The following is a 144,179-nucleotide window of genomic DNA, read 5'->3' as shown; positions in this document are numbered from 1 at the left end:
GTGGAGATGGAGAGACTGGAAGGAGACAAAACACTGTTATTTCAGCCTCTTGAATATGAGAAACTCCTCATTTTACTGATCCAGTTTTACTGAGTGATTCTCTGATGGAAACATCAAATATTTCAACGTGTAAATAAACGTCAGGTGTTTGTGGTCCAGTTCCTCTGAGAGGATCCATCATGTTGAGGACGATCCCAAACACACCAGACGTTCATGTCGCTGACAAATCCACACAAGCTTTAACAGCGTTTCACTCAGAGTTGACGAGGAGGATTCAAACTGACAGTCTGGATGTTATTAAGTCAAAACACTCACCTGTTAAAACAATTAGAAGCACATGTCCTTTGTGGGAGTAACCATCACCATTTCTAATCCAACAGTTGTAACCACCAGCATCTTCAGCAGTGATGTTGTTGATGATCAGAGAGCAGTTACTGCTCAAACTCCTCCTGTCAGCTCCAGGTGACGTCTTATCAATAGTTCCCTTAAGAACGATGAATTTTCCATATTGATCTTTGGAATGAAACCATCCAACATCAGGACATTGGTCGGTTGATGAACCAACGTCAGACGGTAAAACAACGTCATCTCCAGCTCTGTGATAGAGATCGATCAATCCATCACTGATTCCTGCTGCAGAGAAAAACACTCTGAGAAAAGTTTTACACTTCACACATCAACCTGACCCTAGAAACATATTTAAGCTACATATTTAAGTTTATCAGCACAGCGAAGAAACTTCAACACATAATCTCTGGTGAAACATTCAGAGTTATGTAACGTCGTCTTTAAGTGGTCTGATTGTAACAGAGGTGAGTTTTATTAAAGAAAACACATTTAGTGACACAGCAACGTTCAACGGTACACGACAACTTCAGAGTGGTTTTTACAGTCTTTTTAAATCATATTAAACCCTAAAACATGAGTCAGAGTTGATCTTTACCTCCAAAGTGAAGCAGTAAAGTGATGAAGAGCTGCAGTCGTGGCGTCATTCTGTCTCTGCTGGATGAAATGATGCTTCTCTCTGCTGCAGGTCTGTACGTGATGGTGGAACTTCCTGTTTCTGCGCAACTTAATCACTAAATCCATCTTCAGAGTAAAACCTCCAACCCCCAATGTGTCTTTGTTTCCTGAAATATATTCAGAAAAAAACATATATGACAACAAGTCAAAGTTACAGGAAACAACCCTAAATAGTTTAAAAGTGAACATGCAAAGGTGTTTCTGTTGAACATTTACTTTTGTTACATTTCAGTTGACCCTTGAGGTGGATTTGATTCAAAAGAGTGAGAGATTTGGTTTCCAATAAAATAATAATAATTTCAAACAGCTAAACTTTCTTGGTTGTGATTTATTTTCTCAGAAACAGAAACTTCTGCTTGTTTGAACGTGACACCTGCTGAACCCCTTTGAGACGTTATGGAGGAACAATCAGCTCATCTTTAACATAAAAACACCCAGAAGATGGAATGAAGTCAACATGTTTCCATCCTGGACTAATACGGAGATAAAGTTGCAACATCAGACCATCTTTTAAAAATAAGCACATGTTCCGGTGGTTTTCTCTGCTGCAGGTCTGTCATGCTGTTATTTCCTTTATGTGCGTGACTAAAGACTAGAACTGTCTTCGGAAAAACACCAACGGAAATGAAATGTTGGCAAAAGCAGCATTTAAAAAGATCCTTGTTTTTAAGTTTAATTGTATTAAACTGAACATTCTGTTTCAAACTTTGTTTTTTTTTTCTATACCTTGTCTGCACACATATTAATGGTTGATACCATGACGGTAGAAACCAAAGGCATATATATGTGCATTATTACTATATGTAATATATATACATATATACGCATACATAAACATACACATACAAACCCAGTGATTTTTTTTTTTTGGGGGGGGGGGGGGGGGTGGAGGGGTGGATAGGGGGGTGGATAAGGGGGGGGGGGGGGGTGACGACATCCACTGCAAATCCAGGAAGCAGGAACACACGGAGACACACGTGTGTGTGTGTGTGTGTGTGTGTGTATGTGTGCGTGCGTGCGTGCGTGCGTGCGTGCGTGCGTGCGTGCGTGCGTGCGTGCGTGCGTGCGTGCGTGCGTGCGTGTGTGTGTGTGTGTGTGTAATAAACCAAACAAAGCTCCACCTGAAGTGTATCTATAGTGGGGGAGGGGGGGGAGCAACCCCGCCATCCGCGAGACCAGGGGCCGACAAGGAAGAACCCAGAACCCAGGCCACCAGCAACCCCACAGAGGGGAGAAGAGGGCGGGAGGAAACCCACCGCCAGCGACCCACCTATCCCAGGCCGGCGAGGGAACGCGGGTGATGTGGGACCCCCACCTAACCCTGGTGTTATTAATGCCATAAAAACAGGGAGGGGGAGGGCCAAGTATCGATTTGACACCGACGCCCGAACTACGTGTCCTTGTCAAATGTATTTATTAAGTGTTGAATGTGCAGTGTCTACATTGCTGTTAAAACCGTGAGGCGGGGAGTGCCGGGCCACGCGGGACAATGCCCCCCACGACCCGGACCCCCCGCCCTTCACCTATGTGTGTATGAATCGTGTAGGGGGGGAAGGAGGGGGAGCGGAGGCCGAAGCCAGGAGGCAGGACCAGCAGAGCCGGCCCTGGTAAGACACCCACGTTCCCCCACCGGCCATCTAATAGACGGGGGCCGGCCCTCCGAGCCGGGCCAGGGCCCCACCGTACCTCCACGGGCGCCCCCGGCGCCGCCGGAGCCCCCAGACGGAGGGGGAAACGGTCCAACATCCTCCCATTCATACTGACAACATAAGACATAGATACCTGGGAATGGTGCCACCCCGCCGTCGCAGCCTGCGCGCCCAGGGGAGGCCCGATCCCCGGACCCATAGGTTCCATTTGAATGTCCCCCAGGTGACCTAATATACATATCGTGGGGCACACTGGGATTCTGTAGTTGATCCATGTGGATAAATCCTCACAAATCTCCTTCCAGAACCTCTGTACCGGCGTACAGAACCATAAAGCATGCATATAATTATCTGGGGTGTTCTCTGTGCACTGTGAACAGATATTAGAGGTGACAAAGCCCATCTGGAACATCATTTGTCCAGTATAGTGTATTCTATGAAGAACTTTGTACTGTATAAGTTGTAAGTTTGGGTTCTTAGTCATAGTAAACGTATTTAAGTATATTTGTGACCAAGAAAACTGGTCGGTTTTAAGAGAGAGATCCGCCTCCCACTTAGAGATCGGGACAGAGACTGAATTGTCCAGTTCAGTTTCAAACTTAAAAGATGTTCTTGTTGTTTCTGAGACGTCATCGTTGGCCTGGGAAACAAACGTGAACTTCTTTTTCATGTTTGTCCTGTTAGAGGTTTATTAAAAGATGAACTTGTGTATTTCGTTTGTGTTGGTATTTCACTGGTACAGTTAGTACCAGTGAAATACCAGTTTAATATCAGTGTAGTACCAGTACAATACCAGTGTAGTACCAGTTTAGTACCAGTGCAATACAAATCCAATACCAGATCAGTGCAAGTGCAGTAGTTATGTAATACTAGTGAAATACCAGTTTAGTAACAGTTTAGTACCATTTCAGTATCAGGTCGGTACCAGAGCAGTACCAGTGCAATACCAGTGAAATACCAATGCAATGCCAGTGTAGCCCAGGCTCTATAATTAAATGTTATCTTTTAATATAAGAACTATCCCTTTAAGATAGTTATTTCATTTGCACAGTAAACTAGTCATTAAAATCCTTAAAACAATTCATTTTATCGGGAAGTAAATAAATAATTCATTTTAATTTATAAGCACTAAAAGCTGTTGTGTGTATCTAAAAATATCATTTGGAGTACATGTGGTTCATCTGTTAAATCAATCAGTAATCTCCATGAGCCTCATCTGATCGGCCCTCGTTTCCACTTCCTGTCACAACGCTGCGTGTTACGAAATGGTCGACTCGTGTGCGTTTATGTGTCCTGTGTCCAGAAACGTCTGGTTAGAATTAAGAAACTGGTTACTACTTAGAATAGAGGACATACCAGTCTTTGATAGCTCTCATATTTATTTCTATATAGATAACTTGAAGTCGAATGTATATGACATGATAAATATAGTTATTCTCATGGGTAAATATCATATTCATTGTAGTAAGTGGAGGAATAGCAAACCCTCCTTTGATTGGTTTTTTAATGATTTTAAATTATTCTTCTTATCCCTAAGAAAAATAGACTCCAACAAAATGGCCTAAAAGATTTGTGACGATATTTCTTGTTTTCTGCTTTTTTGATGCCTCAGTCCTTGCTCCTCTATTTGGCACTTTTGTTTGCCTGATTTTAAATACTGTGATACTTTTATAGTTTGCACTTTATAAAAACCCATGTTTGTCTTTTATTTCAATATATAGTTAATTGTTTTTTCTATATAGCTCTATATTTGACAGCATCTCATATTATATCTACTAAGTTTACTATCATCCTTACGAGAAGATGTTTAATTACTGTTCTATGTTGTTTTATTGTGTTCAATAAAGAAGAAAAAAAGACTCATGTGCATTGCAGAGCTAAAATCTCACACCATCCGCTGGAACAGTTTGAAAGAGCGGATTATTTTCGCGGGTCTGCCGAGGTGAAGAGCTGTAAAGCTCACTCATACATCGACTCAGCGGTGAATGAAAACATTGTAAAAACCTGTTAAGTTGACTGTAAGGCAGCTAATATTTGTGTTAATTGGCGCTGATTACCATCAGCGCCAATTAACACAACGCACCTGCACTAGCAGGTAACCCACTAACAATGACTCCATTCGGGATTTTAACAGCCGACCTTTGTACAAAATCCATATTGGACGTAATTTCAGTATTGATATTGTAACTAACTGGCTCCTGGCTGGCTCGCCAATTCTGTAACCCTTGAAGCAAAGTAGCAACAGAGCACAGTATTGTATTTATATTGCATTGAATTCAATTCAATTCATTACAATTACATTTTTTTATATAGCGTGTAATACAACAAAAGTTGTCTTCAGACGCTTTCCAGAGACCCAGAACATGAACATAAACCCCTGAGCAATTATTACATAAACAATGGCAGGTAAAAACTCCCCTAGTGGGAGAAAAGCCTTAAGCCAAACAGTGGCAAGAAAAACTCACCTTTAGGAGGAAGAAACCTGGATCAGGACCAAGACCTGGACCTGGACCAGGATCATAAGGGGGGACCCTCCTGCCGAAGGCCAGACTGGGGGGGTCGGGGACGTCAACAGCACACAGCAGGAAGGTGGAAGCAGGAGCGGGATGACCAGGGGTGGGGACCGCAGACCAGCACGCAGCTTCCAAAGCTCCGGCCCATTCAGCCAGCCCCAGGTTGGGGTGCAGGGTCGGGGAAAGGTTGAGAAGGGGCAGGGCCAGGGAGAGGAGTCTTGACGGACAAATCTCCTCCCCTGCCTGACCGGGCCGTTACCCTGCCCCTGTCACTCCCATGCTGCAGGATCCGGTGTTGTGCATTCAGAGATGCTCTTCACCACCGGCAGAAGATGCTGCACCATGTACAAAAGAGAAAAAAAAGAAAAGAAAAGGTGGGCCAGCACAAGAAACGACAGGAGTGATGAACAAAAATGATAGTTATGAGATACTTATAATGAATAAAAATGGAAATGGAGAAGAGAGGAAGGGAAGAGATGAGGAGAAGAAAGGTGAGAGGCACCGCCCAGTGGATCATGTCGGTGCCCCCCTGCAGCATAGGCCTATACCAGTTCAATACCAGTGCAACAGCAGTGAAATACCAGTTTAGGGAACACCAGTGCATTACCAGTTCAATACCAGTGCAACACCAGTGGAATACCAGTGCATTACCAGTTTAGGGAATACCAGAGCAACACCAGTGCAGTGCTACTGCAACACCAGTGAAATAACAATGCAATGCCAGTGTAGCCCAGGCTCTATAATGATACCCTTTTAATATAAGAACTGTCCCTTTAAAATAGTTTATTTCATTTGCCCAGTAAACTAGTCATTAAAATCCTTAAAACAATTCATTTTATTTGGAAGTAAATAAATAATTCATTTTAATTTATAAGCACTAAAAACTGTTAAGTGTGTATCTAAAAATATAATTTGGAGTACATGTCGTTCATCTGTTAAATAAATCAGTAATCTCCATGAGCCTCATCTGATCGGCCCTCGTTTCCACTTCCTGTCACAACGCTGCGTGTTACGAAATGGTCGACTCGTGTGAGTTTATGTGTCCTGTGTCCAGAAACGTCTGGTTAGAATTAAGAAACTGGTTACTACTTAGAATAGAGGACATACCAGTCTTTGATAGCTATCATATTTATTTCTATATAGATAACTTGAAGTCGAATGTATCTGACATGATAAATATAGTTATTCTCATGGGTAAATATATTTATTGTAGTAAGTGGAGGAATAGCAAAGCCTCCTTTGATTGGTTTTGAAATTATTTTAAATTATTCTTCTTATCCCTAAGAAAAATAGACTCCAACAAAATGGCTAAAAAGATTTGTGACGATATATCTTGTTTTCTGCTTTTTTGATGCCTAAGTCCTTGCTCCTCTTTTTGGCACTTTTGTTTGCCTGATTTTAAATACTGTGATACTTTTATAGTTTGCACTTTATAAAAACCCCTGTTTGTCTTTTATTTCAATATATAGTTAATTGTTTTTTCTATATAGCTCTATATTTGACAGCATCTCATATTATATCTACTAAGTTTACTATCATCCTTACGAGAAGATGTTTAATTACTGTTCTATGTTGTTTTATTGTGTTCAATAAAGAAGAAAAAAAAAGATGTGCATTGCAGAGGTAAAATCTCACACCATCCGCTGGAACAGTTTGAAAGAGCGGATTATTTTCGCAGGTCTGCCGAGGTGAAGAGCTGTAAAGCTCACTCATACATCGACTCAGCAGTGAATGAAAACATTGTAAAAACCTGTTAAGTTGACTGTAAGGCAGTTAATATTTGTGTTAATTTGCTGATGGTAATCAGCGCCAAATTAACACAACACACCTGCACTAGCAGGTAACCCACTAACAATGACTCCATTTGGGATTTTAATAGCCGACCTTTGTACAAAATCCATATTGGACGTAATTTCAGTATTGATATTCAAACTAACTGGCTCCTGGCTGGCTCGCCAATTCTGTAACCCTTGTCACAAAGTAGCAACAGTGTCAGTGGTTGACATTTCCCCAGTTTGCGTTTCTGTTTTGCCCCGCCTGTCTTCCATCTGCCCTGATTGTTCACACCTGTATCTCGTTACTCCCTTGTGTATCTGGTCTTGTCTTTCCCTTGCTCCTTGTGGTTCCGTCCTGTTTCTTTCCTCCATGTGTCCTGCCAAGTTTTTGCTTAAGGTTTTTGATCCCTGCTTTTGATTCTGCTAAGCAGCGCTTTGTTTTTTGTTTTTTTGTAAAATAAACCCTTTTTTGTTGAACTCCTGCCTCTCGCTCTCCTGCATCTGGGTCCTCACCACACCATCCTGACAACAGAGCACAGTATTGTATTTATATTGAACATTATTTACACCTAACAGTGCTAGTTATCTGACATTGTGTTTTATGATACTAATTGGTTTGTTAGCTTGAGCCTAGCCACTTAGCTGGCATGATTGGTGGGTATTCTGTGGAGACTATAAAGATACTGATTTTCTTGTTTGTTGTTTAAAAGACAAGATGTTATTTTTCTAAATTGTTAACTACAGATGTTTAAAAGAAAAGCTTATATTGAGACTATTTTAGTTATTTGTAATTCATGTTTATGGTAATTAAAGAGGTTAATTTTTCGTGCAAAATTAAAAGAAAAATCTTCCCCTCTCAAATATTTTTACTTATGCATGGCCCTGATACAAATCTTTGTTAACAGAAATGTTGAAATGTAATATTTATTTTACACATTTTTACAGCATTGGAAAATGTTAAGAATGTTTGTGTCATGTATTTCCTCCTACAGAAACCATATTAAAACAAAAAATATATTTCCCTCCCCCATCTATTTCCATTTTCAAACATTTTTGAAAAAGCTCCAGGAGCCACTAGGTCAGCGCTGAAGAGCCGCATGTGGCTCTCGAGCTGCGGGTTGCCTACCCCTGGTCTAACAAGTTATTGTATTGTTTACTGTCCTGTCAACCTGCAAAAATGAGTGGCCACAAAAACCATTGCTGTCTGTGTCATTATTGATGTTCAACAGACTGGCTCTCAAAAACTTAGTGTCTTCTGATACTGGTCCAGTTATTATATTGAACATTATTAACCTGTGCTCTGTTGCTACTTTGTGACAAGGGTTACAGAATTGGCGAGCCAGCCAGGAGCCAGTTATTTTGAATATCAATACTGAAAATACATCCAATATTGATTTTGTACAAAGGTCGGGTGTTAAAATCCCGAATGCAATCATTGTTAGTGGAATAACCCAGGTTGCAGATCAGGATGAGCAGGTTATTGACATCCTTATTTTTATTTTTTTTTCACCTTGTCTGCACACATATTAATGGTTAATACCATGCTGGTAAAAAGGCATATATATGTGCACTATATGTGTTACTATATTTAATATAAATATATATATATATATATATATATATATATATATATATATATATATATATATATATATATATATATATATATATATATATATACGCATACACATACATATATATACACATACAAACCCAGTGTTTTTTTGTTTTTTTTTTGGGGGGGGGGTGACATCCACTGCTAAACCAGGAAGCAAGAACACATGTGCCCACACGTCGGGCACTGGAAATCTGCAACAAAACCCACAAATGAAACACGAAACTGACACGGAACCAACCAAAACACGAGCAGCAATTGACCCAAATCTCGAGATCCGATCACAATCTGAGTAGAGCCGGCCCTGGAAAGGCGCCCACGCTGCCCCGCCGGCCGTCCAAGCCGACGGGGGCCGCCCCTCCAAGCCGGGCCAGGGCCCCACCGTACCTCCATGGGCGGCCCCAACACCGTCGGAGCTTCTGTTGTTAACGGACTGAAATCAGTGACCTGTGGGTGTGAAGTTCACACCCACAGGTCACTGGTTTCAGTCCATTAACAGAGACAAAATCTGTGAACGTGGTTCTCCAACAACGAGCCGGTCCTCCACCGAAATGTATGAACATTTCAGGATTATGAATTACAAGTGAAAGCAAGACTTTGGTTTCGTCCTGGGGCCAGAGTTTTTATGACTGGTACTGCCTCTTAGAACAGACTCCCCGGGGGTTTACGACACCTAGGAGGGGGGTCAGGCGCAGTATAGCCCCCACAAACCCAGCAGGGTTCCCGCCAGACCTGGAGGAACAAAGGAAAAGACAACGCAAAGGGACCAGGAACAGACTCCCTGGGGTGACGACACCAGGGGGGGTTCAGACTAAATGGAGCCCCAGGAAGCGAGCCCTGAAGGGGGGGACTGTCCCTCTCAGTAAAACCGCCCCAAGCCCAAAAGCGGGAAGCACCCAATCACTTGCCAGGGGCTGGTGACATCACGCAGCCCGCGGAACTCAAACTCCCGTCCTGCCCAGTGCTCACTCTCTCTCCCTCAGCCAGCGGACCGGACAAGACGTGCCTGCCGACGGTGCAGCCGCTGCCGCATCTACTCCCCGAGAGCCTGGGGTGGGGGGGGAGCCGTTCCGGACCTGCATTAACAGGCCGGGCGTAAAATCCGATACCAGAGCGCGGCGCTCTCAACTCTCTGTCTGCTAACTCCTTTCTTCCTTTGAGCACTTTCCCCACACCAGGGACCGTGCGTCCAGGACGGCTGCTCCGCCAGAACCCGCCGTAGAAGCTCCAGCCTTGGACCCGCGAACCCCTCCCGCAGCCCGGCGGCACACACGGGACGTGAGCCGACGTTCCGAGGGAGGAACCGGCCCCCCCCGTCGCATCGAGGCCGGTGTTGAGGCCGCGGTCAGGACCAGAGAGCCGGCGTGAGGCGCCGCTGCAGCAACTGTTGCCCTTTTCTTTTTGAAGTAGGAGCAGGACAGAGACTGAGGGACCGCTCGCTATCGGAGCATCCCCGCAGGAAGCGATCGGCGGTGGGGTCAAAGCTGAACCGGACCTCTCCGACACCGGGAACCCCCGGCAGGAACCCGGTCACCACCGACAGAGCCCGCAGCCCAGATCCAGAATCCAGAGGAGACGTGAGGTGGCGTGTGGGCGATCAGTCAGTTAGAACGGTGTAAAGCTGAACTTATGTTTAATGAGATTACTGTATGCGTATTACTGTACGTTATCATTGTTGTGTTCTTTATCATCTTTATTATTATTACATTTAATTCTTTTCTTTTCATTCCATGCATTTAACGTTTATGTTTCATTTTATTGATTGTTGTTTTTCTTGTTAGTTAATGGTTTTATAATAATGTCGTGTGCCATCAGATTTATTCGGGTATTTATTTACATCCCTTTTGATACCCGTATGTAAATAAATTCTGATTGATTCTTAATGAGTGGTTGTGTTATTTGATGCAAGATTTGGTCACAGGTTGATTTGTTTAAGCAGAGCCCAGTGTTCGGATATCACGCCTTCACTGTTATTCTGTAAGATTTGCTGTTCTGCAGGATAATTCAAAAATCATATGAGACTGATTTTCTGCTGTTTTAGTTATCGAATCCCATCGGAGTAAGGCCCGGTGGTGGTGCCCCGAGAATTATCATTTTGATAATATGATTTGATAAATAGTCAACTTTATTAATTATTAATAATTATTAATAATATTCATTAATAGCCTTGAATAACTAATCAGCCAAGCTACCCGAGTCGCACAACACAGGGAAACATGTAAAACCTGCAGGACACGACCCAGGATCGATTGATTTGATTTGCATTCATTTGTTATAGAGGGATAATGTACATTAATGAACATTTTTAAAATGTAAATGCACCCAATTGTAGCCAAAAGGTTAATTTCCATTGGCAGTCCAACCCCTGCCAGAAGGAACACAAGGCGTAGTAATAAAAGCAACAAATGACAGTAACAACAAATACATGTCATAGGTACAATATTTAAAAGTAACAGTACACATAACTCCTTCCCTCCCCCCCACACATACACGATTTGTTTGTTTTAGCAAAAAACATAGCGACAGTTTTAGAGAACGTTTGTAACGTTTACCATGACCTTTGTAAACTGAGCAGCCTCAGAGTTGTCTTTACCCTTTACAAACATCACGGTATCATCAACATACATAATGACCTCACATCCTCATCACACTGATGGTAGATCGTTTATGTACAGACTGAAAAGGATTGGACCCAGGATTGAACCTTGGGGAACACCTGTGACAAGATCTTTGAAAGTAGATTTTATATTTTGTATTTGAACACACTGAGATCGTTTAGTGAGATATGACTTGAACCAGTTGGAGTTACACTGAGAAAAATTAAATTGGCCAAATTTAGACTGAAGGATATTATGATGAACAGTGTGAAAGGCTTTACGAAGATCTAAATAAATTGCGCCAACGACACCCACTCTGTCCATTAGAGACATAATGGAGGACCAGGATTACCCACCCCTGGTTTAAATCACATAAAGCCCCGAAACATGTGAAATAAAGTTGATCTTTACCTTCAAAGTGAAGCAGTAAAGTGATGAAAAGCTGCAGCCGTGGAGTCATTCTGTCTCTGCCGGAGGAAATTATACTTTTCTCTGCTTGTCCTCTCTATATGAACATGTTAGTTCCTTTTTCTTTTTAACTTGTTGGCTAAAAACATCTTCACACCAACACCCACCGTCCTCACACACTGTAAATCCTCTGAACACACAACCAGCAAGAGTTCAAGTTCAAAGTTTAGGTGGACGGACGGATTATCTGAACACCTAAACATCTGAAACAGAATCTGTCGTTCTTTCGTTCGTTCGTTCCTTTTCGTCTATTTCGGACATGTATGTAGGAAAACAAATCCAGGTTACATTCCACCACACAAAGAAAACCAACATCAAAAAACATTTTTCAGTTACATGTTCCACAGTTGAATTCCACAAACTGATACACAAAAACCTATTTTTGTTGTACGCACAACAATATTTTATTTCCCATCAAATCCAGTCGTGGTGTCGATCTGTCTCTGGTCAGTGATATAAATACTTTTTCTCTTCTGCAGGTCTGTAGGCCCATCTGATGATGCAACTTCCTGTATTGTGCATGAACGTGTTCATGTCCCTCCATGTACTCCTCTAGTTTTTTGAATTCCTGTTTTTTGTTCTGCCTTGGTGACACCCAGCCTGTTCCCGGACCCTGCCTGTTCCTGGACCCTGCCTGTTTCTGGATCCTGCCTTGTCTCCTGCTCTCCGTTGCCTGACTTTGTCTTCCGAACTTGACACCGATTGCTGCCTGATCCTTGTCTTGCATTCCTGCCTGCTCTTCGTCCCCGTTGAGGGTAATAAAGTAAACCAGACAAACTACCACCGTGTGCTCCGTGTGCTGCATTTGGGTCCAAAACCTCCCCCCGTAACACCCCCTTCCTCAACTAGGCAGACAGATAACTCCTTCCACACACTGTAGCGCAGGGGTTCTTAACCTTTCTGACCTTGGGGCCCAATTTTTTCAGTACAGAGTGGCCCGGGGCCCGTTAAATATTAACACTGTATAGCAGGGGTATTCAACTTTAAGAGGTCCATTTAGAGAAAATTTACTCAAGCGAAGGTCCAGAACATCACAATATATATATATATATATATATATATATATATATATATATATATATATATATATATATATATATATATATATATATATATATATATATATATATATATTCATTCAAGTAACCTCATAGTTGTATCAACATCTGCATCTGACTGTTATATTAAAAAAGCACATATTGGCCCATTAACATGTGTAACTTCAATTACACATATTTTTTTCTCTTAAAAATAAAATTGATTTTATTTTATTTTTCAAATGCTATCTTATTTTATTTCTTTACCAGCAGTTTGAATTTCCCCTTTTCTTTGTTAATTGTCTCAACACATTTTTATAATAAATGAATATAAACACATCTTAACAATTGAACAGTTTTGCAGTTTTTCTTTCTTCCCCTTATAATCTTATGTCCTCACTTTCTGTCGTTCAGTGAGAGAACTGAGCTTTCTCCTGCCAGAACTTAAATCTGGGCTGGATGGTGTCAGGTTCTCATGAGAAGGTGCTCATTGATGAGCCTGGAACGATATTTAGTTTTATTTAGCTTCTCAGCTCTGTAAGAGTCAATTACTTATTAACTAATTACTTACTAAGTAATTTACTAAGTTTTATTTACATTAATAAGTTGTCAGGACTGCGCGTGTCGGATTTCATCCGAGCCTGATCGGCTGCGACGAGCACGAGCCTGCAGCTCTCTGGTCGCGCTGCAGCAGAGTCACTTTGCAATGCTTTTGCGAGCCCGAACAGTCCAGCCCACACATCTACATCTACAATCCTTCAGCAGTAACGACGGAGCCGCCCGAGCGGCACCGACCTCCCCGGCCGCGGGGACGCGTCGGGATTAATGATCACGCCGCGCTCGCTCGCTCTGGGCGCAGACCCAAGTAATCGATCCCTGATCCTGGCGGATCTAAACCTACTCTGTGCAAAATGAAGGATTTTCTCTATAAATACACACCATTTCTCTTACTATTACACGTACAGCTAGCTGAGGGTCTTCTTCTCCTCATTTGGTCGGGAGTTGCTATGCAGTCCCGCGGCCCACACGTACAAAACTGATTTTCTTTTCGCGGCCCACTAGATGGCGCTCGCGGCCCAAGTGTGGGCCGCGGCCCTATGGTTAAGAATCACTGCTGTAGCGGATAATGATGGCTTTATTGTGTACAGCATATGAATTGGGTAAAACTGAAATAAAAAGAATACAACAATGAACACTTATTGGATAAACCCCATCAATCAACATATTTCTAAAGGTTTAAAGGTATAAAGCACGTGAGGTTACAAATATAAAGCTGCAATATAGCTGACAGAGCACTACAAATGGTTTTAGTTGACTGAACTACAACTGATAAACAGCATGAAACAAAATACAAGCTCAGATTAAAACAAATGTAACTTCAATATAATACATGTATCTTAAAACCGTACTAACAGACAATTCCTTCATTAACTGATTCTCCAAAAAAGGATGGAGATCAAGAGGATGTTCTTAATCTTTGTGACATTACGGAGATGGAAAAATGCTATTTTACAAATATGATTAATATATGCATGAAACTAACAGGAATAAAGAGAGATGATCCCAGTTTAGGAGATTTAATACATCGTTAGCATGCTAGCGGCTCAAACATCCATCAGGCTCCTCGATGCAGGAGTGACGCCGAGGAAAAGCTGCAGAGGATTTTTGAAGATCACAAAATGATGAAGACTAAACACTATGATTGTCATAAATAGAGCTGAGCTTTCAGAGACCAAACATCCGTCTGCTGCTCTGTAGCCAGGCTAACGCTAATGTTTCCATCACACACAGCTGATTTATTGATCTGTGGATCAGACAGAAGCAGGCAGGTCTTCATCGTCTTCATAGTTCACCACATCATCATCATCTTCATCCCTGTTCACCTGTGGAAACATACAATGTTCTTGTAATTCATGTTTTCACCACCAGAGGGAGATCAAGATCATATTTACATGATAATGGACCATTCTTAATGGTTCCTGTGAAATTGATCTACAATTATAAACTCTTTTATATCAATATCTGAATGAAAACCAGAAAAATCATACATTAATAACATTTATGAAAGTTAGCAGCTATAAATGCTATTTAACGTCTTGTTAGTCAACTGAGCCAACAATAATAGAATAGAATAGAATAGAATAGAATAGAATAGAATAGAATAGAATAGAATAAAAAGCCTTTATTATCATTATACTGGTACAATGAAATTAGGCAGCAGCTCCGTCAAAGTGCACACTCGCAAAGACTATGTAAACAAGTACTGTAAACAACAAAATGAAAAGAGGAAACATAAATATATGTATATATATATATATATATATATATATATATATATATATATATATATATATATACAGCTTTGGGGAAGAAGCTAACGCTGAGTCTGTTTGTTCGGGTCCATATGGACCTGAAGCGCCTCCCAGAGGGCAACAGGTCAAAGAAGTGGAAACCGCGGTGGGTGTTGTCCTTTAAAATGTTCCTTGCCCTGTTGAGGCAGCAGGAGCTGTAGATGTCAGACAGGGAGGGCAGAGAAGGAAGAGGGCAGCCCATGATCTTCCGTGCTGTGTTTGCCACCCTCTGCAGCCTCTTCCTGTCTGCTTCCGTGCAGCTGGAGTGTCACACTGTCACGGCGTGGGTCAGCAGGCTCTCTATGGTGGACCGGTAGAAGGTCACCAGCAGCTGTGTGTTTAGGTTCTCCTTCCTGAACACCCTCAGGAAGTGTAGCCACTGCTGTGCCTTCTTGACCGGTGCAGTGGTGTTGACAGAGTAGGAGAGGTCTGCAGTGATGGGGACGCCCAGGAACTTGAAGGACTGCCCTTGCTCCACACATTCATCGTTGATGTGCAGGGGGGCGGGACAGGCTTTGATGTGCTTTAAGACCAGTTTCTCAAAGCACTTGGTGACGACTGGGGTGAGTGCTACAGGGCGGAAGTCGTTGAGAGTTGCAGTGGGTGATTTTTTTGGGGATCGGGATGATTGTAGCTGATTTCAGGCAGGGTGGGATAACAGCTTGGGCCAGAGACAGGTTGAAAATTGTCGTGAAAACCTCAGAGAGCTGGTTGGCACAAGCACTGAGCACCTTCCCAGGTACTCCATCTGGACCTGCAGCTTTCCTGGTGTTCACTGCACGGAGCACCCGTTTCACGTCCTGCTCCTAAAGAGTGAGTGGGGGGTGCTGGTGGCTGGTGGGGGCTGTAGTGGTGGTTGTGGTGATGATGTGGTTGAGGGCTGTGTTTGGGACTCAAAGCGAGCAAAGAAGCTGTTAGCCTCTTCTGCCAAGGCCGCATCTGAGTCCCCGGGTGACACAGCACAGCCTTTGTAGTTGGTGATGGTCTGAATGCCCTGCCATACCTGCCGGGGGTTGTTATGGTGGTCCTCTAACTTCCTCTTATAGTCCGCTTTGGCAGCCTTGATGCCTCTCCTCAGGTCAGCGCGAGCGGCGTTGTACAAGGCTCTGTCACCTGACCTGAAGGCTGAGTCAAAATATTAAATATTAGTGAAGATACTCACATACTGCTGCATTGGCAACTGAACATCTGGAACAAAGAATGTTAAATTCTTAGGGCCAAATCCACAAAGAATAAATTGCGCCCGCAAATAGCGCTGTGAATTGCGCCGCATTTGCGCCCGTGATTTGCCCCGCTTTAAGGTTCTATTCACAAAAGACTTTGCTCTAATGATATGCCGGCGCAAACACGCCCATAAAGTTTTGCAGCTGAGTGCAATTTTCCCTTGTCTGAGTAAGTGAGCAAAGAAAAGCTGTTTCTAGCAGGCCCGGTTCTACGAGGGTGCATAAGCATGCATTGCACCCTCAGTTTATGTGTTTGCATGCTCAGTTGAAAAGATGAAAAGAAAACTGACAAATGCGCGCTTGTTAAGCCTGATTTATGGTTCCGTGTTAAATCGACGGCGTAGCCTATGGAGTAGCCGTCGTAAGCTCTGCGTTGGTGCAACGCGGAACCATAAATCAGCCAGTGTCCGTCACTCATCTGCGTCCAGCAGTTTCCTGCACCAGCAAGACGCTGCTCTCTGCTGCTCCGTTAACACAAAGTAACCATGGATATTCGGAAGTGGTTCAAGCACAACCACGCCAGCAAATTTACAGGACTGTCTCAGAAAATTAGAATATTCTGATAAAGTCCTTTATTTTCTGTAATGCAATTAAAAAAAACAAAAATGTCATACATTCGGGATTCATTACAAATCAACTGAAACATTGCAAGCCTTTTAATATTTTAATGTTGCTGATTATGGCTTACAGTTTAAGATTAAGATTCCCAGAATATTCTAATTTTTTGAGATAGGATATTTGAGTTTTCTTAAACTGTAAGCCATGATCAGCAATATTAAAATAATAAAAGGCTTGCAATATTTCCGTTGATTTTTAATGAATCCAGAATGTATGACATAAGCTAATGAAATGTCAAATGTTAAAAGGCTGTGCGCATTTACGCACAAGGCACAGCACCAGTAACTTCATTAACACCGGATCGGGATCAGATCAGGATCTGACGGTAATTCATGTTCTGTGTTTTGCTACACACACCTACAGGTCAGCTGTTAAACACACACATTCTAGATTTATATGTTTATATGGTGGAATTGTTTGTAATAAAGCAGCCCCTTACTGTATGGATGAATCCTGAACTCCGTCCTGTTATTTTTATTTTTAAATCCGAGATAAGTCCACAACCCCACTTGATCTGACTGTGTACAGTCATGTCTGAATGTAGATTTCACCCTTAATATCATTCAGTATCACACAGGCTGGAATGATATTGAAGAGAGAGAGAAACAGAGACAGACGGGGAGTGAGGAGTGAGTTTGCGCGCAGTTAATACACGCTTCCAAAAGACGGTATTTGCTCCACTATTTTTGCGTGTGGCAAATAGCGCTGGCCTTTGTGAATTAGACGGTTTTTGCAACGAGGCTTATTTGCATAGAAAGGGGGCAATTTTGCGCCGAATGTATGAATATTACCTAATTTACATTACACTATTTGCTTGGCAGCGCAGTTTGTGGTGCAATTCGCCCTTTGCGGGTGCTTTGTGAATTAGACGCTCTCTTTTTGTCTCATTTGCACCGGTTTAGCGGCCGCAAAAGCCACGCAATCCTTTTGTGGATTTGGCCCTTAGAGTTAGTTGACAAGATTACACATTTATTATCTTTATCCTGTCATTATTATTAATAATAATCTAACTTCTGATTAACTTTCACAAACAATCACATCTTTAACTGTCCGGATTTGACATGTTCCTGTTTTATTTTGAAGCCCATGTCTTTGTGTTTGAGTTCTGTCTTGACCTTCCTGTTTCCACCTGCCCTGATCGTCTGCATCTGTGTCTCCCTAACCCTTGTGTATATCTGGTCTTGTCTTTCCTCTGCTCCCTGCTGGTCCGGAATGTTTCTACCTCCATGTTTCCACAGTCAGTTTTTTGTAATTTTTGGATTCTTGTTCATGTTTTGTGTTTTGTATCCTGCTCTCCTGCATCTGGGTCCTCACTACAACCTTCCTGACAGAACGGAGCAGCCAGAATGGACCCAGCAGGAGAAAGTTTTGCCTTCTGGCAATATGTGTACCGGGAGGCAGAACACACCAGTTCCTGTTCCAGTGGTGGTCCTGGACACATCGGTTCCTGTTTTGGCGGTGGTCCCGGACGCATCAGTTCCTGTTCCTGTTTCGGCGGTGGTCCCGGACACATCAGTTCCTGTTCCAATGATGGTCCAGGATAGACTTCGGCCGACGCCCAGGCCTCTGGCGAGGACCCGGCATCCCCCTCAGCCGGCCCCTCAGACTCTTTGTCCCTCCAAGCCAAGTTCCACACCACAGCCCAAGCCAAGGTCCCGAGGACGGCCTCCCGAACTGTCTCGCCGGTCGGTGTGTTGGCCTGGGTTTTGTATCCTGCTCTCCTGCATCATCCTGTCAAGTTTCTCAATAAAACCATCATGCAGGAGGAGGAACTTTGGGGAAGCTCAGGAGTTCTCAATGAGAGCCTCGTCACTCTGCACTCCTCTGCTCCTCCCTTCTGCAGAAGTGCGTTAAAACCATTCCAAGCAGTATTTGTGTCTTTCCGAACTTATGTAATGTTGATTTAGACCTAACACAGGATTTGACATGTTCCTGTTTTATTTTGAAGCCCATGTCTTTGTGTTTGAGTTCTGTCTTGACCTTCCTGTTTCCATCTACCCTGATCGTCTGCATCTGTGTCTCGTTAACCCTTGTGTATATCTGGTCTTGTCTTTCCTCTGCTCCCTGCTGGTCTGGACTGTTTCTACCTCCATGTTTCCACAGTCAGGTTTTTTGTAATTTTTTTGGATTCTTGTTCATGTTTTGGGTTTTGTATCCTGCTCTCCTGCATCTGGGTCCTCACTACAACCTTCCCGACATTAACTGCTTCATTCTAGTTTGATAAAATGCTGTTTGTTGATTTTGTTTCAGAGTTCAACTCAATCTAACTTCAGAAACTAAATAAAAACCTGAAAGGCCGGTCAAACACACCTGTTTGATTTCTGGGATTGTTCCTTTTAACTTTGATCCTGTAAATGGTAAACATAACGATGCTGACCAGAACCACCATCAGCCCCCTTACCACCCATCCAATAATCAATCCGGTATAATCTGGAATCAAATGATTCAACAAAATGGTCAGAAAGTCAATATCAACACTTTAACTGATTACAAGTGTAAAGTCTGAATGATGACATCCAGTTTTTATTATCTCCATGATTTCAGGGTCTTACCTGTAAAGTCCAGCGTGTATTCAGCATCTATCTCCACTCTGTCTCCTTCAACAACCTGGCAGGTGAATCTTCTCTTGGAGCGTCTCTGATGTTTCACCATCAGATCAGAAACACAGTTGTTCTGTCCTCCAGACACAAACCCATCACCTTCACCAAGCAGCACACTTCCTGTCTCATCCACCCAGATGATGCTGTTCTGCTCACAGGGACCGAAGTAACGGTCTCTCACCAGAGAACAGCGTAATGTCACGTTTCCATCCCTTCCTGGATCCACATCTGGTGGAGATGGAGAGACTGGAAGGAGACAAAACACTGTAGTTTCACTCAAAAACCTTATTTCTAACATGTGATGAACTATTCTTCATCTTACCGTTTCAGCTTTGCTGAGTTATGTAAGGGATAATGACCGACGAGGTGCACATTATCAGAAATATATGGAGGACGGGGGGGTGTGAACCGTCGGCGGTTTGCCTCTGTGAAGTCCATATATTTCTGTTAATGTCCACCTGGAAGGGCATTATCCCGCTTATACCACGGTCACTTACCAAAAAACAAAAATATAAAGAGGGTCTGACTAATACCTGGAACAATCACTACCATCCCTAAAGAACCTGGTAGTTTTTACCACCTGAGGGTCTGACTAATACCTGGAACAATCACTACCGTCTCATAAGCTCCTTAATGGAACCAGTGTTGATTCTCCAGTAACTAGGATGGACCTGAGATACGACTTAGCAACGGGAGATATTCTAGTCCGCTCCGCTATGCTACAGTAACAAACAGGACATATTTTTGTTTCAAAGAATCAAAGTCCACAGATAGTTTCCTAAACTGTTTTATCAAGCTACAAATATTATCAATCATTGCGTAATGAGTAATGATGACAGTTTTTTCCTCCGTCCCGTTCAACGGCAGGATCCAAAGAGGGAAACCCTTCCTGGGACGGACAAACCCAGCAAGGGTTGGCTGTTTTTGGTTGCACTGTTTCCCACACAGTCCAAATACTCACTTGTTAAAACACTGAGATACACAACGGTGTTGTACTTGTCCCTCAGCCGGCTCTCGTAGAGACCAGCGTCTCCAGCGGTGATGTTGGTGATGATCAGGGAGCAGTTCCTGTCCATCCTGCCAGCTCCAGAACCAAACTCCTCATGAGACGCTGAACTTGTGTCTCTGCTGTAAATCCACTCAACATCGGAGCAGTTGGAAGACGATAAGTCAACGTTATTCTGCAAAGCTACGTCATCTCCAGCCCTGTGGTAGAGAATGATTGTTCTCACGCCGGTTCCTGCTGCAGAGAAAAACCAAATAAGATATTTTATGCAGATATTTAGGTTTGTCAACTCAGAAAAGCAACATTGGACTTTAACAAGCCCTTACTTCATTTTCATTAACTATTCCAGTTCACCTAGTTTCCTGGGTCCTGATGTACAAAACGTGCGGCGCACAAAAAACGTGCGTTCGCCACTTTCAACGCTCACGGTCGGATGTACAAAGAATGACGTGAACGTAGAAAGCTGTGGTCCTTCACTCACACATTAAGGCTGGTTCACGCACTTTTCTGAGGTTTCCGTTGGCGACACTCACTGGTGATGCAGTGAAGTGCAGAATATGAGGAAACGCAACGTCAACAATAAGTTCACGACCACGTGAAGGACACGACAGTCCCCACATCACCAGATAAGTTACACAAGAGTGGAGCTGCAACAATCTCACAATCAACCACATGATCTGAACAAACAACTAAAGGAGCTCAATGATGGAACCTGCAAATCCTGATGGAGCTTTGGCTCCGTTAGAGGAACCTGCTGATGATCAGATCACACCGACCTGCTGGTCCAGGACTAAGACTGGACCATCAGCTGGTTTAGTCTGGATCTGCTGGTCCAGGACTAAGACTGGACCATCAGCTGGTTTAGTCTGGATCTGCTGGTCCAGGACTAAGACTGGACCATCAGCTGGTTTAGTCTGGATCTGCTGGTCCAGGACTAAGACTGGACCATCAGCTGGTTTAGTCTGGACCTGCTGGTCCAGGACTAAGACTGGATCATCTCTGTCAGGTCACCATGACGACCGTATGGGACGACTACTGGAGATTAAAGCCAGATCCTAAAACATCCCATAACTGTGTCTGGACAGAAAAACATTAAAATACATTTTGCAGCGAAAAACTGGTTCTGTAAAGTTGTCTTTTAAAATAAAACTAAGATGTCACGGAAAGGTTGGTTGGTACGAACTGATGTGACTCAGCAATGATGAATAAAGTTGTTATTGAATGTTTAGGAAACTTTCAGAGTCTGATATGGAGTCAGTTGCAGGTGCTGCAGGTCCAGAAAGTGTTTCTCCAGTGATGGACCGGGACCTGGACCAGTCTCTCCTCCTGCGGATGCAACACTCCGAGTTACAGCAACTTTATTCTTTATTTCTCACGTTTGCACACTGTTAACCTGAATAAGTTCACAGAACTCAAACATTTTTGTGTAACTGGATGCACCAAAATACTCACTCACTCATCACTCATCTTCTTCCACTTTATCCGTTACCGGGTCGCGGGGGCAGCAGCCTCAGCAGAGATGCCCAGACTTCCCTCACCCCAGACACCTCCTCCAGCTCTTCCGAGGGGAGTCCGAGGCGTTCCCAGGCCAGCCGAGAGACATAGCCTCTCCAGCGTGTCCTGGGTCTTCCCCGGGGTCTCCTCCCGGTGGGACATGCCTGGAACACCTCCCTAGGGAGGAGGGACATGCCTGGAACACCTCCCTAGGGCGGCGTCCAGGAGGATCTGGTACAGATGCCCAAGCCACCTCAGCTGACTCCTTTCAATGTGAAGGAGCAGCGGCTCGACTCCAAGCTCCTCCCGGGTGACCAAACTCCTCACCCTATCTCTAAGGGAGCGTCCAGCCACCCTGCGGAGGAAACTCATCTCGGCCGCTTGTATCCGCGATCTTGTCCTTTCGGTCACTACCCAAAGTTCATGACCATAGGTGAGGGTAGGGGCGTAGATTGACCGGTAAATCGAGAGCTTTGCCTTTCGACTCAGCTCCCTGTTCACCACGACGGTCCGGTACATCGACCGCATAACTGCGGATGCATATATGCCACTTAGCTCTCGCCTCCTGATTGGGTCAACATGTCTCCTTACGACCTGTCCATTTCCAATGAGGACTGTGCATGATAGGGGCCCTGTGCAGTTCTCAATTGTTCCAGAGATCCATTTCTGGCCAAATCCATAGTTTTTTGTAAAAACTAGATTCCCGGGGGAAAAACTCCTGAGCTTGATGTGCATGTCATGATTAACTTTTTGTTTCCACTGTCTCTTTTCCACCTTAGACTTCAAGTCTGGGAGTAACAGGTCAAAGGCAGACCTTGGCCTCCGTGACATCAGCATTTCAGCCGGGGACAAGCCTGTGGTAGAGTGTGGAGTGATTCTGTAAATAAACAGGAATCTAGACACTTTTGCTTCCAAGCTCTCCTTTCCTCCTTGCATCCTCTTCATCCCCTCCTTAAAGGTCCGAACAGCTCTCTCAGCCAATCGGTTCGATGATGGATGAAAAGGGGCTGACGTTACATGCTTTATCCCGTTTTTAGTCATGAAATCAGCAAACTCAGCACTAGTAAAGCAAGTAGCATTATCACTCACCAACATCTTTGGCAGTCCATGGACACTGAAACTTTGTCTGAGCTTTTCAATAGTTCCATGAGTGGTTGCTGTATTCCCCGGATAAACATCCATCCATTTAGAATGGGAATCAACCAGCACCAGAAACATCTTGCCCAAAAATGGACCAGCATAATCCACATGGAGTCGAGTCCAGGACTTCTCTGGCCATTCCCAGGGATGTAAGTGTGCTGTAGAGGGAGACATGGCATTTTGTTGACATGTAGCACACTGATGTATTTCCCTCTCTACATCCTGATCCATCTGGGGCCACCAGACATATGATCGGGCCAGTCCCTTCATTCTAGACATGCCTGGATGGGACTGATGCAGCAACTTTAACAGTGTTTTTCGCCCTTGCTGAGGAATTATGACTCGAGCACCCCACAGAACACATCCATCTCGCACACTAAGCTCTAAGCGTCGAGTGAAGTAAGGCATGCATTCAGGCTCCACTATAGAAGGCCATCCTTGTAACACATATCCATGCACACGTGACAGTGTCACATCCTTAGCTGTCCAATGTCTTACTTGTTCTGTGGTCACTGATGCATCATCTATTCCATCCAGCATCAACACAAGATCCTCCTTTTCCTCAGCAGGGACTGTTTCTGGCAAGGGAAGTTTACTGAGGGCATCTGCATTCATATGCCGCTTTCCAGGCCTGTATACAATGTGAAACTCATAAGCTCTGAGCCATACAGACCAACGTTGCACTTGTGGAGACACCATCTGAGGAACAGGTTTAGTTCCACTGAACAAGGAGATTAGGGACTTGTGGTCCGTTACAATTGTAAAGTTACGGCCATAAAAGGTATTTGTGGAACCTTTTTATGCCAAAAATCACAGCCAAACCCTCTTTATCCACCTGCGAATATTTCTTCTCTGCGGGGGCCAAGTTCTAGATACAAACCCAATTGGTTTCTCAGTTTCCTCTTCCATGCTGTGGACAACACTGCCCCCACTCCATAGGGTGAGGCATCGCAGGCTAAGATTAAAGGCCTCTCTCCAGAATAATGCACCAAGACATCAGCTGACTTCAACAAGTTTTTGGACCTCCTGAAGGCTTCCTCTTGACGGTCCCCCCAGCTCCAAACCACATCTTTCTTCAGCAAATGATGTAAAGGGGCTAGCAATGTGGAGATATGGGGAAGAAAGCGATTATAATAATTCAACAAGCCCAGGTAGGCCTTGAGCTCTGTCACTGAAGTTGGGGTGGGAGCATCAACAACAGCTTTTACCTTGGCTTCCACAGTGTGAACTCCTTTAGCATCCATTTTATGTCCCAGATACTGAACCTCATCAGCCAGCAAAGTGCATTTGCTTCTCTTTAATCTGAGACCAGCATCTTCTAACCGGTTTAACACCTCCTCCAGAGATCTGAGATGCAATTCTCTGGTTGCCCCGGTAACCAGGATATCATCCAGATACACAGCAACTTGGGGTATGCCCTGGAGAACCCCCTCCATGGTTCTCTGGAAGATGGCAGGAGCTGAAGATACACCAAACGGTAGTCTGTTATATGTAAACATTCCACGATGAGTATTTACAGTTAAGTACTTCTTAGACTTATCATCCATTTGGATTTGTTGATATGCATGACTCATGTCAAGTTTGGTGAACTGTTGCTCCCCAGCTAACACTGCCATCAAATCCTCTACTTTAGGTATGGGGTACTGTTCCAGGGTGGAGACTCGGTTTACAGTCAATTTATAATCTCCACAAAGTCTACAGTCACCATCAGGTTTTAGCAAAGGAACCACAGGAGCTGCCCATTCAGAATACTTAACAGGAGCAATGATGTTTTCTTTTAACAATCTGTCAATCTCAACATCAACTTTGGACTTCATAGCATAGGGAACAGATCTGGGTCTATAAAAGCGGGGAACAGCATCAGCAGGTACATGAATATTAGCTTTGAAACCTTTTAAAGTTCCCGAACTCCTCTTTAAATACTCCCTCATGCTTTTGTAGCACTTGCTCCAGGGTCAGGGGCTGGGAGTAGTGTGCATTATGCACTGGCTCCAGGGTCAGGGGCTGTGGGTGGTGTGCCTGGTACTTTATTTCAGCCCAGTCCAGTATAACATGCTTTATCCACCATCTTCCCAGTAAGTTTGGAACCGTGTCTTTAACTACTATGATGGGCAACATCTTTTCTTGTTGTTTGTAGTTCACCTTCACATACGTTTTCCCCAACACCTTTATCTTTTGCTTTGTATATGTTCTCAACTTAAGTCGAGTTTTCTTCAAGGGAGGGGCATTTTTCACTTTTTCTTTAAACATTTTCATGTTCAGTATGGTGAGACTACATCTAGTATCCACTTCAAATGTAACTGGTTCCTCATTTAGAGTCATGCATACTTTGTAGGGTGGCACACCCTCCTCTTCATCCTCAACCAGGACACTGTATAATGCCTGCCCCTCCTCATCACTCCCCTCTGCCACTCTGGGAGAACAATAATGCACTTTTCTCTCCTGGGTGAAGCGTCTTCCTCTTCCTCTGGGTCTTATGTCAGTTCTCTTTTCAGCATTTAACTTTTTCTTATTTCGACATGCTCGGGCTATGTGTCCAGTCATCCCACATGCATGACATTTTTCCTTTTTGAACTGACAGTCTTCAGGTGCATGATTACCTTTGCAGCGATAACACTCTCTATCCTTTTCTGCACTCCCCTGGCTCTCTCTCTTCTGCCCCATGCTATTTTTTCCTCCAGCCCTCACTGCATTACAGGACATGGCTCCTGCTTTTGCCTGCAAATCCTGCACATTTTTGTTGGCAGATCCCATGGCTTGTGCTAGAGACAGGGCACTTCCAAATGTGAGATTGGTCTCTGACAGTAATCTTCTCTGGATTCGGTCATCATTTATTCCACATACCAGCCTGCCCCGTAACATTTGTGTAAGGGTCACTCCACAATTACAATCTTGTGCCAGTTTCCTTAACTCAGCCACATATTCAGCCACAGATTCAGTGGGTCTTCTCATACGTGAATCAAATTTAAACCTCTGGACAATTTCACTTGGCTTGGGGTTAAAGTGGCTCTTTAATAAAGCTACTAATTTTGCAAAAGTGTTATCTCCAGGTTTTGCAGGACTTAGGAGGTTTCTCATCAAACTGTAAGTTTGTGCTCCCACCACACTGAGCAATATGGACTTCATTTTATCTTCATCAGTGATATCATTTGCAGTAAAGAAGTGTTCCATTATTTCACAGTATTTTCCTCCCAAGCTTGCACTTTTGAATCAAACGGTGGCAGGGATCCTATTGTTGCCATCTCACCTGCATATGTCTTCCCTCCTTCCACCAAAGCCTTTTTCCACCTGGAGTCCAATCATCCAATCAAGCACTCACACAGTAGCCAGTGAGCAGGGCAAAAAAAGCACAAAAAAACACTCCTCCAGTTCATCCTCGTCGCCAATATAATATTGTGACCCTTGGATAATCAAAATAGGACGCAGGAGACCAACAGTATATTTCTAGATACACTGTCCGGATACTACACCCGGGGAGGCTGAGAAGATGTGATCCCCCTGTAGTTGGAACACACTCTCCGGCAATGTTCCCTCTAATTTTTCATGTGTCTGGGCGCACACAAGCTCCCTGAGCAAACTGAGGACGACTGTGAGCAACATCACATATGCACGCTTTATTTTTAAGTATCTCATTACACTTAAAACAAGACTCGTCACTGGAAAAAACAACAATTTTCACCTGTTTCAAGTAAATTTTCACTTGAAATAAGTAGAAAAATCTGCCATTGGGACAAGATTTATCTTCTCATTACAAGCAAAAAAGTCTTGTTCCGCTGGCAGATTTTTCTACTTATTTTAAGTGAAAATCTACTTGAAACAGGTGAAAATTTCGACTTTTTTCTCGAAATTTTGAGAAAAAAAATCGAAATGTCGAGAAAAAAAGTTTTGAGAAAAAAGTCAAAATTTAGAGAAAAAAAGTCAAAATGTCCAGAGAAAAGTTGAGATTTTGAGGAAAAAAAAGTCATCATCAGTTTATGAAAAAAGTTGAAATGTTGACAAAATTTTGTTTTAATTGACCATTTTCACCTGTTTCAAGTCAATTTTCACTTGAAATAAGTAGAAAAATCTGCTAGTGGAACAAGATTTTTGCTTGTAATGAGAAGATAAATCTTGTCCCACTGGCAGATTTTTCTACTTATTTCAAGTGAAAATTTACTTGAAACAGGTGAAAATTGTCAAATAAGTTATTTTTCTGGTGTTATTTTTCTGGTGATGAGTCTAAATGTTGAAATAGCAGTAAAACCACATTCATTGATGAAATGACATAAGGGATGGAAAGGAGGGATGGCAGTTTTACAGGGGGGGATGATTTGGACCGTTTTTATTTCAGGGGGGGATGATTTGGACCGTTTTTATTTCGGGGGGGATGATTTGGACCGTTTTTATTTCAGGAGGGGATGATTTGGACCGTTTTTATTTCAGGGGGGGATGATTTAAACCGTTTTTATTTCAGGGGGGATCATTTAAACCGTTTTTATTTCAGGGGGGATGATTTGGACCGTTTTTATTTCAGGGGGGGGTGCCATCTCCCCTCATCCCCCATTAACTCCAGTACTGCTGGTAGACAGAGTGGATAGCTTTTAGCAGAGGCTTCAGACTTTCTCGTGTCCGGGATCCCCACAGCTCCTTGTATTCCCCAAATCCTTGAATACTTCTCCTCCTCTCGACTCGCGGGACCTCCGTAAACTGATTTATGGTTCCGCGTTACACCAACACAGAGCATACGCCGTAAGGTACGCGGCGACGCGCATGTACGTTGCGCGTTGCCGCGTACCCTACGGCGTAGGCCTTGCGTCGATTTAGCGCGGAACCATAAATCAGGCTTTGCAAGTGAACGTCTCACGAGGGGCAGTCGCGTTGCGACGCCACTGTAGCCAAATCGCAAGGAGAGAACAGAGAACTGAGCTCATAAGAAGTCCCAGTACGCCAGAGGCTAATATTGAGAAGTGGGGGTACTCCGTACCGGCGCGTACCGGCCCACTTAAAGCACTGCGCTGGATAGACTTTCTTGTGCGCTGAGAATATGCGGGCAGTGCGCGATTGCGCACGCGCGCAGCTTAGAGCGAACATTGCTCTCCGGTCCCCTTTTTTAAACAGAGGGACCACCACCCGGGTTTGCCACTCCAGCGGTACTGTCCCCTTCTTCCATGCAATGTCGCAGAGGCGTGAAAGTCTTCCTCCATGGCCTCCCCGAACTCCTCCCAGACCCGAGTTTTTGCCTCCAGGACCGCCCGAGCTGCGACTCGCTTGGCCTGCCGGTACCTATCTACTGCGTCAGGAGTCCCACCGGCCAACATAGGCCGGTAGGACTCCTCCTTCAGTCTGACGGCATCCTGTACTTCCGGTGTCCACCACCGGGTTCTAGGATTGCCGCCACGACAGGCACCGGAGACCTTGCGTCCGCAGCTTCGAGCCGCCGCGTTGACAATGGAGGCAGAGAACATGGTCCACTCGGACTCGATGTCCCCCGCCTCCCCCGGGGTCCGAGAGAAGCTCTCCCGGAGGTGGGAGTTGAAGATGTCCCTGACAGAGGGCTCAGCCAGACGTTCCCAACAGACCCTCACAATCCGTTTGGGTCTGCCCGGTCTGTCCAACCTCCTCCTCCGCCAGCGCATCCAACTCACCACCAGGTGGTGATCAGTTGACAGCTCAGCCCCTCTCTTCACCCGAGTGTCCAAGACATGCGGCCGGAGGTCAGATGAAACGACAACAAAGTCGATCATTGACCTCCGGCCTAGGGTGTCCTGGTGCCACGTGCACTGATGGACACCCTTATGCTTAAACATGGTGTTCGTTATGGACAAACTGTGACTAGCACAGAAGTCTAACAACAAAACTACACCAAAACTTGCACCAAAATATTTAAGTTATATATATATATATAATGTTTTAAGTTTCCACAACTTAAAACTTTCTATTTTCCTCAACCCATAGTCTGTGGGAACCTCGATAATCCCGTTTGCACAAATTATCTTTATTTCTGCAGCAGAGGAATCAGATCGTGATGCTTCATGTTTTAATTATAAGTTCATGTTGTTCACATTGTTATACTTAGAGAGGTGATCGCGGACATCCACAATGTGTAAGACTCAATAAACGTGTTTGGTCTTAATCCGTCAGTATATAATACGTGTGACAATAAAGCGGAACGAGGAGCCGTTTTTCATCCACAAACTTAAATTCTGGTGTCGGTTCTTAAAATACAAACAAGAAAAGCAGAGTGTAATGATGCACTAACGCTGCCATAAACATTCACAAACCTGTACGATCATAATAAAACCACAACTCCTCACGGAACACAACGCAAAGCAAAGAACAGCATTACCCATAATGCAATGCAGCTGAAATTGGAAGGAATGCCCCCAAATAAATTATTTATTCCAGTTCACAGCCTCATGTTCTTTTTAATTTGTTTTACCTGTTTTTGCACATTTCTTGTTAGGATGAGCGGTTTTTAATGGATAATTATCTTCATATCATATTCAAACATATGTATTTGAGGGAGGAGACGGGGCGGAGTGTTGACGCTCAAATCCACGGTGATTGGTTTGTACAGAGAAACCTGCGTGGATTTGGGCGTACGCAGGGTTTTGTACATCTGAATTTTTGCGTTCGTGTAAATTCCACGCACGGTTTCACGTTGAAATCCACGCACTCTTAGTACATGAGGCCCCTGGTCTTCATGATTTCAGGGTCTTACCTGTAAAGTCCAGCGTGTATTCAGCATCTATCTCCACTGTGTCTCCTTCAACAACCTGGCAGGTGAATCTTCTCTTGGAGCGTCTCTGATGTTTCACCATCAGATCAGAAACACAGTTGTTCTGTCCTCCAGACACAAACCCATCACCTTCACCAAGCAGCACACTTCCTGTCTCATCCACCCAGATGATGCTGTTCTGCTCACAGGGACCCAAATCAATGTATCTCATCAGAGAACAGTGTAATGTCACGTCTCCATCCCTTCCTGGATCCACATCTGGTGGAGATGGAGAGACTGGAACAAAACAAACAACTGTTATTTTAGCAGCTTGAATAAGAGAAATCAAATATTTCAACGTGTAAATGAACGTCAGGTGTTTGTGGTTCAGTTCCTCTGAGAGGATCCATCATGTTGAGGACGATCCCAAACACACCAGACGTTCATGTCGATGACAAATCCACACAAGCTTTTAACAGCGTTTCACTCAGAGTTGATGAGGAGGATTCAAACTGACAGTCTGGATGTTATTAAGTCAAAACACTCACCTGTTAAAACATTCAGGAACACATATGTGTAGGAGTAATCATCACCATTTCTAATCCAACAGATGTAATAACCAGCATCTTCAGCAGTGATGTTGTTGATGATCAGAGAGCAGTCACTGCTCAAACTCATCCTGTCAGCTCCAGGCCACGTCTTATCAATAGTTCCATTAAGAACGATGAATTTTGAATATGGATATTTGGAATGAATACATGCAACATCAGAACATTGGTAAAGTGAAGAATCAACGTCAGACGGTAAAACGACGTCATCTCCAGGTCTGTGATGGAGAACGATGTCAACACTGATTCCTGCTGCAGAGAAAAACACTCTGAGAAAAGTTTTACACTTCGCACATCAACCTGACCCTAGAAACATATTTAAGCTACATATTTAGGTTTGTCAGCACAGAGAAGAAACTTCAACAAACACAATCTCTGGTGAATCATTCAAAGTTATGTAACGTCGTCTTTAAGTGGTCTGATGTAACAGAGTTGAATTTTATTAAAGAAAACAGATTTAGTGAAACAGCAACGTTCAACGGTACACGACAACTTCAGAGTGGTTTTTACAGTCTTTTTAAATCATATTAAACCCTAAAACATGAGTCAGAGTTGATCTTTACCTCCAAAGTGAAGCAGTAAAGTGATGAAGAGCTGCAGTCGTGGCGTCATTCTGTCTCTGCTGGATGAAATGATGCTTCTCTCTGCTGCAGGTCTGATTGTGATGAAGGAACTTCCTGTTCGTGAAGGTGGAATTTCCTGTTTCTTAAGGTGGAACTTCCTGTTTCTGGGTAAAGTAAAACCTCCAACCCCCAATGTGTCTTTGTTTCCTGAAATATATGACAACATGTCAAAGGTTACAGGAAACAACCCTGAATTGTTTAAAAGTGAACATGCAAAGGTGTTTCTGTTGAAGATTTACTGTTGTTACATTTCAGTTGACCCTTAAGGTGGATTTGTTGTATAATAGCAATAGATTTGGTTTCCAATAAAATAAAAATAATAAAAAAGAGCAAAACATTCTTGTTTTTGATTTATTTCTCAGAAACAGAAACAGAAACTTCAGCTTATTTGAACGTACTGAAATCAGAGAACAGAGGGGTATTCCAGAAAGCAGGTTCATCAAACTCTGAGTCTAAACCTGAACTCTGAGTTGACTAACCCTGAGATAGGAAACTCAGAGTTTTCGGTTCCAGAACAGGATATGAGTTAGTTCAATCAACTCTGAGTTTGTTAACCTTGAGTTAAGCGCGTGCGTGTAGAAAATAAAAAGCTATCATCAATGGAGCCCTGATTCAACGATTCACCATGGTAACCGGCGACAACAAAAGATCCACATACTTCACGCCACTGGAGTTAGAAGTGTTAATACGTGCGTATGGCGACTATGAGAGCATATTTCAGAAAAAACACAGCTGCAGCAGCAAAGGAGAGACAATTGGCGTGGGAGAAAGTTGCTGCAGTCAATGTGTAAGTTTGAGTGCAGTATTCATTTAACATTTAAGCATACTGTCTTGTAATATTACCGATGAAAACAGTGATGGAATGGTATTGAAAAAAATTTCATTGTCATTTAGATCAGGGGCAGCCGCCACACCTCGGCTTCAGGGGAAAATATAAATGTTTTTTTTTTTTATACATTTATGGAATTACTCTGTGTTTATTTGTATTGATTTATTCTATTACTTAATACATATAAAATAACTACAAATGCATATCAGAACAACATGATGGATTTCACTAGGTATTATCTTTCCCAACACTTGTACCCCCTCATATCCTGAAATGTGATGTCCCAGAGTCCCTGACGACAGTGGTCTCTATCAATCTGGTTTTTAGCTCTGCAGTGTTACTAACTTACAAAAATGAAAAGGAAGCAGACAAACACGCAATTTAAAAAAAAGAAAGAAGGCAAGTGATGGTCCAATGTTGCCCCAGCATCAGAAGATATTAACGAGGTTGTTAGCCACTGATGGATTAATTATGCAAGTTCATTTTAAAGTAAGATATCAAATCACCCTACCCTCTTATAAATCTGTTTAAGGGAAATATTTGACTTTTTTACTCTCTGTCTCTTTCTGTCTTCTGCTCCTCCCTCTGCTTGTTGCATTTGGACTTTAACTGTTTGAAGTTAAACTCGGATGTCCCTGTGATATTGTTGCACTGACATAGTGAATAAAGTGAACCCAATGAGTTAAATTGCGTTTGTCAGATACGCTTTTTCTGCTCTCTAACTCTGCCGCTTGCTGTCCGTGGTGCAGAAAATGGATGCGTATTGCGTACAGGCCCAATGGCTGAATTGACGCCACTGAGGGAGGAGACAGAGAGAAAATCAGGGTTTATTGAAGAAAACCTGCTAGCGAGCAGGTTAGGTTCACAGGGTCAGTTGCCGTAGTAACTGACTCAGAGTTTGAGTTACGTCACTTTCTGGAACTGAAAACTCCGGGTTTCCCTCATCTCAGGCTTAACAAACTCAGAGTTTTCACAAAACCTGCTTCCTGGAATACCCTCTGGACCCAAATGAACGACCGGAGACAAGTTCAAAATAAAACAATCTTTTAATGCAAAGTATCAACAAAAAATCACTCCACAGAGGAAAAGTCTCAAACTGCAAAGACACAAAGAAATGCAAAACCTGACTTTAACAAATTGCCTGACATGGAACCTCGAACACTTGACGCAGCAGACAAGACGAACTGGCACAGGACAAAGCGGAACACAAACTCTAAGTACCCACACACACAAGGTAATGGGAAACAGGTGGAACGAATCAGGGCGGGGTCGACAATCAGACAGCAGGAAAACACACGAGGAGAAGGGGAAAGTTACCTGAAACGAAAGTTAGATTTCAAAATAAAACAGGAAAACAACGAGACAACATACACACAAGACAAAACTAAACACAACTTAAAGTTTCTTGGACGTGGGGGTCCCACCCGGTGGGCCCGGCCCTGCCTGGGTGGGGGGTGGCTGTCTGCGCTGGGGGGGCATTGCTGCCTTGGTCCTCCGTCGCTGGGCGGGGGCCAAGTGCCCCTGCGGATGTGGGGACTCCGTGACCCTTGGGGTGTCCGCCGGGGTGGCCTCGGGGGGGGGGGGCCGGGTCCGGGGATCGGGCCTCCCCTGACCGGGGGGTGCACGGGCGGGCGCGACGGCGGGGTGGCACCATTCCCAGGTATCTATGTCTTATGTTGTCAGTATGAATGGGAGGATGTTGGACCGTTTCCCCCTCCGTCTGGGGGCTCCGGCGGCGCCGGAGGCGCCCGTGGAGGTACGGTGGGGCCCTGGTCCGGCTCGGAGGGCCGGCCCCCGTCTACTGGACGGCCGGTGGGGGGACGCGGGTGTCTTACCAGGGCCGGCTTTGCTGGTCCTGATTCCTGGCTTCGGCCTCCGCTCCCCCTCTTTCCCCCCCTACACGATTCATACGTACATAGGCGAAGGGCGGGGGGTCCGGATCGTGGGGGGCACCGTCCCGCGTGGCCCGGCACTCCCCGCCTCACGGTTTTAACAGCAAAATAGACACTGCACATTCAACACTTAATAAATACATTTGACAAGGACACGTAGTTCGGGAGGGGGGAGGGTCGGTGTCAATCGATACTTGGCCCTCCCCCCTCCCTGTTTTTATGGCATTAATCACACGCACTCAACACCAGGGGCGGGAGGGGGTCCCACATCACCCGCGTTCCCTCACTGGCCTGGGACAGGTGGGTCGGGTTACCCGGGCCTGGCGGGGCCCGCCGTGCAGCCTGGGGTGCCTTCTGGCGGTGCTGGACCCCCCCGGGGAGGGGGAAACGGTGCGTGATTGTATGTCTGTGTCGGTGAGAATGCGGTATGGAAGGGTCCTGCCATGGAGGATTTGAGCCTCCATTGGCAGGACATCAAAAACTTAATAATTTATCAATATTATATTATACAAAGATGGTTATTATTATTATTATTATTATTATTATTATTATTATTATTATTATTATTATTATTATTAGTATTATTATTATGTATAGTATATTATATATATATTATATTATTATTAGTATAGGTATCGGATAGGTGAATGGATGAATGAATGGGATGCCTGGGTCTGGGGCCCTCCGTTGTCGGGCCTGCACGGGTGTCGCCTTGTTGGGGGGTTCCCTCTCTCCGAGCCCGTCTCCGGTCCCCCCCGCTGCCTCTGCGGCGGGGCGCCCCTCTGGTCTTGGAGGGCCACTTTCGTGGGGGACGGGTGCGCCTGCCCGCGTCGGCGGCCGGGACGACTCTGTCTCTCCGGGCAGGCTGGCCCCCTGCCGGGTGGGGGTCGTTGGCCTGAAGGGTGAGGGCCTCCTGGCCGCGTGTCCTTCCCGGACCGGGTGGCCGCGGGATCCCTGGCTGCTTCTTCCCGCGCCGTGGGGGCCCCGCCCGCGGGCCCCCTCGGCCGCCGCCGGGGGGGGGGGGGGGGCCTCGCAGGCGGTGGGTTGCCTCCCTCCTACTTCTCCCCTCTGTTGGGTTGCCGGTGGCCTGGGTTCCGGGCTCTTCCGTGCCTCTGGTCTCGCGGGTGGCGGGGTTGCTCCCCCCCCTCCCCCACTATAGATACACTTCAGGTGGAGCTTTGTTTGGTTTATTACACACACACACACACACACACACACACACACACACACACACACACACACACACACACACACGCATGATCATATACATACACACACACACACATAGACATACACACTGGCTTGTTCACCTGCATGCTGGCTCTCTAGTTTTTGGGTTTAGGTAGCGGTAGCAATAGCTTAGCTCAGACTGCGATCAGATCTCAAGATTTAGGTCGATTGCTGTTATTGCTTTGGTTGGCTCCGTGCCTGTTTCGTGCTTTGTTTGTGGTTTTTTGTTGCAGATTTCCAGTGCTTGACGTGTGTCTCCGTGTGTTCCTGCTTGGATTGGCAGTGGAGGTCGTCACACCATGTTTTACTGTCTCAGGCATGGATTTTCTCAGACGACCTCCTACTGTCAACAGCCCATCTTGGAGTATGGGATCCAACCTGTAGATGTCACTGTTGGTTGGCACAGATGATGCTGCTTTCTCCAAGAGAGAGATTTCTCTGTGAAATGTTTGCTGTTGGCAGAGGCGTGCAATTTCCAGTTCTGCAGTATGTAAGTCATCCTGTGTCAATGGTTGAACATTTATTAGAAGCCCAAGCACTTACAGTGCGATGGCCCCCAATTTTTTTTTTTTCCTTTTTTTATTTTTCCGACCAAATGAGGGCCTTTTTTCCCGCTAAACGTTCCCCAAAAGTCACCAAATTTTGCGCCAAGCAAAATTTGGTGACAAATTGGTGGCTAAAAATCCTCCCGTTGATTGGTGGCAAAAAATTTGATATTTAATGGTTTGCATTAATGGGTGTGGCCTAATGGCTCAACAGCGCCCCCTAGAAAGTGCCCCTTTGTGCCTCAAGCCCCACAATACGGTTTGACGTACATGCACGAAAATCGGTACACACCTGTATCATGTCACAACTTAAAGAAAAGTCTCATGCACCATGGCCGAAACCAAACAGGAAGTTGGCTATTTTGAATTAATTGTGTAATTTTGGCGCAATTTATGCCATTTCTTCGCCCTTTTCTTCGCCCGAGGTTAGAGGTTTACTAATATTAACTAGAGGTTTACAGATGATTTATTGATCTGTGGATCAGACAGAAGCAGGCAGGTCTTCATCGTCTTCCTAGTTCACCACATCATCATCATCATCATCTTCATCCCTGTTCACCTGTGGAAACATACAATGTTCTTGTTATTCATGTTTTCACCACCAGAGGGAGATAAAGATCATATTTACATGATAATGGACCGTTCTTAAGCGGTTTTCACATAGAGGAAGCACAGCGGCAGCTGCCGCCGGCTTTCCCATTCATTTTGTATGTATAGTATATAGTATAGTTCTTCTGAGGAGGAGACGAGCAGCAGCAGCAGCAAGGAGGGAATTGCTGATTCCTGCTGCAGAGAAAAACACTCTGAGAAAAGTTTTACACTTTACACATCAACCTGACCCAAGAAACATACTTAAGCTACGTATTTATGTTTGTCAACAGAGAAGCAACATTCAATATCCTCCACTTGATAGAATCATTTTCATTTTTCATCAGTATATGTCCATGTATCAGGGGTGACACAAGCCGGTCTGTTGCCCGATTTGGATGCCCTCAGGGTTTTGCTGAATCAGGGAAACATGTCAAACCTGCAGGACAGCAGCTCTGCAGGACCCGGGCCGAGGTCCACCCTCATATGTGCAAGTGTTTATCCTTAAAACTTAAAAAATGTACATGACACAGCTTATTTTAATTCAGTGTCATATTTGGTTTCATGGAAACATGAAAAGAGGAAGCAAACCTTCCTCTTCTCCCTCGACTTTGAACCATTTTCTCAGAAACAGAAGAATAAAAGAAGAACTTTTGTTTTTGGTAAAATACTGAAATCAGTCAAATCTCCTTTTATAAAAAGATGAATATTTAAAGTTATTTCTTCTGACTTATTTTCTTTATTACACTTCAATTCAATTCAATTCAATTTTATTTGTATAGCGTCTAATACAACAGATGTTGTCTCTAGACGCTTTCCAGAGATCCAGAACATGAACATAAACATACACATAAACATAAACATAAACATAAACATAAACATAAACATAAACATAAACATAAACCCCCGAGCAATTATTATATAAACAATGGCAGGTAAAAACTCCCATAGTGGGAGAAAAGCCTTAAGCCAAACAGTGGCAAGAAAAACTCTCCCTTTTAGCCGGTGGCTAAAAAATAGGTCAGATATGAAATTAAGAAAGCAAAACTTCAATATGAAGATAAAATAGAGGAAAATTTTCACAGTAACGATCTGAGAGCCGTATGGGATGGTATGAAGTCCATGACAGGCCAAGATAAGAAAAACCTTAAGCCAATCAGTATTGATGGTTTTGATTCTGACTTTGAACTCGCAAATGGACTGAATGATTTGTATCTACGTTTTAACAATGAACATGATTTTACTCAGGAACTCAATGTTTTAACTGATAGACTGAATAGCAATTGTTCTGTGATTTTACAGCTTCCTATTAGTGCTTCTTCTGTCAGGTCAATGTTCCTTAAATGCAATCCTAGGAAAAGTCCTGGGCCTGATATGATCACAGGCAAACTCTTGAAAGTTTGTTTATTTGTTTGTTTATTTGTTTTCACATATAGAAAACATTTGTAACACAATATAAAAGTACAAAGAAATGTGAAGGAGAAAGCCTAAAAACCCTCCAGGGGCTTGAGAAGTGGCTTTCTCCATTTACATACATCTAAAGCATTGGAAGGCAATACAATTTATAAAATTAAAGGGGGGAGGGGGGACAGTATAACTAAATACAAAAACATTAAACAAAAATCAATAAAAATGATAAGATTGGGTACACCTGGTTAAGTTGGAAGACCGTATGGGAAGTATTTATTGTTTAAAAGAGTTGATTTTAGAGCTTTTTTTAATTGATTGGATGAGAATTGCCATAGGTATGAAGGTAATGAGTTCCATATTTTTGATCCTCTGAAACCAATATTAAACTGAGATTGTGATGTGCAAGTCTTTGGGGGTCTGAGGTGATTACAGCTGCGTGTTGGATAGGTATGGACTTGTGAGTTGTGACTAAAAATATTATGGAAGTCTGTGCAGAACAGCTATGTGATATCTTTGCTGATCTTTTTAACTTGTCTCTGACCCAGTACAAGGTTCCAAAGCTATGGAAGGAGTCAATTGTGGTACCTGTGGCTAAGACCAAGGTTCCCAAAGAGCTCAACGACCTAAGGCCTGTGGCCTTGACTTCATTGGTTATGAAGGTTTTTGAACGGCTGGTTAAACAGGATCTGACGGAGAAGATCCAGAGCCAGCTCGACCCAATGCAATTTGCATATAGGGCCAGAAGAGGAGATGATGACGCTACCGTAACTCTGCTCAATTACTTGCACAAGCACCTGGAGGGCAAAAAAACTCATGCAAGGCTTTTATTTGTAGACTTTTCGTCAGCTTTTAACACAATACAGCCACATATTTTGGCTGACAAACTACTGTTGGATTTTAATCTTGATGCTGGATTCGTGAAATGGGTGTTGGATTTCCTAACTTGTCGGCCTCAGGCAGTCAGAGCAAATGGAGCCCTTTCCCGGAGGAAGCTGTCTTCCACAGGCTCACCACAGGGGTGCGTCCTGTCCCCTCTACTGTACATCCTGTATACCAACGACTGCAGGAGCCATCATAAAGACAGGCATCTTTTGAAGTTCGCTGACGATACAGTGCTAATCAGTCTTCTCCAGGATGGTGAGCTCAGCCATGGACCGGCTCTAACAGACTTTGTAAAGTGGTGTGATAACCACTTTCTTAAAGGAGCTTGAGGCTCCTTAGAAATGACTCTCTAGCGCCACCCTTCACCACGACGGCCGTTGGGGGTACTGCAGCCAACAGTGAAGCCGGCACGGGAGAACGGGGAGAACGCACATGCAGCGTCATGTGACGTCACATCCACAGGACAGCGCGGGAAATTCGGGACCGAATTGCAGCACATTTTGCAGCAACAGCCTGTTCAAGGCAAAGGAGAGATACACTAGAGGAATCATTCTTTTGGGTTTGGAACGCTTCATCTGACATTATTACTAGAAAACTTAAAATGTATACAGATTTTTTCATAAATCCTGCCACAATCCGGCCTCAAGCTCCTTTAAGTTAAATGTCCTGAAAACTAAAGAGATGCAAATAGACTTAAAGAGGAGATGTACTTCTCTCCCAAATCCTCCCATTACCATCAAGGGCTCACAGGTGGAAACAGAGGAGAGCTATAAATATCTGGGCACCATCATCGATAACGACCTGACCATTTGCAAAAAGGGCCTGCAAAGACTTTATTTTCTGCGCAGATTGAACACTTCTAATGTGGAGAAAACGCTAATGGTGTTATTTTATAAGTCTTTTATTGAATCAATTTTAACTTTCTGTATTGTATTGTGGTATGGCAACTTGACAGTGCAGAACAAAAAGAGGATGCAGGACATTGTCAGAGCAGCTAGTAAGATCATTGGCACTCAGCAGCTCTCTCTGACTGACATCTATGAAGATCGAGTCCTGAATAAGGCACAAGATATCTTGACCAGTCCTGATCAACCTCTGTCAGAAGAGTTTGTCAGGAACACAGGCCAGAACGCAGCTCCCGAGGCTCCGGCCTGCAAACATGCACAAAAGAGAAAAAAGGGGGGCCGGCACAAGAAACTACAGGAACGATGGACAAAAATGATGGCTATGAGATATTTATAATAACTAAAAATGGTAATAGAGAAGAGAGGCAGGGAAAAGGAGAGGAGAAGAAGGGTGAGAGGCACCGCCCAGCGGATCATGTCGGTTCCCCCTGCAGCATAAGCCTATAGCAGCATATCTACCACCAAGCCTATATTTGAGACTAACTATTATAGTCTTGTTCTATAGCTGCAACTATGACTACTGACTCTAACACACTAGAGTTTACACTACCTAGAGATTTACCAACACCAGCTAGAGGTTTACTAAACACTAACTATAGGCTTTACTAAACAGAAAGGTTTTAAGTTTAGTTTTAAAGGTGGAGGTGGTGTCAGCCTCCTTAACCCAGATTGGAAGTTGGTTCCATAGTAGTGGTGCCTGATAGCAGAACGCCCGCCCTCCAAATCTACATTTGGATACTCTAGGAACTACGAGTAAACCTGCACTCTGAGAACGGAGAGCTCTGACAGGAACATAAGGCACTATCAGGTCTTGTAAATAATGCAGAGCTAAGCCGTTTTGGGCTTTATATGCAAGTAATAAAATTTTAAATTGAATTCTGAATTTTACAGGTAGCCAATGGAGCGACGCTAACACTGGAGAGACGTGGTCTCTCCTGCTGATTCCTGTCAGCACTCGTGCTGCTGCATTCTGGATCAGCTGGAGCCTATTCAGCAAATTACTTGGACATCCTGCTAACAACACATTAAAGTAATCTAGTCTAGAAGATACAAACGCATGAACTAGTTTTTCTGCATCACTCTGCGAGAGGATTTTCCTAATCTTTGCAATATTACGGAGATGGAAAAACGCTATTTTACAAACCTGATTAACATATGGTTTAAACGACAAATCTTGATCGAAAACAACACCAAGGTTTCTCACAGTTGCACTGGAAGCCATCGCAACACCATCTAATCCCTTCCTAAGATGCTCTGGACCAAGAATGATAACCTCTGTTTTATCTGAATTTAGAAGCAGGAAATTTCTGGACATCCAGTCCTTGATGTCCCTAAGACATGCCTGAAGTTTAACTAACGGTTCTGTTTCATCCGGCTTCATAGACAAATAGAGCTGCGTATCATCAGCATAGCAATGAAAGTGTATGCCGTGATTCTGGATTATACTTCCCAATGGCTGCATGTATAAACTGAACAAGATTGGCCCTAGCACTGAACCCTGCGGAACACCATAACAGACCCTCGACTGTTCTGAAGAAACCTCATGTACATGAACAAACTGGAACCTGTCAGATAGATATGATTTAAACCAACGTAGAGCTGTCCGTTTAATCCCAACAACATGCTCTAACCTGTGCAGTAAAATGCCATGATCAACAGTGTCAAAAGCAGCACTGAGGTCCAGTAGAACCAGTATGGACACTAATCCCTTATCTGAGGCCATAAGGAGGTCATTCGTGACTCGAACCAGTGCTGTCTCTGTGCTATGATGCATTCTGAACCCTGACTGAAAGACTTCAAACAGATCATTTCTATACAAATAGTCACATAACTGGCTTGAAACTGCCTTTTCCAGAATTTTAGATACAAATGGAAGGTTGGAAATTGGTCTATAATTAGCTAAGGTGTCTGGGTCAAGGGAAGGTTTTTTAAGTAAAGGTTTAATTACTGCCACTTTGAAAACCTGTGGTACATATCCTAAACTTAGGGATAGGTTAATTTGGTCCAGTATTGTCGTACCAATATGAGAAAAAATATTTTTGAATAGTCGAGTCGGGGTGAGGTCTAACATACATGTGGTTGACTTAGCTCTATTGACGAGTGAGGTCAGCTCAGGGAGGTCTATAGGATCAAAACAGTCTAGAGACAAGTCAGAACCTAGGGAAGTCGCTAAAGCTGAAGAAACACCCACAACCGGCTGGTTGATTTCTTCTCCAATTCTCGTGATTTTACTGTTGAAGAAGCTCATAAAGTCTTCACTACTGAGAGCTGCAGGAATGCACGGCTCCACAGAGTTGTGACTCTGTGTCAGCCTGGCTACAGTGCTGAACAGAAAACGTGGGTTACTTTTGTTATCCTCTATCGATGATGAATAATAAGCTGTCCTGGCTTTGCGAATGGCTTTTTTATATACTATTAGAATATCTTTCCATTCACGATAAGAGTCTACAGACTTACAAGAGTACCACTTCCTTTCTATTTTATGCACGTTTTAGTTGCAGGAAGCAGGAAGCAGGCACATATATATGCCTTAGGTTTTTACCACCGTGGTATCAACCATTAATATGTGCAGACAAGGTAAAAAAAAAAAAAAAAGGAAAAGGCTCGTATTTGCACATGTCATAACTGAACTCTGATCACAGCCAGGTAGTGGCTTTTTTCATAGGCAAATGGTCGCTACACTTTCTTTCAAGGAAGAAACAAGACTTTAAGAATCTAAACATGAAGTCAAACATGAAAACACTTAGAAACAGAATCAAGAATAAAACAAGAATAATGAGATAAAAATCTAATATATGATCAAACATCAACAATCCAGTAAATTATTTAGTGTTTAAATGTGAAAAAGATCAAATAAAAATGCAATAAAAAAATGTAAGATAAATGGTGATTATCTTGTTCTTCTTCATCATCATCATCATCATCATCATCATCATCATCATCATCATCATCACCATCATCATCATCATCATCATCATCATCATCATCATCATCATCATCATCACCATCACCATCATCATCATCATCATCATCATCATCATGACACTGAGGAACCAGAACCAGAGTCCAAGTCCAGGATCCAACAGAGACAGTTTCTCTGACAGGAGACTCTGGAGACTAAACTGGACACAGAGACACTGAGGACTCAGACCAGGACCAGGACCAGAGTCTAAATCCAGCACAGAGAGGTTCAGAGAAGGTGGTGTTGATGGTGTGGAGGTGGATCAGTCTGTCAGAGACAGAGACTTCATAGAAGGACAGAGTTCCAGCAGGAACGTCCACGTACACTGCTAATCTGTTAGAGGATGGAGATGGGGATGAGGTGACAGATGTTTCTCTGTTATTGTGATGGACACGGTACCGACCACCTGGAGAACAGTCCAGACTCCAGGAATGATCGTTTCCTCCAAACCTACAGTCATCAGATGTTCCTCTCCTGTTGATTCTTCTGTAACTCACTGATACAGAAACACCATCGCTCCACTGGACCTCCCAGTAACAGCGACCCGTCAGAACTTCTCTACACAGCAGCTGCTCCCAGTAATCAAACCTGTCTGGATGATCAGGATATGACTGATCCTCCTCCACATACATCATCTTCCTGTTGTCATCAGACAGTTTGATGTATATGTTGACTGTGTTTGTGTCGATGGTGAGTTGACAGGAATCTGATGGAGAGAACAAACAAGCAGCTGTAGTTATTATTGATCAGTTATTGATCACTGATGGACTCATGAACGATTGGAGATGGTTGAATAAAAACACACTTACACTTCCTCAGACCTGGTGTCAGAAATCGTTGTCCAGCAGGCTCCACCCTGGAAGGAGGAGGAGGATCAGACCAGATCAGTCTCTCTCAGAGGAAGCACAGATGTCAGAGCCCCCCCCCCCCATTACCTGTTGGACACTCCCGTATCCGCTACATCCCCCCATGTGCTGTTGCCGTCCCTGACCCACCAGTCTGGCCCTCGGCAGGAGGGTCCCCCCTGATGAGCCTGGTCCTGCTCAAGGTTTCTTCCCTCCTAAAGGGGAGTTTTTCCTTGCCACTGTTTGGCTTAAGGTTTTTCTCCCACTAGGGGAGTTTTTACCTGCCATTGTTTATGTAATAACTGCTCGGGGGTCATGTTCTGGGTATGGGTCTCTGTAAAGCGTCTAGAGACAACTCTGTTGTATTAGACGCTATATAAATAAAATTGAATTGAAAATTGAATCACCTGCTGGACACTCCCGTATCCGCTACATCCCACCGCAGCCCTGAGCAACCACCTGAGGTGGAGGAAAATCCCCACACCTGTGCCGTCATGACCACCACCATACACCCCCCACCACCCAGCAGTATGTCCTACCTGAGAGTGTCCTACCTGAGAGTGTCCTACCTGAGTGTGTCCTACCTGAGAGTGTCCTACCTGAGAGTGTCCTACCTGAGAGTGTCCTACCTGAGAGTGTCCTACCTGAGTGTGTCCTACCTGAGAGTGTCCTACCTGAGAGTGTCCTACCTGAGAGTGTCCAGCCTCCAGCGGGGATCCTTCAGTCCAGACAGAAGCTTCCCTGCTGACTCCCCTGGATGGTTGTAGCTCAGGTCCAGCTCTCTCAGGTGGGAGGGGTTGGAGGTCAAAGCTGAGACCAGAGAAGAACTTCCTTCCTCTGATATCAGACAGCCTGACAGCCTGCAGACACACAACACAGGTCTTCTGCATGTTCTCTGCTCAGGTGTCCTGCTGCAGACACACAACACAGGTCTGCTGCATGTTCTCTGCTCAAGTGTCCTGCTGCAGACACGTTTAGCAGCATGTTCACTGGACCTGGAGAAGACTGAATGAATCCTGACCTGAGAGACTCCAGTTTACAATGTGGACTCTCCAGTCCAGGACACAGCTGCTTCAGTCCAGAATCCTGCAGGTCGTTGTTGCTCAGGTCCAGTTCTGTCAGACTGGAGGACTGAGAGCTGAGAACTGAGGACAGAAGTGGACAGATGTTCCCTGAGAGGTTACAGCCACTCAGTCTGCAGACAGAAGAAAAGAACCAGGTTATTTCACTGTTGTGGAAGAAAATGTAATTGTGTCTCCAACTGTTCTGCTGGTCTTCAGTAAATTTTGTGTTAAATCACGTTGAGGTTGATACTTACAGAACTTTCTTGGAGGCTTTGACCACCGGCAGCAGCCTCCGTAGAGCCTCCTCTGAAGCTGAGAACTTATTCAGGTCAAACACCTCCAGATCTCCTGATGACACTAAGATGAAGACCAGAGCCGACCACTGAGCAGGAGACAGTTTATCTGTGGAGAGACTTCCAGACCTCAGGGACTCTTGGACCTCCTCCACCAGAGACCGATCGTTCAGTTCATTCAGACAGTGGAACAGGTTGATGCTTCTCTCTGCAGACAGGTCCTCACTGATCTTCTTCTTGATGTATTTAACTGTTTCCTGAGTGTTCTGTGAACTTCTTTGTTCTGGTTGAAACAGTAGTTGTACAAAGTTCTGAAAACTTCTTTGTTCTGGGTCCAGCAGACCTCGTAGGAGGTTCTGATTGGTCTCCAGTTTGAGACCCAGGAGGAAGCGCAGGAACAAGTCCAGGTGTCCGTTGGGACTCTGTAAGGCCTTGTCCACAGCACTCTGATAGAGGTCAGTCTCTGTGTTCTTCTCTTCCTCCAGCAGGTTGACTCCAGAGCTGATGAAGGTCTGATGGACATGAAGAGCAGCTAGAAACTCCTGGACACTCAGATGGATGAAGCAGAAGACCCGGTCCTGGTACAGGCTGCTCTCCTCTCTAGAGATCTGTGTGAACACTCCTGAGTACACTGAAGCGTCTCTGACATCGATGCCACACTCTCCCAGGTCTGGTTCATAGAAGATCAGGTTTCCTTTCTGCAGCTGCTCAAAAGCCAGTTTTCCCAGAGACTCCACCATCTTCCTGCTCTCTGGACTCCAGTGTGGATCCGTCTCAGCTCCTCCGTCATACTGGACCTTCTTCAGTTTGACCTGGATCACCAGGAAGCAGATGTAAATCTCAGTCAGGGTCTTGGGCAGCTCCCCTCCCTCACTGGTTTCCAGGACGTTCTCCAGGACCGTAGCAGTGATCCAGCAGAAGACTGGGATGTGGCACATGATGTGGAGGCTCCGTGATGTCTTGATGTGGGAGATGATCCTGCTGGCCTGCTCCTCTCCTCTGAACCTCTTCCTGAAGTATTCCTCTTTCTGTGGGTTAGTGAACCCTCTGACTTCTGTCACCATGGAGACACAGTAAGGAGGGATCTGATTGGCTGCTGCGGGTCGTGTGGTGATCCAGAGACGAGCAGAAGGAAGCAGGTTCCCCTTGAGGAGGTTTGTCAGCAGCACATCCACTGAGGTGGACTCTGTAACATCAGTCAGGTCCTTATTGTTGTGGAAGTCCAGAGGAAGTCGACTCTCATCCAGACCGTCAAAGATGAACACGACCTGGAACTTTTCAAAGCTGCAGATTCCTTTGGTTTCAGTGAAGAAGTGATGAACTAGTTCCACCAAGCTGAACTTTCTGTCTTTCAGCACATTCAGCTCTCTGAAGGTGAATGGAAGCAGGAACTGGATGTCCTGGTTGGTTCTGCCTTCAGCCCAGTCCAGACTGAACTTCTGTGTTAGGACTGTTTTCCCGATGCCGGCCACTCCCTTCGTCATCACCGTTCTGATTGGTCCTCCTCTTCCAGGTGGGGGTTTAAAGATGTCTTCCTGTCTGATGGCTGTTTCTGCTCCGTCTGGTTTCCTGGAAGCTGCTTCAATCTGTCTGACTTCATGTTCTTCATTGACCTCTCCGGTCCCTCCCTCTGTGATGTAGAGCTCCATGTAGATCTGTTCCAGAAGGATTGTCTCTCCTGCTTTAACAATCCCCTCAGAAACACACTGGCACTTCTTCTTCAGTTTAGACTTCAGCCGTTTTTTACAAACTGAACCTTAATAAAAGTGGAAAAAAGAAACCAATTAATGTTTTATAAAGTTTACCTTAATTCTCCTAAAGAATCAGGATGTGAACCGACACTGATCAACTCTAACGTTACAATGAGCTGTCCAATATTGAGTAGAATCACTTTTACCACCAAAACACCTCTGAACATTCAGGACGTGGAAGTGACAAGAACATCTGGGGTCCTGGAGTTTCTAGTACCAGGATGTTGGCAGAACAGCCCTGATGGGTTGTGGGTGCTTTTGACACTGTAGATCAGCATTTTACTGCACAGGTTAGAGCATGTTGTTGGGATTAAAGGGACAGCTCTACGTTGGTTTAAATCATATCTTAGCCAGGCACATTAGTGAAATGATCGTTCACTTTGTGAGACAAGCGCCAAATTTTGAACAAAGTATGTTCTAGGTCTACTTTTTCAAAAAAGCCCGTTAGCCACGCAAAAAAAAAACAATATGGCTGCCGTTTTCCAAAATGGCTGCCACAAAAGCCGTTTTTATATGTTTTTTGACCTGGAATGTGATTGGAAAATCCAATTTTGATTATTCTGACATCAGACTATAATCTTGGGAACCCCCACCCCCTCCCCCATTAGCCATGCAAATAAAACAACAATATAGCTGCCATTTTCCAAAATGGCTGCAGGCAAAAGACAGTTTATATCATGGATCTATTATATAACTGGATACACTGCCAAAATTGGCCGCCCATTCATTTCAATGCATTCTGCTCAGCCAGCGCATGTGCCGAAAAAAATTCTGACTTCCTGGTTTACTTCCTGGTACACGGGCCCATAGAGTATGCGCAGTTGAGTCACCTCCCATGATGCTCTGGGGCAACATCAATGGCACCGACACGGCCGTGACGTCACGCCCAGAAAGAGACTTTTCTTTGACTTTTCTGGCCGTTATAAAACATTTTTGACGGATATAAAGTCCATGACTTAAAAATATAGAATACAAAGATTGGTAATTGCCGGTGATTACAGCTGGAGGTTCCTATGAACAGTTTTAGAGGCTTCTCTTTTACTATTGCGGTCTATGGGAAAAAAGCTTTCTGGGCCACATGGGATTTTCTGTTGCAGTACCGCGGCTGGACACTGGAAAAAATCGGCACAGCTTCTGAGCGCGAGACTGGGGGGCTGGTTTATATGTATCCACCTTATTCCTACGCCCCATGAGGCTTTGCGCGAATTGTGGGTGCTACTTCCGGTGCTGCCGGAACCGGCGTTTGTTTACATGCTGAGTGAACGCGTTAACCCTCTTTCTCCGAGCGTTGGGGATATAAAACATGTGGAAACACCACCTGTCACAGCTCAAACGGGACAATATCATCTTACCTCTGCCTACTGCTATTGAGGGATGGGAGGACGACCTGAAGAAGTGAAGAAATGCTTAGAAGATGGGAAGTATTGTTGAGGATATTTTTATATAATTATGTGAATATTTTATAATCATCTAACACCTAAGTAAAACATTTAACTAAGACTAATATTGAGAGTGGAGAGAGAGACAGAGAGGGTGGAAAAAAACACTGGCCGGACACACACACACGGGTAAGGGAGGGGGAAGTCCGCTGCACTTGCAAACCCATGGCCTTGAGCAACTGTGGCATAGCAGGTGAGAGGCGAAATAATGAAGATGATTGTAAATGAGCACCAAAGCCTCAGTTTCCTATGTGGCAGTTATCTAGCAATGATAAAGGGAAAATAACAAGAACTTCAAAGTAGCATGAACAGATGTGTAGGATCATTGACGGTGAGAATAATGCATCCAACGTCATATGTCTCTTATCTACCTATAAAAGCCGTGGTCCGGAGATAAAAATTTCAGAGTTTTCCTTGGACCGCGGAACATGCAATGCTCTCCTGTGGACGTCTTGTACTTTTTTTGGAATAAAGGACCTCCACAGTATTTGTTGGACGAATGCCAGCCGAAACTTTGACTCCTGTGTTTTCTTCAAGTCCACGGATGAAGGAAAAACTTAGACGATTTGGAATAATGGAAAACTTAGGATTATTGTGGAGATCCCAAAAAGGATTTTCTCTACAGTATCTCATTCTTCCCAATGAGCAAAGTGGATACTACCTCCAGGTGGGTAAATATTGTTACTTATCAGTACTCGAGATGAGGGGGGATGGCATCCCCCCTGAAATAAAAACGGTCCAAATCATCCCCCTTTCCATCCCTTATGTCATTTCATCAATGAATGTGGTTTTACTGCTATTTCAACATTTAGAGTCATCACCAGAAAAATAACATTTGACAATTTTCACCTGTTTCAAGTACATTTTCACCTGAAATAAGTAGAAAAATCTGCCAGTGGAACAAGATTTGTCTTCTCATTACAAGCAAAAAAATCTTGTTCCACTGGCAGATTTTTCTACTTATTTCAGGTGAAAATCTACTTGAAACAGGTGAAAATTGTTGTTTTTTCCAGTGATGAGTCTTGTTTTAAGTGTAATGAGATTTTTTTACTAAAATGAGACATTTTAACTAGAAAAAAGACAAATATTCTTGTTAAGATTGTGAGTTTTTGCAGTGATCCATGTTACTTATCCTGTGAAGGACAGAGTCATATTGATAAGTTCAGAAAAGTGTTTTTTATTGTTGTGTTTTGATGTATTTGATGTAAGCCCAGTGGATATTTAAAGCTTACAGAAGGCTGCATTTAACTGCTGCTATGTCATTCCTGCAGTATTTCTGCAGGTGTTTTGGTCACTGCTATTATTTGTAATATATTATATTATTTGTAATCAGCACAAATTATCTGTCCCCATATGATAAAATCCACCATCCCCCCTGATTTTTTTTACAACTCGAGTACTGCTTATAATCTATGAACTAATGTGACAGGTAGGCTACTTGTGAACCTTCATTAAGACAAACTGTAAGCTTCTTTTATATTTATTCTTTCAGGTCCAGCTGGCAGTGATGTGCCTGGGGCTGCAGAGCTGGTTATCTGGACCAACTGAGCACCTGGAGTTCCACATTTCATTTGACAAAGACTTCAGATACACACATGAAACACATCCAGAACCTTTCACACATGCTTCCAACATTTGTAGATGAATTTGTTGCAAAGAAGATTCAGCTCTGCCCCTCTGTATAAAGCTAGGGAGAAAACAGTACAACAGACTTCATTTTTGTTTTCAGTTTTATTAAAAACAGAACCTGAAAGATCCCCTCCTGACATATTAGGACATACAATATAGGGACATGAATCAAAACATTTTAACACAAAAATATTGTTTAACAAAAGCACATTACATTTGTGTCTTAAGTGAGAGAGATTCAGTTTACTGTCGGAGGACTTCAGAAACCAGAAAATATTCACACCTGACAAGCTGAAATCACACTATTTGGACTTTTATTTCCTCAAAAAAAAATAACAATTGCAGCTGGACCTCAGTGGTTTTCAGAAAATGTTAAATGAATGAAATATGTAAGTGCAGCTCTACAAACTACATACAGCACTTAACCTGTTGAGAGTTATGTGTTAAAGATACTGTAAGTGTAACTGTACCTCAATTGTTTTCAGAAAATGTTAAATGAATGAAATATGTAAGTATGTTTAAGTGCAATATTAAATGTCTTCTCACTTTTCACTTGAAATAAACTCAGCTCTTTAATTCACTAAACCAGCACAAATCTTGAGCATTTTGTCAATTTTGGGCACAAAGTTAATTGGCCCTGTTTGAGAAAGAATCTTGTACACCTCCAGGTTCCTTATTCAACATGAATGCGGGCATGAGCAATGCGGCGTGTGTGAGGGACCTCCTGACTGGTCAGCTGGCATCCTTTACGTGTGAATGCTGGAATGATTAGCTTCACCCTACGCTCCTCCAGCAAGTCTCTAACTGTAAACCACAGTCACCCATCACCTCATCTCCAGCACGTAAATAATAGAATAGGTGTGGTCCTCCATCCCTGGGTCTGACCACTGTGTTTGGGCATCACAGGAAGCTTTGGTGTTGAGCACAGCTCCTCCTCCTGATCCATCTGGTCAGGCTCATCTGAGGGAGCAATACAGTACACAATTATTAAGATAAGATATGATACATTAGGGTTTTCCCTACCACTATAACACCCCCAGCCCCCTCATCAAATGTACCTGGGGGAAGACCCACAACCCCCCACCTGCAACCACATCACCTAAGCCCTCCAGAAGTTTAGGAAAAACCCGGTACATTATCACAGCTACGATTTAAAATTTAATTAACAAAAAACATTTTTCTTATCAACATGTCTGTAGTGAAACTATTGTATTTTTATTCTAATGCTGCCCTGCAGTCCGTGCCATTAACACACTTTGTATTTTAACTGCACAGAAACGAATAATAAATAATACTAAAGGTTGTCATTACCGGACAAATACTACAATGCTGTGTCCTCCATACACCTGAAATCATACCTGATATTCTCATGACATTAACCTGAAATCATACCTGATATTCTCATGACATTAACCTGAAATCATACCTGATATTCTCATGACATTAACCTGAAATCATACCTGATATTCTCATGACATTAACCTGAAATCATACCTGATATTCTCATGACATTAACCTGAAATCATACCTGATATTCTCATGTCATTACACCTGAAATCATACCTGATATTCTCATGTCATTACACCCGAAATCACACATGATATTCTCATGACATTAACCTGAAATCATACCTGATATTCTCATGTCATTACACCTGAAATCATACCTGATATTCTCATGACATTAACCTGAAATCATACCTGATATTTCATGACATTAACCTGAAATCATACCTGATATTCTCATGACATTAACCTGAAATCATACCTGATATTCTCATGACATTAACCTGAAATCATACCTGATATTCTCATGACATTAACCTGAAATCATACCTGATATTCTCATGACATTAACCTGAAATCATACCTGATATTCTCATGACATTAACCTGAAATCATACCTGATATTCTCATGACATTAACCTGAAATCATACCTGATATTCTCATGACATTAACCTGAAATCATACCTGATATTCTCATGACATTAACCTGAAATCATACCTGATATTTCATGACATTAACCTGAAATCATACCTGATATTTCATGACATTAACCTGAAATCATACCTGATATTTCATGACATTCCTGTCAATCCTCTGGTGATTCCCGTCTCTCCTCCGGTGGTTTGTCGGATCTCAGCCACAAAGTATGATGCAGGTTTTCCTCCACAAAACGACATACCCGAGCTCCGCAAGGACATTTTAGTAAATGCTAGGGTTGATAAATATGTTAAACATTAAATGTCAGAAAACAAAACCGTAACTTCTCTGCTAGATTGAAAGCAAATTGCTTTAAAATAAACCGCTGTTCGCGCTCAGCTGCCATGGTTAGTCAGTGGCGTTATGCTACTTCCGGCGTCTAATCGGAAGTTGCACCCACAATTGTTTCTACAGTAGAGGCTCCAGGAATAAGGTGGATACATGTTCATTGTTATGCTGATGATACTCAGCTCTATTTGTCTACGAAGCCGGATGAAACAGAACCGTTAGTTAAACTTCAGGCATGTCTTAGGGACATCAAGGACAAATACATGAATGTTACTGTATGTCATTCTGACCCAGGATGTATTTGTTAGGTAAAATAAGGTATATTCTAGCCCATTACAATGTATGACTGTAATTAGGAAAGACACCAATACATTGAAAGATTAGTCCCACCAAAGAATAAAAAAAAACAACTTTTTTAAAATTTTTATCCAGGCTGGAGCTATGAGGGTCAGAAACTATACCTGACGGATGATCCGACCCGACAGGGGTAAAAATGAAACTTAATCCTATGACAAAACCAAATACATTTTTGGAAAGGCCTTGACCTGTAGATTAACATAAATCAGAATGAAGCTCATACATGCCTCCTGTTTTGAAATAATGAACCTTGACCTTGATGCATTTTTAAAGGCTTATGATTCTGAGATAGAAGGGACTATAGACATGAAATCAACTGTTATGGAAAGCTCTTGATCTAATGTATCATGCCAGAGTAGTCATCAATAGGTGTCGCTATGATATAAGGGTAAAACATGGTTAAAATAAATTTTCACACATTTAACAATTATATATTTAAAATATATTTACACAAATGTGTGTATCATGCCCTTAAACTACTATGTGCACTCTTATTTTAGTATTAACAACCTCCATTTCTGTAAAAAAAAAAACAATATTAGCAAATAACTACATTTCCCTAGAGTCATGTTATACAGCTTTATGCTAATCAGCGCCATATTTGTAGTCACATTGGTTTGGTTAACCCTAACGTATAAAAACGTTTTAAAAAACATATATCAATTGAATATATCTATTATGTAGTGCACCTGAAATAGTAACTACATTTTATAGAGATGATGTATGTTAAGGAATTGTAAATTGCTTTGTTTATATAGAATTTATATAAACATTTAAACATTTAGTTTATTTAACGTCATGTAACTGACTGATGTATTCACAGTGATTCATTATAACTTGTAAATGTACCTGTGTACGGTTTATTTTAATATTTACCGTTCAAAAGCACAATATATTTAACGGTTTACTTCCGCGTCCATAGCAACAGTAATCAATGATCACACTTCCGCGATCCATGAATTGAAATGTTAAATAAAGTTAATAAAAAAAACAAAAAACATCCGCGATCGGGGCAGTGGTCATGTGATCAGGATCTCCGCTCGTCACTCTATGATGTAGAGGGGATGCCCAGGGAATTCCCTGTGTTCGACGGAATGGGAGAATGGTTAAAACAATTTAAATAGCGCCTGTCTCCACTTCCTTGTTCAAAATCAATTAAAAATTATATTTTGTGGCTGGACGACGCTCTGGTTAAGGTCTGGTTAGATTAGGCATCACTTATGATTGGGTAGAAGTAAGAAACACTTGTGGTTTTTGCTAAAAATAATAATTTCACATCACTTACGCCACCTCTGTTGTCATGGTGACAGCAAACAACATGGTTAGATACTCAAATTTACGTTAAATACTAGAAAAACACGGTTAAATACTCGCCGTCAAAATACTGTTAAAAATGATCAAAACACCATTAAAATACTGTTAAAACAGCGTTAAAAACATGCTTTTACAAACTGACAGTAAGAAACAGTAACTTGCACGTCAAAAACTCATAACTTAGCCACTATAATAAAGAATAATCCGTGTATATATCACAACAATGGATCCCATTGACTTTGCATGGTACAATATCCGTGGTGCTCACACGGAATTATAAAATTTCCATGTTGGTGCCACAGAAAATAGTGGTGAGAGGTCGTGGGCCTTTCACAGATTTTTGTGAGATCAGGTTGAGGCTGAAACCACCTCCACCTTTAAAACTAAACTTAAAACCTTTCTGTTTAGTAAAGCCTATAGTTAGTGTTTAGTAAACCTCTAGCTGGTATTGGTAAATCTCTAGGTAGTGTAAACTCTAGTGTGTTAGAGTCAGTAGTCATAGTTGCAGCTATAGAACAAGACTATAATAGTTAGTCTCAAATATAGCTTGGTGGTAGATATGCTGCTATAGGCCTATGCTGCAGGGGGGACCGACATGATCCGCTGGGCGGTGCCTCTCACCCTTCTTCTCCTCTCCTTTTCCCTTCCTCTCTTCTCCATTACCATTTTTATTTATTATAAATATCTCATAGCTATCGTTTTTGTCCATCGTTCCTGTAGTTTCTTGTGCCGGCCCCCCTTTTCTCTTTTTTGTGCATGTTTGCAGGCAGGAGCCTTGGGAGCTGCGTTCTGGCCTGCGGTCCCGCCCCCCCCCCCCCTCTGCTCATCCCGCTGCTGCTTCCACATGCCTGCTGTGTGCTGCTGACGTCCCTGACTCCCCCAGTCTGGCCTTCGGCAGGAGGGTCCCCCCTTATGGTCCTGGTCCAGGTTTCTTCCTCCTAAAGGGGAGTTTTTCTTGCCACTGTTTGGCTTAAGGCTTTTCTCCCACTAGGGGAGTTTTTACCTGCCATTGTTTATGTAATAATTGCTCGCTGGTTTATGTTTATGTTTATGTTTATGTTTATGTTCATGTTCTGGATCTCTGGAAAGCGTCTAGAGACATCTGTTGTATTAGACGCTATATAAATAAAATTGAAATAAATTTAATTGAATTGGGTTTGTGGGTTGTTGTGTTGTTGTTATTGTTGTGGCGTTTGTGAAGTGGTTTTTCCAGGTTAAGGTTTCGAAAACCCCAGAATATGATCTGATCAAATCTGTAGAACCATCAAGACAATAGTTGTATTGTGTTCATCATGTCTTCAGATCTTATGGTTTCTTTTTTTCAGACAAAGTTCCGACTTCTTACCTTCCGTCTGACAGTTTTGGCGGATTTCCCGCCTTCCTCCCCTGAGAAAGGCAGGAGATCCGCCGAAACTGTCAGACGGAAGGTAAGAAGTCGGAACTTTGTCTGAAAAAAAGAAACCATAAGATACCATCAAGACAATCTGGAGTTCAGCAGGATTCCTGGAAGAGGAAAACCAGGACTAAAATCTTCCAGTTTCTTGGGGGGCTGGGACCATGTGGGGGCGAATGTTGTGGCTGATCTGTGAATGTTGTTCATCTCCTGAGGCATTCTGGGTCATTTATCAAGCAGCTTAAATGCTCAGAGAAATCCTCTTACTTCTCTGCAGACGCTCAGCCAGCTCCTCCTGCTTCATTCTCCTCAGGAAGTTCACTGTGATCTTCACAAACGCATCTCTGCTCCTCCTCTGCTCTTCACCCTCACCAAGCAACACATGCTCTAGGGATTCTGGGTAATCTGGACTCAGAACCTTCTGGATCTTCTTCAGCTCGTCCTTCACAAACATGACGATGTCGTCCTCCAGCAGCTGGAACAGAAGACCACATGAAGGACAAAACCAGACTGAAATCATGGAGACAAACATCAGGTCCATGATGGACAGACTGACAGTCCACTGGTCTCCAGAGACCAGCATGGAGACAAACATCAGGTCCATGATGGACAGACTGACAGTGCACTGGTCTCCAGAGACCAGCATGGAGACAAACATCAGGTCCATGATGGACAGACTGACAGTCCACTGGTCTCCAGAGACCAGCATGGAGACAAACATCAGGTACATGATGGACAGACTGACAGTCCACTGGTCTCCAGAGACCAGCATGGAGACAAACATCAGGTCCATGTTGGACAGACTGACAGTCAACTGGTCTCCAGAGACCAGCATGGAGACAAACATCAGGTCCATGATGGACAGACTGACAGTCCACTGGTCTCCAGAGACCAGCATGCTGATGGACATCAAGACAACAGATGGAGACAATTGTTGTTCATTTACAGACCTGAAAGATGGAGTCCAGCTGGGTCTGATGCTGCTGGACAGACGGACCACTAGGGGACTCTGAGATCTGCTGGTCCACTCTGTGGAGGAATCATGAAGAACTAGGTCACATGATGTCTGAAGGTCCATGGAGTCATGTTTGGATGAGGACAGTCCACCAGAGGACTTCCTGTCATGTTGAAGGTTCTCTGGTCCTCCTGAGACTGAGAACGTCCACGTCTTACTCCCAGTACCAGCTCTCAATCTGGTGGTACAAGAAGGTCCAGCAAGTGTCCACAAAGACCAGCTTCTCAACAGATGCATGTCCACATGGTTCCAGGAACCATCTGTCCTCCTGCATCCAGCAACACCGTCCACCTGAGGAGAACTCCCTCCCTAAATGATGTTGCAACCACAGCAGAAAGATGCCCCTGCTGGAAAAACCGCTGAACTACAGTCACTCAGAAGAGACTCCAACACCCCCTTTATAGTCTGCTGTGTTTCTGGAAACATCAACAACCATCTAACAACGGCAGCAAAACAGAGAAATGTTCACTTTAAACATGTTACCATGGAAACGTTTCAGTCTCAGTTACGTTTTTCAGAAACAACGTTTACAAACAACTCACCTCTCTGAAGAAAAACCAGGATCATCTTTAAAAGTGATAAAAAATTCCTTTGATGCATCACTCTTCAAGGACACACAGCTGGGACCAGGTCCAGGTTCAGGTCCAGGTCCAGGTCCAGGTCCAGGTCCAGGTTTGGTGATTTGGTGCGTGTTACTTTGTCTCTTTTTATTTAATAATGCAGCTTTCTGCTACGACTCCCGATGCTCTTTCACCAGAGAAGAGCTGATGAACATCAGAAGAACAACTCCAGCGGATTTATTTCCCACTTTTCTCCTTCCATCAGTGGAATTATTGGACATTCTAGTCAAAGGTGCGATCACCTTTGTTCACGCGGTGAAGCGCAGGAGGAGAGGTAAACGGGCAGGCGCGCTCGTGCGTCTCCGCCGGCGCGGACGCCGCACACCTTTACCTGGCATATTTCTCTCCAATGTGCGATCACTTTGCAATAAAATGGATGAACTTCAACTACTAGTGGGGAAGAACAGAGACCTCTCCTCATCCTCCGTTCTCTGCTTCACAGAGACGTGGCTGTGTGGTCTCATCCCGGACTCTGCGCTGCAGCTGGCAGGCTTCCAACTTTTCAGAGCCGACAGAGACGCGCAGCTCTCCGAAAAAAAGAAAGGTGGAGGAATCTGCTTTTACATCAACAACGGCTGGTGCAAAGATGTGACAGTGATCCAGCAACACTGTTCTCCCGATCTGGAATTTTTTATTATAAACTGCAAACCCTTCTACTCTCCCCGTGAGTTCAGCTCATTCATCCTGGTCGGCGTCTACATCACACCGCAGGCCCACGTACAGGACGCTCAGCGCGTGCTCGCCGACCAGATACTGAACGTGGAGCGGACAAACCCGGACTCCTTAGTTACTGTCCTCGGTGACTTTAACAAAGGTAACCTCAGCCACGAACTCCCTAAATACAGACAGCTAATTAAATGCCCGACCAGAGAGGGAAACATTTTGGATCACTGTTACTCTACAGTGAGCAGAGCCTATCATGCCGTCCCCCGAGCTGCACTGGGACACTCAGACCACCTGATGGTCCACCTGATTCCAGCATATAAGCAGAAACTAAAGCTCGGCAAACCTGCTGTGAGGACCTCAAAGCAGTGGACCAGGAAAGCTACGGAGGATCTTCAGGCATGTTTGGACTCTACTGACTGGGACGTTTTCAGGACTTCTTCCAGCAGCCTGGACGAGCTCACAGAGGCTGTTACATCTTACATCAGCTTCTGTGAGGACAGTTGTATTCCAACACGAACCAGGGTTGTTTATAACAATGACAAACCCTGGTTTTCTTCTAAGCTCAAAAGGTTGCGGCTGCAGAAGGAGGAAGCGTTCAGGAGTGGCGACAAGGACAGGCTCAAAAAGGCAAAGTACACGTTTAGCAAGGAGGTGAGAGCAGCTAAACGTCTGTACTCTGAGAAACTATGCCAACAGTTCTCAGATAACGATGCCAGCTCAGTCTGGAAGGGACTGAGACAGATTACTAACTACAAACCCAGAGCCCCCCCCTCCATCAACGACCGACGCCTAGCCAACGACCTGAATGAGTTCTACTGTCGCTTTGAAGGACAAAGGGACAGTCCTGATACCATCCCCCCGGACTGCATTCACATTCCCCAGTTCCATTCCTTCAACAGCACCCCCGCCTCCCCAGCAGGGGCTGGAGCCTCTCCACCACTTCACACCCCAGAGGCCCCATCCTCCACCCCCCACACCACTGCGACGCCCCTCTCTATCCTGGAGAGGGACGTCAATAAAATATTCAAAAAACTGAACCCCCGCAAAGCAGCAGGACCGGACTCTGTCTCCCCATCCACCCTGAAGCACTGTGCCGATCAGCTGTCTCCGGTGTTCACGGACATCTTTAACACCTCCCTGGAGACATGCCATGTGCCAGCCTGCCTCAAAACCTCCACCATCATACCTGTCCCCAAAAAACCAAGGACCACAGGACTTAACGACTACAGACCCGTCGCCTTGACCTCTGTGGTCATGAAGTCTTTTGAGCGCCTTGTGCTGCCACACCTCAAAAACATCACCGACCCACTACTGGATCCCCTGCAGTTCGCCTACAGAGCCAACAGGTCTGTAGACGATGCTGTAAACATGGCCCTGCACTTCATCCTCCAGCACCTGGACTCCACAGGAACCTACGCCAGGATCCTGTTCGTGGACTTCAGCTCTGCTTTTAACACGATCATCCCAGCTCTGCTCCAGGACAAGCTCTCCCAGCTGAACGTGCCTGACTCCACCTGCAGGTGGATCACTGACTTCTTGTCTGACAGGAAGCAGTGGGTGAAGCTGGGGAAACATGTCTCTGACCCTCGGACCATCAGCACCGGATCCCCTCAAGGCTGCGTTCTCTCTCCTCTACTCTTCTCCCTGTACACAAACAGCTGCACCTCCACCAACAGCTGCACCTCCACCAACAGCTGCACCTACACAAACAGCTGCACCTACACAAACAGCTGCACCTCCAGTCATCAGTCTGTCAAGCTCCTGAAGTTTGCGGACGACACCACCCTCATTGGACTCATCTCTGATGGTGATGAGTACGCCTACAGGTGGGAGGTGGACCAGCTGGTGACCTGGTGCGGTCAGAACAACCTAGAGCTCAACGCTCTAAAGACAGTGGAGATGATAGTGGACTACCGGAGGAACGCAGCCCCACCTGCCCCCCTCACCCTGTGTGACTCCCCAGCAGACTCTGTGGAGTCCTACCGCTTCCTGGGGACCATCATATCCCAGGACCTCAAGTGGGAGCTGAACATCACCTCCCTCACCAAAAAAGCCCAGCAGAGGATGTACTTCCTGCGGCAGCTGAAGAAATTCAACCTGCCAAAGACAAATGATGGTGCAGTTTTACACGGCCATCATTGAGTCCATCCTCACCTCCTCCATCACCATCTGGTACGCTGCTGCCACTGTGAAAGACAGGAGCAGGCTGCAGCGTATCATCCGCTCTGCAGAGAAGGTGATTGGCTGCAATCTCCCATCTCTCCAGGACCTGCACGCCTCCAGGACCCTGAAGCGTGCAGGAAAGATTGCAGCAGATCCCTCCCACCCCGGACACAAACTGTTTCAGACTCTTCCCTCTGGCAGGAGGCTGCGGCCCATCAGGACCAAAACTTCACGCCACAAGAACAGTTTTTTCCCGTCTGCAGCTGTCCTTATCAACAAGGCCCCGGTCCCCCCTCCCCCCCCCCCCCCCGACTACCAAGGACTGCCCCCCCATCCCACTCTACGTTACATTAACGTAAATATTCCAACCCCGTAACATTTGTACAGACTCATATCCGGCACTTTACAAACCTCATTGTACATTTCTGTTTATACTTTTTACCTATCCTAAGTTTCTAAGTCACTTTTATACAGACTCACCCGGCACTTTAAAACCTCATTTTGTACATTTTATTTTATTATTTTACTGTTTATACTTTTTATTGTTTATACATTTCATTCTATATTATTCTATCTCTTATATATTTGTTTTTATATTTGTATTGTGTTGCACCAATCCCCATAACATATTCCTCGTGTGAAAACTTGGCAATAAACCCCTTTCTGATTCTGATTCTGATTCAGGTCCAGGTCCAGGTTCAGGTCCAGGTCTCCTGTAATAAAGGTGTTTGGTGACGTGAGGTCTGAACTCTGACGTGCAGAAGAGTCATGGACAGTTAGATCATCTCACCTCTCTTCTTCTCTCCCAGGTTTTCCCCTCGGGGAGGTTTTGGAGGGAAGGACTCCCTCCTCTCTGTCCTCACACTGATCCATGCTGCTGGATTCACATCAGCTCACACACACCTTCTACCTTCATCTGCAGAGGAAACACACGTCATTGTAGATGTACAACCACCAGCTCTGACTGATCTTCTCTTCAGCTTCATGTCCGACAGCAGTGAGGAAGCTGCTGCACTTCTACTATCCGACCACTAGATGGAGTCATGGAGCTGCAGCTCAGCTCACACCCTCAACTCACATTTACACTCCATTTAATCACACGTTTGCTCTCATGGCGCTTATCCACTAGTACCTACTCAGCGCGTCTCGACTCGACTCGCCCCCGTCTTGCGCTTCTCTATTACGGGCCGAGATGGGTAAAGGCTGGCTAAGTAGATACTTTTTCTGTATCTATTCTGCCGAGGTTCTGAGCGGCTGAGTCGGCCCTGTATCTGACATCATCACAATACAGGCCACCGATTGGTCGGGGGGCCGTCAGACATTTGAATCAGGAAGCGGGAGTCAGCACGAGAGCACCAACACAGAGCGTACGTCGTAGGGTACTCGGCGACGCGCACTGTACTACGTCGTCGATTTAAGGCGGAACCATAATTCAGGCTTTATTTCTCATCAGCGCCGACGGACAAAATTTAAAAAAAAAACATCGCCGTTTGAAGCTTCTTTCACTCTCATTTTTTAACTTGTTATGGAACACAAGCCACAGACCAGCAGCACATTTATCATCTCCTCCAGGTTCTACATCTTTATCTATCATCTCCTCCAGGTTTTACATCTTTATCTATCATCTCCTCCAGGTTCTACATCTGTATCCATCATCTCCTCCATCTTTATCTATCATCTCCTCCAGGTTCTACATCTTTATCTATCATCTCCTCCAGGTTTTACATCTTTATCTATCATCTCCTCCAGGTTCTACATCTTTATCTATCATCTCCTCCAGGTTTTACATCTTTATCTATCATCTCCTCCAGGTTCTACATCTTTATCTATCATCTCCTCGAGGTTCTACATCTTTATCTATCATCTCCTCCAGGTTCTATATCTTTATCTATCATCTCCTCCATCTTTATCTATCATCTCCTCCAGGTTCTACATCTTTATCTATCATCTCCTCCAGGTTCTACATCTTTAGTGTTGTTGTTTTCTCCCTTTAGATACACAATCAAATACGTCGCAGCAGCTTCTCCAACCTCCTACTGCTGATCTGGGTGTTGAAAAACCAACGAGGACAAAGTGGGGGGAGGTGGTACGAGGCGTCCCAAGTCGCTGAGTAGGTACTAGTCGAAAACGCCCATTAGTTTCTGTCTCCAGGACAAAAGATCATCATTGACTCTTAATTACTGAAACACGTTAGACCAGTGATACTCAACCGCATGCAGGTCTTTTAAGCCCCACATATGTGATGTGATTTAGTTGTAGCTGTATTTTACATGTACCACTAGATGTCGCTGCAGTCCATGAATAACATTTGTGGGTTGAAGGGCGGATATACTTGCCGTTTGAGCGTGCGTTCGCGTCCGTTCGCGTCCGTTCGCGTTCACAAGCAACTGCAACATCGCTCGTGCAGTATGCGAGGAAAGCGCGTCGTACCGTCGGTAACCGGTTGGGGGCAGTATGCAGAGCCACAGTTAGGAAAGTAATAAGATAATTGGTAGTAGTGTAATAAACCAGCTGGTGGAATAAAGATAAATGAGAATGAGAAACAGCGGCAATATTTCTGCATTTCCTCCGTTTGGTTTGACGCCTTGTTACATGGGATTGTCCCGCTGATTCAGCTCAGAACCAGACGGACCGCAGCAGAGAGCTGGCTGTCATCCTGCACTACCTGACGGGGACGAGCCGTCCAGCTGCAGCAGCCAGGTGGAGCAGCACGAGCATGTTGTCAGGAGATTAATTTACCGAAATATCTGGAGCAAAGTTGGTGTCGGTCGAGCGATGACTGAAGAACCTCTGTATCCAGCTCACACCGGTGGACAAAACCCCCCACCAGCAGCATCACCGCTGCATCTTCCCACGAGCACGGACATAATGAGCACGACTCTATCTGCACCAGGACTGTGTCGATCTGTTTTGACACGTTTGTCACTGTGCAGCTGCAATGTCACATCATAAATGTGAGGACAACAGCTGCCCATCCTGTCTTTCAAAACAGTCCTCAAGTTTCCAACCTCCGTGTCAAGTCGGCTGGTGCTTGGACCGGGAGCAGTGCCACTCGCGGGCAGAGCCAGAACAGCAGGCCACGTAGATGTTCAGTGTCTTTTGGAGAACGTGCCTGTTGATGCGTCAAACGAACGCAGGATACGCGTGGCAGCCATATTATTATATATTATAATAGGGATGCTGCGATCCGATCCGCGGATCGAAATTATGCTGCGATCCAGCATGGATCGGATTGCAGTGGAGGGGAAAACTGCGATACTAGCGCTGTGATACTAGCACTCCATTCCAAAAGTCCGCTCTAGCTTTTCCTTCCAGCACTTGCTTCTCACACGCGAGGAAGAAAAGAGAGGGGAGGGAGATCACGTGATAACAACAACCGGGAAAGAGAGAGAGCATAAAATGTCAGCGGTGTGGCAATACTTTAAAGCACAGGTGTCAAACTGAATCCCAGAAGGGCCGGTGTCCTGCATGTTTTAGATGTTTCACTGCTTTAACACACCTGATTCTAATTAATCATCGTCACCAGCTTGTCATCAAAGTCTGGATAGTTCTGTTGATGACACAGTCACTTGTATCATGGTGCAATGAAGCAGGGAAACATCTAAAACCTGCAGGACACCGGCCCTCGAGGACTGGAGTCTGACACCCCTGCTTTAAAGTAAAGAATGAACAAACTAGAGCCCTGCTATAGCGGGACTGGTTTCTTCATCCTGCTCCCGCTGAATTTCTGACCATTACCGCCCGCAACGTGTGTGTTACACTCCCACAGTGTTTATATCCACTCCCGCCCGCTCCCGCAAAATTCTGAAAATTCATGCCCGCATGATAATAGAGATTTATTGATTTTGTGTCTTCTTCTGTCCCGCAAGAGAAATGTCTCAGACAAATCTATCTGATTTAACGTTAAAATGATAACAGCGTACTCCGGCGGCCAGAGGTGTATAATCCAGGTGTGTAATTTTGAAATGGGGTCAGTCTCAAAGCACCATTATGGCTTTATGGCACCTGGATTATACACCTGGATTATACACCTGGATTATACACCTGGATTATACACCTGGATTATACACCTGGATTATACACCTGGATTATACACCTGGATTATACACCTGGATTATACACCTGGATTATACACCTGGATTATACACCTCTGCCGGCGGCGGCTCCCTCAAACAACCAATGTTGTTACAAACATTTGAAAAGCGTGAACAACTCCAACGAAACAGCAAGAAGGGAAAAGCAATTACAGAAAAGATTGCACAGTTTATTGTGTTTGATGACCCGCCCCTGTCAGTAGTGAGTAATGTGGGATTTCGACGCTTAATTCAACACCTCGAACCTCGCTAACGCTAACGCTACCTTATGCCTAGTTCTGTTCTCACCACACAGCAGCACAAGTTGCTACTGGCAGTAGAATTTATCTGACTTTGGAAGTCATGGCTTTTATTGATGGTAACAGATGTCAAACAAAGCCTACTTTTAGTAAATTAGTTTTTAAATTTGCTTGATTTTTTATATTGGCTTTTTCATGTTGAGATGTTATTTATTTTATTTAATGCTACTGCCTATTTTATGTTGAGAAAAATTGAATATCTAATAAATAGCTCAAGTTTTGTCATAATAACCTACTGTTGTGGACTATTCATCTCAGTATGTTATTCTCATTCTGAGTAATGTCGCTTTATCAAGCCTTTTCTATTATTCCACACAAAAATAAGTACTAAAAAAAGTGAGCCTATTGGTCAGAACAGAGTGATAGAAATATGCGTTGGTATCGGATCGCAAGTGAAAAAGTTGGATCACAGCATCCCAATATTATATGATTATAATATATAGAAATAGACTGAGTCTGTGGCACACGAAAGAGGCTCTCAGAAATCCCACTAGAGGTACGACGTTGCTCTTCTGATATTCTTCTGTAAAATGTAGGCAACAGTAGAACTTAAAGTCTGTTATATTTTACCCCCCAGGAGAGCAGACAGCAGAGAGAAAGGGACGCACCTGAGGACGAAGCAATTAACATGTTTTTTTGCAGTAAACACTGATGATCAGCAACATGCTGTCTGTCACCTGCTGTTGTATCAGCAGTGTGTTTTGTGGCGACACTGAACATAATAAATTGCAGTTATTGCACTGTACATCATGCTATCCTTTCCGTATTAACATATTACCATTACTATACCATACGTATTATCATATCTAATGGTTTCAGAGAGAATTGATATTGGATTGTTACAATGTCATTTAGCAGACATAGGTGTTCTAAATGTATGTTGCTTTGGATAAAAGCGTCTGCTAAATGTTTTTTGTCAATGTGGCTCCTGATCAGGACCAGGTTGAGTTCCACCGCCTTAGACCCTGGTGAGTCCAGAATGCTGGTTGCAGTTCCTCCACTGACCATTTTGTGTGATACGTTCATCTATAATCGTAAATTGTAGGCTATCATTACGATAAAATGTGCATTGTGCGGCCAGTGTAGCTAATTCTTACTTTACAACTTTCCTGAACGTTTATTGGCTGGAACAGTTACAGCCAATTTCTCGGCAAGTTTGCTGTGGTGAATGAGATGAACAGTAAACTTTAAAAGAGGACTAAGCATGTACAACGTTTTGAATGTTACCCTGTTTTCCACGTTACCTGGATTATTTTGGGTTATGGGAGAGTCAACTACCGTTGGTGAGTCAGTGTAACCTTCATAAATAATGTCTTTATCAGAATGTTGTGTAGCTTTGACCAGCTGCCTATTTGAATGTTTGTGTTGTTGTCAACTAGACTAGAGTCTATTCTATTATAGAACTAGACTAGAGTCTAGTCTCTGTTCTAGAACTAGACTAGAGTCTATTCTCTGTTCTAGAACTAGACTAGAGTCTATTCTCTGTTCTAGAACTAGACTAGAGTCTATTCTCTGTTATAGAGCTTATAGATTGTGTCATTTTAGACCAGTTATGTTGTTTCTTTTTGTATTTAAGCTGTATCAAAGATGGAACTGAGTCAGTCTGTGACTATCTGAGTTTTCAACACCATGTGATTGACAGCTGTCAGGCCTGTGTGTGTGTGTGTGTGTGTGTGTGTGTGTGTGTGTGTGTGTGTGTGTGTGTGTGTGTGTGTGTGTGTGTGTGTGTGTGTGTGTGTGTGTGTTCTTCTGAACAAGTTTGTGACTTTACTCTGCTTTCTGCAGCATAGGCCTATAGGCTCAATAAAAGTGAGAATAAATGGTGTTTGATGGGTAGGATGAGGTGTTGTTGAACGTTAAAATGACTATCTAAGTACCCATGGAGAATGCTCCGCCCCCTCTGAGACCCGCGCTCCGACACTGATTGGAGGAGTTTCTGATCACGTTCATTTCCTCCTTTTAGGCCTGAACCTGAACTTTGACCGTTAGTCTCCACAGATTTCTGATCTATTCGGACCGGCAGCTCTTTCTTCCCCCACAAACACAATAATGATCTGATACTGAGCTCCTTCTCCGTCTCCGTCTCCGCGGCGGCGCTTCTTCTCCGCACAGCCGCTCCTACATTTCATGTGCGCTTCTATTTCAGCCTTTACGGCAAATGAATGAACGCGGCTCAGAAACAGAAAGATATGAAGTTCTGAGTTTGAGATAATACAGATTTTTATTTTTTCATATACAAATACTTCCACCATGTAATGAAGCTCTTGGTGGTTCAGGAGAAGTAGTCAACGATATGGGGTGTCTAGTCAGGACACGGGAGGCAGGAATAACCTTTAGAAGGTTTATTGCGGCTCTATTGCATAGAACAGATGCACAGGCAACTCCACTCTGTATCAGTGTGTGGTTTGTGGTCATGGACGCACAAAAACTGGGAAACCCACTCAACTAGATGCCTAACTGTAAAGTAAATGTCTCAGTCTGTCTGCTGCTTCTCCTGAAACACAGCAGAGGCGGAGTGAAGAAAGCAGACAAGCCCAGACTTGTTGAGGGCAAAGCTGCACAGGTAGGAGAGAGAGCATATGCAAAGGGAGGGTGGGGTGTAACAGCTTAGCTCGTTGAGCCTTTTTCACACACCGTAATATTTACCCAATCTTACTGTAAAAGAAAAGGATTAAACACTTTTCTTTTAACATCTAAACTTCAAACACCTTACTTTTCTAAAAAGATCAGTCTCCTTTTTTGCTTCAGGTTCTGTTTTGCAGAAACTATAAAAATGAATTATCCTATAATTTCACCAATACCTCACATTTCCCTCTTCACAACTAGAATCACTACAGACACAGTGAATTTTAAACAACTTTACTGTGGAAAAATGTAAATACCTTCACACGGAGCTCCACACCCAGAAACCCGTCCAGGAGGAAGTGAAAGTAAACTTGACTAAAGTATCTGTGACACAACCAGGGTTGCCAGGTCTGACCAGGAAAAGCAGCGACCGAGACTCTGAAAAGCAGCCCGACACAAGCAGCCCAAAACCACAACATAGAACATTAAGAAACAACGATATTAGTTGGAGAATTGACCTGAATGTATTTATTTCTGCTGCTAATGAATGAACTTGACAGTCACATGAAGACCTGTGGTTACTTATAACCTCCAACATGCTTTTAATCACTCTTTCAACTCAAATATCTTCCTCATAACACGACTGAATTAAACTCAATGAATTTATAAAGTTGAAAGTATAAAGTCACTACACTGAAAACAATTAATCTAAGCGCATGTAAATATAACATATTTAAATCTGTGATATTAACAATTAAAAATGAAGTTTGTTGCTTTACATGAATACATCTAGTTTTGAACTTAATCTGCATTTGTTCAAAAAACAAGACATTGAGTTTAAGTCAGTCGTGTTATGAGGAAGATATTTGAGTTGAAAGAGTGATTAAAATCATGTTGGACGTTATAACCACAGGTCTTCATGTTACTGTCAAGTTCATTTATTAGCAGCAGAAACAAATACATTCAGGTCAATTCTCCAACTAATATCGTTGTTTCTTAATGTACTATGTTGTGGTTTTGGGCTGCTTGTGTCGGGCTGGTTTTCAGTCTCGGTCACTGCTTTTCCTCGTCAGACCTGGCAACCCTGGTTGTGACGCAGATACTTTAGTCAAGTTTACCTTCGCTTCCTCCTGGACGGGTTTCTGGGCGTGGAGCTCCGTGTGAAGGTATTTCTATTTTTCTACAGTAAAATTGTTTGAAATTCACTGTGCATGTAGAGATTCTAGTTGTCAAGAGGGAAATGTGAGGCATTGTGTGAAATTTTGGGAGAATTCATTTTTATAGTCAGATTTTTTTCAGCGTTGTCCAATCACCAGATGTTCTGGCTCCATTTTATGGAAGATGGACCCAGTTAAAGATTTAGACCAGAACAGCGTTTTGAACCAGACTGTAAATATGTTTCTTTCTGCTGTAAAGTTGGACATTTGAACACGGAGTTCAGCGGAAGAACTCGCGGTTGCAGCCTCTAGTGGTCAGTGGAGGAACTGCAACCAGCATTCTGGACTCATCAGTCTAAGGCGGTGGAACTCAACCTGGGCCTGATCAGGAGCCACATTGACAAAAAATATTTTTGCAAAAACCACAATGTTACAATGTCATTCAGCAGACGCTTTAATCCAAAGCGACATACATTAAGAACACCTATGTCTATGTCGCCGGGTGGGGGTCGTTGGTCTGGAGGGTGGGGGCCTCCTGGCCAAATGTCCGGTACAGACCGGGCGGCCGGGGATTGCCTGGGTAGCGGTCCTCCGCTGCGGGTGCCCTGGCTGCCTCTTCCCGTGTCGTGGGCCCCCCCGAGGTTTGGGTGGCGAATGGGGGGAGGGGGGAGCCTCGCAGGCAGTGGGTTGCCTCCCTCCTACTTCTCCCCTCTGTGGGGTTGCCGGTGGCCTGGGTTCCGGGCTCTTCCGTGTCGGCCTCTGGTCTCGCTGGTGGCGGGGTTGCTCCCCCCCTCCCCCACTATAGATACACTTCAGGTGGAGCTTTGTTTGGTTTATTACACACACACACACACACACACACACACACACACACACACACACACACACACACACACACACACACACACACACACACACACACACACACACACACACACAAACACATAGACATACTCATTGGCTTGTTCACCTGAATGCTTGCTCTGTAATTTTTGGGGTTAGTTAGCGGTAGCTTACCTCAGATTGTGATTGGATCTCGAGATTTGGGACGGTTGTTGCTCGTGTTTTGGTCAGCTCCGTGTCGGTTTCGTGTTTCGTTTGTTGTTTTTGTTGCAGATTTCCAGTGCTCGACGTGCGCCTCCATGTGTTCGCGCAGGCCAGAACGCAACCAATATGGACACTAATCCCTTAACTGAGGCCATAAGGAGGTCATTCGTGACTCGAACCAGTGCTGTCTCTGTGCTATGATGCATTCTGAACCCTGACTGAAAGACTTCAAACGGATCATTTCTATACAAATAGTCACATAACTGGCTTGAAACTGCCTTTTCCAGAATTTTAGATACAAATGGAAGGTTGGAAATTGGTCTATAATTAGCTAAGGTGTCTGGGTCAAGAGAAGGTTTTTTAAGTAAAGGTTTAATTACTGCCACTTTGAAAACCTGTGGTACATATCCTAAGCTTAGGGATATGTTGATTTGGTCTAGTATTGTCAGCTCAGGGAGGTCTATAGGATCAAAACAGTCTAGAGACAAGTCAGAGCCTAGGGAAGTCGCTAAAGCTGAGGAAACGCCCACAACCGGTTGGTTGATATCTTCTCTAATTTTCGTGATTTTACTGTTGAAAAAGCTCATAAAGTCCTCACTACTGAGAGCTGCAGGAATGCACGGCTCAACAGAGTTGTGACTCTTTGTCAGCCTGGCTACAGTGCTGAACAGAAAACGTGGGTTACTTTTGTTATCCTCTATCAACGTTGAATAATAAGCTGTTCTTGCTTTGCGAATGGCTTTTTTATATACTATTAGAATATCTTTCCATTCATCATAGGAGTCTACAGACTTACAAGGGTACAATTTCCTTTCCATTTTACGCATGTTTTGTTTCAACATGCGGATATCTGAATTATACCAGGGAGTTAAGCTCCTGTGGCTAGAAACCCTCCTTTTCAAAGGAGCAACTTCATCTAAAGCTGAGTGCAACTGATCAGCAGTGTTACTAACAAGAAAATCAACATCAACATCAGAGGTAGAACCCAGGTCACTGGCCTCTATTGCTTCAGTAGAGGCTTCACTATTTTCCACTGTCGTAAGATGAGCAATGGCCTCCTTAAATTTAGCAATAGCTTCATCAGACAAACATCTGCTAAAATAATACCTCCTATTTTGCACTTCAACATCAACAATATTAAATTCAAACGTTACTAAATAGTGGTCGGATAAAAGGGAGTTTACAGGTGACACCAACAGACCATCAGTTTCAACACTGTAGGTGAGAACGAGATCAAGAGTATGATTAAAACAGTGCGTCGGTTTATTCACTTTTTGTGAGATACCCATTGATTCTAGAAGAGAATTGAAAGCTAATTTAAGATTATCGCTTTCAACATCCATATGAATATTAAAATCACCCACTATGATGAATTTATCTGTACTGATCAATAATCCAGAAAGGAAATCTGAAAATTCAGACAAAAACTCTAGATACGCACCAGCAGGGGGCCGGTACACTACCACTAACACAACTGGCGTCCTGATTTCCAGCTCGGAAATTTCAGACTAAGCGTGAGGCTTTCAAATGTATTATAATTGGACTTAGGTTCAATTTTTGTTTGGAGACTGGAGTTATAAATTGCTGCGACTCCTCCGCCTCGGCCCGTGTTTCTAGGAATGTGATGATTAAAGTAGCCGGGCGGAGTCGATTCATTCAAACTAACATACTAACATTCTCACTTTTGTACTTCCTTTTGTATAATTTTTTGTATTTTCTGTATAATTTGTCTGTTAAAATTGTATATAGGTTATACTTATACTTTATTCTTATACTTATTCTTATTTTTATTCAGAACTATCCTTCTTTTATCACTACCTCAAACTGCTGCACCTTAAAATGTTAAAATGTTTATATGTATATAGTAATACCACATTTGTTTATTGTTTATTTGTTTATTGTTTATTTTTTTTTTACTACCAAAGAGCGAAATAACCGAATCAAATTCCTTGTTGGACAATGTTCGAACCTGGCCAATAAAGCTGATTCTGATTCTGATTCTGATTCTGATTCTGATACTCTTCCTCCTGTAACCATGTTTCTGTTAAGCAGAAAATATCACTCCTGCTCTCTGTAATTATATCATTTACTAACAGAGACTTGGAGCTTAACGATCGTATATTTAGTAGTCCGCATCTAATTTTCCGGTCTCTTATTGGTACCAAATGTGCATTGGTTTTAATTTTTACAAGATTATTTTGGTTAACGCCTCCAAAACCCGCACCTGGTGAACTTTTGGAGGGTGGGGAACTGCAACCACTTCTATTTTGCTAGACACCTGGTTAGAGTTTACCAATTACATCATGTAATCCTATAGTTTTAGAGTCGCCAATTACATAATGCAATCCTACAGTTTTATTGGCAGGCGTTGGTCCTCGAGAAGCAGCAGAGAAGTGTGTTAAACTGCAGCTCTGCATCCTGGCCTGGACCCTGCCTTGTCAGGGGGAGGGTCTGATAAAACAGGCCAAATTACTAGAGACAAGAGCAGCACCAACCCGGGTGGGATGAATGCCGTCTCTTCCAATCAGACCGGGCTTTCCCCAGAACGTTTCCCAATTGTCAATAAAGTCCACGTAGTTTTCTGAACATCACCGATACAGCCAGCGACGGAGCGAGAGCATGCGACTAAACACGTTATCGCTGGTCAGATTGGGGAGGGGACCAGAGAAACCTACGGAGTCCGACATGATTTTGGCGTAGTTACACACCGAGACAATATTCAATTTGGTTACTTCCGACTGGCGGGAGTCATTAGCTCCGACATGGATGATAACTTTACCAAATTTATAATACCCTTTGCCAGTAGCTTCAAATTTGCTTAAATGTCGCCCGCTCTGGCCCCCGGGATGCACCTAACTATGGTCGCTGGAGTCGGCTTCACATGCCTGATTATGGAGTCGCCAATCACCAGGGTCGGCTTCTCAACGGGTGTGTCGCTGAGTGGGGAAAATCTGTTAGACACATGAAGCGGGTGGTGGTGTTCCGTGCGCCCTTTAGGACTACACTTCCTCCGAACCGTCACCCAGCGGTCCTGACTGGCCGGCTGCTCGGGAGCTGCAGGGGAGCGGCTAGCAGCTGCTGCTACAGGCCGGTCCGCCGCTAACTTAGCCTGGATAGCTGATGGGTCTATCGGACTATGGTCAAATTGGCGGAACCGGACCTCTAACTGACTGAGACTCGCCTCCAGCCCTGCAAATAAACTACATTTTTAAGCACTTACCATCTTCACTAAAGGAGGCAGAGGAATAGCTAAACATTTCACACACTGAGCAGCAAAGAGGTGAAACGGTGGGAGACGGAGAGGCCATGCTAAGATGTTAACAGAGGCTAATGGACATAAAATGTATCGGTGATTGGTGACAGTGAAAGCTGCGGAAGAGAAAATGAGCGAGTGTTGAAATAAAGACAGTAATGTACCAGATATAGTACTATTTTACCAGAAAACAATCTAAGTTTAGACAAAAAAGTCGGGAGAGATCAGAGCCTGCAAACGCTGTGCAACGGCAGCAGACCGCAACACCAGGAAGTGACGTGATGCGTGACGCAGTACGTTACCCAATCAGCAAGCCAGCAAGAGCTAACCAAGGAGTCGCCAACCAGCCAACCAATGATGGCTGCAATGATGCATTTTTCTTGGACACATGTCAGATTAATCAAAGTTTGAATTAAGTTTCGTTCTTATGAGTATCAGAATCAAGTCAAGTCAGAGAGCTGACTGTGTTTATCGTGACATTCTTTGACACGCAGGAGGTTAAAACTGCTGACTTCCTGGTTGGTCAACTGAACCATTGTCTTTAGACGCATCTGTTTCAAGACCCCCATATACTTAGGGGGGTCGACTGACAGCCGTCTCATTGTCTTTAAAAGTTAGCTAAGGGTTATTTGGACCATCTGATAACACGAGACCCCCATGAAGGTTGGCCTGGTGACTTCTGGTTTGTAAATAACCCAGTGTCTTTAAAAACCATCTGTTCAAACCTCCAACAGAGGGTCCTGTTTTAGTTGACCCCTTGACCCTTTGTGTTTTAAGGATGTCTGTTTGTTTCTTCATACCAAGCCTCTTTAACTGAAAAATCACATGTGTGTGACCATCTGTTTCCTGTTTCTGTCCATTGTCCATCCACTGTCTACCATTGGTTGTCTTAACATAGCCAACGCCTGTCAGTTTTTCAATAAATACCTCCTGCAAAGAAGGACCCAGCAAGCATTTCGTCGAGAGCCACAGAGAGAGAGCCGTGTTGCTCGACAGGGCTCCGACTTTGCTTCACTTCTGCGCAGAAGGCCTTAAAAATCATTTCTACCAGTCTCTGTGTCTTTTCCTAAATTATTAATGTATGTATGTTGATTTAGGAACCCAACACACATCATCAGTGAAAGTACCTGGGATCCCCAGGGGTTTCGGGTCTTTCATCTTCAGACCCGACCGGGGTGATCAATTCCCGGCCCGTGTCCAAGAAGCATCAACAACTGCTGATCCCTCTGGATCCACAGCAATTGTGAGTCTCTCTCTGCCGAGATGGCTCTCCTTTTATGTCCCCTGTTCTGCCCAGGAGACTGTAGGCCTTGCAGAGAGACGTCCCTGCAAAGCCTCTTCCCTCACTTCAGTCGGTAGGCGTCGTGCCGTTTGCGGCACTCCTCCACCCGCTCTGCATATTTCTCCCTCTTTCTCTCACTTGCTTCTTCCATTCTCTCCTCCCAGGGCACTGTTAGCTCCAGCATGACGACTTGCTTGGATGCCTCTGAGACTAGGACGACGTCTGGTCTAAGTCTGGTTTCCTCAATGTTTTCAGGGAGTTTCAGCTGTTTTCCCAGGTCCACCCTTAGCTGCCACTCCTTCGCAGTTTCCAGAATGGCCTATTTGGGCTTTAGGTCGGGGAGGTGGTTGTTCTCCGGCTCTTACAAAGGAGATTTCACTCCTTGATGTTGTAAGCGCTTGCTCTGGTCAATGGCCGTGTTGATGGACTCAGCAATCGCCTTCAGCACACGGTCATGGCGCCAGCGATAGCGGCCATCACCAAGTGCTTTAGGACAGCTGCTGAGAATGGACCATATTAATATCCTGACAACATGCACGTGCTGCTCCACCTGGCTGCTGCAGTTGGACGGCTCGTCCCCGTCAGGTAGCGCAGGATGACAGCCAGCTCTCTGCTGCAGTCCATCTGGTTCGTCAAACGAAACGGAGGAAATGCAGAAATATCGCCGCTGTTTCTCATCATCAATTGCTGCATCGGCAAGACGGACAAGCTCTCCAGTCTCCAGATGGCTCTGGTTGAACGGCCTGACAAACCATTTCCGATCGTGCCGTTTATTTTCCGAGATCACAAGAAAAGCAGTGCAGTGATTTCCTCTTCATCTATGTTGCTGTCTTGTTTATTTATCTTTATTCCATCAGCTGGTTTATTACACTATCCATCCATCCATCCATTATCTTACCCGCTTTATCCCTTGCGGGGTCACGGGGGTCTGCTGGAGCCTATCCCAGCTCATTTTAGGTGAGAGGCAGGGGTTACACCCTGGACAGGTCACCAGTCCATCACCAGTTTATTACACTACTACCAATTATTTTATTACTTTCCTAACTGTGGCTCTGCATACTGCCCCCAATCGGTTACCGCCGGTACGACGCGCTCTACTCGTGTACTGCGTAAGCGACGTTGTAGTTGCTTGTGAACGCAAACGGACGTGAATGCAGGCTCAAACGGCAAGTATATCCACCCCTTAACCCACAAATGTTATTCATGGACTGCAGCGAAAATTAGTGGTAGATGTAAAATACAGCTACAACTAAATCACATCACATATGTCTAACGTGTTTCAGTAATTAAGAGTCAATGATGATCTTTTGTCCTGGAGACAGAATCTAAGAGCAAACGTGTGATTAAATGGAGTGTAGATGTGGGTTGAGGGTGTGATCCATCTGGACCAAGATGGCGCCTCCTATGGTCGCCTCGGTGTTTCGCTCTCTGATTTTTTTCAGCTTTCTGTGTATTTTTTTTGCCTTTTTTGCCTTTCACCGATCCGGACAGTATTAGTGAGATTTTGGTCGGAGCAGCAGCAACTGTATACCGGCTCTTCAGGAGACGCAGACAGGGGAAGAGCGCGGGAGCTCTTGTGCGGCTGAGAGAGAGAGGATTCCGAACCCTGCTGCCCTCCATGCACCTGGGGAATTTCTGCTCCTTTGCAAATAAAATGGATGAACTTCTTCTACTCATCTCAAAGAACCGGGATTTTAGCAGATCTCCCGCCGTTTGCCTCACTGGAACCTGGCTCAGTGATCTCGTCCCGGACATTGCAATACGGCTGCCGGGATTTCAGCTCATCCGAACGGATCGCAGCAAGGAACTCTCAGGAAAGACAAAAGGTGGTGGAATCGGCTTCTATATAAACAAAGGTTGGTGTACGGATGTCACAGTGCTAAAAGACTCTTGCAGTCCTCACTTAGAGACACTTTTTGTAAACTGCAGACCTTTCTATTCACCGCGGGAGTTTTCATCCTTTTGTAGCGCTCCCCTTGGTAATCTTAACAATAAGGGCAGGGCTTTTGGGTTCTTATATTGACTATGTTTAACCCTGATTAACTCAGTTTTAATGTTAGTTTTGAATCTCTCTTTTTTTAGATTACACACATGAACGGACTTAAACTTAACTGTGAATTCAATTTAAACTCCAGTTTTTAATAAAGATTTTACACCCCTAAGGTATCTTTATCTCTGAAATAAACAAACCTCTCTCTTAAGGTAAGTAAGTAAACACACCACAAGAATTTTAAGAAAAATCAATTCTCAATTATTTAATTGAAAACTTCTTAATGGAATGGAAAAATAAAAATATGAAAGTTCTTAGGATTTTAAATCTTCACAATAAATCCCTCTTTTAACAAAAACACTTATTTGTCCCTTTTCCCACAGGAAACACAATAAATGAAATACTCTTTTCTTTCCTTCAAATAAACACAGTAAATAAAATATTCTCTCGTCTTAGAAAAACACTGTAGCAAACTTTAGTAAATGTAAACAAACCTTTTTTTTACCTCAAAAGGAGTAATGCAGAACTTTAAGTTCCCACAACTTAATATAAGTGCAAAATGTGAACCCACAAACCTTATAAACACAAAGCCGGCACTCTTATTAGCTTATTGAAAATAAACCCCGGGGTACCCCTTTAATGTTTTTGTTGCAGGCCTGAATGTAGCTTGGGATCGTGGAAACCATAAACACAGTGGTTGCTTCACCCAGCCGGGCACAGAAAAAATAAAAAGGTACCTTACTGGTCAGGACTGTATCCTCCTGCCCACTGGCTGATGGCTGGAGAACAGGTGATTGCAAGAGAAAATCCAGCCCGATGAAACCAAAGACCCGTCACTGCCCAAGCTGCGGTGCTCACGCCTCGTCTGCAGCTCCACGATCCGTCCCCACAGTCACGGACGAAGCAGTTGGCGGGATGCCAACTAGTCCGGTCCTGTGAGCTTCTAGCTTCTGCTTTAGCCGCTAGCCTCCCGACGTCCTCACCTGCGGAGTAGTTCACTCACACACGTCTGCTCAGCAGTCTCTTTTCGTTCCTGCTTTTCCCTTAAGGCTCCTCGTGTGCCTTCTCCTTGCTTAATCAGTCCTCCTCTGCTCATTGTCCCTCCTGGACAAACACCTGAGAAGTTACGTTCCGGCCAATCCACAATTAACCCCTTAAATGCCATACATCTTGTTTTTACAAATAAATCATAGTTAAAATAAAACATTAAACATATAATATATATATTTAAATTGCTTTTAACCTTTTATACATTTTAATGAATTTAAACCTTTTTAATCTTTTTTATATACTTTGATGAAATGACACAATGAATATCACGTTACATTTTTACCCGGGTTACACTTTGTATTGGCGGCCGTCTACATTCCACCGGACGCGTGTGTGGCTGAAGCCACGCAGCAGCTGGCCGACCAGATAACAGACCTGGAGAAAAAACTCCCGAACTCACTCTTTATTGTTTTTGGGGATTTTAACAGAGCAAACCTCACTCACGAACTCACGAAATTCAGGCAACGTGTCACGTGTCCCACCAGGGAGACGCAGACTCTGGACCATTGTTACACCATCATCAAGACAAATACCGCTCTGTTCCCCGCACAGGTCTAGGACACTCTGACCACTGTCTCCTTCATCTGGTCCCGACCTACAGGCAGAAACTAAAAACCTCTAAGCCTGTGGTTAGGACTGTGAAGAAGTGGACAGAGGAGCCAAAGCTGAAGCTTCAGGCCTGCTTTGACTGCACGGACTGGAGTGTCTTTGAAGCTGCGGCCTCAGATCTGCACAAACTAACAGACACTGTGACATCCTACGTCAGCTTTTGTGAGGACATGTGTGTGCAGAATAAGACCTGAAGTGGTCCACCCACATCAACTCCGTCAGGAAGAAGCTCAGCAGAGGTTGTACTTCCTGCATCAGCTCAGTTTAACCTGCCACAGCAGCTGCTGATCACGTTCTACTCTGCCATCATCCAGTCTGTTCTCTGCACGTCCCTCACTGTCTGGTTTTGATCCACCAGACTAGACTGGACCAGGACCAGGACCAGGACCAGGACCACGTCCATCACTGTCTGGTTTGGATCAGCCACCAAACTGGACAGGCACAGACTGCAACGGACTATCAGGACTGCAGAGAGGATAGTTGGGACTAACCTCCCATCTATCGACGACCTGTACCGGTCCAGGACCAGGACCAGGACCAGGACCAGGAAACGGGCAGGTAGAATCTCTGCTGACCCCTCACACCCGGTACACAGTCTGTTCCATATTCCTAACCCTAACCCTCTGGACGGCGCTACAGAGCTCTGTGCGCCAGAACCTCAAGAAACAGAGACAGTTTTTTCCCGCAAGCGGTTGCTCTGATGAACTCACACAACTAATAGTCTCAGAGTAACCAAACACGCAGTGCAATAAAAATCATTTAGCACCTTCGGTAATAATCATGTCTGCCTCACTCTGCTGCACCTCTTGCTTTTGTATTTCTTTGTATAATTTTTTGTATTTTTTTTATAATTTGTTTTGTAAAATTGTACAATGGTAAAATTGTAAATAGGTTAGTTTATTTTATTTTATTTTATTCAGAGCTGTCCTTTTTTCTTTTCCCTACTTCAAACTGCTGCACCTTAGATGTTTATTCTGTACATATGTCAAAAATACCACATTTGTTTATTTGTTTATTTACTGCGAAAGAGCGGAATTACCAGAGTCAAATTCCTTGTTGGACAATGTTAGAACCTGGCCAATAAAGCAGATTCTGATTCTGATTCTGATTCTGATACTGAGCTGAGCTGCAGCTCCACGACTCCATCTAGTGGTCGGATAGTAGAAGTGCAGCAGCTTCCTCACTGCTGTCGGACATGAAGCTGAAGAGAAGATCAGTCAGAGCTGGTCGTTGTACATCTACCATGACGTGTGTTTCCTCTGCAGATGAAGGTAGAAGGTGTGTGTGAGCTGATGTGAATCCAGCAGCATGGATCAGTGTGAGGACAGAGAGGAGGGAGTCCTTCCCTCCAAAACCTCCCCCAGGGGAAAACCTGAGAGAGAAGAAGAGAGGTGAGATGATCTAACTGTCCATGACTCTTCTGCACGTCAGAGTTCAGCCCTCACGTCACCAAACACCTGTATTACAGGAGACGACATCGTCCTGGACGTGGACGTGGACGTGGACGTGGACGTGGACGTGGACGTGGACGTGGACGTGGACGTGGACGTGGACGTGGACGTGGACCTGGACCTGGACCTGGTCCTGAACCTGGACCTGGTCCCAGCTGTGTGTCCTTGAAGAGTGATGCATCAAAGGAATTCTATTGGGATTTTAAAGATACCCAACGTTCTCCCTCAGTGAGGTGAGTTTTACATAAATGTTTCTGAAAAATGTAACAGAGACTGAAATGATTTTATCGTAACATGATTATTTTAGTTTTAGAAATATGTGTCTTGATAATTTTCAGTTCATTTTTTATCTATAAAGCATCTATTACAATACAAGTTGTGTCTAGGATCTTTCCAGAGACCAGGGGCCTCATCTATAAAGCTTGCTTGCGCAGAAAAAGCGCCTCAAAGTTGCGGAAGCCGCCATCTACGCAAAGCCTCGGATCTAAAAAGAAAAAACTAACCGAAAAATCTGCTTATCTTTACGGCAACTAGGACCCTCCCGTAAGAATTTACTTAAGACACGGGGAACTGGCGACGCAGGCTGTGAGGTGGTGAAATGAATAATAATGTCATCACATATCACAACATATATCAGACTCATAATAAAATAGTGCTGATAACGGAGCAGGCGGCGGGGGGGGGGAGGGCATGTATATATTAAATACAATTAGTGGAGATACGGTAGAGCAATGTGCAATTTGATTATGCACTTTATATTAACGACGGGTTTTGTGCAATATGTATACTCCATTTTGGTTCCTGTGCAATATAATTTATTTCCTCGCACTAAGCACTTTAAAATATAAACACTTTAACATATATCCACTATACCTGTACTCTACTGTTTAGACTCGTTTACACACTGGTCGTTGGTCTCTTGTTTTTATTCTTTGTACTGAGTTTCGTGTTGTGTTGTGGTATTATGTGTTTCTGTCTTTGTTTTTTCTGATACGTTTATGTTCATGTTACCATCAACCTGCCAGGGGACTACAGATGGAAATTAGCCTGAGGCTATAATCTGGTATATTTACATTTAAATGTTCATTAATATGCACTGTCCCATTTTAAATAAATAAATAAGAAAATAAGGGGTGTGACTGCCGCTCCGAACCCACTACTCCACGCCGAAGAGGAAAAAAGAAAGTGTTCTGATTAAAATAAGGAAAGTTGGACTATATAACAATTGCGTTCATAAGGATAAAGTTTTCAAAAAAATAAAAATTAAAGAAATAGTCCCTTCTCCCCGTGTGTGTCTGCCTGTCGTGCACGGGTACGTGCGCACATGTTGTTTACTTTTAAGCCGGAATTATGGTTCTGCGTCACACCAACGCAGAGCCTACGGCGTAGGGTCCGGCGTAGGTGCGCGTCGCCGCGAACCCTAAGCCGTAGGCTCTGCGTTGGTATAACGCGGAACCATAAATCAGCCTAGAGCAGCTCTGAGGGGAGACGGGAGGGAGGAGGGGGAGCAGGGGCCGCCGGGCCGCCGTCCCGAGTGTCTTGATGATTTGCTGAGCCTACCGTTAGTTTTTAAACTGTAAAAACTGGGGCGGGGGGGACAAATACATGATTTTGAAAAGTGGGGGGGACATGTCCCCCCTGCCCCCAGTGGAAATTGCGTCGTGCGATCGTGGCACTAACGGGCAGCAACGACGTGCTGCCACTCACTCGCTTTATTTTATACTATTTATATACTTTTTCTACTTTTACTGTGACCACCAAATAATCTCGTTTCACTGTCCTCTCTCCAGCTCATCCACAACATCTAGATCTCAGATCTCAGTGAAATTCAGTGGCACGGTGGCTCGACACGTTCATTCATTCTGACGCCAAACAGGCTGCAGGAAGCCACTGCGCATGCTCAGCAGGCTCATTCATATGCAAAAAAATACCATTTATGGCATGAAGTGGGCGTGTAGAGGGCGGGATATGAGGCGGATTCAGCTGCGCAACCTTCCAGCTGGACTGTGATTTATGAAGGGGACATTACGTGCAAGTCTGCGTGCACGCAGTTTTATTGATCCGGATTTTTTTTTGCGCCCGCCATTTCCGGCTTTTGGGTGTACGTGCACTTTTAGTATGAATTCTATGCACTCCATTTTAAATGAGGCCCCAGAGCACCACCTCACGTCACCAAACACCTTTATTACAGGAGACAATCTGGACCTGGACCTGGACCTGGACCTGGACCTGGACCTGGACCTGGACCTGGACCTGAACCTGGACCTGGACTTGGTCCCAGCTGTGTGTCCTTGAAGAGTGATGCATCAAAGGATTTACGTATCTTTTTTAAAGATGCTCCTGGTTTTCCTTCAGAGAGGTGAGTTGTTTGTAAATGTTGTTTCTGAAAAACGTAACTGAGACTGAAACGTTCAATAAACTGTTTCACTCTACCAACAAGGAAAAGAATTGTCACACAACTTTTATTACCCATTTTAGATTATGCTGATGTTGTCTACCAGAACACTTATGAACACACATCTTAAACCCCTCAACGTAATTTACAACAGTCTCTGTAGACTTGTCTTACGTGCCCAAACCGAACTCACCACTGCTCCATGTATCAATCATTAAACTGGTTTAATCAGCTCAAGATGACAACACCACTGGCTCCAACTCATGTTCAAATGTATCCACTTTAGTTATCCATCTTACTTAAAACAATATTTGATTCCATATAAATTTTCGGGCTGGTGTAGTTGAGGACCCAGATGCAGGAGTTCCAAAAAACAGGGTTTTATTTACAAAAAGGGCAAGAACCAAAAACGCTGCAGAACAGGATTATCAAAACACTAGAGCAAAAACCGAAGGACACATGAAGGAAGGAAACAGTACGGACCGACAAGGAGCAAGGGAAAGACAAGACCAGATATACACAAGGGGGTAACGAGACACAGGTGCAGACAATCAGGGCAGATGGAAGACAGGCGGGGCAAAACAGAAACACAAGCTGGGGGAAATGTCAAACACTGACATACATCCTCATATTCTCTCAGAAACACTCAGAAACCCTACTTTTTTTGTTCCTTTGACGTTTAAAGAAATTGGCAGACGTGCTTTTAAGTTCAAAGCTTCATCAGACTGGAACAACCTACCCATCAATATAAGAAAACTTAATTCATTACATCTCTTTAAAAACTCACTATATTCCAACCTCAATAAGTTTCCTGTAGTGGTATTGCCTTCTCATTTTATTTATATTTATTTTATATATAATGTATCTATTTTTTCATATATTGTATCATAATGATGACGACAATGACTATTATTAATATTAATATTGTTGTTCTTGTTGCTATTACTGCATTATATGCAGTGTTTACTTGTGCTCTTTGGGTGTGGTAGGCCTTGACTGGTGTGTGTTTGTGTGTGAGAGCCTTATTTATTATGTATGTTGTATGTAACTGTACTGGGATACTGTAATGTTTTTTACTGTGTTGTATGTTTTTTGTTGGACCCCCTCGAAAACGAGATGATTCATCTCAAGGGGCTATCAATTAATACATTTACTTACAAGTTGTTTCTAGGATCTTTCCAGAGACCAGAACATGGCCTCACGTCACCAAACACCTTTATTACAGGAGACAACCTGGACCTGGATCTGGATCTGGACCTGAACCTGGACCTGGACCTGGACCTGGACCTGGTCCTGGACCTGGACCTGAACCTGGAACTGGACCTGGACCTGGAACTGGAACTGGACCTGGTCCCAGCTTTGTGTCCTTGAAGAGTGATGCATCAAAGGAGTTTTTCATCGGTTTTAAAGATGATCCTGGTTTTCCTTCAGAGAGGTGAGTTGTTTGTAAACGTTGTTTCTGAAAAACGTAACTGAGACTGAAACGTTTTCATCGTAACATGTTTAAAGTGAACATTTCTCTGTTTTGCTGCCATTCTTAGATAGTTGTTGATGTTTCCAGAAACACAGCAGACTATAAAGGGGGTGTTGGAGTCTCTTCTGAGTGACTGTAGTTCAGCGGTTTGTCCAGCAGGGGCATCTTTCTGCTGTGGTTGCAACATCATTTAGGGAGGAAGTTCTCCTCAGGTGGACGGTGTTGCTGGATGCAGGAGGACAGACGGTTCCTGGAACCATGTGAACATTGATCTGGTGAGAAGCTGGTCTTTGTGGACACTTGCTGGACCTTCTTGTACCTCCAGATTGAGAGCTTGTACTGGGAGAAAGACGTGGACGTTCTCAGTCTCAGGAGGATCAGAGAACCTTTAACATGACAGGAAGTCCTCTGGTGGACTGTCCTCATCCAAACATGACTCCATGGACCTTCAGACATAATGTGACCTGGTTCTTCATGATTCCTCCACAGAGTGGACCAGCAGATCTCAGAGTCCCCCAGCGGTCCGTCTGTCCAGCAGCATCAGACCCAGCTGGACTCCGTCTTTCAGGTCTGTACATGAACAACAACTGTCTCCATCTGTCCTGATGTCCATCTGCATGCCGGTCTCTGGAGACCAGTGGACTGTCAGTCTGTCCATCATGGACCTGATGTTTGTCTCCATGCTGGTCTCTGGAGACCAGTGGACTGTCAGTCTGTCCATCATGGACCTGATGTTTGTCTCCATGCTGGTCTCTGGAGACCAGTGGACTGTCAGTCTGTCCATCATGGACCTGATGTTTGTCTCTGTGGTTTCAGTCTGGTTGTGTCCTTCATGTGGTCTTCTGTTCCAGCTGCTGGAGGACGACATCGTCATGTTTGTGAAGGACGAGCTGAAGAAAATCCTGAAGGTTCTGAGCCCAGATTACCCAGAATCCTCAGAGAGTCTGGAGGAGTATGAAGATGAAGAGCAGAAGAGCATCAGAGAGACATTCATGAAGATCACAGTGAAGTTCTTGAGGAGGAGGAAGCAGGAGAAGCTGGCTGACCTCCTGCAGAGCAGTAAGACGTTTCTCTGAACATCTGAGCTGCTGGATAAACAACACCCAATGTCTCAGTAGATGACCAACATTCACAGATCAGACACAACATTAAACCCACTGGAAGGTGGAGGAACTCAGCTCATCTTCTGTTAGGAACATCTCATTAATAGGGTCATTAATATCCCAGTAAATAGTTTTATTCTAAAGAGTTGAACCATGTGGATTCAATATTCAGTTCCAGCAAACACAAAACAAACACAACCCGTGAGTCTGAAGTGAATCATAGAGGAAACACTGTTGTTGTTCCTCTGATTGATCGGAGGGTTTTTGGGAGGAAAACGCTTCAATACTCCTCATTGAACGGCTGATCAGTGAATGTTGAAATGTTGATTCTTTAGAGGAAGTAGAACTTGTTGTGGGCTGGGTTTAATCACTAAGTGGTTTTCTTTATTTTATCTTTATTTAGATACCGTCGATGCAGTTTGTCAATCCAAACTCAAAGTTCGGCTGCAGAAGAAGCACCAGCATGTGTCTGAGGGGATCACTAAAGCAGGAAAGACAACCCTTCTGGAGCAGATCTACACGGAGCTCTACATCACAGAGGGAGGGACCGGAGAGGTCAACCATGAACATGAAGTCAGACAGATTGAAGCAGCTTCCAGGAAACCAGACGGAGCAGAAACAGCCATCAGACAGGAAGACATCTTTAAACCCCCACCTGGAAGAGGAGGACCAATCAGAACGGTGATGACGAAGGGAGTGGCCGGCATCGGGAAAACAGTCCTAACACAGAAGTTCACTCTGGACTGGGCTGAAGGCAGAACCAACCAGGACATCCAGTTCCTGCTTCCATTCACCTTCAGACAGCTGAATGTGCTGAGAGAGGAGAAGTTCAGCTTGGTGGAACTAGTTCATCACTTCTTCTCTGAAACCAAAGGAATCTGCAGCTTTGAAGAGTTCCAGGTCGTGTTCATCTTTGACGGTCTGGATGAGTGTCGACTTCCTCTGGACTTCCACAACTCTACAATCCTCAGTGACCCCAGAAGTTCCACCTCAGTGGACGTGCTGCTGACAAACCTCATCAGGGGGAACCTGCTTCCTTCTGCTCGTCTCTGGATCACCACACGACCCGCAGCAGCCAATCAGATCCCTCCTTACTGTGTCTCCATGGTGACAGAAGTCAGAGGGTTCACTGACCCACAGAAGGAGGAATACTTCAGGAAGAGGTTCAGAGAAGAGGAGAAGACCAGCAGGATCATCTCCCACATCAAGACATCACGGAGCCTCCACATCATGTGCCACATCCCAGTCTTCTGCTGGATCACTGCTACGGTCCTGGAGAACGTCCTGGAGAACGTCCTGGAAACCAGAAATCGAAGGCAGCTGCCCAAGACCCTGACTGAGATGTACATCCACTTCCTGGTGGTCCAGGCTAAACTGAAGAAGGTCAAGTATGACGGAGGAGCTGAGACGGATCCACACTGGAGTCCAGAGAGCAGGAAGATGGTGGAGTCTCTGGGAAAACTGGCTTTTGAGCAGCTGCAGAAAGGAAACCTGATCTTCTATGAACGAGACCTGAGAGAGTGTGGCATCGATGTCAGAGAGGCTTCAGTGTACTCAGGAGTGTTCACCCAGATCTTTAGAGAAGAGAGCAGCCTGTACCAGGACCAGGTCTTCTGCTTCATCCATCTGAGTGTTCAGGAGTTTCTGGCTGCTCTTCATGTCCATCAGACCTTCATCAGCTCTGGAGTCAACCTGCTGGGAGATCAACGAACAACTCACCCTTCTTCAACCGGTCTCTATCCGACAGCTGTAGACTGGACCTTACAGAGTCCAAACGGACATCTGGACTTCATCAACTCTGGAGTCAACCTGCTGGGAGATCAACGAACAACTCACCGTTCTTCAACCGGTTTCTATCAGACACCTGTGGACTGGACCTTACAGAGTCAAAACGGGCATAAGACCTTCATCAACTCTGGAGTCTACCTGCTGGGAGATCAACGAACAACTCACCGTTCTTCAACAGGTTTATATCAGACACCTGTGGACTGGACCTTACAGAGTCAAAACGGGCATATGACCTTCATCAACTCTGGAGTCTACCTGCTGGGAGATCAACGAACAACTCACTGTACTTCAACCGGTTTCTATCAGACAGCTGTGGACAAGACCTTAAAGAGTCCAAACGGACACCTGGACTTGTTCCTGCGCTTCCTCCTGGGTCTTTCAGTGGAGACCAATCAGAACCTCCTACAAGGTCTGATGACATCAAACCAAAGAAGTTCACAGAACAATCAGGAAACAGTTGAATACATCAAGGTTAAGATCAGTGGGGATCTGTCTGCAGAGAGAAGCATCAACCTGTTCCACTGTCTGAATGAACTGAATGATCGGTCTCTGGTGGAGGAGGTCCAACAGTCCCTGAGGTCAGGACGTCTCTCCACAGATAAACTGTCTCCTTCTCAGTGGTCGGCTCTGGTCTTCATCTTACTGTCATCAGGAGATCTGGAGGTGTTTGACCTGAAGAAGTTCTCAGCTTCAGAGAAGGCTCTATGGAGGCTGCTGCCGGTGGTCAAAGCCTCCAAAAAAATTCTGTAAGTATCAACCTCAACGCGATTTAACACAAACTTTACTGAAGACCAGCAGAACAGTTGGAGACACAACTACATTTTCTTCCATAACAGGGAAATAAACTGGTTGTTGTTGTTTTCTTCTGTCTGCAGACTGAGTGGCTGTAACCTCTCAGGGAACATCTGTCCACTTCTGTCCTCAGTTCTCAGCTCTCAGTCCTCCAGTCTGACAGAACTGGACCTGAGCAACAACGACCTGCAGGATTCTGGACTGAAGCAGCTGTGTCCTGGACTGGAGAGTCCACACTGTAAACTGGAGTCTCTCAGGTCAGGATTCATTCCGTCTTTTCCAGGTCCAGTGAACATGCTGCTAAACGTGTCTGCAGCAGGACACTTGAGCAGAGAACATGCAGCAGACCTGTGTTGTGTGTCTGCAGCAGGACACCTGAGCAGAGAACATGTATAGACCTGTGTTGTGTGTCTGCAGGCTGTCAGGCTGTCTGATCTCAGAGGAAGGAAGTTCTTCTCTGGTCTCAGCTCTGACCTCCAATCCCTCCCACCTGAGAGAGCTGGACCTGAGCTACAACCATCCAGGAGAGTCAGCAGGGAAGCTTCTGTCTAGACTGGAGGATCCCCGCTGGAGACTGGACACTCTCAGGTAGGACACTCTCATGTAGGACACTCTCAGGTAGGACACTCTCAGGTAGGACACTCTCAGGTAGGACACACTCAGGTAGGACACTCTCAGGTAGGACACACTCAGGTAGGACACACTCGGTTAGGACACTCTCAGGTAGGACACTCTCAGGTAGGACACTCAGGTAGGAGACACACTCAGGTAGGACATTCTCTGGTAGGACACTCAGGTAGGACACTCTCAGGTATGACACTCTCAGGTAGGACACTCTCAGGTAGGACACTCTCAGGTAGGACACTCAGGTAGGACACACTCAGGTAGGACACACTCAGGTAGGACACTCTCAGATAGGACACACTCAGGTAGGACACTCTCAGGTAGGACACACTCAGGTAGGACACTCTCAGGTAGGACACACTCAGGTAGGACACTCAGGTAGGACACTCTCAGGTAGGACACTCTCAGGTAGGACACTCTCAGGTAGGACACTCTCAGGTAGGACACACTCAGGTAGGACACTCAGGTAGGACACTCTCAGGTAGGACACTCTCAGGTGGGACACTCAGGAAGGACACTCTCAGGTAGGACACTCTCAGGTAGGACACTCTCTGGTAGGACACACTCAGGTAGGACACTCTCAGGTAGGACACTCAGGTAGGACACACTCAGGTAGGACACTCTCAGGTAGGACACTCTCAGGTAGGACACACTCAGGTAGGACACTCTCAGGTAGGACACTCTCAGGTAGGACACACTCTGGTAGGACACTCAGGTAGGACACTCTCAGGTAGGACACTCTCAGGTAGGACACTCAGGTAGGACACTCTCAGGTAGGACACTCTCAGGTAGGACACTCTCAGGTAGGACACTCTCTGGTAGGACACTCAGGTAGGACACTCTCAGGTAGGACACTCTCAGGTAGGAGACACTCAGGTAGGACACTCTCAGGTAGGACACTCTCAGGTAGGACACACTCAGGTAGGACACTCTCAGGTAGGACACACTCAGGTAGGACACTCTCAGATAGGACACACTCAGGTAGGACACTCTCAGGTAGGACACACTCAGGTAGGACACTCTCAGGTAGGACACTCTCAGGTAGGACACTCAGGTAGGACACTCTCAGGTAGGACACACTCAGGTAGGACACTCTCAGGTAGGACACTCTCAGGTAGGACACACTCAGGTAGGACACTCAGGTAGGACACTCTCAGGTAGGACACTCTCAGGTAGGGCACTCAGGAAGGACACTCTCAGGTAGGACACTCTCAGGTAGGGCACTCAGGAAGGACACTCTCAGGTAGGACACTCTCAGGTAGGAGACACTCAGGTAGGACACTCTCAGGTAGGACACTCTCAGGTAGGACACACTCAGGTAGGACACTCTCAGGTAGTACACTCTCAGGTAGGACACACTCAGGTAGGACACTCTCAGGTAGGACACACTCAGGTAGGACACTCTCAGGTAGGACACACTCAGGTAGGACACTCTCAGATAGGACACACTCAGGTAGGACACTCTCAGGTAGGACACACTCAGGTAGGACACTCTCAGGTAGGACACACTCAGGTAGGACACTCAGGTAGGACACTCTCAGGTAGGACACTCTCAGGTAGGACACTCTCAGGTAGGACACACTCAGGTAGGACACTCAGGTAGGACACTCAGGTAGGACACTCAGGTAGGACACACTCAGGTAGGACACTCTCAGGTAGGACACTCTCAGGTAGGACACTCTCAGGTAGGACACTCAGGAAGGACACTCTCAGGTAGGACACTCTCAGGTAGGACACTCTCAGGTAGGACACTCTCTGGTAGGACACTCAGGTAGGACACTCTCAGGTAGGACACACTCAGGTAGGACACTCTCAGGTAGGACACTCTCAGGTAGGACACTCTCAGGTAGGACTCTCAGGTAGGACACTCTCAGGTAGGACACTCTCAGGTAGGAGACACTCAGGTAGGACACTCTCAGGTAGGACACACTCAGGTAGGACACTCTCAGGTAGGACACTCTCAGATAGGACACTCTCAGGTAGGACACTCTCAGGTAGGACACTCTCAGGTAGGACACTCTCAGGTAGGACACTCTCAGGTAGGACACTCTCAGGTAGGACACACTCAGGTAGGACACTCTCAGGTAGGACACTCAGGTAGGACACTCTCAGGTAGGACACTCAGGTAGGACACTCAGGTAGGACACTCTCAGGTAGGGCACTCAGGTAGGACACTCAGGTAGGACACTCTCAGGTAGGATACTCAGGTAGGACACTCTCAGGTAGGACACTCAGGTAGGACACTCAGGTAGGACACTCTCAGGTAGGATACTCAGGTAGGACACACTCAGGTAGGACACTCTCAGGTAGGACACTCAGGTAGGACACTCAGGTAGGACACTCTCAGGTAGGGCACTCAGGTAGGACACTCAGGTAGGACACTCTCAGGTAGGACACACTCAGGTAGGACACTCTCAGGTAGGACACTCAGGTAGGACACTCTCAGGTAGGACACTCAGGAAGGACACTCTCAGGTAGGACACTCTCAGGTAGGACACTCTCTGGTAGGACACACTCAGGTAGGACACTCTCAGGTAGGACACTCAGGTAGGACACACTCAGGTAGGACACTCTCAGGTAGGACACTCTCAGGTAGGACACACTCAGGTAGGACACTCTCAGGTAGGACACTCTCAGGTAGGACACACTCTGGTAGGACACTCAGGTAGGACACTCTCAGGTAGGACACTCTCAGGTAGGACACTCAGGTAGGACACTCTCAGGTAGGACACTCTCAGGTAGGACACTCTCAGGTAGGACACTCTCTGGTAGGACACTCAGGTAGGACACTCTCAGGTAGGACACTCTCAGGTAGGAGACACTCAGGTAGGACACTCTCAGGTAGGACACTCTCAGGTAGGACACACTCAGGTAGGACACTCTCAGGTAGGACACACTCAGGTAGGACACTCTCAGATAGGACACACTCAGGTAGGACACTCTCAGGTAGGACACACTCAGGTAGGACACTCTCAGGTAGGACACTCTCAGGTAGGACACTCAGGTAGGACACTCTCAGGTAGGACACACTCAGGTAGGACACTCTCAGGTAGGACACTCTCAGGTAGGACACACTCAGGTAGGACACTCAGGTAGGACACTCTCAGGTAGGACACTCTCAGGTAGGGCACTCAGGAAGGACACTCTCAGGTAGGACACTCTCAGGTAGGAGACACTCAGGTAGGACACTCTCAGGTAGGACACTCTCAGGTAGGACACACTCAGGTAGGACACTCTCAGGTAGTACACTCTCAGGTAGGACACACTCAGGTAGGACACTCTCAGGTAGGACACACTCAGGTAGGACACTCTCAGGTAGGACACACTCAGGTAGGACACTCTCAGATAGGACACACTCAGGTAGGACACTCTCAGGTAGGACACACTCAGGTAGGACACTCTCAGGTAGGACACACTCAGGTAGGACACTCAGGTAGGACACTCTCAGGTAGGACACTCTCAGGTAGGACACTCTCAGGTAGGACACTCTCAGGTAGGACACACTCAGGTAGGACACTCAGGTAGGACACTCAGGTAGGACACTCAGGTAGGACACACTCAGGTAGGACACTCTCAGGTAGGACACTCTCAGGTAGGACACTCTCAGGTAGGACACTCAGGAAGGACACTCTCAGGTAGGACACTCTCAGGTAGGACACTCTCAGGTAGGACACTCTCTGGTAGGACACTCAGGTAGGACACTCTCAGGTAGGACACACTCAGGTAGGACACTCTCAGGTAGGACACTCTCAGGTAGGACACTCTCAGGTAGGACTCTCAGGTAGGACACTCTCAGGTAGGACACTCTCTGGTAGGACACTCAGGTAGGACACTCTCAGGTAGGACACTCTCAGGTAGGAGACACTCAGGTAGGACACTCTCAGGTAGGACACACTCAGGTAGGACACTCTCAGGTAGGACACACTCAGGTAGGACACTCTCAGGTAGGACACACTCAGGTAGGACACTCTCAGATAGGACACACTCAGGTAGGACACTCTCAGGTAGGACACACTCAGGTAGGACACTCTCAGGTAGGACACACTCAGGTAGGACACTCAGGTAGGACACTCTCAGGTAGGACACTCTCAGGTAGGACACTCTCAGGTAGGACACTCTCAGGTAGGACACACTCAGGTAGGACACTCAGGTAGGACACTCAGGTAGGACACTCAGGTAGGACACACTCAGGTAGGACACTCTCAGGTAGGACACTCTCAGGTAGGACACTCTCAGGTAGGACACTCAGGAAGGACACTCTCAGGTAGGACACTCTCAGGTAGGACACTCTCAGGTAGGACACTCTCTGGTAGGACACTCAGGTAGGACACTCTCAGGTAGGACACACTCAGGTAGGACACTCTCAGGTAGGACACTCTCAGGTAGGACACTCTCAGGTAGGACACTCTCTGGTAGGACACTCAGGTAGGACACTCTCAGGTAGGACACTCTCAGGTAGGAGACACTCAGGTAGGACACTCTCAGGTAGGACACACTCAGGTAGGACACTCTCAGGTAGGACACTCTCAGATAGGACACTCTCAGGTAGGACACTCTCAGGTAGGACACTCTCAGGTAGGACACTCTCAGGTAGGACACTCTCAGGTAGGACACTCTCAGGTAGGACACACTCAGGTAGGACACACAGGTAGGACACTCTCAGGTAGGACACTCAGGTAGGACACTCAGGTAGGACACTCTCAGGTAGGGCACTCAGGTAGGACACTCAGGTAGGACACTCTCAGGTAGGATACTCAGGTAGGACACTCTCAGGTAGGACACTCAGGTAGGACACTCAGGTAGGACACTCTCAGGTAGGACACTCAGGTAGGACACTCAGGTAGGACACACTCAGGTAGGACACTCTCAGGTAGGACACTCAGGTAGGACACTCAGGTAGGACACTCTCAGGTAGGGCACTCAGGTAGGACACTCAGGTAGGACACTCTCAGGTAGGATACTCAGGTAGGACACTCTCAGGTAGGACACTCAGGTAGGACACTCAGGTAGGACACTCTCAGGTAGGACACTCTCAGGTAGGACACTCTCAGGTAGGACACTCAGGTAGGACACTCTCAGGTAGGACACTCTCAGGTAGGACACTCTCAGACTGGACACTCTCAGGTAAGACACTCTCAGGTAGGACACACTCAGGTAGGACACACTCAGGTAGGACACTCTCAGACTGGACACTCTCAGGTAGGACACTCTCAGGTAGGACACTCTCAGACTGGACACTCTCAGGTAGGACACTCTCAGGTAGGACACTCAGGTAGGACACTCTCAGGTAGGACACTCTCAGGTAGGACACTCTCAGACTGGACACTCTCAGGTAGGACACTCTCAGGTAGGACACTCTCAGGTAGGACACACTCAGGTAGGACACACTCAGGTAGGACACTCTCAGACTGGACACTCTCAGGTAGGACACTCTCAGGTAGGACACTCTCAGGTAGGACACACTCAGGTAGGACACACTCAGGTAGGACACACTCAGGTAGGACACTCAGGTAGGACACTCTCAGGTAGGACACACTCAGGTAGGACACTCTCAGACTGGACACTCTCAGGTAGGACACTCTCAGGTAGGACACTCTCAGACTGGACACTCTCAGGTAGGACACTCTCAGGTAGGACACTCTCAGACTGGACACTCTCAGGTAGGACACTCTCAGGTAGGACACTCTCAGGTAGGACACTCTCAGTTAGGATACTCAGGTAGGACACTCTCAGGTAGGACACAGGAGACACTCTCAGGTAGGACACTCTCAGGTAGGACACAGGAGACACTCTCAGGTAGGACACTCTCAGGTAGGACACTCTCAGGTAGGACACAGGAGACACTCTCAGGTAGGACACTCTCAGGTAGGACACACTCAGGTAGGACACAGGAGACACTCTCAGGTAGGACACTCTCAGGTAGGACACAGGAGACACTCTCAGGTAGGACACTCTCAGGTAGGACACAGGAGACACACTCAGGTAGGACACTCTCAGGTAGGACACACTCAGGTAGGACACAGGAGACACTCTCAGGTAGGACACTCTCAGGTAGGACACAGGAGACACTCTCAGGTAGGACACTCTCAGGTAGGACACTCTCAGGTAGGACACTCTCAGGTAGGACACTCTCAGGTAGGACACTCTCAGGTAGGACACTCTCAGGTAGGACACTCTCAGGTAGGACACACTCAGGTAGGACACTCTCAGGTAGGACACTCAGGTAGGACACTCAGGTAGGACACACTCAGGTAGGACACTCTCAGGTAGGACACTCTCAGGTAGGACACTCAGGTAGGACACTCTCAGGTAGGACACTCTCAGGTAGGACACTCAGGTAGGACACTCTCAGGTAGGACACTCTCAGGTAGGACACACTCAGGTAGGACACTCAGGTAGGACACTCTCAGGTAGGACACTCTCAGGTAGGACACTTTCAGGTAGGACACTCTCAGGTAGGACACACTCAGGTAGGACACTCAGGTAGGACACTCTCAGGTAGGACACTCTCAGGTAGGACACTCAGGTAGGACACTCTCAGGTAGGACACTCTCAGGTAGGACACTCTCAGGTAGGACACTCTCAGGTAGGACACTCTCAGGTAGGACACTCAGGTAGGACACTCTCAGGTAGGACACTCAGATAGGACACACAGGAGACACTCTCAGGTAGGACACACTCAGGTAGGACACTCAGGTAGGACACACTCAGGTAGGACACTCAGATAGGACACACAGGAGACACTCTCAGGTAGGACACACTCAGGTAGGACACTCAGGTAGGACACTCTCAGGTAGGACACTCAGGTAGGACACTCTCAGGTAGGACACTCAGGTAGGACACTCTCAGGTAGGACACTCTCAGGTAGGACACTCTCAGGTAGGACACTCTCAGGTAGGACACTCAGGTAGGACACTCAGGTAGGACACTCTCAGGTAGGACACTCTCAGGTAGGACACTCTCAGGTAGGACACTCTCAGGTAGGACACTCTCAGGTAGGACACTCAGGTAGGACACTCTCAGGTAGGACACTCTCAGGTAGGACACTCTCAGGTAGGACACTCAGGTAGGACACTCAGGTAGGACACTCAGGTAGGACACTCTCAGGTAGGACACTCAGGTAGGACACTCTCAGGTAGGACACTCTCAGGTAGGACACTCAGGTAGGACACACTCAGGTAGGACACTCTCAGGTAGGACACTCTCAGGTAGGACACTCTCAGGTAGGACACTCAGGTAGGACACTCTCAGGTAGGACACACTCAGGTAGGACACTCTCAGGTAGGACACTCAGGTAGGACACACTCAGGTAGGACACTCTCAGGTAGGACACTCAGGTAGGACACTCTCAGGTAGGACACTCAGGTAGGACACTCAGATAGGACACACAGGAGACACTCTCAGGTAGGACACACTCAGGTAGGACACTCTCAGGTAGGACACAATCAGGTAGGACACACTCAGGTAGGACACTCTCAGGTAGGACACTCTCAGGTAGGACACTCAGTTAGGACACTCTCATGTAGGACACTCTCAGGTAGGACACTCAGGTAGGACACTCAGGTAGGACACTCTCAGGTAGGACTCTCAGTTAGGACACTCTCAGGTAGGACACTCTCAGGTAGGACACACTCAGGTAGGACACTCTCAGGTAGGACACTCAGGTAGGACACTCTCAGGTAGGACACTCAGGTAGGACACTCAGGTAGGACACAGGACACTCTCAGGTAGGACACACTCAGGTAGGACACTCTCAGGTAGGACACACTCAGGTAGGACACTCTCAGGTAGGACACTCTCAGGTAGGACACTCTCAGGTAGGACACTCAGGTAGGACACTCTCAGGTAGGACACTCTCAGGTAGGACACTCTCAGGTAGGACACTCAGGTAGGACACTCAGGTAGGACACTCAGGTAGGACACTCTCAGGTAGGACACTCAGGTAGGACACACTCAGGTAGGACACTCTCAGGTAGGACACTCTCAGGTAGGACACTCAGGTAGGACACACTCAGGTAGGACACTCAGGTAGGACACTCTCAGGTAGGACACACTCAGGTAGGACACTCTCAGGTAGGACACTCTCAGGTAGGACACTCTCAGGTAGGACACTCAGGTAGGACACACTCAGGTAGGACACTCTCAGGTAGGACACACTCAGGTAGGACACACTCAGGTAGGACACTCTCAGGTAGGACACTCTCAGGTAGGACACTCTCAGGTAGGACACTCTCAGATAGGACACACTCAGGTAGGACACTCTCAGGTAGGACACTCTCAGGTAGGACACTCTCAGGTAGGACACTCTCAGATAGGACACACTCAGGTAGGACACTCTCAGGTAGGACACTCTCAGATAGGACACACTCAGGTAGGACACACTCAGGTAGGACACTCTCAGGTAGGACACTCTCAGATAGGACACACTCAGGTAGGACACACTCAGGTAGGACACTCAGGTAGGACACACTCAGGTAGGACACTCTCAGGTAGGACACTCTCAGGTAGGACACTCTCAGGTAGGACACTCAGGTAGGACACACTCAGGTAGGACACTCTCAGGTAGGACACTCTCAGGTAGGACACTCTCAGGTAGGACACTCTCAGGTAGGACACTCTCAGGTAGGACACTCTCAGGTAGGACACACTCAGGTAGGACACTCAGGTAGGACACTCTCAGGTAGGACACTCTCAGGTAGGACACACTCAGGTAGGACACTCTCAGATAGGACACACTCAGGTAGGACACACTCAGGTAGGACACTCAGGTAGGACACTCAGGTAGGACACTCAGATAGGACACTCAGGTAGGACACTCTCAGGTAGGACACTCAGGTAGGACACTCAGATAGGACACTCAGGTAGGACACTCTCAGGTAGGACACTCTCAGGTAGGACACTCTCAGGTAGGACACTCTCAGATAGGACACACTCAGGTAGGACACACTCAGGTAGGACACTCTCAGGTAGGACACTCTCAGATAGGACACACTCAGGTAGGACACACTCAGGTAGGACACTCAGGTAGGACACTCTCAGGTAGGACACTCTCAGGTAGGACACTCTCAGGTAGGACACTCAGGTAGGACACTCAGGTAGGACACTCTCAGGTAGGGCACTCAGGTAGGACACTCAGGTAGGACACTCTCAGGTAGGACACTCAGGTAGGACACTCTCAGGTAGGACACTCAGGTAGGACACTCTCAGGTAGGACACTCTCAGGTAGGACACTCTCAGGTAGGACACTCAGGTAGGACACTCTCAGGTAGGACACTCAGGTAGGACACTCTCAGGTAGGACACACTCAGGTAGGACACACTCAGGTAGGACACTCTCAGGTAGGACACACTCAGGTAGGACACTCTCAGGTAGGACACTCAGGTAGGACACTCTCAGGTAGGACACACTCAGGTAGGACACTCAGGTAGGACACTCTCAGGTAGGACACTCTCAGGTAGGACACTCTCAGGTAGGACACTCAGGTAGGACACTCTCAGGTAGGACACTCTCAGGTAGGACACTCTCAGGTAGGACACTCTCAGGTAGGACACTCTCAGGTAGGACACTCTCAGGTAGGACACACTCAGGTAGGACACTCTCAGGTAGGACACTCAGGTAGGACACTCTCAGGTAGGACACTCTCAGGTAGGACACTCTCAGGTAGGACACACAGGTAGGACACACTCAGGTAGGACACACTCAGGTAGGACACACTCAGGTAGGACACTCTCAGGTAGGACACTCAGGTAGGACACTCAGGTAGGACACTCTCAGGTAGGACACTCTCAGGTAGGACACAGGAGACACTCAGGTAGGACACACTCAGGTAGGACACACTCAGGTAGGACACTCTCAGGTAGGACACTCTCAGGTAGGACACTCTCAGGTAGGACACACTCAGGTAGGACACTCTCAGGTAGGACACTCTCAGGTAGGACACAGGAGACACTCAGGAAGACACACTCAGGTAGGACACACTCAGGTAGGACACTCTCAGGTAGGACACTCTCAGGTAGGACACTCTCAGGTAGGACACTCTCAGGTAGGACACTCTCAGGTAGGACACTCTCAGGTAGGACACTCTCAGGTAGGACACTCTCAGGTAGGACACACTCAGGTAGGACACTCAGGTAGGACACCCAGGTAGGACACTCTCAGGTAGGACACTCAGGTAGGACACTCTCAGGTAGGACACTCTCAGGTAGGACACTCTCAGGTAGGACAGTCAGGTAGGACACTGAAGTAGGACACTCAGGTAGGACACTCTCAGGTAGGACACACTCAGGTAGGACACTCTCAGGTAGGACACTCAGGTAGGACACTGAAGTAGGACACTCAGGTAGGACACTCAGGTAGGACACACTCAGGTAGGACACTCTCAGGTAGGACACTCAGGTAGGACACTCAGGTAGGACACTGAAGTAGGACACTCAGGTAGGACACTCAGGTAGGACACACTCAGGTAGGACACTCTCAGGTAGGACACACTCAGGTAGGACAGTCAGGTAGGACACTGAAGTAGGACACTCTCAGGTAGGACACTCAGGTAGGACACACTCAGGTAGGACACTGAAGTAGGACACTCAGGTAGGACACTCTCAGGTAGGACACACTCAGGTAGGACACTCAGGTAGGACACTCTCAGGTAGGACACTCAGGTAGGACACTCTCAGGTAGGACACTCTCAGGTAGGACACTCTCAGGTAGGACACAGGACACTCTCAGGTAGGACACTCTCAGGTAGGACACACTCAGGTAGGACACACTCAGGAAGGACACTATCAGGTAGGGCACTCAGGTAGGACACACTCAGGTAGGACAGTCAGGTAGGACACTCTCAGGTAGGACACTCTCAGGTAGGACACTCTCAGGTAGGGCACTCAGGTAGGACACTCTCAGGTAGGACACACTCAGGTAGGACAGTCAGGTAGGACACTGAAGTAGGACACTCAGGTAGGACACACTCAGGTAGGACACTGAAGTAGGACACACTCAGGTAGGACACTCTCAGGTAGGACACACTCAGGTAGGACACACTCAGGTAGGACACTCTCAGGTAGGACACACTCAGGTAGGACACTCAGGTAGGACACTGAAGTAGGACACTCAGGTAGGACACACTCAGGTAGGACACTGAAGTAGGACACACTCAGGTAGGACACTCTCAGGTAGGACACTCTCAGGTTGGACACTCTCAGGTAGGACTTACTCAGGTAGGACACTCAGGTAGGACACTCTCAGGTAGGACACTCAGGTAGGACACTCTCAGGTAGGACACTCTCAGGTAGGACACTCTCAGGTAGGACACACTCAGGTAGGACACTCAGGTAGGACACTCAGGTAGGACACTCTCAGGTAGGACACACTCAGGTAGGACACTCAGGTAGGACACTCTCAGGTAGGACACTCTCAGGTAGGACACTCTCAGGTAGGACACACTCAGGTAGGACACTCAGGTAGGACACTCTCAGGTAGGACACTCTCAGGTAGGACACTCAGGTAGGACACTCTCAGGTAGGACACTCTCAGGTAGGACACACTCAGGTAGGACACTCTCAGGTAGGACACAATCAGGTAGAATACTCAGGTAGGACACTCTCAGGTAGGACACTCTCAGGTAGGACACTCTCAGGTAGGACACTCTCAGGTAGGACTCTCAGGTAGGACACTCTCAGGTAGGACACTCTCAGGTAGGACACTCTCAGGTAGGACTCTCAGGTAGGACACTCTCAGGTAGGACACTCTCAGGTAGGACACTCTCAGGTAGGACACACTCAGGTAGGACACTCTCAGGTAGGACACTCTCAGGTAGGACACACTCAGGTAGGACTCTCAGGTAGGACACACTCAGGTAGGACACTCAGGTAGGACACTCTCAGGTAGGACACACTCAGGTAGGACACTCTCAGGTAGGACACTCTCAGGTAGGACACTCTCAGGTAGGACACTCTCAGGTAGGACACTCTCAGGTAGGACACTCTCAGGTAGGACTCTCAGGTAGGACACTCTCAGGTAGGACACTCTCAGGTAGGACACTCTCAGGTAGGACACACTCAGGTAGGACACTCTCAGGTAGGACACTCTCAGGTAGGACACACTCTCAGGTAGGACACTCAGGTAGGACACTCTCAGGTAGGACACTCTCAGGTAGGACACTCTCAGGTAGGACACACTCAGGTAGGACACTCTCAGGTAGGACACTCTCAGGTAGGACACTCTCAGGTAGGACACACTCAGGTAGGACACACTCAGGTAGGGCACTCTCAGGTAGGACACTCTCAGGTAGGACACTCTCAGGTAGGACACTCTCAGGTAGGACACACTCAGGTAGGACACACTCAGGTAGGGCACTCTCAGGTAGGACACTCTCAGGTAGGACACTCTCAGGTAGGACACTCTCAGGTAGGACACTCTCAGGTAGGACACTCTCAGGTAGGACACTCTCAGGTAGGACACTCTCAGGTAGGACACACTCAGGTAGGACACACTCAGGTAGGGCACTCTCAGGTAGGACACACTCAGGTAGGACACTCTCAGGTAGGACACTCTCAGGTAGGACACTCTCTGGTAGGACACTCTCAGGTAGGACACTCTCAGGTAGGACACTCTCTGGTAGGACACTCAGGTAGGACACTCTCAGGTAGGACACTCTCAGGTAGGAGACACTCAGGTAGGACACTCAGGTAGGACACTCAGGTAGGACACTCTCAGGTAGGACACTCTCAGGTAGGACACTCTCAGGTAGGACACTCTCAGGTAGGACACTCTCAGGTAGGACACTCTCAGGTAGGACACACTCAGGTAGGACACTCTCAGGTAGGACACTATCAGGTAGGACACACTCAGGTAGGACACTCTCAGGTAGGACACACTCAGGTAGGACACTCAGGTAGGACACTCTCAGGTAGGACACTCTCAGGTAGGACACTCTCAGGTAGGACACTCTCAGGTAGGACACTCTCTGGTAGGACACTCTCAGGTAGGAGACACTCAGGTAGGACACTCTCAGGTAGGACACACTCAGGTAGGACACTCTCAGGTAGGACACTCTCAGGTAGGACACTCTCAGGTAGGACACTCTCAGGTAGGACACACTCAGGTAGGACACTCAGGTAGGACACACTCAGGTAGGACACTCAGGTAGGACACTCTCAGGTAGGACACTCTCAGGTAGGACACTCTCAGGTAGGACACTCTCAGGTAGGACACTCTCAGGTAGGACACACTCAGGTAGGACACTCTCAGGTAGGACACACTCAGGTAGGACACACAGGTAGGACACACTCAGGTAGGACACTCTCAGGTAGGACACTCAGGTAGGACACTCTCAGGTAGGACACTCTCAGGTAGGACACACTCAGGTAGGACACTCTCAGGTAGGACACACTCAGGTAGGACACTCTCAGACTGGACACTCTCAGGTAGGACACTCTCAGGTAGGACACTCTCAGGTAGGACACACTCAGGTAGGACACTCTCAGGTAGGACACACTCAGGTAGGACACTCTCAGGTAGGACACTCTCAGGTAGGACACTCAGGTAGGACACTCTCAGGTAGGACACAGGAGACACTCTCAGGTAGGACACTCTCAGGTAGGACACTCTCAGGTAGGACACTCAGGTAGGACACTCTCAGGTAGGACACAGGAGACACTCTCAGGTAGGACACACTCAGGTAGGACACTCTCAGGTAGGACACACTCAGGTAGGACACACTCAGATAGGACACACAGGAGACACTCTCAGGTAGGACACTCTCAGGTAGGACACTCTCAGGTAGGACACTCAGGTAGGACACTCTCAGGTAGGACACTCTCAGGTAGGACACTCTCAGGTAGGACACTCTCAGGTAGGACACTCAGGTAGGACACTCTCAGGTAGGACACAGGAGACACTCTCAGGTAGGACACTCTCAGGTAGGACACAGGAGACACTCTCAGGTAGGACACTCTCAGGTAGGACACTCTCAGGTAGGACACAGGAGACACACTCAGGTAGGACACTCTCAGGTAGGACACTCTCAGGTAGGACACTCTCAGGTAGGACACTCTCAGGTAGGACACTCTCAGGTAGGACTCTCAGGTAGGACACTCTCAGGTAGGATACTCAGGTAGGACACTCTCAGGTAGGACACACTCAGGTAGGACACTCAGGTAGGACACTCTCAGGTAGGACACTCTCAGGTAGGACACACTCAGGTAGGACACTCAGGTAGGACACTCAGGTAGGACACTCTCAGGTAGGATACTCAGGTAGGACACTCTCAGGTAGGACACACTCAGGTAGGACACTCAGGTAGGACACTCTCAGGTAGGACACTCTCAGGTAGGACACACTCAGGTAGGACACTCTCAGGTAGGACACTCAGGAGACACTCTCAGGTAGGACACTCTCAGGTAGGACACACTCAGGTAGGACACACAGGTAGGACACACTCAGGTAGGACACACTCAGGTAGGACACTCTCAGGTAGGACATACTCAGGTAGGACACCCTCAGGTAGGACACTCTCAGGTAGGACACTCTCAGGTAGGACACTCTCAGGTAGGACACTCAGGTAGGACACTCTCAGGTAGGATACTCAGGTAGGACACTCTCAGGTAGGACACTCTCAGGTAGGACACACTCAGGTAGGACACTCTCAGGTAGGACACTCAGGAGACACTCTCAGGTAGGACACTCTCAGGTAGGACACACTCAGGTAGGACACACAGGTAGGACACACTCAGGTAGGACACACTCAGGTAGGACACTCTCAGGTAGGACATACTCAGGTAGGACACCCTCAGGTAGGACACACTCAGGTAGGACACTCTCAGGTAGGACACTCTCAGGTAGGATACTCAGGTAGGACACTCTCAGGTAGGACACTCTCAGGTAGGACACTCTCAGGTAGGACACTCAGGTAGGACACTCTCAGGTAGGACACTCAGGTAGGACACTCTCAGGTAGGACACTCTCAGGTAGGACACTCTCAGGTAGGACACTCTCAGGTAGGACACACTCAGGTAGGACACTCTCAGGTAGGACACTCAGGTAGGACACTCTCAGACTGGACACTCTCAGGTAGGACACTCTCAGGTAGGACACTCTCAGGTAGGACACTCTCAGGTAGGACTCTCAGGTAGGACACTCAGGTAGGACACTCTCAGGTAGGACACTCTCAGGTAGGACACTCTCAGGTAGGACACTCAGGTAGGACACTCTCAGGTAGGACACTCTCAGGTAGGACACTCTCAGGTAGGACACACTCAGGTAGGACACTCTCAGGTAGGACACTCAGGTAGGACACTCTCAGACTGGACACTCTCAGGTAGGACACTCTCAGGTAGGACACTCTCAGGTAGGACACACTCAGGTAGGACACTCTCAGGTAGGACACTCAGGTAGGACACTCTCAGGTAGGACTCTCAGGTAGGACACTCTCAGGTAGGACACTCTCAGGTAGGACACTCTCAGGTAGGACACACTCAGGTAGGACACTCTCAGGTAGGACACTCTCAGGTAGGACACTCAGGTAGGACACTCAGGTAGGACACTCTCAGGTAGGACACTCTCAGGTAGGACACTCAGGTAGGACACTCTCAGGTAGGACACTCTCAGGTAGGACACTCTCAGGTAGGACACTCAGGTAGGACACTCTCAGGTAGGACACTCTCAGGTAGGACACTCTGACATCTCTGCTTCCTCTGAGAGACTGATCTGGTCTGACCCTCCTCCTCCTTCCAGGGTGGAGCCTGCTGGACAACGATGGCTGACACCAGGTCTGAGGAAGTGTAAGTGTGTTTTTATTCAACCATCTTCACTCGTTCATGAGTCCATCAGTGATCAATAACTGATCAATAATAACTGCAGCTGCTTGTTTGTTCTCTCCATCAGATTCCTGTCAACTCACCATCGACACAAACACAGTCCACAAGGACATCAAACTGTCTGATGACAACAGGAAGATGATGTTTGTGGAGAAGTATCAGTCATATCCTGATCATCCAGACAGGTTTGATGTCTATCAGCAGCTGCTGTGTAGAGAAGTTCTGACGGGTCGCTGTTACTGGGAGGTCCAGTGGAGCGAATGGGTTTCTGTATCAGTGAGTTACAGAAGAATCAGCAGGAGAGGAGACTCTGATGACTGTAGGTTTGGAGGAAACGATCATTCCTGGAGTCTGGACTGTTATCCAGGTGAGTACCATGTCCTTCACAATAAAAGACCAACATCCACCACCTCCTCATCTCCATGTCCAGACTCTGGCAGAGTAGCAGTTTACGTGGACGTTCCTGCTGGAACTCTGTCCTTCTATGAAGTCGTCTCTGACAGACTGATCCACCTCCACACCTTCAACACCAGCTTCTCTGAACCTGTCTCTGCTGGATTTGGATTCTGGTTCAGTCCTGGTTCCTCAGTGTCTCTGTGTCCAGTTTAGTCTCCAGAGTCTCCGGTCAGAGAAACTGTCTCTGTTGGATCCTGGACTTGGACTCTGGTTCTGGTTCCTCAGAGTCTCCATGATGATGAAGATGATGATGATGATGATGATGATGATCATGATGATGATGATGATGATGATGATGATGAAGGAGATGATCACCATTTATCTTACATTTTTTGGTTTATTGTATTTTATTTGATCTTTTTCACATTTAAACATTAAATAATTTACTGGATGTTGATGTTTGATCATAAATTAAATTTGTATCTATCTATTCTTGTTTTATTCTTGATTCTGTCTCTAAATGTTTTCATGTTTGACTCTAGATTCTTAAAGTCTTGTTTCTTCCCTGAAAGAAAGTTTGAACTTGAAATCTAAACATTTCCATTTTCCATTCAACTTTTACAGTTTTTACAATATTTGATGGATTTATCTGATTGTTTTAATTGGATTCCTTCAGTTTTCAAAGTTGTTAATGTAAAAATGAGGTGAGAAGATGGAAATATTCATGTAACATCCATCATGTAAAAACATCAGCAGCATGTGTAAAAGTATTCAAGTACTGGATCAGTGTGAAGATGAAGTGATGACTCCTCTTCCTCTCTGACCTTCAACTCCTGGGTGGAGGTCACATGTTCTCTTGGTGCTGGTGAGGGTTTCTGCAGGAACTCCAGCTTCCTCTCACTGCTTCACCTAAATGGAGGGATGAAACCTGGTCTGGATGGATGGAGGGATGAGACCTGGTCTGGATGGATGGAGGGATGAGACCTGGTCTGGATGGATGGAGGGATGAGACCTGGTCTGGATGGATGGAGGGATGAGACCTGGTCTGGATGGATGGAGGGATGAGACCTGGTCTGGATGGATGGAGGGATGAGACCTGGTCTGGATGGATGGAGGGATGAGACCTGGTCTGGATGGAGGGATGAGACCTGGTCTGGATGGATGGAGGGATGAGACCTGGTCTGGATGGATGGAGGGATGAGACCTGGGGCCTGTACTACGAAGCAAGTTCAACATATCCAGGATATCTTTTCCTTATCCAGATTCACTAAGCGGGACAATTGCAATCACGCTAAGCGGTCACACGACGGCGGTTATCAACTCGGTATATCAACCCAGGTTTCTCCAATCTGGATATGAGCGCGTGCACATAAAAGGGGCGGTGTTTTCAGCGCATGACCAATCGCAAGCATGGAGAAGTCCGCTGTCAGAGCCGCTTATTTCAGTAGCGAAGAGCAAACAATAATTTTACGGAAATATGATGAGTATAGGCATATAATACAGGCAAAAAGCAACACAGTTGCAGCTGCAAAATGCAGGAAAGACAGCTGGCAAAAGATCGCTGACTGTATAAATGCGTAAATTCATAGGGATATAAACATATATTTGAATATTCTGGGAATCTTAATCTTAAACTGTAAACCATGATCAGCAATATTAAAATAATAAAAGGCTTGCAATATTTCAGTTGATTTGTAATGAATCCAGAATGTATGACATTTTTTTTGTTTTTGTGTTTGCATTACAGAAAATCACAATATTCTAATTTTCTGAGACAGTCTGTATATATAACTATTGTTGTTGACCGATAACTTGTGCTGATGCTGTACCAAAGAATTGGGTTTATTTATTTATTTTATTTAATTTTTTATTTTTTCAGGAGGGGGGTGTTTAGTATTTTAAAGTGACTTCTCAGAATGTTCGAGGGACGAAATTGAAAATCCCTTTTTTGCTATCCCCTTACAAATGCATCTTCTTTTTCATTTCTTCTTGATTTATTTATTTAATTGGTATTAGTTTTGGATTGACTGTACATCGGATTTTGGGTGATGATTTGTTTTATTTATTCATTGATTGATTTATTTTTTATTTTCTCCTCCACCTCTTTTTTCTTTTTTTCGGATCGTTCATAGGTACTCATCAGGGAAAGCAAAGGGGTTTTGGTGGTCCCTGAATACGCGTTCCCTTCGGAGGGATCCTCTCACGATCCGCTTCGAAAGGGCATGTCATTTTCCAAGAGAGCTGATTGGTCAGTGGGCGGTGCTTTTACACCCGGCGATCTGTATCTCGAACATAACCTGCTCCGGAGCAGGTTAGCGGTTCAGCATAAGTTACCATGGCGATGTACCCCGCTAAGAAGTGAACCACTGTCGTAGTCCTGAAAACCCAGGGTTAAACCTGAAGTTACCTCGCTAACCTCAAATCCCGCTTCGTAGTACAGGCCCCTGGTCTGGATGGATGGGGATGAGTTTTGTACATCTGAATTTTTTTGTGCTTACGTGTAAATTCCACTCACGGATTCACGTTGAAATCCACGCACTCTTAGTCGATGAGGCCCCTGCTCTCCAGCTGCTCATAGAATAAATATCTCCTCCATCAGGCAGAAATGTTTTGTTTTCCAAATTCTTTAAAACATCTTCCCTCTTTACGAGTTCTCAGATCGTTGATGTTTTTACTTCCAATCCATGACTTAAGCACAACACTGTAGGAAACAGCTGAATCTGAGATGCTGCTATCCACTAGCTAGATATCTTGATGTCACAAGAAACTGACCAGAAAAGGTTCTTGATAGATGTTTGCTACTTTATTTTCTTTCATTATATCTTGATATTTTATTTTGTACATTTTGTACAGTCTGTTCTTATAGTTACTTATTCTTATCCTATATGTTGTCCACTGTTACTGTGTGTAATGCTGCAGCTACACCACAATTTCCCAGCTTGAGATAAATACAGTATATCTATCTATCTGTAATAGGAGGTTCTAGAGGATACAAGCACATTAATTAGTGTTTGTGCGTTGTTCTGCCCTCTTCAAAAGAGTCCCCCTTCCTCAACTAGGCAGACAGATAACTCCTTCCACACACTGTAGCGAATAATGAAGGCTTTATTGTGTACAGTATATGAATTGGGTAAAACTGAAATAAAAAGAATACAACAATGAACACTTATTGGATAAACCCCATCAATCAACATATTTCACGGTACCTTAAAGGTATAAAGCACGTGAGGCTACAAATATAAAGCTGCAATATAGCTGACAGAACACTACAAATTACTTTAGTTGACTGAACTACAACTGATAAACAGCATGAAAAAAAATACAAACTCAGAACAAAAAAAAAACAAATGTAACTTCAATATAATATATGTATCTTAAAACCGTACTAACAGACAATTCCTTCATTAACTGATTCTCCAAAAAAGGATGGAGATCAAGAGGATGTTCTTAATCTTTGTGACATTACGGAGATGGAAAAATGCTATTTTACAAACATGATTAATATATGCATGAAACTATCAGGAATAAAGAGAGGTGATCCCAGTTTAGGAGATTTAATACATCGTTAGCATGCTAGCGGCTCAAACATCCATCAGGCTCCTCGATGCAGGAGTGACGCCGAGGAAAAGCTGCAGAGGATTTTTGAAGATCACAAAATGATGAAGACTAAACACTAGGATTGTCATAAACAGAGCTGAGCTTTCAGAGACCAAACATCCGTCTGCTGCTCTGTAGCCAGGCTAACGCTAATGTTTCCATCACACACAGCTGATTTATTGATCTGTGGATCGGACAGAAGCAGGCAGGTCTTCATCGTTTTCATAGTTCACATCATCATCATCTTCATCCTTGTTCACCTTTGGAAACATACAATGTTCTTGTAATTCATGTTTTCACCACCAGAGGGAGATCAAGATCATATTTACATGATAATAGACCGTTCTTAATGGTTCCTGTGAAATTGATCTACAATTATAAACTCTTTCTCAACAGTGTTGGGGGTAACGCGTTACAAAAGTAACGCAATTACAGTACTGTATTACTATTTGCTGTAACGCAGTAATATAACGCATTACTAATACATTTTCGGTAATATTTTACTCGTTACAATCTAAGTAACGCGCGTTACAACGCATTTTAACCCGTTTAGCTGTTGTTTTTTAAAGAATTCACCAACACCGCGTCCGCGAGACATCCCGACAACAGAAAAAAGCGTTGGGAACGCGGCGCGGCGGAACGTAGCGCCGCTGGACACTGTTTGTGTGGGGACTGTTCAGTGAGCAGAGCCGGCAGGGAAAAGTCAACAGTGCCGCGTGTCCGCGTGTAACTTAAATCTACCATGGCCTCAGCGTTAGGGCTCGGCCAAGTGAGGCTTTATTAATATATGGGCTTTATACATTTATTAAATATATATGAGCGCGGAGTCGGCGAGGAGCTGCACGAGCCGGGCTCACAGTCAGTCGTGCTGTGAGAGCGGATTTATGGTTCCGCGTTAAATCGACGCAGAGCTTTCGCCGTAGGGTACGCAGTAGTTCGCGTAACCCACGGCGTATGGCCTGCGTTGGTGTAACACGGAACCATAAATCAGCCTTAAACCACACCTGCAGCCCATCAGGAGGAGAGGTTAAAACAGCTGCGAGTTGTTGATTGCTGGTTCGTTTTGTTAACTCTGAGAGCTTTATTGGTTTGTTTGTTAGCTTGCTGGTGTTTTTTTTCTCTCTGGGAGTTATTTATGAAGAAGTTCTGAGTTCTGTGTGAGCAGTATTCGAGTTGAGGGGGGATGAGGGGTGATGTGATGGCACCCCCCCTGAAATTAAAACGGTCCAAATCACCCCCCCCCCTGAAATAAAAACGGTCCAAATCATCCCCCCTGAAATAAAAACAGTCCAAATCATCCCCCCCTGAAATAAGAACGGTCCAAATCATCCCCCCTGAAATAAAAACGGTCCAAATCATCCCCCCTGAAATAAAAACGGTCCAAATCATCCCCCCCTGAAATAAAAACGGTCCAAATCATCCCCCCTGAAATAAAAACGGTCCAAATCATCCCCCCCTGAAATAAAAACGGTCCAAATCATCCCCCCCTGAAATAAAAACGGTCCAAATCATCCCCCCCTGAAATAAAAACGGTCCAAATCATCCCCCCTGAAATAAAAACGGTCCAAATCATCCCCCCTGTAAAACTGCCATCCCTCCTTTCCATCCCTTATGTCATTTCATCAATGAATGTGGTTTTACTGCTATTTCAACATTTAGAGTCATCACCAGAAAAATAACACCAGAAAAATAACTTATTTGACAATTTTCACCTGTTTCAAGTAAATTTTCACTTGAAATAAGTAGAGAAATCTGCCAGTGGAACAAGATTTATCTTTTTTTGCTATTTTGTTGAAAGTAACTCAAAAGTAATACACAAGTAGTGTAACGCATTACAATTCAGATATAGTAATATTGTAATGTAACTAATTACTTTCAAATGACAGTAACTAGTAATATATAATGTATTATATTTTGGATGTAACTTGCCCAACACTGTTTCTCAATATCTGAATGAAAACCAGAAAACGATCCATTAATAACATTTATGAAAGTTAGCAGCTATAAATGTTTATTTAACGTCCTGTTAGTCAAATAAGATCACAATCATGATTGACTCTCTGGTATTTTGGTTTATTAACATATGGAGTTAGATTTGTTTCTTAATTATTCAAACAAAAAAAAATATTTCAATCAAAGGAAAAAAGTGTTGAATGCAAAAAAATATTTGAGACTCAAAAAAATGCATTTGAATACTTTCTTTCTTTGATTGAAAAAGTTTTTTTTATTGAAGTAATTTTTTTTATTGAAAATTTTTTTTTCTTTTTGAAGAAACATCTTTTTTGATTAAATGATAAAGACACAAAGGTCCATCCCATAATAATATGGCCCAAATACAAAACAACACTAACTTCAATCAAAAAAGTTGCTTCAAACAAAAAAAACTTCACTTCTATCAAAGAAAACATTTCCAATCAAAGAAAAACAGTTTTCAAATGCATTTCTTTGAGTCTAAAATATTTTTTCATTCTAAAAATGTTTTCCTTTGATTGAAATAATTTTTTGATTGAAGTGAAATCTTTTGAATTGAGAATATTTTTTTTGATTGAAGCAATCTTTTTTTTAATTGAATAATTAAGAAACAAATCTACCTCCATATTAACAGAAACCCAAGAATAATCAGCAGCAAATGTTGATAGAAATGAACAAACATGAAACATTTGATGAACCTGGATATTTCATACATATTTATTTTTTAAAGGATAAAATATTAAATATTAGATACTCACATACTGCTGCATTGGCAACTGAACCTCTGGAACAAAGAATGTTAAATTCTTAGAGTTAGTTGACAAGATTACATATTTATTATCTTAATTCTGTCATTATTATTATTAATAATAATATAACTTCTGATTAACTTCTTTAACTGTCAGGTGTGAGCCTAATGGACGGATATTAGTTGAAGTTTCAAAGGACAACAGGAGGGAATTGTGAGGTTAATTAAACTTTAAACTTGTTTTTGTCCTCCTGAAGACTGTCACATGTTTTGTCAACAGATGTCAGAACAGCCACTTCCTGATCTACTCAGGTTTAGAACTGTCCTGGTTCAATCACTCTACTGTAATGTCAGGACTCAGTCACACGTTGTCACTTCCACTTCCCCATTGTCTACTGTTCACTGTTCACTGTCCATATTTGGTCATTTCCTGTCAAGTTTCTCAATAAAACTATCATGCAGGAGGAGGAACTTTGGGGAAGCTCAGGAGTTCTCAATGAGAGACTCGTCGCTCTGCACTCCTCTGCTCCCCCCTTCTGCAGAAGTGTGTTAAAACTATTCCAAGCAGTCTTTGTGTATTTCCTCGTTACGAACTTATGTAATGTTGATTTAGACCTAACACAGGATTTGACATGTTCCTGTTTTATTTTGAAGCCCATGTCTTTGTGTTTGAGTTCTGTCTTGACCTTCCTGTTTCCATCTGTCCTGATCGTCTCCATCTGTGTCTCGTTAACTCTTGTGTATATCTGGTCTTGTCTTTCCTCTGCTCCCTGCTGGTCTGGACTGTTTCTACCTCCATGTTTCCACAGTCAGGTTTTTTGTAATTTTTTGGATTCTTGTTCATGTTTTGGGTTTTGTATCCTGCTCTCCTGCATCTGGGTCATCATTACAACCTTCCTGACATTAACAGCTTTATTCCAGTTTGATAAAATGCTGTTTGTTGATTTTGTTTCAGAGTTCAACTCAATCTAACTTCAGAAACTAAATAACAACCTGACAGGCAGGTCAAACACACCTTTTTGATTTCTGGGATTGTTCCTTTTAACTTTGATCCTGTAAATGGTAAACATAACAATGCTGACCAGAACCACCATCAGCCCCCTGACCACCCATCCAATAATCAATCCGGTATAATCTGGAATCAAAGGATTCAACAAAATGGTCAGAAAGTCAATATTAACACTTTAACTGATTAAAAGTGTAAAGTCTGAATGATGACATCAAGTTTTTATTATCTCCATGATTTCAGGGTCTTACCTGTAAAGTCCAGCGTGTATTCAGCATCTATCTCCACTCTGTCTCCTTCAACAACCTGGCAGGTGAATCTTCTCTTGGAGCGTCTCTGATGTTTTACCATCAGATCAGAAACACAGTTGTTCTGTCCTCCAGACACAAACCCATCACCTTCACCAAGCAGCACACTTCCTGTCTCATCCACCCAGATGATGCTGTTCTGCTCACAGGGACCGAAGTAACGGTCTCTCACCAGAGAACAGTGTAATGTCACGTTTCCATCCCTTCCTGGATCCACATCTGGTGGAGATGGAGAGACTGGAAGGAGACACAACACTGTAGTTTCACTCAAAAAACATATTTCTAACATGTGAGGAACTATTTTTCTTATTCTTAAAATACATCATGTAACCTTGGCCATAGGGCTCACCAAGTTGCATTCTGGGATGTGGCGGCCATGTTGGCAGCCTCGTGAGTGTAAACACATGTTGTGCCCGACCATATGCCCATCTGAACTTATAAAATGTATGAACATTTTGTGATTATGAATTCCAGCAAAGCCAGACCCGGCATCCCCCCTGGAGTTTATGGCCCGGCTGCTATCTTCTCGCTCAGGCCAATTTATGACCCTGGTGGCCTGGTTCGAGATGGCCTGTATGTGACCCACGATACGGCTCCAGATCAAAGCAGGACAGGAAGGTTTCTGCCAGGGAAAACAGACTTCCTTGGGGTTTTATGACACCTAAGCAGGGGTCGGGATGCAGCGGAGCCCAAAACCAGACCTCAAAATGGTACTGCTTCTTTGAACCCCCCCTTTTTCCGCTTTAATGTGCCTCATAAAATGGCGCTGTTGCCTGAACTACAACCCCCAGCATGCCTTGCGGGGGGGGGTGCCGCCTACAAGCGGCGCGCATCCAATCGCAATGAGGCACCGATGACGTCACCGCAGCGCGCGTAGGATCAAAACCCCTGCCGCTGCTCCTCTTCACTCTCTTCTCTTCCGATCACCCTCTCATCCGAGCTGGATCGTTTGGCTCTGGGCCAAGATCCCATCTCCCTTTCTCCCCCCGGCTGGGGGGAGGTGTAAGGCCCCATCGGGCCGCTCCGGTGGACCTGCAGCCCGTTGAAGCCGCGGTGCACGGAGCCGCCCCCATCAGCTCCCGGTCTCAACTTTTCATCCGGAGTCCTGCTTCACGTGTCCCCGGTCCCTGGGAGCTGGAAAGGGGGGGGAAGCCGCTTCGAAGCTCGGCCCCGGCCCAGGGTGAGACCCGTTCTTCTTTCCTAACCTCTCTCTCTGCTCTTAAAATTCACCTGAAAGGACCTGTGGACAGCCTGCCCCGCGCAGAACCGAGACGCATCCCGCTGCCCGTCCCGGGGCCACGCGCTCAGGCCGACGGGCACCAGCACTCAGAAGAAGTAGACTGGCCCCGCGCGCCCCCGAGACGACGTGATAGCCTCCGGACCGGAGCTGGAGCGCCGGCTGCTTCAGCTGTACCCCCGTCCTCTCGTGATTCCAGAGTCAGGAGGAGGAGCGGGAGAGGCGGGAGGACTCTCTGGGATCGGACTCCGACCAAAGACCCGGCAGGAACCCCTGATCGGCACCCGGAGACCCGAGGAGGCGTGAGGTTTTGAGACCTGGGTGTATGAGTTTAACTGGGAGTGTTACAGAGCTAAATCTGTGTTCAGAGCTGAGATTACACCACCATCATTATAAGGACTGTTTTCATTAATTTGTAGTCACTACTTTCTGCTAGTCATTCATGTTTTAAAGCGCTGTTTTCTGCAGTTGATCACGGTTTAACACCGGGATCACCATCCGTTCTAATTGCACGTGGCCCAGAGGGCGCGTCCATCTTTAAAAGACCACAGGAGCCCCGTTGAACTGTAGATGTTCTGTATCTTCATTATTATTGCTTGATTTCTTCCTTTTTTTCATTCCATGCATTTAACGTTTATGTTTCATTTTATTGATTGTTGTTTTTCTAGTTAATTAATTGTTTTATGGATACTTAAGCCATTTCTGCCATCAGGTTTATTTGGGTGTTGCGTTTATCATCTTTTGACACCCGTATGTAAATAAATTCTGATTGATTTCTTTATGAGTGGTTGTGTTATTTCATGCAAGATTTGGTCACAAATTGATTTGTTTAAGCAGAGCCTAGTGTTCGGATATCACGCCTTCACGGTTATTCTGTAAGATTTGCTGTTCTGCAGGATAATTCAAATCATAATGAGACTGATTTTCTGCTGTTAGTTATCGAATCCCACCGGAAGTAAGGCCCCGGCGGTGGTGCCCCTACGAGAATTATCATTTTTGATAATACAATTTGATAAATAGTCAACTTTATTAATTATTAATAATTCTTTAATAGAATTATCATTAGCCTTGATAACTGGACAGCCAAGCTACCTTGAGTTGCACAACACACAGAGCAGTGTAGTAGCTGTGTGGTAGCACCAAGTGAACAGACGGAACGCAAAAAAAAATGTAAATGCCAGAAAGCAACTGGAATTTACCAGATACTTTAAACAAGGAAGCCAGGGAGCGGAATATGGAGAAAATAATGATTATTAACGGTTTGGATCCATATGAAATCCCTACTAAAGAGTGGAGCTCTGACGAGGATTTACTGCTGCAGTTCTGCACAACCCACGTCTTACTACCTTGTTTAGGAGTGTTTGGCAGCTGCTTTGGTAAATGTTTGACTCGCCATGTGTTTCAATAAATTAGTATAATAGTACAACATACAGTACATGTTTTGTATTACTCTTACTTTTTTCATTTCTTTTTTTTGACCGCTATATTATGCTGAAGAGGCTCCGAGGCGTGAGCAATATTTTTGTTTTCCTCGTGGGATTATTTTTTACTCTGCAGCTACAAATAGAGTTAATATTTTTTCCTCAACAAACTAGTTTTATCTGAAGATTGGGGTTAATGGCACCGCAGAGAGCTGGTCAGCAACTGCGTTTAGCTGGAGAAGTGGGAATAAAACCCATGTTTTGATCCGACCCCGGTCTGTGTGAGTGTTTGTTTGTGGTTTACTGGGGAAGGTTCTGTTTGCTCATCTTACAGCCGCGATCCAAGCGTTGTCTCAGATACTTCGTTATCTCAGATACTTCGTTATCTCAGATACTTCGTTATTTCAGATACTTCGTTATCTCAGATACTTCGTTATCTCAGATACTCGGCCTCCGTGGTTCTGCCTCCGAGCAGGAAAGTGGTGAAAAGTTAAACCGTTAGCGATCTTTTCCCCATGTCTGTTATGTGTGGAGCTGCTGCAGCTACAACACAGCAATGGTTACCATGGTTACAGAATAACAGAAGGTAACGATTATAAGTAAGACACAATGAAGAGGGAACACGTCTGTACACAGTGGTCCGAAGAGCAGCTAAGTTAGCTTCATACATGGCGGCTCCGCTAGGTGATGACGACAAGACGACCAAGCTCTATTGTCTGATAGAAACACCAAAAGCTATGATTGATTACGAAGTTGAAGTGAAGACAGAAGGAAAAAATGTTCTACAGAAAGTAATGATGACTGTTTTTTCCTCCGTCCCGTTCAACGGCCGGATCCAAAGAGGGAAACCCTTCCTGGGACGGACAAACCCAGCAAGGGTTGGGTGTTTCTGGTTGCACTGTTTCCCACACAGTCCAAATACTCACTTGTTAAAACACTGAGATACACAACGGTGTTGTACTTGTCCCTCAGCCGGCTCTCGTAGAGACCAGCGTCTCCAGCAGTGATGTTGGTGATGATCAGGGAGCAGTTCCTGTCCATCCTGCCAGCTCCAGAACCAAACTCCTCATGAGACGCTGAACTTGTGTCTCTGCTGTAAATCCACTCAACATCGGAGCAGTTGGAAGACGATGAGTCAACGTTATTCTGCAAAGCTACGTCATCTCCAGCCCTGTGGTAGAGAATGATTGTTCTCACGCCGGTTCCTGCTGCAGAGAAAAACACAACGTTTTAAACTCAACACACCAAATAAGATATTTTATGCAGATATTTAGTTTTGTCAAATCAGAAAAGCAACATTGGACTTTAACAAGCCCAACCCCCAACACTTATTTCATTTTCCTTAACTCCACTCCACTCCTAGTTTGCCACTCTTGTAAAAGTTCCAAGTTATACCCACAGTAAATTGAAAGCTGTTCTTGAACCGTTTTAAGTACATGGGTTGTTTTGGTATCTTTTGAAAGGTAACTCTCTGAAGTTTTTCCTCAACTGTCAGAATCACTGTAAGTGCTACTAGCATTGAGTAATCTAAGTTTGAACACACTGAAATAGAAGGTTTTTATGTCCGCCGGAAATTTGTTTTGTAACTAGATTTCTGCAGATGAATCTGTGACTTATTAGCTGAAAAACACATTGAGACACAGCCTGAAGCCTTATCTAGTGCAAGTTCAAGTTTGATAACAATACCACAAAAAATGAGTATTTTACACATGTTTTTGTAAGATTATGTCTAGACCTTTCCAAAAATGGCCATTTGGAGACGCCATAAAGACTCTTGGATAACCAGGTCACATACCTGGATAAAAGGACAGAACTCTTGAACCTTTCAACGTACAGTCATAGTGTTGGCATCTAATAAAAGCTGACACTTAGAGGTATCCTATCATGTATCCCGATTCACTATCAATATTGATGATATATATATAAATACATATAAAAGAGTAAAAACACTGACGCACGTTTGATTCACTGCTTTGCATTGACTTCCTGGTTGTAGGTTTTATTCCCAACCCCTGAAGCACATCGTTGTTTTCAGCATTTCATTGGCTATAAAACGTGCCAGTCATCAGGGCCATTGCTCCAATTGGCTCATTTGTTTTAATGACAAAAGGGGGACATGCACTTCATTTGCACACAGGCGCTCATTGGCTGTTGTAGTCGGTGGAGGGGACAGGGAAGCTCCTAATTGGTCGAATGAGCTGTCAATGAAAAGGACAGGGAAGCTCCTGTATGGTCGGATGAGGTGTCAATCAAAAGGAGGAGGTGCAGGCTCCATTTTGAGACCGAGAACTCTGGTCTGGAGACGTGCACAGCAAAGTTACAGCACTTAAACATTCAACATCATCCATGCTTTCCAATGAAGCAGCTGCTGTTTGTGGATATTTACTGGTATAATAATGTATTTTGGACTAAATCCTTTACTGGATTGGATAGACTGGACCTTTCTGACTGTAATTAGACCATTTTTGTGGGAATATTTTTTACCGGACAAGTTCTATGACGCTTCATCGGTAAGTTGCGTCATCTGCGCAAATCTTTGTTTGTTTGTTTGTGGTGTTGATTTGTATCTGCTGCTATGATTATATCCTGAAATGGTTTTGCTGGTTACTGATTTACTGATTATGGACTGTCAGAGCAGCAACGGTTTTCCAGTTCACCTAGTTTACTGGGGCCTGATGTACAAAACGTGCGGCGCACAAAAAACGTGCGTTCGCCACTTTCAACGCTCCGATCGGATGTACAAAGAATGACGTGAACGTAGAAAGCTGTGGTCCTTCACTCACACATTGAGGCTGGTTCACGCACTTTTCTGAGGTTTCCGTTGGCGACATTCACTGGTGATGCAGTGAAGTGCAGAATATGAGGAAACGTAACGTCAACAATAAGTTCACGACCACGTGAAGGACACGACAGTCCCCACATCACCAGATAAGTTACACAAGAGTGGAGCTGCAACAATCTCACAATCAACCACATGATCTGAACAAACAACTAAAGGAGCTCAACGATGGAACCAGCAAATCCTGATGGAGCTTTGGCTCCGTTAGAGGAACCTGCTGATGATCAGATCACACCGACCTGCTGGTCCAGGACTAAGACTGGACCATCAGCTGGTTTAGTCTGGACCTGCTGGTCCAGGACTAAGACTGGACCATCAGCTGGTTTAGTCTGGACCTGCTGGTCCAGGACTAAGACTGGACCATCAGCTGGTTTAGTCTGGACCTGCTGGTCCAGGACTGAGACTGGACCATCAGCTGGTTTAGTCTGGATCTGCTGGTCCAGGACTAAGACTGGACCATCAGCTGGTTTAGTCTGGACCTGCTGGTCCAGGACTAAGACTGGACCATCAGCTGGAGCTGCTACAGGTCGGACATCTCTGTCACCATGACGACCGTATGGGACGAGGACTGGAGATAAAAGTCAGATCCTAAAACATCCCATAACTGTGTCTGGACAGAAAAATATTAAAATACATTTTGCAGCGAAAACCCAATTCTGTAAAGTTGTCTTGATTCAGCAATGATGAATAAAGTTGTTATTGAATGTTTAGGAAACTTTCAGAGTCTGGTATGGAGTCGGCTGCAGGAGCTGCAGGTCCAGAAAGTGTTTCTCCGGTGATGGACCGGGATCTAGACCTGGAACTGGACCTGGACCGGGACCCAGACCGGTCTCTCCTCCTGCGGATGCAACACTCTGAGTTAAAGCAACTTTGCTCTTTATTTCTCACGTTTGCACACTCTTAACCCGATTAAGTTCACAGAACATGTAAATGTTTTAAGTTTCCACAACTTACAACTTTCTATTTTCCTCAACTCATAGTCTGTGGGAACCTCGATAATCCCGTTTGCACAAATTGTCTTTATTTCTGCAGCAGAGGAATCAGATCGTGATGCTTCATGTTTTAAATATAAGTTCATGTTGTTCACATTGTTATACTTAGAGAGGTGATCACAAACATCCACAAAGTGTAAAACTCAATAAACGTCTACATTGGTCTTAATCCATCAGTATATAATACGCGTGACAGTAAAGCGGAACCAGGAGCCGTTTTTCATCCACAAACTTAAGTTCTGGTGTCGGTTCTTAAAATACAAACAAGAAAAGCAGATTGTAATGATACACTAACGCTGCCCATAAACATTAACAAACCCGTACGATCATAATAAAACCACAACTCTTCACGGAACGCAACGCAAAGCAATGCATTACCCATAATGCAATGCAGCTGAAATCGGAAGAAATGCCCCCAAATAAATAAATTTTTCCAGCTCAGAGCCGATGTTCTTTTTAATTTGTTTTACCTGTTTTTGCACATTTCTTGTTAGGATGAGCGGTTTTTAATGGATAATTATCTTCATTATCATATTCAAACATATGTATTTGAGGGAGGAGACGGGGCGGAGTGTTGTGCTCCCGCATGTGCGCTCAAGTCCATGCTGATTGGTTCGTACAGAGAAACCTGCGTGGATTTGGGCGAACGCAGGGTTTTGTACATCTGAATTTTTGCGTTCGTGTAAATTCCACGCACTCTTAGTACATGAGGCCCCTGGTCTCCATGATTTCAGGGTCTTACCTGTAAAGTCCAGCGTGTATTCAGCATCTATCTTCACTCTGTCTCCTACAACAAACTGGCAGGTGAATCTTCTCTTGGAGCGTCTCCGATGTTTCACCATCAGATCAGAAAGACAGTCCCTCAGTCCTCCAGACACAAACACATCACCTTCACCAAGCAGCACACTTCCTGTCTCATTCACCCAGATGATGCTGGTCTGCCCACAGGGACCCAAAACCCAGAATCTCTCCAGAGAACAGCGTAATGTCACGTCTCCATCCCTTCCTGGATCCACATCTGGTGGAGATGGAGAGACTGGAAGGAGACAAAACAATGTTATTTTAGCCACTTGAATATGAGAAACTCCTCATTTTACTGATCCAGTTTTACTGAGTGATTCTCTGATGGAAACATCAGATATTTAAACGTGTAAATAAACGTCAGGTGTTTGTGGTCCAGTTCCTCTGAGAGGATCCATCATGTTGAGGACGATCCCAAACAGACCAGACGTTCATGTCGCTGAAGGGAGAAAAAATATGTTTTGTGTCCTGCAGATGTCCTGAATTCCCAAAACACAGTCTGCACCTGCTGTTTAGTATTATTGTAAACTGTGAGAGAACTCCCGTGTGAACCTGGACTTAGCATGGGAACTGGCAGGCGGGGGTTGAAGGGGCAACCCCTTCCGCGAGAAAGGTATAAAAGACAGAGAGCTGGAAGTTCCGGCGAGAGTCTGCTGTGGGTTTCTGATGGCTGCCTCTGCCTGGACTGATTCAGCTCTCCCAGTCCTCTGTGTTAAGGTGAGAGTTTATCAAGGGGGTAACTTGACACAGAGTTATCCTAGCAAACGAGTAATTGCTCTGCCATTTGTGGGGGATAACTTGGCAAATTATCCTAGAAAACTGGTAGTTTTGTGGATGTCTTCTATGTAAATGCTTGCTTTTTGCTAATAAATGTATTCATATCTTATAGCAAAAGCGAGTGCGTGTCTAATTCATTTTTGCACAGCCAACCCCTCTAGAACCTAAGTGAGATTTCTCCCAAAACATTCGCTGACAAATCCACACAAGCTTTTAACAGCGTTTCACTCAGAGTTGATGAGGAGGATTCAAACTGACAGTCTGGATGTTATTAAGTCAAAACACTCACCTGTTAAAACATTCAGATACACAGATGTGTGGGAGGAACCAACAGTAAATCTAATCCAACACCTGTAAAAACCAGCATCTTCAGCAGTGATGTTGTTGATGATCAGAGAGCAGTTACTGCTCAAACTCATCCTGTCAGCTCCAGGTGACGTCTTCACAATAGTTCCATTAAGAACGATATCATTTCGATCGCCTCCAACGAGGAAATTAACCCATTCAACATCAGAACATTGGTCGGTTGATGAACCAACGTCAAACGGTAAAACAACGTCATCTCCAGCTCTGTGATGGAGAACGATGTCAACACTGATTCCTGCTGCAGAGAAAAACACTCTGAGAAAAGTTTTACACTTCACACATCAACCTGACCCTAGAAACATATTTAACCTACATATTTATGTTTGTCAGCACAGAGAAGAGACTTCAACACATAATCTCTGGTGAATCATTCAGAGTTATGTAACGTTGTCTTTAATTGGTCTGATTGTAACAGAGGTGAGTTTTATTAAAGAAAACACATTTAGTGAAACAGCAACGTTCAACGGCACACGACAACTTCAGAGTGGTTTTTACAGTCTTTTTAAATCATATTAAATCCTAAAACATGAGTCAGAGTTGATCTTTACCTCCAAAGTGAAGCAGTAAAGTGATGAAGAGCTGCAGTCGTGGCGTCATTCTGTCTCTGCTGGATGAAATGATGCTTCTCTCTGCTGCACGTCTGTACGTGATGGTGGAACTTCCTGTTTCTGCGCAACTTAATCACTAAATCCATCTTCAAAGTAAAACCTCCAACCCCCAATGTGTCTTCGTTTCCTGAAATATATTCAGAAAAAAACTTATATGACAACAAGTCAAAGTTACAGGAAACAACCCTGAATAGTTTAAAAGTGAACATGCAAAGCTGTTTCTGTTGAAGATTTACTTTTGTTACATTTCAGTTGACCCTTGAGGTGGATTTGAGTTAAAAGAGTGAGAGATTTGGTTTCCAATAAAATAATAATAATTTCAAAAAAGAGCTAAACTTTCTTGGTTGTGATTTATTTTCTCAGAAACAGGAACTTCTGCTTGTTTGAACGTGACACCTGCTGAACCCCTTTGAGACGTTATGGAGGAACAATCAGCTCATCTTTAACATAAAAACACCCAGAAGATGGAATAAAGTCAACATGTTTCCATCCTGGACTAATACGGAGATAAAGTTGCAACATCAGACCATCTTTTAAAAATAAGCACATGTTCCGGTGGTTTTCTCTGCTGCAGGTCTGTCATGCTGTTATTCCCTTTATGTGCGTGACTAAAGACTAGAACTGTCTTCGGAAAAACACCAACGGAAATGAAATGTTGGCAAAAGCAGCATTTAAAAAGATCCTTGTTTTTAAGTTTAATTGTATTAAACTCAACATTCAGTACCAGTGAAATACCAGTGAAATACCAGTTTAGTACCAGTTCAATACAAATCCAATACCAGATCAGTGCAAGTGCAGTAGTTGTGTAATACTAGTGAAATACCAGTTTAGTAACAGTTCAGTACCATTTCAGTATCAGGTCAGTACCAGAGCAGTACCAGTGAAATACCAGTGAAATACCAGTTCAACACCAGTGCAACACCAGTTCAGTGCTACTGCAACACCAGTGAAATACCAGTGTAGCCCAAGCTCTATAATGATACCGTTTTAATATAAGAACTGTCCCTTTAAAATAGTTTATTTCATTTGCACAGTAAACTAATCAGTAAAATCCTTAAAACAATGCATTTTATTTGGAAGTAAATAAATAATTCATTTTAATCCATAAGCATTAAAAACTGTTAAGTGTGTATCTAAAAATATAATTTGGAGTACATGTGGTTCATCTGTTAAATCAATCAGTAATCTCCATGAGCCTCATCTGATCGGCCCTCGTTTCCACTTCCTGTCACAACGCTGCGTGTTACGAAATGGTCGACTCGTGTGCGTTTATGTGTCCTGTGTCCAGAAACGTCTGGTTAGAATTAAGAAACTGGTTACTACTTAGAAAAGAGGACATACCAGTCTTTGATATCTCTCATATTTTATTCTATATAGATAACTTGAAGTTTAATGTATCTGACATGATAAATATAGTTATTCTCATGGGTAAATATCATATTTATTGTAGCAAGTGGAGGAATAGCAAACCCTCCTTTGACTGGTTTTTAAATTATTTTAAATTATTCTTCTTATCCGTAAGAAAAATAGACTCCAGCAAAATGGCTAAAAAGATTTGTGACGATATATCTTGTTTTCTGCTTTTTTGATGTCTCAGTCCTTGCTCCTCTTTTTGGTACTTTTGTTTGCCTGATTTTAAATACTGTGATACTTTTATAATTTGCACTTCATAAAACCCCCTGTTTGTCCTTTATTTCTATATATAGTTAATTGTTTTTTCTATATAGCTCTATATTTCACAGCATCTCATATTATGTCTACTAAGTATACTATCATCCTTACGAGAAGATGTTTAATTACTGTTCTATGTTGTTTTATTGTGTTCAATAAAGAAGAAAAAAAAATGTGCATTGCAGAGCTAAAATCTCATACCATCTGCTGGAACAGTTTGAAAGAGCGGATTATTTTCACGGGTCTGCCGAGGTGAAGAGCTGTAAAGCTCACTCATACATCGACTCAGCGGTGAATGAAAACATTGTAAAAACCTGTTAAGTTGACTGTAAGGCAGCTAATATTTGTGCTAATTGGCGCTGATGGTAATCAGCAGCAATTAGCACAACACACCTGCACTAGCAGCTAACCCACTAACAATGACTGCATTCAGGATTTTACTAGCCGACCTTTGTACAAAATCCATATTGGACATAATTTCAGTATTGATATTCAAACTAACTGGCTCCTGGCTGGCTCGCCAATTCTGTAACCCTTGTCACAAAGTAGCACAGTATTGTATTTATATTGAACATTATTTACACCTAACGTTGCTAGTTATCTGACATTGTGTTTTATTATGCTAATTAGTTTGTTAGCTTGAGCCTAGCCACTTAGCTGGCATGATTGGTGGGTATTCTGTGGAGACTATAAAGATACTGATTTTCTTGTTTGTTTCTTGGACCCTGCCTGTTCCTGGATCCTGCCTTGTCTCCTGCTCTCCGTTGCCTGACCTTGTCTTCCGAACTTGACACTGATTGCTGCCTGATCCTTCTCTTGCATTCCTGCCTGCTCTTCGTCCCCGTTGAGGGTAATAAAGTAAACCAGACAAACTACCACCATGTGCTCCGTGTGCTGCATTTGGGTCCAAAACCTCACCCCGTAACACCCCCTTCCTCAACTAGGCAGACAGATAACTTCCACACACTGTAGCAAATAATGAAGGCTTTATTGGGTACAGCATATGAATTGGGTAAAACTGAAATAAAAAGAATACAACAATGAACACTTATTGGATAAACCCCATCCATCAACATATTTTTCGGTACCTTAAAGGTATAAAGCACGTGAGGCTACAAATATAAAGCTGCAATATAGCTGACAGAGCACTACAAATGATTTTAGTTGACTGAACTACAACTGATAAACAGCATGAAACAAAATACAAGCTCAGATTAAAACAAATGTAACTTCAATATAATATATGTATCTTAAAACCGTACTAACAGACAATGCTTTCATTAACTTATTCTCCAAAAAAGGATGGAGATCAAGAGGATGTTCCTAATCTTTGTGACATTACGGAGATGGAAAAATGCTATTTTACAAACGTGATTAATATATGCATGAAACTAACAGGAATAAAGACGTGAGAGATGATCCCAGTTTAGGAGATTTAATACATCGTTAGCATGCTAGCGGCTCAAACATCCATCAGGCTCCTCGATGCAGGAGTGACGCCGAGGAAAAGCTGCAGAGGATTTTTGAAGATCACAAAATGATGAAGACTAAACACTAGGATTGTCATAACCAGAGCTGAGCTTTCAGAGACCAAACATCCGTCTGCTGCTCTGTAGCCAGGCTAACGCTAATGTTTCCATCACACACAGCTGATTTATTGATCTGTGGATCAGAGAGAAGCAGGCAGGTCTTCATCGTTTTCATAGATCACCACATCATCATCTTCATCCCTGTTCACCTGTGGAAACATACAATGTTCTTGTAATTCATGTTTTCACCACCAGAGGGAGATCAAGATCATATTTACATGATAATGGACCGTTCTTAATGGTTCCTGTGAAATTGATCTACAATTATAAACTCTTTCTCAATATCTGAATGAAAGCCAGAAAATCATCCATTAATAACATGTATTAAAGTTAGCAGCTATAAATGTTTATTTAACGTCTTGTTAGTCAAATAAGATCACAATCATGATTGACTCTCTGGTGTTTAGGTTTATTAACAGAAAATCAAGAATAATCAGCAGCAAATGTTGATAGAAATGAACAAACAGGAAACAATTGATGAACCTGGATATTTCATACATGTTTATTTTTTAAAGGCAGATATATATAAAATATTAAATATTAGTGAAGATACTCACATACTGCTGCATTGGCAACTGAACATCTGGAACAAAGAATGTTAAATTCTTAGAGTTAGTTGACAAGATTACACAATTATCTTTATCCTGTCATTATTATTAATAATAATATAACTTCTGATTAACTTTCACAAACAATCACATCTTTAACTGTCAAGATTTGACACTTTCCTGTTTTATTTTGAAGCCCATGTCTTTGTGTTTGAGTTCTGTTTTGACCTTCCTGTTTCCATCTGCCCTGATCGTCTGCATCTGTGTCTCGTTAACCCTTGTGTATATCTGGTCTTGTCTTTTCTCTGCTCCCTGCTGGTCTGGACTGTTTCTACCTCCATGTTTCCACAGTCAGGTTTTTTGTAATTTTTGGATTCTTGTTCATGTTTTGTGTTTTGTATCCTGCTCTCCTGCATCTGGGTTCTCATTACAACCTTCCTGACAGAACGGACCAGCCAGCATGGACCCAGCGGGAGAAAGTTTTTCCGTCTGGCAATACGTGTACCGGGAGGCAGAACTCTGGATTGCTGGTTGGCAGGAGGTGGAGGAAGAGGAATCCCCTTCTGGGGAACACGCCGGGCTGGAAGGGAACGGGGTGTTCTCAGCCCCGGGGGGAGACGATGATGACGCCAGCCTGTTCTGGCGGTGGTCCCGGACGCATCAGTTCCTGTTGCTGTTCCAATGATGGTCCCGGATGCACTTCGGCCGACGCCCAGGCCTCTGCTGAGGACCTGGCATCCCCCTCAGCCGGCTCCTCGACTCTTTGTCCCCTGAAACCGGCCCCTTGGACTCTATGTCTCTCCCAGCCAAGTTCCACGCCACAGCCCAAGCCAAGGTCCCGAGGACGGACTCCCGAACTGTCTCGCCTGTCGGCCTCCCGAACTTTGACCATTTGTTTGGCCTAAAATGCTGTTTGGTGATTTTGTTTCAGATTTCAACTCAATCTAACTTCAGAAACTAAATAACAACCTGACAGGCAGGTCAAACACACCTGTTTGATTTCTGGGATTGTTCCTTTTAACTTTCATCCTGTAAATGATGAGAAACGTAGCGATGCTGACCAGAACCATAATCAGTCCCCCGACCACCCATCCAATAATCAATCTGGTATTGATCACACTGGAATCTGGAACCAAATTATTCAAAGAAATGGTCAGAAAGTCAATATTAACACTTTAACTGATTAAAAGTGTAAAGTCTGAATGATGACATTGCGTTTTTATTATCTCCATGATTTCAGGGTCTTACCTGTAAAGTCCAGCGTGTATTCAGCATCTATCTCCACTCTGTCTCCTTCAACAACCTGGCAGGTGAATCTTCTCTTGGAGCGTCTCTGATGTTTCACCATCAGATCAGAAACACAGTTGTTCTGTCCTCCAGACACAAACCCATCACCTTCACCAAGCAGCACACTTCCTGTCTCATCCACCCAGATGATGCTGTTCTGCTCACAGGGACCCAAATAACGGTGTCTCACCAGAGAACAGCGTAATGTCACGTCTCCATCCCTTCCTGGATCCACATCTGGTGGAGATGGAGAGACTGGAACAAAACAAATAACTGTTATTTCAGCAACTTGAATATGAGAAAACTCCCCATTTTACTGATGCCCTCTGCCCTCTCTGCCATCCCTGTCTGACATCTGCAGCTCCCGCTGCCTCAACAGGGAAAGGAACATTGTAAAGGACAACACCCACCCCGGTTTCCACCTTTTCGACCTGTTGCCCTCTGGTAGGCGCTTCAGGTCCTTACGAACCCGTACAAAAAGATTCAGGGACAGCTTCTTCCCCAAAGCTGTGAACTTTCTCAACCAATAAGCTACCTCATACTGTGCAATATTTTCTACCCTCTATCCACAATGTCCCAATATTCTACCATCTATGTGCAATAATCTCCCATCATTTCAAGGGAAATATTATTCTTCCATCCATTTAAGTGCAATATCCCCCCACCCATTCATGTACATTTTTATCCTCCCATTCACTCTTTTTTATAGTGTATATATTTACATTTATGTTTCCTTGTTTACATTGTCTTTGCATGTGTGCACTTTGAAGGAGCTGCTGCCTAATTTCACTGTACCTGTACAATGATAATAAAGGCTTTCTATTTCTATTTCTATCCAGTTTTACGGAGTGATTCTCTGATGGAAACATCAAATATTTCAACGTGTAAACGTCAGGTGTTTGTGGTCCAGTTCCTCTGAGAGGATCCATCATGTGGAGGACGATCCCAAACACACCAGACGTTCATGTCGCTGACAAATCCACACAAGCTTTAAACAGCGTTTCACTCAGAGTTGATGAGGAGGATTCAAACTGACAGTCTGGATGTTATTAAGTCAAAACACTCACCTGTTAAAACATTCAGAAACAAAGGTGTGGCACGATTAGAATAGTCATTCCAACAGGTGTAACCACCAGCATCTTCAACAGTGATGTTGTTGATGATCAGAGAGCAGTTACTGCTCACATTCATCCTGTCAGCTCCAGGTGACGTCTTCACAATATCTCCATCAATAACCTTGACGTGTCCATATGCATTTTGAATGTTGTTGTAAATCCAGAGAGTAACAGAACATAGGTCGGCTGAAGATTCAATGTGACATCGTAAAATTACGTCATCTCCAGCTCTGTGATGGAGAACGATGTAACCACTGATTCCTGCTGAAGTGCAGAGAAAAACACTCTGAGAAGTTTTTGAAGACAAATAACTGTTATTTCAACCACTTGAATATGAGAAACTCCTCATTTTACTGATCCAGTTTTACTGAGTGATTGTCTGATGGAAACATCAAATATTTCTACGTGTAAATAAATGTTAGGTGTTTGTGGTCCAGTTCCTCTGAGAGGATCCATCATGTTGAGGACGATCCCAAACACACCAGACGTTCATGTCACTGACAAATCCACACAAGCTTTTAACAGCGTTTCACTCAGAGTTGATGAGGAGGATTCAAACTGACAGTCTGGATGTTATTAAGTCAAAACACTCACCTGTTAAAACAATTAGAAGCACATATTTGGAACAGTGTTTATCTCCAATCCTACACCAGTAAACACCAGTATATTCAACAGTGATGTTGTTGATGATCAGAGAGCAGTTACTGCTCAAACTTCTCCTGTCAGCTCCAGGTGACGTCTCCTCTATATCTCCATAACTAACATTGACGTTTTGCATGTTTATTTGAGTCCATACAACACCAGAACATTGGTTGGATGATGAACCAACGTTAGACGGTAAAACGACGTCATCTCCAGCTCTGTGATGGATGATTTGTCCATCAGTGATTCCTGCTGCAGAGAAAAAGTTTTACACTTCACACATCAACCTGACCCTAGAAACATATTTAACCTACATATTTAAGTTTATCAGCTCAGAGAAGAGACTTCAACACATACAATCTCTGGTGAATCATTTAGAGTTATGTAACGTTGTCTTTAAGTGGTCTGATTGTAACAGAGGTGAGTTTTATTAAAGAAAACACATTTAGTGAAACAGCAAAGTTCAACGGTACACGACAACTTCAGAGTGGTTTTTACAGTCTTTTAAATCATATTAAACCCTAAAACATGAGTCAGAGTTGATCTTTACCTCCAAAGTGAAGCAGTAAAGTGATGAAGAGCTGCAGTCGTGGAGTCATTCTGTCTCTGCCGGAGGAAATTATACTTTTCTCTGCTTGTCCTCTCTATATGAACAGTTAGTTCCCTTTTCTTTTTCACTTGTTGGCTAAAAACATCTTCACACCAACACCCACCGTCCTCACACTTCTGTAAATCCTCTGAACACACAACCAGCAAGAGTTCAAGTTCAAAGTTCAGGTGGACGGACGGATTATCTGAACACCTAAACATCTGAAACAGAATCTTTTGTTCGTTCGTTCGTTTTATGTTCATTTCGAACATGTATAAAAAACAAGAAAAAAGACAAGAAAACAAATACAGGTGGACTATGTGAACTGAACTTTGAACTAGCTCATGAGAAGTAGGAACTTGCACAACACTGGTCTCTGGTCAGTGATATAAATACTTTTTCTCTGCTGCAGGTCGGAAGGCCTATGTGATGATGCAACTTCCTGTATTGTGCATGAACGTGTTCATTGACCACGTTCATTTCTGTGAGAACGTTGAACTGAACGCAACATATTTGCAAATAAAGAACTTGAACTTGTTCAGATCTGCAGATAACAAACTGGAACTTGAACTGTTCAGATTATGAGTTTCAGCTTCACTGTTTAGATCCAATTATTAAGGAATAATCTTCCTTCTCTAAGCTAACAGATGGGACTTCCGGGTCAAGTGTCAAGGCCTGGCGGATTAGTCGAGCTCTCCACGCCATCAAAGAAAAAAACAATTTGATGTTGATTGCAGATAAGTACCTATGAAGTTAATATTTGCGGATAAGTTAAATAAATAAAAAAAGCCGACCCATATGAATCAAGTAAGTACCAGACAACAGGAGTGAGGATAACGACAGAAAATGAACTCAGACGCGGCTCTCGCTGAAATGAAGACAATGCTAGCTGAATTGAAAACAGATTTCAGGTCGGTTTTATGTCAGAAATGAAGACTCTTCGTGGTGAGATGAGAAGTGGATTTGAGCGACTGGAAGAGAAAGTGTTCACGCTGAATGACACAGTTAAAAAACTTGACAATAGACTTGAAGAAGGGGAACTCCGGATAAGTACTAGAGAGGACGGCAATGCTGTCTCAGCGAGGCTGTTAACCTTTCTTTTGCAAAGTAATCAATTTCTACAAGAAAAGTGCCAAGAGAGTTGTGGAGGATGCTGAGAGTGGAGATATGCTGAAGTTTATTGACCCGTTTATTAAAGGGCTTTTAAACCTGCCACCGGAGGACAATCTGTGGATAGAAAGAGCTCACAGGTCACTTCAGAACAAACCAACAAATCCGACAGACTTTGCAAGTTTTCAAGTTAAAGAAAGTGTCCTTCATGGGGCTTGGAAAAAGAAGAATGATTGTGCCTGAATTTAAAGTGGACTTATTCTGAAAAACAGGTTTTCTCTTGCTTTAACATATATAAAGTGTTCTCCCCTCAGCCTCCCAACTCAGAGAAGGAGGAAAGCAACCAGATTCTGCAGAGTCTGTACAGCCGCCTGGATGAGCCATCCAGTGTCATGTGACTTCTACGAGTCGTTCAGATTCTGCTCCCGTCGTTATGGGACGCCGGGAGCGATGCGTGAAACCACGCCCACAACTAACTCTGACCGGAACAACAACCACAACTCCGCCGGCCGGAGCTGCCGCCATTTTCATTCAGACAGCCAATCAGCACAGTGCCTCATTATCATAGCCCCGCCCACTCAGAATCCTGCATAGATAATGAGGTTAGAGAATGGGAAGATAAAGACATGGATCAGAAGCTGAATTTCTAATTTATTTAGCAAAGAAAATCAAAAGCTTGTTTTTAAGACATTTAAGGCCTGTTTAAAATAGGTATTAGACGCCATAATAGGTCCGCTTTAAAGGTATAGTCTGTAATCGTATTCAAAAACATTTATTGTTATACTGCTGGGGCCTCATTTATAAAAGATGTGCAGGATTCATACTAAAAGTGCACGCAAAGCCAAAAGCCGAAAAAAATGCCCGATGGGGACATTTGGCCACAGATCACATCCAACTGTGAATTGCTTTTCGTATGTCACTTGGCTTGTGTATTCTCTGCCTTTTGCGCCTTGAAGTTACTGTATAAAAGTCTTTTTTTTTTTTTTACCTTGTCTGCACACATATTATTGATTGATACCATGACGGTAGAAACCAAAAGTGTATATATGTGCATTATTACTATATGTAATATATACATATATATACGCACACATATGCGTACACATACATAAATATACACATACAAACCCAGTGTTTTTTTTTTTTTTGTTTTTTTTTTTTTTTTTTTTTGGGGGGGGGGAGGGGGTGGGGGGGGGTGGTGACGACATCCACTGCCAATCCAGGAAGCAGGAACACACGGAGACACACGTCAAGCACTGGAAATCTGCAACAAAAAAACCACAAACAAAGCACGAAACCCGGCACGGAGCCATCCAAAACACGAACAGCAATCGACCTAAATCTTGAGATCTGATCGCAGTCTGAGCTAAGCTATCGCTACCGCTACCTAAACCCAAAAACTAGAGAGCCAGCATGCAGGTGAACAAGCCAGTGTGTATGTCTATGTGTGTGTGTGTGTATGTATATGATCATGCATGTGTGTGTGTGTGTGTGTGTGTGTGTGTGTGTGTGTGTGTGTGTGTGTGTGTGTGTGTGTGTGTGTGTGTGTGTGTGTGTGTGTGTGTGTGTGTGTGTGTATGCATGTGACTAAATGACTATATGTGTGTGTGTGTGTGTGTGTGTGTGTGTGTGTGTGTGTGTGTGTAATAAACCAAACAAAGCTCCACCTGAAGTGTATCTATAGTGGGGGAGGGGGGGGAGCAACCCCGCCACCCGTGAGACCAGAGGCCGACAAGGAAGAGCCCGGAACCCAGGCCACCGGCAACCCCACAGAGGGGAGAAGTAGGAGGGAGGCAACCCACCGCCTGCGAGGCCCCCCCCCCCACCCGGCGGCGGCCGAGGGGGCCCGCGGGCGGGGCCCCCACGGCGCGGAAAGAAGCAGCCAGGGATCCCGCGGCGGCGGACCGCGACCCAGGCAATCCCCGGCCACCCGGTCCGGGCCGGACACGCGGCCAGGAGGCCCTCACCCTTCAGGCCAACGACCCCCACCCGGCAGGGGGCCAGCCTGCCCGGAGAGACAGAGCCGCCCCGGCCGCCGACGCGGGCAGGCGCACCCGTCACCCACGAAAGTGGCCCTCCAAGACCAGAGGGGCGCCCCGCCGTAGAGGCAGCGGGGGGGACCGGAGACGGGCCCGGAGAGAGGGAACCCCCCAACAAGGCGACACCCGCGCAGGCCCGACAACGGAGGGCCCCAGACCCAGGCATCCCATTCATTCATCCATTCACCTATCCGATACCTATACTAATAATAATATAATATACTATACATAATAATAATAATAATAATACTAATAATAATACTAATAATAATAATAATAATAATAATAATAACCATCTTTGTATAATATAATATTGATAAATTATTAAGTTTTGATGTCCTGCCAATGGAGGCTCAAATCCTCCATGGCAGGACCCTTCCATACCGCATTCTCACCGACACAGACATACAATCACGCACCGTTTCCCCCTCCCCGGGGGGATCCAGCACCGCCAGAAGGCACCCCAGGCTGCACGGCGGGCCCCGCCGGGCCCGGGTAACCCGACCCACCCGTCCTGTATAAAAGTCTTGACGTCGAGCCACTCTGGTTCGGCACACCAATTCAGACCTGATCTGTGCTGGTCATGCCCACCGCTGGCTACTGAATAAAACTCACTACACCACAAGGACTTCTGAACTGGTTTTGATAAATTCCTCTACACTAGCTCTCCAACATTACAGACTATACCTATAAGCGTACTCTTATGGCCTTGTGGTGGCAAAAATTGTTGTTCGTTCAATAAAGTGTTCAAAAATAATGTCTTGTCAGCTGTCTTTCTTGAGTTTTAATAAAAGGCATTCATGAATGGAGCCCACACAGTACAACTGATCACAAGAAGCAGTCAGTCAGTGAGTGAGCTGAAGATGTTTAGAGACACGCTATCTTATAGTTCAGCAAGGCTGGGAACAAAAGACAAAAAGTGTGGCACCCTGACAACCATGCCTGACTCCACCACCTGATAGTGAGTGTGGTAAATTCTACAGGGACTGTGTGAAAGGAGATCCTTCGGGTCCTTGACCTCGGGCCTGCTCTGTGTGGATATTTCTTCATGCCCCTGATAATAATGATGATAATAATAATGACTTGGATTTATATAGCGCCCTTCAAGGCACCCAGAGCGCTTTACAGAAATCATTGTTCATTCATACACATCCTCACTGGTGGTGGAAAGCTATGTTTTGTAGCCACAGCTGCCCTGGGGCAGACTGACGGAAGCGTGGCTGCCATTCTGCGCCAAACGGCCCCTCCGACCACCATCAACATTCATACACATTCAAACACATTCACATGGGGCAAAGTGAGTAAGGTGTCTTGCCCAAGGACACTACGACAGCAAACTGGGACAGAGAGGGATTCAAACTGCCGACCTTCCGATCATTGGACGACCCGCTCTACCACCTGAGATACTGTCCCTGATAAGGCCACATAAATTGTCAGCATAGGAATGTTCACTTGAATAACATGTGCTTTAGTCTTAAAGCATACAAGATAAAATATATGTTATACCAAAATTTCCCATTACATTCCACCCTTTTTAGCATTTTTATGCTAAACCATAATAAAATAGGAAATTGTGTACTGATCTATCCATGACCCCTGGTGCCCTGCCCCGCACCAGCCAAACGCTAGCACACCCAGTCTCCAACTCTGGAGTTACAGACTCCAGGCAGAGAATCACAGGCCACAGGTACAGAAGAGCTAAAACCCCTCCTCATCCGTCTAGCTACACTTAACCTAAAAGAAAGGGAAAAACCTCCAATATGATGAGGAAAAAAGTCCCATAATGAAATATAAACTAATCTACTTCAAAAAACATGCAGTGACAAACCAAATCACAATTAGCACAATACACCAAAAGAGTAGTCCATGAAAGAAAGAAAAAAATCAAAAGCACTGTGTGACTAAGCAGTAAGGATAAAATGTGAGAAAAAAAAGTAAAATCATAAAAAAACCCAAAATGATTACATCAGTAGAAGTAATAAAACTCTCCATATGTCCTGGCACAACTGTCCATGTATTAACCCTTCGTAACACGGGGCTAATGCTTGACTCCATCTCATTTCTTCAACAGGACATAACAACTCAATACAGTTCAGAACAGCATAAATGAAAACATCAGCTTGAGGAATGATTAATGCAGAATATAAAGTTAAAGTAACTCCTCTTCCTCCCCGAAAGGCGGAACCCACTCATCATCCCAGAACATGTCCTGGGCAAACTGCCCAGCAGCTGTGGAGATGACTAGCAGGACACTGGTCGCCACCCTTAGGCCGCATCTGGGTCGGCACCCTTAGGCATCTAAGCATCTGCATCTGAGCCGCCTAAGGGGATGGTACGGCCGTGGCCTCTCGATCAGGTGCATGGCGTGCGTGTGGATCAGGAACCCGTCGGCAGTGGCTGGCGTGAATCCACGTGGCTCTCTCTGCAACCTCTCTGCTGTCTCCATCACCAGAAGCACTTGGAACGGTCCGTTTAACCCCCGAGATTTCCAGTGTTTACGTCTGAAGTCTTTCACCACAATGTAGTCTCCAACTCCGAGGTCATGGAGTTTTGTCTCTGCAGGTTTGGGGAGGGCCGCCTTAACCTGTTTGTGAATATCAGACAAAACAGACGACAAGGTTGCACAATATCGTAACATTTCATCTTCACAAAGCCCAGTGTCTGGCAGCTGTCTCTTAACAGGCCCAATCCCTGTGTTTAGAGGCCTCCCAAACAGGATGTCAAAGGGGCTCAGGCCATTTCTGCTTCTCTGGCGCGCCCTCATGTGCATCAAAGTGCCATTTTCCCTTTCACATGCACCACATGAGGCTGGGTGGTAGGAGCAATGTTGTCTCATGTCAATGCCCATATACTCACCAACCAGTTTCAGTGCAGCACTCACAAAGGGAGTGCCATTGTCTGAGCTGATTTTTGCTAGAATTCCCCATGTGGGAATTATCAGGTGCATCAAAGCCTTTGCCACTGCAGCGGAGTCCTGTTTTGATGTGGGGAAAGCTTCAAACCATTTGGAAAACATGCAAACGATAGCCAAAACAAACTCTTTGACTTCACTGGGTGTAACCAGTGTCTTTGTATTTCACTCACCATACCCCCCTTTGACACATGGTCCAACCCGTGTGTCAATTTAGCATAATGAGGGAAAAGGAATCTGGGTAGACAAGGCAAGCGGTCAGGCCCTGTCCACACACCGTCAATTACCCTGCAGTTTGCATTCGTCCAGGACTGTTTTTCAGGCTGTGAGGTCCTTATCTGCAGGTCAGCAATCTCAACCGAGGTCACAGCGGGAGGGGAAGGATTAGGGAAACAGCCTGTATCTGAAGAGATAAAGGTTGCTTTGACGCAGCTTTTGCAGCTGCATCTGCCCGAGCATTCCCTTGAGAGATAGGATCAGAGTTGTCAGCGTGAACGTCACATTTACACACAGCAATTTATTTAGGTAGCAACATGGCATGCAGGAGAGCAGCAACTAGTACATGATGCGCTATGGGTCTACCTGTGGAAGTCAAAAAATCTCTGTTACGCCAAATCTGGCCAAAATCATGAACAACACCCCAGGCGTATCTGCTGTCAGTGTAAATGTTTACTGATTTCCCTTCAGCAAACTTGTACGCCTCTGTCAGCACCACCAACTCAGCAGCTTGTGCTGAGTGTGATGAGGACAAAGGCCCAGCCACAACAATGTCATGCAGCACGGTGACAGCAAAACCTGCAATGTTATTGCCCGTAGCAGGATCCCTGGAAGCAGAACCATCCACAAAAAGATCAAAGTCAGCATTGTCAATTGCAAGCAAGCCAGGTCAAATCTGTGTATCCCAAAATATCAAGTGATGCCATAATTGCTTTCTCTGCTGCAGCTACAGCTCTGAGGCAGTGTGGCAGGCCTGAAGCCACAGTGTCAAGCTTGGATGAGAAATAAGCTACAGGCCTCAATTTTCCCCCATGGTCTTGTAGTAGCACTTGAAGTCACGTAACCCCCCTTTTCGTCCACAGTCTGGGTGAAAGGTCGTGAACAGTCGGGCAGTCCAAGTGTCGGAGGCGTCTGTAACGTCAGTTTCAGGTCAGTGAAAGCTTTGTCACCCTCGTCAGTCCAGGTAACAGGGTCTGATGCTTTTAGGCCTTTTCCATGGGCAATTGCTGCCAATGATGCCTCAATTTCAGCATAATGCGGGACCCACTGTCGACAATAACTGGTGACGCTCAGAAATGACATCACTTGTTTATTAGTGACGGGTTTTGGCATTTTTTGAATGGCCTCAATTCTGCTTGGTGAGAGGGATTTGCCCTCCCCCGAAACGACATGACCCAGAAACGTAACCTCTGTGGCAGCAAACTGCAGTTTGGACAGGCTGGCTTTATGCCCCTATTCAGCCAAATGGGTCAAAAGAGCCAGAGCAGCTTTTTCTTTTTTTCTTGTCTGCACACATATTAATGGTTGATACCATGGCGGTACACGCTGGAGAGACTATGTCTCTCGGCTGGCCTGGGAACGCCTCGGACTCCCCCCGGAGGAGCTGGAGGAAGTGTCTGGGGTGAAGGAAGTCTGGGCATCTCTGCTGAGGCTGCTGCCCCCGCGACCCGGGAACGGATAAAGCGGCGGACGATGGATGGATGGATGGACCATGGCGGTACAAACCTAAAGCATATGTGCATTGTTGGACCACGTCCAGTGATCATGTGGACTGTTATAAATGTAATGAACATTTTTCTGAATATGTATATTCAACTTTAAACCCGGGTGAACCCCGGCCAGCTTTAATATGCCTCCTAAAATGGCCGCCTTCTCAGAAACTACAGGACCAGCATGCCTTGCGTGGGTGGGGTGGCGCCTAAAACGGCGCGCACCCAATCACTGGCCAGGGGCTGGTGACGTCACCGCAGCCCGCGGAGCGCAAATCTCCGCTCCCCGTCCTCGCTCGTCCTCTCTCCCTCAGCTGGCCGAACAGACGCTCCTGCCGACGGTGCAGACGCTGCCGCATCTACCCACTTTTGTCCTGAGAGCTTGGGCGGGGAGGGAGCCGTTCGGGACCTGCATTAACGGGCCGGGCGTAAGATCCGATACCAGAACGCTGCGCTCTTGACTCTCTCTCTGTCTGCTAACTCCTTTCTTTCCTCCGAGCACATTCCCACACCAGGGACCGTGCCGTCCAGGACGACCGCTCCGGGAGCCAGAACCCGCCGTAGAAGCTCCAGCCTTGGACCCGCGAACCCCTCCCGCAGCCCTGCGACACAAACGGGACGAGCCGCAGTTCCGAAGGGAGGAACCGGCCCCAGTGCACAGCGAGGTAGCGTGTTGAGGCCGCGTGTTGAGGCCGCGGTCAGGACACAGAGAGCCGCTGCAGCAACTGTTCCCTTTTTCTTTTTGAAGTTAGGAGCAGGAGAGAGACTGGGGGGCCACTCACTACTGGAGGATCCCCGCCAGAAGCGATCGGCGGTGGGATCAAAGCCGAGCCGACGTGAACCGAGAGACTGACTGGGAAACCCCCGGGAGGACCGCGCCGGCGGTCGACGGAGCTCGCAGCTTCCAGATCCGGATTCCGAAGATGCGTGAGGCTGTGTTTTGGGGCGATCAGTTCATTTAGAGCGGTTCAGAGCAGAATTTATGTTTAATGAGATTTCTGTATGCGCGTTACTGTGCATTATCATTATTTGGTGGCGCCATTTTCCGCCAGTTGATCACGTTTAAACGCTGTGTTTTGCCATCCAGTCTAATTGCACGTGGCGTGGTGAGGGCTACGCCATCTTTAAATATCACAGAGCCCCACCATCTTTAAATGTTTGAACCGTACATGGATTTTCCATGCATTTAAAGCGACACTACGTAACTTTTCCACCTTAATATCATATTTCCAGAGTCATTGTGATGGTACATCAACTTCCAACAGGTTTAATGACACCTTTGTCATGGTCTGAGGGGTCTGTATCACCTTCACTGGCACTATGTAACTTTGAGGAGCATGGTAGGAACCCTGCCACACTAAAAAACTACAAATCGTTACGACTTTGACTGCTTTACGGCATACGTCACTTCCCCCTCCTTCCCGATTCGTAGTCGAGCCGAAAATGGGCGGGGCTTGGAGCGCAGCTCCACAGAAGCTGGTAACTCGTTGCTGTGTTGTGGCTGCAGCAGCTCCACATAACAGACATGGGGAAAAGATCCTAATGGTTGAACTTTTCAACGGTTTCCTGCTCGGAGGCAGAACCACGGAGACCAAGTATCTGACATAACAAAGTAAAAGAGTGAAAGAGTCGTCGGCTCGCTTTGGATCGCGGCTGTAACGACCAAACACCGGCTTCCACACAGTAAAGCCTGAATTATGGTTCTGCGTTAAATCGACGCACACCTACGGCGTAGGGTACGTGGCGACGTGCAACGTACGGTGCGTGTCGCCACGTACCCTACGCCGTAGGCTCTGCGTCGATTTAACGCAGAACCTTAAACAGCCTTAAACCACAAACACTCACACAGACCGGGTCGGATCAAAACACGGGATTTATTCCCCACTTCGCCAGCTAAACGCAGTTGCTGGCCAGCTCTCTGTGGTGCAATCAACCCCAATCTTCAGATAAAACTAGTTTGTTGAGGAAAAAATATTAACTCTTATTTGTAGCTGCAGAGGAAAAAAATAATCTCACGAGGAAAACAAAAATATTTCTCACGCCTCGGAGCCTCTTCAGCATAATATAGCGGTCAAAAAAAAGAAAAGAGAAGTAAGAGGGATACAAAACATGTACTGTATGTTGTACTATTATACTAATTTATTGAAACACATGGGTCTTCAGTAGGGATTTCATATGGATCCAGACCGTTAATAATCATTATTTTCTCCATATACCGCTCCCTGGCTTCCTTGTTTAAGGTATCTGGTAAATTCCAGTTCCTTTCCAGCAGTTTAACATCTTTTTTTTGCGTTCCATCTGTTCACTTGGTGAAACAGAAAAGCGTCCCGTCTTCTATCAAAACAAATGCAGCGACGGGACGGGAGTTTTCCGGCAGTACGCGCTGGTGCTCATGGGAAACGTAGTGTTCTTTCTGGTAAAGCACTACCGCTTTTGTCCAAAAGATGCCGCCAAACTCAGAAAAGCTGAAAGTTACGTTGTGCTGCTTTAAGTTTCATTTTTATTGTTGTTTTTCTGGTTAGTGATGATTTTATGTTTATCGTAGTGTGCCATCGGATTTATTTGGGTGCCTTTTTACATCTGCTTGGCACCCGTATGTAAATAAATTCTGATTGATTTTAATGAGAAGTTGTTTGTGTTTCATACAATTTTGGTCACAATGGCTGTTTGACAGAGCCAGTGCCGAACTCTTTAAGAGCTGTTGTGGGTCTCGGGTAGCTTGGCTGTCCAGTTATCAAGGCTAATGATAATTCTATTAAAGAATTATTAATAATTAATAAAGTGGACTATTTATCAAATTGAATGACCAATATGATAATAATTCTCGTCGGGGCACCACTCCGATGGCCTTAAATCCGGAGAAATTCGATAACTAAAACAGCAGAAAATCAGTCTCATATGATTTTTGAGTTATGGTTTAGTCTGCATAACAGCAAATCCTACTACCACTTACAGGATGAAGTGAAGGCGTGATGTCCGAACACTAGGCTCTGCTTAAACAAATCAATTTGTGACCAAATCTTGCATGAAATAACACAACCACTCATTAAGAATCAATCAGAATTTATTTACATACGGGTATCAAAAGGGATGTAAATAAATACCCGAATAAATCTGATGGCACACGACATTATTATAAAACCATTAACTAACAAGAAAAACAACAATCAATAAAATGAAACATAAACGTTAAATGCATGGAATGAAAAAAAAGAAATCAAGCAATAATAACGAAGATACAGAACATCTACAGTTCAAACGGGGCTCCTGTGGTCTTTTAAAGATGGCGGAATTCTGGTATTTAAAGATGGACGCGCCCTTTGGGCCACGTGCGATCAGACCGGATGGCAAACGCAGCGTTTAAAACGTGACTACGGCAGAAAACAACGACTACCAAATAATCAAACACAATAATGATAGCAATGATAGTGATGTATGCAGTAATCTCAGTTCGGAACACAGATTTAGCTCTGTAACACTCCCAGTTAAACTCATACACCCAGGTCTCAAAACCTCACGCCTCCTCGGGTCTCCGGGTGTTACTTCCGGTGTTTTAAACGTGACTACTGGCGAAACGGCGCCACCAAATGAACAAATAACCGTAATATGCACACAGTAATTTCATTAAACATAAATTCAGGTCTACACCAGTGACTGATCGCCCAGACCGCAGCTCACGCGTCCTCGGATGTCCGGATCTGAAGCTGCAGGCTCCTCGCCTGCGGGTGCGGTCCTGCAGGAGTTTCCTGGCGGGGATCCCCAATCTCTGCGGCCGCTCGGTCTCTCTCCTCTCCTAACTTCACAGAAAAAGTGAACAGTGGCCGGAGAAACCTCACACCGGCTCGCTCTGGTCCTGACCGCGTCCTCAGCACACCGCCTCGCTGCGCACGGGGGCCGGTTCCTCTCTTCGGAACGTCAGCTCGTCCCGTGTTGGGCCGCCGGGCTGCACGAGGGCCTCGCGGTCCAAAGGCTGGAGCTCCTGGCGGGTTCGGCTCCCGGAGCTCGTCCTGAGTGAAGGACAGGGCTCGGAGGAAAAAGAAGGGAGTTAAGACAGGGAGAGAGAGTTCAAAGCGCAGCGCTCTGAGATCGGACCTTGGGACCGGACCTTGTGCCCGGTCAGTGCAGGCCTGGACGGCTCCTGGAAACCCCCCTCCCCCACAGCTCCTAAAAGCTGCTGGACAGCAACGCACGTCCAGGATCCTTGGCTGAAGAGAAGAGAAGAGATTTCGGTGCAGCACGGAGTTTTGTATCTCCGCGCGCTGCGATGACGTCATCAGTGCCTCGCTCGGGATTGGGTGCGCGTCGCTCTCAGGCGCGGCCCCATCCCGCAAGGCATGCTGGGATTTGTAGTTCATGGCACAGTCGCCATTTTATGAGGCACATTAAAGCCAGTTTCAGGCCGGGGGGGGGGGTTGACCAGGGTTTCAACGTTTGAATACGGTACACATTCACAAAATGTTCATAAACCTTTATAACAGTCCACATGATCACTGGGGTGGTCCAACAGAGCCTTCAACATTATTCACCAGGAATAATAGAACCTTCTTGTCATTCTGGTGGAATAATCCCTAATTTCTGAGACTGATTCCTGCTGTTAAAAGTTATAATTTTTCCTGGTTAAGGCCCAGGTGGTGCCCCGAGAATTAAGTCATTTTGATAATTCAATTTGATAAATAGTCTACTTTATTAATTATTAATAATTGTTGACTAAAATTATTAATAACCTTTTGATAACTGAACAGCTAAGCTACCTGTGTGGCACAACAGCATTATTACTATAATACGAACCGGGCCGCACGGCCATGACAAAGAGGGAGACGCAACACAAGGAAAGCCAATCAAAAATGTTTTTTATTAAATAATACCAAATAATAAACCTAAAAGAAGAACCTTAATTAAATATGGCGTGTGTAGTCAGTAGATCAGTGGTGTAAGTGAGTGCATGTGGGAAACAATGTGGGTGTATGTGTGTAAGGTGTAAAACTAAAGCAAACCACAAACAAAATGCTGCATCAGGGATGAGAGAGAGAGGAGAAGTGAACAGCCAGAGCTTTTTAAAGGCTCATTCAGCACAGGTGCTGCCACTTCTCTGATGACCCTCAGCCCCGCCCATTGCTACCTGCAAGGGAGAAGACCAGCCACAAGGCAGGAAGGCAAAGAGGGTCGTCACAATATATATACATATATACAGTATACACATACAAACCCAGTGAGTTGGGTTTTTTTGTGGGGGGGGTGACATCCACTGCCAATCCAGGAAGCAAGAGCACACGGAAGCACACGTCGAGCACTGGAAATCTGCAACAAAAACCACAAACAAAGCACGAAACTGAAACGGAGCCGACCAAAACACGAGCAGCAATCGACCCAAATCTCAAGATCTGATCACAGTCTGAGCTAAGCTACGGCTAACCAACCCCAAAAACTACAGAGCAAGCATGCAGGTGAACAAGCCAGTGTGTATGTATATGTCTGTGTGTGTATGTGTGTGTGTGTGTGTGTGTGTGTGTGTGTGTGGTTGTGTGTGTGTGTGTATGTGTGTGTGTGTGTGTGTGTGTGTGTGTGTGTCTGTGTGTGTGTTTGTGTGTGTGTGTGTGTGTGTGTGTGTGTGTGTGTGTGTTCCTTGATGGGGGAGTACAAGGTTTTCCTGAGAGCTCAAACTCTCGTTGCGTGCACTTTAGTCACCTTCGGTCCAGAAGAAAAAATTCAGCTCACAGATGGGGTCCCTTTGTGGTCGCCAGATTGTGGTGGCAAAAATTGTTGTTCATTCAATAAAGTGTTCCAAAAGAATGTTTGTGACCAGGACAATACATGATTGTATACAGTAGGGGTTTTCAACCCTGGTCCTCAGGACCCCCTGTCCTGCATGTTTTAGATGTTTCCTTGCATTATCACTCCTGATTCTAATTAATGGCCATCATCAGCTTGTCATCCAGGTCTGCACCAGTCTGTTAGGGACACAGTCATTTTTATCAGGGTTCTGAGGGGAAATATCTAAAACATGCAGGACAGGGGGTCCTGAGGACCAGGGCTGAAGACCACTGGTATACGGTGAATAGTTTTAGGATAGGGGGGCTTTTCATTCATACTTCTCACCTAAAAATATTGAAATGAACTGAATTTGAACTAGTTCAAAATGAAATTGGTGAAATATGAACGTGAACTGTTCATTTTTAAACTATGTGAACTGAACTGAACTAGTTCATGAAAAGTAGGAACTTGCACAACACTGGTCTCTGGTCAGTGATATAAATAATTTTTCTCTGCTGCAGGTCTGTAGGCCCATGTGATGATGCAACTTCAAGTGAATATTGTCTCGGTGTGTAACTACGCCAAAACCATGTCGGACTCCGTAGGTTTCTCTGGTCCCTTCCCCAATCCGACCAGCGATGACATGTTTAGTCGCATGCTCTCGCTCCGTCGCTGGATGTATTTGTGGTGTTCGGAAAACGACGTGGCCTTTATTGACAGTTCGGAGACGTTCTGGGGAAAGCCCGGTCTGATTAGAAGAGACGGCACTCATCCCACCCGGGCTGGTGCTGCTCTTGTCTCTAGTAATTTGGCCAGTGTTATTAGACACTCTCCCTGACATCGCAGGGTCCAGGCCAGGATGCAGAGCTGTAGTTTAACACACTTCTCTGCTGCTTCTCGAGGACCAACGCCTGCCAATAAAACTGTAGGATTGCATTATGTAATTGGCGGCTCTAAAACTATAGGATTACATGATGTAATTGGCAACTCTAACCAGGTGCCTAGCAAAATAGAAGTGGTTGCAGTTCCCCGCCCTCCAAAAGTTCACCAGGGGCGGCGTTATAGAGGCGTTAACCAAAATAATCTTGTAAAAATTAAAACCAATGCACATTTGGTACCAATAAGAGACCAAAAAATAAGATGCCGACTACTAAATATACGATCGTTAAGCTCCAAGTCTCTGTTAGTAAATAATATAATTACAGAGAGTAGGAGTGATGTTTTCTGCTTAACAGAAACATGATTACAGGAGGAAGAGAATGTTAGTTTGAATGAATCGAATCCGCCCGGCTATTTTAATCATCACATTCCTAGAAACATGGGCCGAGGCGGAGGAGTCGCAGCAATTTATAACTCCAGTCTCCAAATAAAAATTGAATCTAAGTCCAATTATAATACATTTGAAAGCCTCACGCTTAGTCTGAAATTTACGAGCTGGAAATCAGAGAAGCCAGTTGTGTTAGTGGTAGTGTACCGGCCCCCTGCTGGTGCTTATCTAGAGTTTCTTTTAAATTCTGTCTGAATTTTCAGATTTCCTTTCTGGATTATTGATCAGCACAGATAAATTCATCATAGTGGGTGATTTTAACATTCATATGGATGTTGAAAGCGATAATCTTAAATTAGCTTTCAATTCTCTTCTAGAATCAAGGGGTATCTCACAAAAAGTGAACAAACCGACACATTGTTTTAATCATACTCTGGATCTAATTCTCACCTACGGTGTTGAAACTGATGGTCTGTTGGTTTCACCTGTAAACTCCCTTTTATCCGACCATTATTTAATAACGTTTGAATTTAATATTGTCGATGTTGAGGTGCAAAGTAGGAGGTATAATTTTAGCAGATGTTTGTCTGATGAAGCTATTGCTAAATTTAAGGAGGCCATTGCTCATCTTGCAACAGTGGAAAATAGTGAAGCCTCTACTGAAGCAATAGAGGCCAGTGACCTGGGTTCTACCTCTGATGTTGATGTTGATTTTCTTGTTAGTAACACTGCTGATTTGTTGCACTCAGCTTTAGATGAAGTTGCTCCTTTGAAAAGGAGGGTTTCTAGCCACAGGAGCTTAACTCCCTGATATAATTCAGGTATTCGCATGTTGAAACAAAACGTGCGTAAAATGGAAAGGAAGTGGTACTCTTGTAAGTCTGTAGACTCCTATCGTGAATGGAAAGATATTCTAATAGTATATAAAAAAGCCATTCACAAAGCAAGAACAGCTTATTATTCAACGTTGATAGAGGATAACAAAAGTAACCCACGTTTTCTGTTCAGCACTGTAGCCAGGCTGACAAAGAGTCACAACTCTGTTGAGCCGTGCATTCCTGCAGCTCTCAGTAGTGAGGACTTTATGAGCTTCTTCAACAGTAAAATCACGAGAATTAGAGAAGAAATCAACCAGCCGGTTGTAGGTGTTTCTTCAGCTTTAGCGACTTCCCTAGGCTCTGACTTGTCTCTAGACTGTTTTGATCCTATAGACCTCCCTGAGCTGACTTCACTCGTTAATAGAGCTAAGTCAACCACATGTATGTCAGATCCCATCCCGACTCGACTATTCAAAAATGTTTTTTCTCTTATTGGTACGACAATACTGGACCAAATAAACCTATCCCTGAACTTAGGATATGTACCACAGGTTTTCAAAGTGGCAGTAATTAAACCTTTACTTAAAAAACCTTCTCTTGACCCAGACATCTTAGCTAATTATAGACCAATTTCCAACCTTCCATTTGTATCTAAAATTCTGGAAAAGGTAGTTTCAAGCCAGTTATGTGACTATTTGTATAGAAATGATCTGTTTGAAGTCTTTCAGTCAGGGTTCAGAATGCATCATAGCACAGAGACAGCACTGGTTCGAGTCACGAATGACCTCCTTATGGCCTCAGATAAGGGATTAGTGTCCATACTGGTTCTACTGGACCTCAGATAAGGGATTAGTGTCCATACTGGTTCTACTGGACCTCAGATAAGGGATTAGTGTCCATACTGGTTCTACTGGACCTCAGATAAGGGATTAATGTCCATATTGGTTCTACTGGACCTCAGATAAGGGACTAGTGCCCATATTGGTTCTACTGGACCTCAGATAAGGGATTAGTGTCCATACTGGTTCTACTGGACCTCAGATAAGGGATTAGTGTCCATACTGGTTCTACTGGACCTCAGATAAGGGATTAGTGTCCATACTGGTTCTACTGGACCTCAGTGCTGCTTTTGACACTATAGATCATGGCATTTTACTGCACAGGTTAGAGCATGTCGTTGGGATTAAAGGGACAGCTCTACGTTGGTTTAAATCATATCTATCTGACAGGTTCCAGTTTGTTCATGTACATGAGGTTTCTTCAGAACAGTCAAGGGTCTGTTATGGTGTTCCGCAGGGTTCAGTGCTAGGGCCAATCTTGTTTAGTTTATACATGCAGCCGTTGGGAAGTATAATCCAGAATCACGGCATACACTTTCATTGCTATGCTGATGATACGCAGCTCTATTTGTCTATGAAGCCGGATGAGACAGAACCGTAAGTTAAACTTCAGGCATGTCTTAGGGACATCAAGGACTGGATGTCCAGAAATTTCTTGCTTCTAAATTCAGATAAAACAGAGGTTATCATTCTTGGTCCAGAGCATCTTAGGAAGGGATTAGATGGTGTTGCGATGTCTTCCAGTGCAACTGTGAGAAACCTTGGTGTTGTTTTTGATCAGGATTTGTCGTTTAAACCATATGTTAATCAGGTTTGTAAAATAGCGTTTTTCCATCTCCGTAATATTGCAAAAATTAGGAAAATCCTCTCGCAAAGTGATGCAGAAAAACTAGTTCATGCGTTTGTATCTTCTAGACTAGAACGGTCATCCCGTTGCTGCTTCCACCTGCCTGCTGTGCTGTTGCCGTCCCTGACCCACCAGTCTGGCCCTCGGCAGGAGGGTCCCCCCTGATGAGCCTGGTCCTGCTCAAGGTTTCTTCCCTCCTAAAGGGGAGTTTTTCCTTGCCACTGTTTGGCTTAAGGTTTTTCTCCCACTAGGGGAGTTTTTTACCTGCCATTGTTTATGTAATATCTGCTCGGGGGTCATGTTCTGGGTATGGGTCTCTGTAAAGCGTCTAGAGACAACTCTGTTGTATTAGACGCTATATAAATAAAATTGAATTGAATTGAATAGATTACTGTAATGTGTTGTTAGCAGGATGTCCAAGTAATTTGCTGAATAGGCTCCAGCTGATCCAGAATGCAGCAGCACGAGTGCTGACAGGAATAAGCAGGAGAGACCA

At 44.9% G+C, this 144,179-nt stretch overlaps 4 protein-coding genes and 2 long non-coding RNA genes across 6 annotated transcripts; 3 read left to right on the top strand and 3 right to left on the bottom strand.

Annotated features, from left to right (window-relative positions):
• Positions 1-41,201: 41,201 nt before the first annotated feature.
• LOC133418488 (NACHT, LRR and PYD domains-containing protein 3-like) lies at positions 41,202-60,017 on the bottom strand. Its single transcript, XM_061707201.1, has 8 exons — positions 59,893-60,017; positions 55,589-55,667; positions 54,906-55,113; positions 44,444-46,238; positions 44,147-44,320; positions 43,815-43,985; positions 43,090-43,136; positions 41,202-42,986 (listed from the first exon to the last, which is right to left on the bottom strand). Exons 1-8 carry the CDS (start codon positions 59,973-59,975, stop codon positions 42,436-42,438), a joined length of 3,108 nt encoding a protein of 1,035 aa, XP_061563185.1. The 5' UTR covers positions 59,976-60,017; the 3' UTR covers positions 41,202-42,435.
• LOC133418492 (uncharacterized) lies at positions 49,385-51,897 on the bottom strand. The gene is made up of 2 exons (XR_009770449.1): positions 51,374-51,897; positions 49,385-50,261 (listed from the first exon to the last, which is right to left on the bottom strand). It is a non-coding gene; the product is annotated as an uncharacterized LOC133418492 (long non-coding RNA).
• Positions 60,018-81,636: 21,619 nt separating the features above from the next.
• Positions 81,637-82,680, top strand: LOC133464603 (uncharacterized). The gene is made up of 3 exons (XR_009784490.1): positions 81,637-81,729; positions 82,258-82,336; positions 82,620-82,680. It is a non-coding gene; the product is annotated as an uncharacterized LOC133464603 (long non-coding RNA).
• Positions 82,681-82,733: 53 nt separating this feature from the next.
• Positions 82,734-85,503, top strand: LOC133464843 (protein NLRC3-like). The gene is made up of 3 exons (XM_061747030.1): positions 82,734-82,827; positions 83,275-84,942; positions 85,496-85,503. The coding sequence occupies exons 1-3, from the start codon at positions 82,761-82,763 to the stop codon at positions 85,501-85,503; spliced, it is 1,743 nt and encodes a 580-aa protein (XP_061603014.1). The 5' UTR covers positions 82,734-82,760.
• Positions 85,504-85,541: 38 nt separating this feature from the next.
• Positions 85,542-102,643, top strand: LOC133418507 (neoverrucotoxin subunit alpha-like). The gene is made up of 4 exons (XM_061707231.1): positions 85,542-85,708; positions 85,869-86,039; positions 101,805-101,851; positions 101,955-102,643. The coding sequence occupies exon 4, from the start codon at positions 102,026-102,028 to the stop codon at positions 102,494-102,496; it is 471 nt and encodes a 156-aa protein (XP_061563215.1). The 5' UTR covers positions 85,542-85,708; positions 85,869-86,039; positions 101,805-101,851; positions 101,955-102,025; the 3' UTR covers positions 102,497-102,643.
• Positions 102,644-113,393: 10,750 nt separating this feature from the next.
• On the bottom strand, positions 113,394-126,400 carry LOC133464842 (uncharacterized). The gene is made up of 5 exons (XM_061747029.1): positions 126,357-126,400; positions 125,759-126,058; positions 125,117-125,428; positions 124,143-124,304; positions 113,394-113,779 (listed from the first exon to the last, which is right to left on the bottom strand). Exons 2-5 carry the CDS (start codon positions 125,940-125,942, stop codon positions 113,394-113,396), a joined length of 1,044 nt encoding a protein of 347 aa, XP_061603013.1. The 5' UTR covers positions 125,943-126,058; positions 126,357-126,400.
• Positions 126,401-144,179: the final 17,779 nt, after the last annotated feature.

This window comes from Cololabis saira, chromosome 18 (genome assembly GCF_033807715.1).
Source record: "Cololabis saira isolate AMF1-May2022 chromosome 18, fColSai1.1, whole genome shotgun sequence".
In the NCBI taxonomy this organism is placed as follows: Eukaryota; Metazoa; Chordata; class Actinopteri; order Beloniformes; family Belonidae; genus Cololabis; species Cololabis saira.
The sequence above is the reverse complement of the archived record's forward strand: the minus strand, read 5'-3'. Positions and strand labels throughout refer to the sequence as shown.

Coding starts and splice junctions, on each gene's coding strand:
- LOC133418488 (XM_061707201.1), bottom strand. CDS start 59,975: ATGGATCAGTGTGAGGACAGAGAGGAGGGAGTCCTTCCCTCCAAAACC. Junction 44,321..44,443: donor AAAGCCTCCAAGAAAGTTCT/GTAAGTATCAAC, acceptor TTCTGTCTGCAG/ACTGAGTGGCTGTAACCTCT. Junction 43,986..44,146: donor TGTAAACTGGAGTCTCTCAG/GTCAGGATTCAT, acceptor GTGTGTCTGCAG/GCTGTCAGGCTGTCTGATAT.
- LOC133464843 (XM_061747030.1), top strand. CDS start 82,761: ATGAAGATCACAGTGAAGTTCTTGAGGAGGAGGAAGCAGGAGAAGCTG. Junction 82,828..83,274: donor GGCTGACCTCCTGCAGAGCA/GTAAGACGTTTC, acceptor ATCTTTATTTAG/ATACCGTCGATGCAGTTTGT.
- LOC133418507 (XM_061707231.1), top strand. CDS start 102,026: ATGATGTTTGTGGAGAAGTATCAGTCATATCCTGATCATCCAGACAGG.
- LOC133464842 (XM_061747029.1), bottom strand. CDS start 125,942: ATGCAAAACGTCAATGTTAGTTATGGAGATATAGAGGAGACGTCACCT. Junction 124,305..125,116: donor GTTTCTGAATGTTTTAACAG/GTGAGTGTTTTG, acceptor GTTTTGTTCCAG/TCTCTCCATCTCCACCAGAT. Junction 113,780..124,142: donor TGAAGGTGATGGGTTTGTGT/CTGGAGGACAGA, acceptor TTTTCTCTGCAG/CAGGAACCGGCGTGAGAACA.